This window comes from Barbatula barbatula, assembly GCF_947034865.1.
Source record: "Barbatula barbatula genome assembly, chromosome: 20".
Taxonomy (NCBI): Eukaryota; Metazoa; Chordata; class Actinopteri; order Cypriniformes; family Nemacheilidae; genus Barbatula; species Barbatula barbatula.
The window spans coordinates 11,442,083-11,574,203 of record NC_136783.1 but is presented as its reverse complement, the minus strand read 5'-3'; the positions used below and the strand labels follow the sequence as shown (position 1 = coordinate 11,574,203).

General features: G+C 41.6%; 6 protein-coding genes across 19 annotated transcripts; 4 read left to right on the top strand and 2 right to left on the bottom strand.

The window, feature by feature from the left end:
• Positions 1–4,047: 4,047 nt before the first annotated feature.
• prkcdb (protein kinase C, delta b) lies at positions 4,048–19,658 on the top strand. Its single transcript, XM_079482884.1, has 16 exons — positions 4,048–4,227; positions 11,945–12,084; positions 12,372–12,638; positions 12,977–13,139; positions 14,043–14,074; positions 14,649–14,734; positions 15,098–15,227; positions 15,320–15,420; positions 15,887–15,974; positions 16,101–16,231; positions 16,305–16,478; positions 17,151–17,242; positions 17,780–17,842; positions 17,928–18,255; positions 18,337–18,465; positions 18,560–19,658. The coding sequence occupies exons 2-16, from the start codon at positions 11,976–11,978 to the stop codon at positions 18,716–18,718; spliced, it is 2,052 nt and encodes a 683-aa protein (XP_079339010.1). The 5' UTR covers positions 4,048–4,227; positions 11,945–11,975; the 3' UTR covers positions 18,719–19,658.
• A 3,621-nt stretch (positions 19,659–23,279) lies between these two features.
• On the top strand, positions 23,280–43,335 carry sfmbt1 (Scm like with four mbt domains 1). The gene is made up of 21 exons (XM_079483408.1): positions 23,280–23,753; positions 26,428–26,481; positions 27,145–27,239; positions 27,574–27,817; positions 29,316–29,404; positions 30,513–30,765; positions 32,493–32,590; positions 33,331–33,432; positions 34,287–34,446; positions 34,977–35,059; positions 37,926–38,052; positions 38,216–38,329; positions 39,548–39,590; positions 39,662–39,732; positions 39,815–39,957; positions 40,085–40,194; positions 40,298–40,473; positions 40,560–40,738; positions 40,857–41,081; positions 41,758–41,886; positions 41,964–43,335. Exons 2-21 carry the CDS (start codon positions 26,457–26,459, stop codon positions 42,102–42,104), a joined length of 2,607 nt encoding a protein of 868 aa, XP_079339534.1. The 5' UTR covers positions 23,280–23,753; positions 26,428–26,456; the 3' UTR covers positions 42,105–43,335.
• A 1,214-nt stretch (positions 43,336–44,549) lies between these two features.
• Positions 44,550–53,123, top strand: stimate (STIM activating enhance). 3 transcript variants are annotated; one of them, XM_079483770.1, is made up of 9 exons: positions 44,550–44,633; positions 45,288–45,580; positions 47,583–47,631; positions 47,832–47,927; positions 48,060–48,181; positions 48,510–48,622; positions 49,555–49,632; positions 50,011–50,160; positions 51,155–53,089. In XM_079483770.1, the coding sequence occupies exons 2-9, from the start codon at positions 45,412–45,414 to the stop codon at positions 51,269–51,271; spliced, it is 894 nt and encodes a 297-aa protein (XP_079339896.1). In that variant the 5' UTR covers positions 44,550–44,633; positions 45,288–45,411; the 3' UTR covers positions 51,272–53,089. The 3 variants fall into 3 exon arrangements, with proteins under 3 accessions (XP_079339896.1, XP_079339895.1, XP_079339897.1); XM_079483769.1 differs by having other exon boundaries at positions 44,575–45,189; positions 51,155–53,123; XM_079483771.1 differs by having other exon boundaries at positions 44,575–44,613.
• Positions 49,700–55,489, bottom strand: LOC306909742 (uncharacterized protein). The gene is made up of 4 exons (XM_079483772.1): positions 55,092–55,489; positions 53,939–54,041; positions 53,621–53,837; positions 49,700–51,230 (listed from the first exon to the last, which is right to left on the bottom strand). The coding sequence occupies exons 1-4, from the start codon at positions 55,356–55,358 to the stop codon at positions 51,188–51,190; spliced, it is 630 nt and encodes a 209-aa protein (XP_079339898.1). The 5' UTR covers positions 55,359–55,489; the 3' UTR covers positions 49,700–51,187.
• A 1,644-nt stretch (positions 55,490–57,133) lies between these two features.
• On the top strand, positions 57,134–57,786 carry mustn1b (musculoskeletal, embryonic nuclear protein 1b; the record flags this gene model as incomplete). The annotated part of the gene is given in 4 exon segments (XM_079483773.1): positions 57,134–57,262; positions 57,342–57,462; positions 57,680–57,762; positions 57,766–57,786. Coding segments are annotated over 4 exon segments (234 nt in total). The 5' UTR covers positions 57,134–57,253.
• A 1,295-nt stretch (positions 57,787–59,081) lies between these two features.
• On the bottom strand, positions 59,082–70,181 carry tmcc1b (transmembrane and coiled-coil domain family 1b). 12 transcript variants are annotated; one of them, XM_079483751.1, is made up of 9 exons: positions 70,086–70,181; positions 68,995–69,031; positions 66,789–66,832; positions 65,694–65,936; positions 65,172–65,434; positions 61,741–62,172; positions 61,105–61,598; positions 60,813–60,948; positions 59,082–60,254 (listed from the first exon to the last, which is right to left on the bottom strand). In XM_079483751.1, exons 5-9 carry the CDS (start codon positions 65,394–65,396, stop codon positions 59,940–59,942), a joined length of 1,602 nt encoding a protein of 533 aa, XP_079339877.1. In that variant the 5' UTR covers positions 65,397–65,434; positions 65,694–65,936; positions 66,789–66,832; positions 68,995–69,031; positions 70,086–70,181; the 3' UTR covers positions 59,082–59,939. The 12 variants fall into 12 exon arrangements, with proteins under 12 accessions (XP_079339877.1, XP_079339883.1, XP_079339884.1 ...); XM_079483757.1 differs by having other exon boundaries at positions 68,995–69,168; positions 70,086–70,175; XM_079483758.1 differs by having other exon boundaries at positions 68,995–69,168; positions 69,896–70,093.
• Between the last annotated feature and the right edge of the window lie 61,940 nt (positions 70,182–132,121).

The window sequence follows — 132,121 nt, the reverse complement described above, 5'->3', positions numbered from 1 at the left end:
TAGTAAAGATCGATAATAACATTGTTTGACCTCATGTTCAACACTTCTAGAATAAGGTCTATGCTAAGCAGATATAGACAGAATGTCTCTGTTTGAGGAAAAGGTTAGTAAATGAACAATATTCATATTTTTATTTTACACTTGAAAGTATTTTTCCTGTTAAGATACAGCCTGTAGAGGGCAGTAGACACTTAATCAAAATACAACTATGCATTTTATTCTTATTTTTTAAAGATGAACAGTATATACAAATACAGCGGAACTATATATAATTACATGTAAATTAGTGTTGATAATCTAGTTTAAATAAAGTTTTATGTATGAATTTAAGTAGACGATATATTACACATATTTCTTAAATATTTCCATGTAGACCGTTTGTTGTGTACTTTGCATATACACAACACACACACAAACGTTTATTTTGGAATCGATTAATAGATCTGACAGCACAAATATATACAGCTATAAAGAGTTCAGCTGTATACACACACACACACACACACACACACATAAAGTATATCTATTAATATACATATAAACATACACACACATACATACATATATATACAAACAAACACACACACACAAACATACAGTATATAGCTTCTTTGATTAATAACTCATTCACTTACCTTGAACTTCCAAGAAACAACAACAAATTGGGGCTATCAAACATATAGTGCTTATTCAAGACGTGATATTAAATGTTGATCCATGAAGTAGGAGAGTGCCATTATCTCAGTAATCTTTCTTTGTGTAAGCTCTGTTATCAAACTGCAGCCTAGTAATGCGATATAAATAGGTTAAGATAATTAGCTTCATCAAAGTGGTCTGTGGCACTTCAGCCAACAGAGAGGTTGATTAAGCAGGAGAATGCCTAAATAATTGATATGACAGAAAAAAGAAGCGGCGCAAAACATTTCATCCTATTTCTTTTCATCCTTTGAAATATTAATGACGATGAGGTCCACTGTCCTATTGTAAGCCCCTGATAGAATGTGGGTTGAAACTGTTATATCAACGCTGATCTGGAAACAGATTTCCATACTTCATAGTAAACCCTATTCACTACATGAAAAAGCAACAACACTGATGTTAGATCAGCAACAAAATGCTGTTTCAGTCAATATATTCTAATTAGATAGTAGGCGTCATTAGATTGGGCTTTACTACACTGTAAAACTTGGCTGTAGTTTTGCACCAAGTTTGCCATTACTTTCTGTAGATTTGATTACTACGTTTTATTTTCCTAAACTGTACTTTAATCAAATTAAAACACTGACTTTTGAGATTCAAAATGAGCATGAAGAGACTGGTCTCATAACTGGTATTAGCATAACAACAGTGCACATTTTTTTATTTAAAAATGTTTTATGAACGAAAATATAAGTACTAGGTTTACATTTGGCAGACGCTTTACATTGCATTGTCCTATACATTTGATTCTAAGTATGTGCATGGGTCATTCAGGTCAGAGCACAAAGGATACGAATGTAAAACTGATAAAAAAATGACAAAATTGAGGAAAAGGATGTTAAAGGAGGAAGGTAAGAGAGAAGTGGGACTGTTCCAGTTGCCACACTCCCTTGAGTTACCCTGACCCAATAATGAAAGAGTTATAGATACATTCTAAGCATTTAATAACTTGAACGTTTATTTCAGAAGGGGGTGGATGTCTGTGAGCATGTCAGGCAAAGCAGGTGTGCAAGAGAATGTAGAGGTTTGTTCAGGTGAACAGTACAGACATGTGTGTTAAGAATCTGAATGCCATTTCTATCAAGTTGTTTGGTAACGTATACAGTTTTATTCAAACCTTATAAAAACAGTCATAATTTAATTGTTATAATGCTAATTCTAAGATGATCTAACAATCTAAACCACTGGTGAACCTCAAAGAGTCACCACACAGGTGCTCCTTTGTTGTTCTGTCTCCTCGAGACCTAATGCACATTGAAAAAAGAGAGTTCCTGGCTTTATTAGTTCCAGAAATGAGCTTTACTTCCTGTATCTATCTTCCGTTATCATTTCCGAGTCTTCTGTCGTGTTCTCCTTTGTCCATTTGCCTGCTTAAAACGTATTTGAATAGTAAATGAAAGTGTTTTGTTCGCAAACATTTAGAGGTGCACCTGTGTCGACCATACTCCTTCAAACCAGGTTAATGTATTCCTGGAAAAGATCACTGCTGCTTGTGTCACGATTTTCCGTCATCCTCACCATTGGCTCGTGAATATGTGCTATTTACGATATCTCTGGTTAAAGGGCAGAGTTCCACCGTATCCATGAGGTCACCACCATTATCAAGCTTTATCAAGCCATAACCATTCTTATGGAGAGCACTGTATAGATGGACATTAACACTCCCCACTTCTCTTTAATAACAAGCACATCGAACATTGTACAAAATGTACAAACCAGTGTATTATACTATGTAGCAGTTTTTTAAATGAAGTGGTGACTGCATAAAGAGAAATGTGTTCATGGCACATGCATAGAACTCCGTAGATATGGCACTCAGTTTGATGTAACGTGTCTGGATTACATAACCAAAGTTGCCCACTAGCAATTTCCATCAGTGTCTGTCTGTCTAATAGAAAAATATCAGCTGGAGTAGAAACTGAGAGACGGATTGAGAAATAGACAGGCAACAGTCGATAACCAGATGAATGTTTCTTTTGGGTTAGGGGGTTTCCTTTTTCCTCCCTACTGAGTTCCTGTCATTACTCACAGACGGCTGTTTGCCCTGGCACCGCGGGGACATTGCAGGGAAAATGGCACATACCCCACCCACGGTCAGTTGTTTGGCCAGCCTCGCCAACACTCAGTGGAGATTGATTTTAGCTTGTTAGTTTCAACAGGCCAGACAGGGAAGTTTCAGCCAATAAAACCCTCCACTATGTGTTGAGACATTAAACAGTGTATACTTCTGAGGTTAAGCTGTTAAACATCAGATGGTGTGTTGATTAATAGGAAACGTTTTCAGTGAGGAAGAAATAACACCATGTTCAACTCAGCTCATACTATGGATTACAAACAGATCATTACATATACATTACGTTAATAGTACATACTGTATAGAACAAACACATACAGTATATACTGTAAAAACCCTTTACACATATTGTAATGAATCTATAGGCTCTAAAAAGGGGTAGCAAAGAAGAAAAAAGCTGTGAGATAAGGCAGCAGAAATGAAGGACAGAAATGAAACAGTAAAGGAGAAGAAGCGTGTATATCTGACAAGAAGCACAGGAGAAGTGAAACAACGGATCCCATACCCACGCAATAGTTATTCACACATACTTTAATACGTTCTGTAACCACTTTAGTTGTACTGAAGTTGATAAACGTTTTTTTACACACACACAATGCTTGATGGGTGGTAATCCTACAGTGGTTTGGAATGATACTAAATATAGAAACACTGAAAGTCTGAGCATTATACACTACTGACTGAGACCTAGATTGAAGGGGTGGGGCAGTTTGTGAGTCAGCATCAAGTGACTTCTGCTTCTTGTCTACAGTGTGTGTGCATAATAAATGTTTTACCTCATGCCCATTGCTAGTAAAGGTGTGGGGTGGGTCTGACTGGAGTTTCCAAGGGTTTCCATGAGGAAACTCATCATATTTATTTTTACGTTATGTTACCTGTGCCTTTACCTGTACTGGAAGCGTCTGTCACTAACACGATTTCCTTGGCCATAAATCTCTTTCTGATTCTGAAATGAGAAAACATGCTGAACTACCAGCAATGGGAACTCATAAACCAGACTAAATAAAACACGTTTCCATTACACACCATTACACAAGAGATTGCGCAGATTCATCAAACCTGAGATCTACTTCTTATTCATGACAGACAGAAGAAAGATACAGACAGACAGACAGACAGACAGACAGACAGACAGACAGACAGACAGACAGACAGACAGACAGACAGACAGACAGACAGACAGACAGACAGACAGACAGACAGACAGACAGACAGACAGACAGACAGACAGACAGACAGACAGAGTATCTCTCTCTTTCTCTCTCTATACCTGCGCGACCTCACTCCTAAAGTATTCTTTTACACACACACACGCACGCGCACGCACGCACGCACGCACAGTGAGCGGGTAAATACTTCCTCAAACACGCCGCGCTCTTCAGTTTACTCTCAACTTACAGAGCAGCGCGAAGAATAGAGATTCTTTACTGAAACTACTCGGGTCTTTGAAGTTGGTAAGTTTATTGCTCACAACCTTTGACTTTCAGCTCGTTTGGTTGGTGAACGTCAGTCCGGGAGATGACAGAAATGTACAACGTCGTCCACGTTGTCCGCCAGCGACCAATAGATTTCGTTGCATTTTCGGCGTTTCGGTCACCGAGACGACATTTCCAGGCACTCCATTTCTAGTTTCGTGCAAAACAAACGCAGACGTAAAGTTATTAGGGATTACAGACGCTTTATGAGACAGGAAGTACTAAACGTTTGTCCGAGTGTGAAAGTTGAGGAGATAAAGAAACGCGACAAATTGTCTTTATGGGACTTGGTTATGCGGAAGCAGCAGCGGTCTGCACTTTTCGACAGTGTGTCGTATGTGTTGCCATGAAGTTATGTAAGCACATACAGTAAGTTATTAGAAAAGTCTGGACTGCGCTGCTGCTAGACTTTCAGACTGTTGTAAAAGGCAGTTCTTCTGCATTTTTCTTTTTCTAATCTGTTTATATTTAGTAACGCATAATGGTGGCTAGGGGTTCAGTCTTGTTTTTCAAGTTCGTTGAGATAAAGAGAACTTTCGTTGAGATAAAGAGAAAAGATTAATTCTTAAAATGACACGTGAAAATGCGGGATATAAAGCATATTTGCGCTACGGCAGTGTCATAATCGCGGTTTCCATAGTTACCGACTTTGGCATGAGAGTTTGTCAAGGCTGCCGATGGCTAAACGCCTTTTGCTTTCTTATTAGGTTTCTTTTACCCTTTCTAAAGGCACATTGTAAAATCTGTGTGGTTTACCAGTATTTTATCTAGACATTTCAGTTGGAGGAAATGCTAACAGTATTACACAATCCAAATTTGTTAAATAGTTTTTTTTCTGGGTGCTACCCATAAACGCAGGGCTCAGCATAGAAAGATCACATTCTGAAAGTCTAGTGTGGCAGCGGCATTAAACTGGAAAAAAATCTTGAAATTCTTATTTCATTATTGTCAAATTTGGCAGATACATTTAATATTTCGGCTGATGTGGTCGATGCATTGTGCCTCCATACAGTATGTACGCATACGTTCGCATGAAGTTCTTTAACTTTTTTGTCTCGTTTCATATTACAATTTCAATGTTGCCCTTTCACATAGTTCTTTATGTTTGTCTCTTGCGTTAATACCTTTTTTGTATGTCGTCCGAATGTCTAAATCAACGACGTACGTTCGTCCTCTGAATTATTTACTTGCCGTACTGCAGGGGACAAGAAGGCAGCGAGGATGGTGCATCTTTACCCCTTCTGTCAACATCTGTGTTTTCTATGTAACACACACCAGTCTTACAAGCGAACATTATTAGGAGCGTTCAGACCTTTCACCCAGCTGTAGTGCTTCTGGAAAACACAAATACAGTAAATTGTTCAGTCTCTCCACTGTATTGTTTTGCATGTCTTTACTTATTTTTGCATTGCTTTTAAACACATCACAAAAGGTTGTTCGCGTACTTATATGGTAGTGAGCATACAGGGCGCTCTCTGTTTGTCTTGGATTAATGAAGCTTTTGTGAAGTGTGCGCAAGGCAGAATTGGACACCACTCTCATTGTACAGAGCTACAGAGGCAAGCTCAGCTTCATCTTTTGATAGATACGACAACACACACACACACACACACACACACACACACACATGTGTGTCTAGTATTCTTGTCCTACATACTTGAACTTTAGTGAGTGGATTTGAGTCCTGATATTGCATAAACACACATTGGACTGGAAACTGGCAGTCACAGGGACCATGTTGTGGGGAGCCCTGTTTCAAAGAGGAATTGGGTTTTCCACAATAACCTAGACTGACCATTGTGTATTTTGTGTGTGTGTGCTATAGACTAGAGAGGGAGAGAGAGAGAGAGAGACAGAAAGAGAGAGATGCATGGGGTCTCTTGTTTCTTCTTAGCCTGAGGGAGGATAGGGGAGAGAAATCAATGCCACACTAAAACAAATGTCACATGGCATTCGGCACCCAGATGACCTTGAAGGCCCTCCATCTTCTCTTCCTCATTCTTTCACTCACATCCACACAATCGCTTTGATAAAGCATGTTGTTTTAACCCAAATAGTCCCGTTGCCATTTGTGATTACAAATTATGGTTTGGCTCATTGTGTTGCCCAACCTTTACCTGCAGACGCAGCATTAACTTTGTTTACCTTGAGAATTGCAAATATTCATCTGTATTTGTGAAAGAAACCAGTGCTGCTGGTTTATCATGAAAAGATCTATCCCAAAAAGGAAAATTTTGTCATCATTTACTCAACCTCTTGACATTTCAAACCTGTATGACTTACTTCTGCAGAACACAAAATAAGGTATTTTGAAGAATATTGATAACTGAACAATGGCGGTGCCCATTCACTTGCATTGGTTTTGTGTCCATACAATAGAAGTCAATGGGTAGTTTCGTTGAAATGACAAGAGGATGAGTAGATGATGACCGAGTTTTCTTTTTTGGGTGAAATCAACAATTTTACAATTCATCTACTTTATACATTTTAAAGGGATATTCCACCCAAAAATGAAAATAATGTTCCAGACATTACTTTGTTAGGTTGAACATAAAGAGGGATATTTTGGAATAATGTTAGCAACAAGCAGTTCTGAAGCACCATTGACTCCCTTCAACACATATTTTATGTCTTTGTTGTAACAATCGTATTGGTGCATTATTCTAGACTTTTTTTCAACCTCTTTGAACACCTCTTACAGAGACCACCAAAAATTCCCAGGAATATCCTGTTTCACTCTGAAAAATATCACATTACCTAAGAAAATGTAATTGTTTTATTAGGAATGCTAAACAGCGTTTAGGAAGGTTGGGAGATTGTTTGATTGTGCACATGGTTTTCTTCTTCTCTTCTGTGTGTGTGCAACTGTATACCTATTAGGGCTATGTATTGGAAAGCGCCTCACGATACGATACATAAGCCGATAGATGGGTCACGGTACAATATAATGCTTTATATTATGATATGATACACAATTGCGATATATTGCAATACTGTAAATAAAAAATGTAAAAAGTAGAGCTAGAAATACAACATGCTGTGTGCACCACCTAGGGTTTTCTGTAAGGATAAGTGTAAAATAGTGGCAATCTGGTTTAACCAGACTTACAGGTTTTTTGAAACATGGCTTTCTTTTCGTGACTTGAACATGCTCACATAGTTCAGTCTGCATAGATTCATTCTCTATCACATCAGCAGATATTTTTGTCTGACATAACCTGTTCATTTCTATTGTTCTGTCTAAATGTTATGCTCTTCATCTTTTCATTTGGACTATTATGTCCATTCCCAAGACAAACAACATGCGTGATACAATGAAACAGAGACAGCATGTGAAAAAGGTTTTAACAGTAGAAACTGAAAGCACATTGAATATATCGGTCTCATGCTAATACAGTGTGCTTTTTAAAGACTAAATCTGATGTGTTATCTTTTTTTACTCAACACACTGTTCTCAGAGTAAAAAAATGATGTTTTCTACCCACTGTTAGTCACAACAGGAAGTACTGTAGTTTGCTGGAGTTTTACACACGATTTGGAAAACCATCCAATTGAAGCCACAATACTATATGTCTTTAAGTTTCTGTGGTTGTCAAATTTTAAGTCTAAGGTAAAGCTTACATATGAATGCATTCAAGCACCTCAATAAAGTCTCACCTTCTCTGTATTAAGAGATCAAATGCAGTTAATAATAACTAAGCCAAATGAATAAGCTGGGCTATAGTTTTTTGTTGTTTGTACTGGTGGATTGTGGGAAATGTTCAGGAAACGTGTTTGAAAACAATCATATTTTTTAAATTCTGTTTGATAACAGTGGCACAGAAAATACATGCTCTGCCAGAATTGTCCCTGACGACACTTGAAGTTCATTTGATATTTAGTTAGGCTGTTTGGCAAGGGCTTTTCGACACGATACATATCACGATAGATATGTTACAATACAATATATTAAATATATCTCGATACGATACATAATTGCAATATTTTTCAAAAGAAAAAACATCTTGCTGTGGACCACCTGCGATATTTTTTAACATCCCACCAATCGAATCCATCACATATCAGTGATAGTTTCAATTAAAACTAATACAATTTCCATTACAACCAATACAATTTTCTAATGTTTTTTGGCCAGAGTTCTACAGTTTTTTCAGCAAGGTTGTTTTTGCTGTTCATCAGTTTAATAGGGCAGTTAGATTGTTATTTTGTACACAGCCCTAATATTTATTTTATTTGTCATTTTAACACATTCACTGTTTAAAAAAGTTTTAAAATAATTTGTTTAATGAGGCCAAATTCAGGAGTAAATTAACTAGACCGTGAATATATTCAATATATGAATATGTTTGTTTTACTGCCATATCTTAATTCCTATACATCATTTCCTACTGTATACATTCAAATGGCAACATTCTTTTGCACATTTTTGTGATGTCACAGGCATCTTTCATTCAGATCTCGGAGTTACGTGACTTTAATTAGATTTTGCCATTTTTCTTTCTGGAAAAATTCAGTGCAGGTTAAAGATGAACCCAAAACATCCAACCACATACATAAGAAGTTTATAAATGATGTTTAATCAAAAGTATTAGGGAGGAGCATATATTCCTGTCAATCAATTGAAAGGGGAACATAAACAACAGCTCACCTCCCTCCTGTTCCATTTCTAGTAAACCACCAACACCCCAGCTGCACCCTTTTTCTATTAATTTCATAGCTTAGTCTTAATCGACTCCCAGGTGCATTCTGAGCCCGAATCTGTGATGTTTGTGAGAAACAAAAAAGCAAAAATGTGTAATTGTAAATGGACAGATATGATTGTTCATAATATCATGCATGCTATTTGTTCAATCCCTGGGAACACACTATATATAGCTATGAATGCTGTGTAAGTCACTTTGGATAGAAGCATCATCAATGTAAAACTGTCGCTATCGAAAAGCCTGCCATCCTTAAACTAGAGTGCACCGGAGGTTCTAATAATACATTCCTTCATGTTTTGCACCTCAAACAGCTTAAGAAAGTAGCATAAAGACATTTCAACACATGTACGCACACACACATTCCAAAGGGATATGTGTTAATTAAGCATCAACCGGTCCGGCTGTGAGGGAGGTGACCTCTCTTGGCAGATTAATGGAGCTTTGAGAGAAACCAAGCTGAAACACACACAACTGTTGAGACTGGCACACTCCGTCATTTGATAGTGATATTTTTGCTATTAATGCTGTGTTTTCTGCAGACGTTCGAGTTGTAGATGAGAGGAAGAGGTGTGCATTAGTGTCAATGAAGAATATGAATGGATCTCGTTGTATGAGTTTGCCTTTTGTAGCAAGCACTGTCAGCTTCCAGTATTTTGTTGATGTTTCTGCTCAATGCTTTCTTTTTTCCCTCCCCCATCCCTCCCTTTTTACTTTTTCCTCTTTTTCGCTCCATCCCCTCCCTTACTGCATGGGCTCATTTTTTCCACTCTCTCCAGGGACATATTTTTAAAGTCATATGCCTTTGACTGTAAGAGGTTTATGTTTGACTAAGTAAGTGTTTCATTAGCTGATATTCATGCATTTTTGAAGTGATTTTGAGTGTGCATGTACTGGTGGTAGGGGGTCTGTACCTGCCTGTTCTTTCTTATTCTTTCTTCCAGCATTATAGATTATAATGTACATGTTTATATGTGATGCTCATGATGTAATTTCTATAGATGTGTATGGATTGAACAGTTGTCATGGCATATTTGTGCAATATTAGCTTGACAAAACACTAAACGTTCAAGATTATCAGAAAATCTTCTAGGTAGGTTGTAAACTTTTTTAAATTCATGGAAAAAGACCAAAATTTGGTAGAAAGTAAAGCAAACATTTATTAATTAAAATAAGTTCTGTCATGTAGTAGTAATACTTTTTAAGCCATTTTCTAGGCTTTTTTCTTTGCTCTTTGTGTAATTTTTGCCTCCTTGAATTTGTTTCAAAGCTCAGTTTACATACCAAGTATGCAGCATGAATACAAGCTTTTAAAATATATTTTTTAATAATACATTTAAATAAAAAGCAAATATGTCAGTTTTCCAAAGTTCCAACTTAACCGCTGGACAGGACTGTATATGCATATCACATCATGGGCATCATCATGTTGAATATAATCTTCATTTTCTTCACCTTGAAGAATATGAGTGGGAACTTTTAAAGCTGGTTCCGATTACCTCCATTTATTTTGATTTAATATGTAAAATATAGTAATTTGTGGACCAAAGTCCTTAGCACGGAGCTGTATCATTGTAACTAATACTATGGGTAACAAAAACTAGCTCAGCAACATCCATTTTCAGGACAATTTAGGACACGCACTTTATAGAGTTTGGTGTCTCAAGGTGTCTGCATAACTATACTCCTTTATGTATTGACTGATAGTAGAAGACTTTACGAGACTTATGCACTTTGAATTTCAATTGTATTGCTGTCATATAAAGATTAATAGATAACTAATCTGTGGTTTCAATGTTTCTGTGGCCTAATTCTGTGGTGCTGCAGATCGGCATCAGATATATCTCGATTAGTCTCTGACGGTTCCACTTCAACTGCTATACATTTCACCTCAAACAGACATAAAGAGTACAACCAGACATAAAGCATCAATAATCATGAATACAAATACAATTTTGAGTGTTAAGTAGAATGAGTCAAATTAAAATTCTCTAGTGTCTCTGTGAAAGAGCTTGTGGTTAGTGAGATGGCACCATGCTTTATATCTCGGATGGTGAAAAGATATTTTGCTAGCTGACTGTTCACTTTCTGTTCAGGGCCTATTAACATTTCATTTCAGATTTACTTGGATTATTTTATTTGATATATTCTGATTTAGTTTTGTTAAGCAGTGCCGGTGTGAAACGGATCTTGGTTGGGTGGGATTATGAGTTTCAATTGCCAGCTGACAGAGGGGCTGGATTTAGGCCTCCGCTCTTGAGCTTTAAGGGCTTTGAGTGTAAACACTGGCATTTTGTTAAATAAATACCACGAAGTCCGTCTCTGCATTGGCTTTCCTTTAATGGAAAACAACATGTCTATATGCAGCTTCTTCACAGTTTTTCCCTTTATGGACAGCACATTCACTGCTGTTCACTGCTTGTTGAATGCTGTGGTCGCATAAATTCCCATGTCACAAGATTTACAGTTTGTCTGTTTTCCTTAATTTCATTTTCTGTCGTGTTTGTGTGTGTCTGTGTACGGTGTGTTTCTGAATTCTTAATCTGTGTGATTACATTTTGAAACCAAATAAATGCCCCAGAACCCGTTCAAAGCTGAGCCATTGTGTGTGCGGTAATACCGCCTGGAATCTGGTCCTGCTTGAATGGCTCCATTTGGAAAATGATTTTATTTTCTGCATATGGAATATAAGTGTTGTGATTTAGTTAATTAGTTTACATTCTGCACTTTGCTTACTAAGAAAACGAAACTATCTGGTCGGCCACAGCAGGCGTGATGTTAGTGGAGCCATCCAAAAGCAGATACTGTTAAGCAAGATGTTGCAAGATTGTGCTTTTTCACAATAGGAAGTTGAAGCAATCGTGTTACAACTTCTTAAAACTAATCTTGAGGGCTTTAAGGAGAGTTTCTTATTGATGATGTTAATATTTGTTTTAAATTGAATTTAACCCTCATTTTTGTACCCCTATTTGAACAATTTCTCCTTCTGTTTGTAGGTAAGTGTGTGTAAGCAGGTGATTTCTCACCATGGCTCCGTTCCTGCGGATCGCCATCAACGAATTGAACCTGGGAGATCTTCCCCCGATGACAGATCCGCCATTCTGTGCAATCAAGATGAAGGAATCATTGAGCACAGGTCAGTTGGGGTTTTTGAAACTGAATAACAAACAATGCACGCTAAAATACACTTCTGAGCATCAATGTAAACATATACAGCTCTCTTTTAAAGCCTAGTGAGCCTAGTGACTTCTAAGGCATCATCCTTACTCTCATGGAAACTTGTGCGCGGCTGATTTGTAATGCTTTACATGGGGAAGAGTTCAGTGCAAAACAAAAATAGATTTAACTTGCACAGTTCCTTAAAAAGCTGCCTACCTAGGAAGCTAACAGGCACTTACATGTTTCCACTCCCCCTCCACACAGAACGAGGGAAGACACTGATCCAGAGGAAGCCCACCATGTACCCTGGGTGGAAATCCTCATTTGACGCACACATCTATGAGGGGCGTGTAATACAGGTGTTGCTGATGAAATCGCCAGAAGAGACTCTGTCAGAGGCCACGGTCGGGGTCTCCGTCATCGCTGAGCGCTGCAAAAAAGGTAACGGCCATACTGAGTTTTGGGTGGACCTGCAGCCCACCGGGAAGGTGATGATGTCTGTACAGTTCTTACTCGAGGATAATGAACAAGGTTGGTATGCAGTGAACACACACTAAACACTGTCTATCAGATATAACGCTGGTTACAATTTCATAAACACTTCACGGGAACTTCATAGGCAGGGTGTACATTTATTTATTTTATTAGTCACTTTTCACGGTACAATAAAGTTATCTGCAGAATAAATATTTAAAAAATCTAATAATATTTTGAATTATTATCCTTCCACTTTACGGTCATCATTGTGCAAGTAAATCCCATTATAACTGACTTCAGTTTGGACGTTGTTCTGTTTTATTTGATTGAGCTTCATTAAATGTGTTCAAATAATTATTAACTTACTCTATTTTATTTTCTTAACTTCACAGACAAGGCTTCAGTGACAGGGAAAGAGGAAGATGGTCTTCTTACTCTGAACAGAAGGAGAGGAGCTATCAAACAAGCCAAGGTTCATATTATAAAGAATCACGAATTCACAGCCACCTTCTTCAAACAGCCCACCTTCTGCTCGGTGTGTAGGGAATTTGTGTGGTAAGTAAAGAAATAAATGAAGGAAAGAAAGAAAAACAAATACAAATACAAATACGGAACCTTTAATGCCCTTGAATTATTCCAGCTTTGATATATTTATGTATGTTTATGGTTAGTAATATAACAAATTACACAATTTGAAGTCTTATGTCTAACATGTCTTATGGGACACGTTATGTTCCAAAATGTAATACTTTTTTGAAATAAAATAAGTTTGCTTTAGGAAAGGTAACACAGTGCTTTTATGTTTAGTGCATTGATTTAAGTAATAAATGGGTAGCGGTTTAATGGTTCTAGAAATCATTCAGTACCTACTGAAATTACCCAGAAATTGAAGAGATTATAATCCAGCTCTGTTGTGCCCTTGAACAATGTAACTCTCGTTCAGAATGACTCGCCGTCTTTAACAGGTTAGTCCAGTGAGACAAGATTCAGCGAGATCATATAACCTTTCATGAAAAGTGTCTGATAGTACTCCATTAACATGAGATGCAACTTGAAATAATGATTCGTCAAAAATGAATCCACTAGACATCAGAAAAAGAACCATCTTTTTAGGGATCTGAATATAATCTTGGTGTGTGTGTTTGTATAGTATAGTATAAGATAGCATCTGTGTTTGCGTGCACGAGCGCACTCGAATTTTCCTCTGATATTTCAGCTGTCTCAGCAAAGTCCCTTGGGCTGTCTCCTTCCTGTACAGTGTGAGACATTACTGCATGCTATAGCGCATTGTTCACACTGTGTGTATAAGTGTGTGAGAAAGAGGGAAACAGATAGAGGGTTAGAAAGAGTCTGTTTTTTTCTTCCCGATAAGAGTTTTCCATTTGTGTACTAACACTCGTGTATTACCTGCTGAGTAGAAATGTCAATACTCCAACACACTTTATTTTTGCCTTCCAGGGGTCTCAACAAGCAGGGCTACAAGTGTAGGCGTAAGTGTCTTTACAGCACTTTAGTCTGTTGTAGACGTTCCTTTTGTGTTTATTAGTAAGAACACACAATATACATGTATAGAACATTTACAAGAATATAAATTAAATATTATATATGAATACACTACCGTTCAAAAGTTTTGGATCACTTATGCGTTCCTTATTAATGTTTTTCTTGCTTTCAAGGTGATTTTCCCTTAGATGCTTTTTAAGCAGGTTTGAAAGAAGTCCCATCTATGCTGGGCTTTTATTGGCATTTCTACATTATTTGGACCAACTGATCCATTTCAAAAACTTTTATTAAAAACAATTTTAGTTTTCTAATGAAAGAAGTCATTGTTTTCAAACTTATATTTTTTGTCAAAGATGTAAGCAAATGCCTTTAGATCAAATAATCTTTTACGATCCCAAAACACACTGCAGTCCAGTGATTCTTAACTTTTGAACAGTTGTATATATATATATGAACATTTTTTCATGTCATGTATTTTTGTCTTTTCCTTTATCCAAATATTGAAAAAAATAAGGGCTATTACAAACTATTAACAAAATACTTTGATATAATTTTTCCAAGAATGCAATGTGGTTATTCACAAGAAGTGCATTGATAAGATCATTGGGAGGTGTACTGGAACAGCGGAAAACAGCCGAGAGACAATGGTAAGCATCAGTGTCTGTACAAATCTGTGATCCACAACCCCAAATGTGGATCCTTGTGTGAACCTTTACACTTTTGAGACAGCTAGATTGGTCAACCGAGCAATTTGACAGTGATCATTAGAATCCCCAACACATGAAAGCAGAGCACTGACCTCTCAAATACATAAAGTATGTGTGATGGTTATAAAAATTCATTTACATGCCGTTTTAGTTCTTCTAAACAATAGATAACTCACTTAAAAAATAGTTGTCTAATGCTGCAATAAAGATCATAATTTGTTTGTCAGCAGTCTCTGATTGTAGTGATTGTATCATTCGGATTTCATCTGTATAAGCAGAGATGGTTATTTTGTGCATCCACAGTTTCAGAAGGAGCGGTTTAAGATTGACATGCCACATCGCTTCAAGACACATAACTACATGAGCCCAACCTTCTGCGATCACTGTGGGAGTCTGCTTTGGGGAATGGTCAAACAAGGCCTCAAGTGTGAAGGTTATTATGATCCAATGCATTTTTTGAAAGTGGAAATTATTGTTTTTTATATTTGTTATGTGTATGTAATACAACTGGTTATCTGTGTTCAGAATGTAGTATGAACGTCCATCATAAATGCCAGACCAAAGTTGGCAACCTCTGTGGAATCAACCAGAAACTCCTGGCGGAGGCTTTGAATCAAGTCAGCATAGTAAGTGATTTGACTAGCTGCCCTAGAACACTTTACTGGTGTTTAAAAGGGACAGTTTATCCAAGAATGAAAATTCTGTCATCATTTACTCACCCTCTTGTCATTTCAAACAAAAGAAGATAGTTTGAAGAAGGTTGGTAACCGACCAGCGCCGCCACCCATTCACTTCTATTGTATGGACACAAAGTCAATGGGGACCAACGGTTTTCTGTTACCAACATTCTTCAAAATATCTTCTTTGGTGTTCTAGAGAAGTTAGAAAGTCATACAGGTTTGATATGATAAGAGGGTGAGTAATTGATGACAGAATTTTATTTTTGTGTGAACTATCACTTTAAGACAACCATAAGAACACTTGCATTATAAAAGCAAGTATTGTTATATGGTTATGTTTGGCATTCTGCATTATGTTCCTCAACTAAATGTAACTAGACAAAATATGTCCTTGTTCCTTTGTTCTATACAGAAATCTTCCACAAAGCGTCCAGATCCTTCTTTGTCAGAAATCGGAATTTATCAAGCCATAGACAAAAACATGCCAGTGGACCCTAGTGGTAAATTATCATTACTGCATCTTCCCTGTTAGATTATTCCTACCCTTGGTTTGATTTTTGAATACACCAAATTTAAATAAAAAGCGTATAATATAACATATGAAAAAATATATCTGTTTGTGTTAGCGGAGGGTACCCAGTATGGGAAACTATGGGATGACACGACCCCTGCCCCTACCAACATTACACACCAAACCCGGGTTACCATGAAAGACTTTGTATTCCACAAGGTACTGGGCAAAGGCAGCTTTGGAAAGGTAAGTTAACACATCACACGTTTTCATATGTATTTTGACTCCTTGTCCTTAAACAGCTTTTATATTCTGTTAGGTGATGCTTGCAGAGCTGAAGGGAAAGGGGGAATATTTTGCAATAAAAGCCCTGAAGAAGGATGTGGTGCTGATGGATGATGATGTGGAATGCACTTTGGTGGAGAAACGAGTGTTAGCATTAGCCTGGGAAAACCCTTTCCTCACACACCTGTACTGCACTTTCCAATCAAAGGTCAGTCTTTATCCATTCAGTACAACAAGGCTATACAGTGAGCAATAATCGGTTAAATACAAAATTATATTTGTTACTTGTGTATCATCCAGGTAAAAGGTGGCATTTATTATTATTTTAGTTCTTGATATTTTTAGCATATTACACACAATTTGGAGTGTAACTCTGTCACATAGCCCTCTCATTAACTATATTGAAACATGTTTATAATTATATGTGTGATATGGTATGTGCCACCACAGAATTTAAGATACTTGTCAAATTAATAAAATCAGCAAATACTTTGCTAAGCAATTCCCATCACAGAGCTTTGTTATCATTACTCATTACTCAATTCATCATGCCAAGACTGAGATTTAATCAACTTGTCCGCCTGTTTGACTGACATGGGTTTGACGTGGAAGACTGTAAAATATGACATCATGAAATTCCCCTAAAAAAAGCTAGAATAACCAATTCTGCAGAATGTGTGGAAAAACAAGCATAAGAATACTTTTCTTTTCTGACTGGGAATGTACAGAGATCTCAAACTGTTCAGAAGGGGAAGCTACATTAAATGCTCAGTTTTATGTAAAAAAAAAAGATTTGAAATTATTTGATTTATTATTATGAGTAGATGTTGTTACCAGTAAACCATCACTCATTAATTATGTTGATGTGTGTTTTCAACAGGAGCACTTGTTTTTTGTGATGGAGTATCTGAATGGAGGAGATCTGATGTTCCACATTCAGGAAAAGGGACGGTTTGATTTATACAGAGCCACGTGAGTGACATGCACTCTAAAATATTTACTCCTAAGAGTTACACAGCTTTTATAATAACTGCGACAATAATCAAGAAAGCTTAAACATTAACCAGATTTTATGTCCATTAAGCAATATTCTGGGTTTACCCTTAAATAAAAATGATGTCATCGCCTTCTCTTCATTTTAAACCTGTACTTCTGTGGAACACAAAAGAAGACATTTTGAAGAATGTTGGTAACAGAAAATCGTTGGTCCCCATTGACTTCGTGTCCATACAATAGAAGTCAATGGTTTTTGGGTAGCAACATTCTTCAAAATATCTTCTTTTATATATCTTCAGACAGGTTTGAAATTAAAAGAGGGTGAGTGAATGATGACAGACATTTTATTTATTTATTTAAGCAGCAATTATGACAAAACAAGCAAAAAAAAGGTTTCTATTAATAGCCTATTATATTTTTAGACAGGTTGTTTGTATTTGCATTTATGAAAAAGATTACTGAATGCAATGATGCTGTGTCCTGCCGTTATATCAGATGTGTTTTCTGTCCCAGATTCTATGCTGCTGAAATCATCTGTGGACTTCAGTTCCTCCACTCTCAAGGCATTATATACAGGTAACATTCTTCAGATGACCTGGAATTGGTCTAGTGTAAAAAAGCTACTCAAGTATTTACTTAATGTTGTCTGTCTCCTAATCAGAGATCTGAAGTTGGACAATGTGATGCTGGACAAGGATGGACATATTAAGATTGCAGACTTTGGAATGTGCAAAGAAAACATGGTGGGAGAAAACAAAGCAACCACGTTTTGTGGAACACCGGACTACATCGCTCCTGAGATCTTGCTGGGACATAAGTACACTTTCTCTGTGGACTGGTGGTCGTTTGGCGTTCTGCTCTTTGAAATGCTGATTGGTCAATCGCCATTCCAGGGAGACGATGAGGACGAGCTGTTCGAGTCCATACGCATGGACGCACCGCACTACCCGCGCTGGATTACAAAGGAGTCCAAGGACCTGTTGGACAAGGTGAGTCTGAATGGCTTCAGTTGTTGGCCACCCTTGCTTTTGTTTTACTTCTAAATTAAAATCTGTTCAAATCTGTTCCAGTTATTTGAGCGGGACCCAACTCGAAGGCTTGGTGTTGTTGGAAATGTCCGTGTACATTCCTTTTTCAAGACAATCAACTGGTCTGCACTGGAGAAGCGAGAAGTGAATCCTCCGTTCAAGCCAAAAGTGGTAGGAATCTAAACCACGTGTAAAAAACTAAATAAAAATGTATAACATGAGCCCAAGACACTTTCTGCTCTGCTAATTGTTTCTCTTATTGCAGAAATCACCCAACGACTGTAGCAACTTTGACAGAGAGTTCCTCAGTGAGAAGCCCAGACTCTCGCAAGGTGACAAGAACCTGATCGAAACCATGGACCAGAGAGTCTTTGCTGGCTTCTCTTTCATTAACCCCAAAATGGACACCATTCTGGATAAGTGAAAGATTGTAGGCAGAGTTTGGTCAAGCCCTTCAAAGCTACCCACTCAAAACAATAGCAGCATACAAGAGCCAGGAGTTCAACCAGTGTTACATCTGCATACACTTTCTGGACTGTACAAATACATAATGATGTATTTAGGTTTTTATTTAAAAGATCAAGTTTTTAAATCGAAACAACCTAGACGATGTACTGTATTGTTATTGCAATTTCTCTAACATAGATATGTGAACACAGTTCAGTTTTGATGAATAAGATGTCCCTTACTAAATGAAAAAAACATGCACATGAACAGGAAGACAAAATGAACCTAACAAAAAGGGATTATATACATTTAAGCGTTAGGGAATGTATACTGTAGCATTCTTAGGTGTTAAGTCGTTGTGAAATAATGGCCTTCCAAGGAATCTGAGGATCCTTTTTGATGGGGATGTTCTTGTATCTATTTTGTGGATCTTTCAAAGATATCTTTTCTTGCAGATGTACATCTTTTACAGTGTAAGTTTTATTTTTAAGATGCTGATTTTGCCAGCTGGAGCGTGCACAAAAAAGTGTTTTTCCAGTATGGGTCTATTAATGATGGACGTTGAGGACAATGTAGATTCATATAGGTGAATCTAAAACCCTAACAATATGAGAAAATGGCCTTATAGACATTATTATTCATAATAATAATTCATAAATAGGGTTTATTTTACGGTACTGTAGTAGGTAGTTTATTAGTACAGTTTATTGGTGGGTGGAGGTTATACATCACTGACACAAATAAGTATAAATATATACTGTTATTTAATGTTGGTATTTTAAAGAAGTATAAAATTGTATATAACAATATATGTATATTGTCCTGAACCGTTGTTATGGAGGTTACAATGCTCTTTTGTTTACTCGATGTACTCCTCAGAATTCAACACCAATAAAGAGTTTTCATCTTTACTTTGACTTCTGAAAAAATATAGTCAACCTTTGTTACCACAAAAGGTGTAACCTAGAATTAGTCACCATTGTCCAAAAATGAAATCAAATAAATTCAACAACTTATATTTATATAGCGCTTTTTACAATTTTCATTGTTACCAAGAAGCTGTACATGAAAAAATGTAAACTATAAGCAACACATTACATTTATAAAATAGAAAAGGTATCAAGAGCAAAGTGAATAGATACAATTTCATTCACACTAGACACACAAAATATACAGTGCACACACACTCATATGAGGCAGAAAGACACGGGCACACACACACAGTGCACATACATGAAAAATGTATTATGCATACTATAAATCCTATTTGGGATATTAATAATTCACGCAAAATGTTACGATTTTTTTTCAATCATTTTGTCACCAACTTCAGAACCTTGATATCATTTTTCAAAACTATAGACACAAAATGCATAACCGATGATCAAAATGCACATTTGTCAAAGCTCTTAACACTTTTGTTTGGATACAATACACACAAACCAAATATTATCTGGTCATCATTCTTTATCAAACACAGTTTCTGTGGTCTGAATCACCGTTTTGTACAGACCACATTTTTATACTTGACATTGCAGTATGCGAGATTGCCCTTGTAATAATTTTTGTGGTTTTAACAAGTTAATGGCAACTCATTACTGGTGATTGTTTTCACACTGTGGTTTGCATATATAGTGAGGTGAGTGGTATCCTACTCAACATGGGTAAAACATGGAGCCAGCAATGGGAAATGGAAGACTACGTGGTGGTCAAAGAAATGTCAGGGGACAAGCACCCCTTCTGGGAGGTGGTCATGGGCTTCGCCTGAGAGGTGGTCATAGGCCTCGTTTGAGAGGAGCGGGTTAACATAGAAGAGGACAACATCAAAGACCTAAACACCGGCAGCAACAGCATAGGGTTTCAAATGAAATCAGAGCTACAGTTGTAGACTATGTCATTAATCACAGCAAGACAATGAGTGAGGCAGCTACAACAATTCAACCAAATCTTAGAAGATCAACTGTGGCCTCAATCATCAGAACTTTCCGGAGAAACGATAAGTCTTCAGAATGCACTAAACATTTCGCATCTTTCAACTGTCAAATGACTGCATGTAGCATTGCAGTGTACCACATTATGTAATCTGATTACTTCAATTTGTTCTTGTTGTGACTTCTCCCCTGCAAAATATAGACTAGGCCAAATACAGGTGGCAGAAGCAAAATTCTAACTGACCAACAAGAGCAGACTGTGGTCAATTTGGTTCGGGCCAGAAATTATATTCGCATTACAGAAATCCAGCAACAGATCTTGGACAATAATGACCTTTTCAACAATGTGGAAGCCATAAGTTTGCCAACTATTGCCCGTGTGCTAACAAGGCATCAGGTGTCTTTTAAACAGCTATTTTGGGTGCCTTTTGAAAGAAATGCAGATAGAGTGAAATGACGGAGGATTGAGTAAGATGACTATTGTGTGTAATCAGTAGTTGTTTTTCTGTAAAGATCTTTTCAGAGGGTGATGGACCTGGAAGCTGATGAAAACCATCACAAATTCATATTTTTGGATGAGGCAGCCTTTAATCTGGCCAAAGCAAGGATAAGAGGTCGGAATATAATTGGCCAGCAAGCAACCATCCAAGTACCTGGACAACGTGGAACCAATATCACAATGTGTGCGGCTATATCGGAAGATGGTGTGGTAGGACGCAGACCTCTTGTTGGGTCTTATAATGCACCTATTCTTGAAGACTGCCTTGATGAGCTAAATCAGGTCTGATGGTGTGACCTACAGTATTCACAGAGCTTCACTTTTTCCACATTTTGTCATGTTACAGCCTTCTTCCAAAAAGGGATTCAATTCATTATTTTCCTCAAAATTCTACAAACAATTCCCCGTAATGACAATGTGAAAGAAGTTTGTTTTAAATCTTTGCTCATCAGAAAAAAACAAATTATACAGATTTGTAACAGCTTGAGTGAGTAAATGAACCAGTGCTCGAATTGAATCAAGTCTTATGGGGGGTCCCGACCACAAGACTTTTGTTTTTGGTGGGGGTTAGTCTCGCAATATACAATTTATAAAAAAATACACAATATATTTGATCATAATATGCATAACTATATATTATTTATTAAAAACAATCAGTCGCGTGGCAGTGACGCCTTCAAAGGACGCAGCCCCCGAATTGGTACACAGCCGATGTCCTGCTCTCAGCGGTCTTAAGACGCGGGGCGTTTAAAATTTAAAGAGACATAACAACTAGCCCATTAACAAACTAAATATAAATTATTGTAAACAATTAAACTGTATGAATTTAATCACATTTGTTATTATATTTTGTACTCAAATAAAAATATCTGAGGGACCCCCTATGTCTATTTGTTTACTTCTTATGGGGGATCCCTAATGCATTATGATCCCCCAGCCCCCCTTAGAGCACTGAAAGGAAATGTTCCTTCACCTGCCTAAAAATAAATATTGTATAACTGAATACGTTCTGCACTAGGCTACTAAAGAATATTTTCACTGTGTTACTTATAGTTTTATTATGAAAAATGATAGTTGCCTTTAAAAACGTTTTAAAGAAAGTGAAATTGAATAGCATTAAATGTGTTGTACTGCTGACCCCACCCATTACAGCATCTTAAACTAATTCAAAAAGATTGAAACTACTGCCATCTTGTGGGTATTGTTTTCAACTGCATGTTAAGCCTTATGTGACCTTAAGAGCCTGTGACAAATCTAGAATTACAGAAAGTCAGTAGGAGAGAGAGAGAGAGAGAGAGAGAGAGAGAGAGAGAGAGAGAGAGAGAGAGAGAGCGAGAGAGAGAGAGAGAGAGAGAGAGAGAGAGAGAGAGAGAGAGAGAGAGAGAGAGAGAGCAGAAAATACATAGCAAATACGACAAATTGACGTAAACAGCATTGCTAATAAGTGCGTGGCTATAAAATAGAGATGGTTTCTAAGCAGTTGTATGCTTTAAGAAGGAATTTTGAACATAACGTTTAAATCTCACAATGTATACACATAAATACTTAAATGCTAAAGCTGACAAATATAAATATACTCGATTTACTTGTAAATATAAATTTACAGGATTTCGCACGAGAAGCCACGTGAGAATGACTTTATAGTGAATGAGCACTCATGCCCATATTGCTTATTTTGCAATTATAGCTTTATCTGTTGCATTACCTTGATAGGTGACCAATAAGCAAAAAAAGGGAAAAGCTTTATGGCATAATATAGCTTTTCGATTTTTCACATGTTAAAACGCAATATCCAATACGAAATGTGATATTTGACGTAAGACATTCTTTCTCCGTGATCCTCCAATAACAATATTTTGTTTTCTTGAACTAAATGGACATGTCACAGAAATATGTCAGAGCACTCCTTGAATATACGTAGCTTTTTAAAACATTATTTCGGATTAGGATTATTGACCACATTTTTATATCCTGAAAATAGGTTTCTCCGATGTCTTTACATAGAAGGTTCCAGAAAGATGAATTAAACTGGAACTGGCCGTGGCGCAGTTGTGCGATAGATTAAGCTCTCTTTAGTGGTTCATTCTAGCCAATGACAAACACTTTCTGTTCTGAACAAAACGGCAGTAAAACACGGCGGCAAATCTTTTAGGCCTATTTTATTCCTCCCTGAACCAACTAAAGTAAATAAACTCGAATAATCGTCAACAACCGCGCGATTGAGATTTAAAAAGGTTATGACAGTTGTAAGCAACCGTTTAGTATTGCGTCCCAGCGTTTTTATTGTTCAGTGCGGGCACATAACAAACATGACCACTAAATATTAGCAAAAGTGTTGTTTTTACGTTATTTCAGTATGATCTCGACAGGACGTTGGAAGGATTGTGTTGAAATATGCGTCAAGTTCGCCTTTTTTTTATCGAAAAAGCCAACAAATATCAATCCCCGGGCTCGTGGATGAGAGGCTCGCGCGAGAGGCGGCGCATGCGCGCTGACACTTTGTGCCATATTGGAATGAGGTCGTGAACGACTAGGCGGAAAAAGACACGGCATCTAAAACCGACTTGAAAAACTCCTCATTGGTAAGAAACGAAATTAAATCCCAAATATTTATGTATTTTACCCTTTGCACTAAGCGACCTTGGCTTCAACGAGCGATTTTGCGTTGCCTTCATCTTTTTTCCCGTCTCCAAAAAAAGGTGACTTGTGCTCGCTCGTACGAGTGCCTGGCTCTATTGCTTAAGCTATGACGTTTCAGTAACTTGACTTGGTTACAGGCGTTTTTAGCATGTGCACGAAACCAGCCGCACTCACATCAACGAATAAGCGTCGCTAAACATTGTCTTTAAGAAAACGCGTGGTTTGATATTTGTAAATGTCAACTGCATTGTGTGTCTTTCGGAATGAAAGTTGCTCGATCGGCGTGAATGTATTTAATGCTATTATCCAGTTATATGTAGCTAGCCAAACACACCGCACTCGATCAGGCAACTATCATCCTATACCGGAAGATTTCACTAAATTACTTCTGTTGAATAATATATCATAATACAGAATGATTGCTATCGCTTATTTATTACTGCCTTCGTTATTTCTAAATGGCGATTATTTAGGGTTTGGTTCAACAGAAACCGGCTGAATTATTTTTTACGTACATTTTATTTTGTAACGTGTGTAGTTAAACGATACTGTTTTATTATAAGCTTCTTTAACCACTTTCAGAAAATGATGACAGTTTCATTTTCTGACTGTTACATACTAGAAGTTGTGTTGTAAGTCACATCACTATTGTAAAGAACAGCAAGTTCTGCGTCAGCGCGGCAGCCTAAAGCTTTCTGTTGTTAAAATGACGAAAAATCGAGCGGGTTATCATTTTAATATTAGTTTTCACTATAATGTTACAAATGTTACAAAAAATATTCTTAAGAAAAATGCATTTCATTTGACTTTGAACATATATATGTCATACGTGCCATCTACTTTGTGAATAATATCTCTGAACGTTTCACGTTATCCAAAATGTCTCTAAAACACTTTTTAAAGAATGACGATTTTACTGTTAGAGGTCTGTGGTTGATCCACGTGATAGCGGTCACTGCGTCATTTTCTTGTTATCAGTGTTTTTATAGCCACTTGTGTTATGTACAGTAATTCACGGTGTGTGTACGCGTGTGTTTTGGGCCTTGATCATTTGGGGGATGTTGTCCTTTGCATAGGGCGATGGAGCAACAGACTTTGGCAGGAATGTGCTGAGGGTTCATAGACACCAGAAATAGATTTCCACTGTATCTTCATATACATCTCAGTACCTTTCCCTTCCGAGTCTAGCCTCTGAAAAATTACCATGGTAACCACAGTTTCAGACAACATGGCTAGTTTTTGTGACCACTGTAAAATATCTATTTAATGAACATCAAACGCTGTTAAAACATTTAGAAATCCTTAGTTTACTTATTTTATTTGTGGTTTTCATATGGGCGCAATTTATTTACATGTTTTAAAAGTTTCTAAAGGAAAGAGACGTGGCTTTCTAAAAAGCCCTGGCTGCTCTTTTAAATCCCTATGGGAGACCATTGTGACCCCCAGTACATTGTGTCCGTGGCCTGGGCTGTGCTCCAGGGCCCTGAGACGAAGTTAAAGCAAAGGGGGGTGCACTGAAAGAGTTGATCCCAGCGGAGCAGGAGGGTCGTGGCCCGCCAACGGCTGTCAGGAAGAATGTCCATCTCTCTTTAATAGAGACGTCAGCCTTCACAAAGACAGCTTGACAGCTCTGGTTGAATAGACAGAGTTAATGCAACTTTGTTTGCTATTTTCTTTCTTTCGATTTTTTTTTAAGAGTGACATATTTTAAATCGCAGGTTGAGTTGGACACAGATCACCGAGGAGTTGTTTTGCCCTTCTGATTTCTAGTTATTGTGTAGTTTATCGTTCAATATTACATTTGTAGAATATTTTTTCATTTTTATTTGTTGCTTATATTGCATTATTAGAGCATGTGCTTTGCTTTTTAGGTGTGTTTCTTTTTTGCAAATGTATATTGCATTTGTCTTTATTTAATGTAATGGTGGGCAACGCAGGGTGAAGCTCTTTGAAGCTCTAGTACAGACACACCAACAATTCTTCTTGCTGAAAGAGATGCTTCACCCAAAATTGAAAACCCTGTCATCATTTACTCACCTTCGAGTTGTATTCGAAATCTGTATTCATTTCTTTGTTCTGATGAACACAGAGAAAGATATTTGGAAGAATGCTAATAATCAGACAGATTTTGTCCCCATTGACTCCCAAAGTAGGAAAAATATAATGGTAGTCAAAGTGCCCCAGAACTCTTTGCTGTCCTACATTCTTCAAAATGTCTTCTTTTGTGTTCAACAAAACAAGAAAAAATTTAAAGTAATTTTTCCTACTAAGGGAGGCAAAGGGGGGCAAGATCTGTTTGATTATACGCATTCTTCCAAATATATATCAGAACAAAGACATTTATACAGATTTGGAACAACGTGAAGGTGAGTAAATGATGACAGAATTTTCATTTTTGCGTGAAGCATCCCTTTGATATGAATGTGGCTGTGAATGTTTTTGTACTAGTATTGAGGAGGTTTGTAGAAGTCAACTCATGTAGAAGTCTCCTCATGTTTTTATCTTGACACACTTTGCATGTGGCAAGTCGTTTTACAGAAAGGCTTTTACATAATTAAAACCTCATAATTTCTTTGTCTCTGTTTTTCCTCCCCATTCCCCTCATTATTCATGTAGAAGCCGATTGTGCTCCAGGAGGTTTAGACATGAGCCTCGAGGCACTGGAGTCTGGTAAGTTAGCTGTTTTCTTTCTTTGTTTTCTGTTGCTAAATAAATTGAAAACCAATCCCGTAGTCTTCTCCCTGACCCTGAAAATCACAGTGTTGTGAGCTTTTGCTGCATTAAGCATACATAGATTTGGAGAGCGCTTGTCCATGACACAGAAATATGTTAGACATTTTTGCGAACAAAGTTCAGTACAAAATAAGTTCTCAAAAAAAAGAAATCAAATTGAATGTTTTTTAGATTATTATAAAAATGAGTGAGCCTTAAAGTCACCATGAAACGGAAGTTGCGATTGACTTTTTTTCCTTATCGTGAAGTATATCAGAGTGAAACGGCTTCTGAAATTTGAAAAAAAGTAGGGCGAGACTTTATTTTGCGTTTTTTACGATAACCATGGGCATGGATCGGAGGGCTAACAATGCCTTGCCATTGGATATTCAGTATAGTCCTTCCTCTTTTTTGTTGCTGACATCATGTGGTAAAGAGTTTTAGTTGAGAGAGGAAGAGTAGCTAAACATTTATCAACATATCTTCTTTTGTGTTCTGCAGAAGAAAGTTATACAGGTTAGAAATGACAAGAGGGCGTGTAAATGATGACAGAATTTTCATTATGAAGGTGAACTACTCCTTTAACTATTCTATATTCTATGATTTTGTATTAATATTTAGATGCAGACTCTGGTCAGGATGCATTGGAGTTTAACTGGGATGACCACCTGGAGGAAACAGGGGCACTTTCTGTTCCTCATCACGCGTTTAAACATGTGAGTGAATGGAGCCAGCACATGATACACTTTCTGAATTGTCTCCTTGACGAGCTTAACCAATATTATTTCCTAAACATTGTTTACCAAATAATTGATTCTGTTTGCTATATTACTGAATGTAGGTAAGCAAGTGTTTTATACAATCTACAATCAACTCTTAAAACACACAACAATTCCAAAATGTAGGCTACTGTGTTATAAGACAGCGATAATAAATACATTTTAGCATTTATTTGATATAAGTATTTATTTTATGATATCATTTGTACACTCTAGTTTACATTAGTTTGTTCAGGTAAGCTGTTCCAAGTAGTGTTTTACCTTTCTGCAGGTGGACCAAGGTCTGCAGACGGGTCTGGCTCCTGGTATGAAGCTAGAGGTGTGTGTGCGTACAGAATCGGAAGCCGCTTATTGGGTGGCCACAATTATTACCACATGTGGACAGTTACTGTTGCTGCGATACGAGGGGTACCAAGATGACCGGCGTGCCGACTTTTGGTGTGACATCATGACTGCCGACCTGCACCCGATTGGATGGAGCAGACAGCAGGGTCGACCAATGAGACCTCCTGAGGGTGAGCAGCGAATGCAAATGGCAATTTCTCAAATGTAGTACTGCCATACTTATGTTACTTTGCAGGTGTTTTGGCTACATAAACAATGGCATGATTGTCTATGAATAGTCATAATACAAAGTTCAACACATTTCACAATTGTTCACCCAAAAATTATTTTGTGGTTTACCCACCCTTGTCATTTTAACCCTGTATGACTTTCTTTTGTCCGAAGATCAGCGTATTTTGTGTTTTGAAGAACGTTGGTAACCGAACAGCAGTGATACCTATTCACTTCTATTATATAGGTGGTTTTATCTTAACTAAACAAACGTTACTGCTCATGCGCACTTTTGTGACCCCAACTGAACTTCTACTACACATTCACAAACAATAAAGTGCCTGTAGATTAAAATTTGACACTAGCCAAACACAAACCGGAAGTAAACTGCGGGATCAGGCGTGCACGTGAACCAATGCAAGTGAATGGGGCCAGTTAACAAAAATTCTTCTGAATATCTTTTTTGCGTTCTGCTGAAAAAGAAAGATAAGATCATTTACGCGTGAACCACCTTTTTAATGTCAGTACACAGTAAATACACAGTAAAATGGACCTTTGTAAAAGATATATGCCAAACAAAAGCAAAAAATTGATTACAATGCAATGAAAGTGCGCAAACTGCATTCAATGTCTAAAATAAATATACTTTATAAATTGATTCTAGTGTAAACATCTTATGGCATACGTCACAGGCTTTTTGTGTGATTCACAGTGATTGGCTGCCGTCCAGCGTTTTTTCCATCTTGTTAGCATAAAGTTAAGCATTTCTCAACTTCACCACTTGCTCCGCTGTGTTGTCAATTCCACGATCTCACGTGTAGCCTGTCACTCAACTCTCATGAGAATGAATTGAAAATGGATTTACAGCTCCACTTAGTTCATGCTATCATGCACACACACACACACACACTGCATGGTTTTCTTAGCAGAGAGATTTTATTATGTCTGATTATCAGTTTCTTTTAAGGTGTTCTCTCAAGAGCTGAACATTGCATTACATTACATTTTTGTGCAAATTTGGCACTGTATGGATGATATATTCGAAGCATTATCTTATTGAGTACTTCAGCTGCTGTGTTGCAGCGTGCTGCTAATTCCTGTAGGTGGTTGTTGATAGTTGATTTGTGGGCATATTCAGGAAATGGGGGAGGGGTGTTGTGTTGGGGCTTTTATATTGCTTATATAGCACTCCATGATGGGCACAGACTTTTCTTCTATGAAATTATTAAAGGGCCTGTTTTAATACTTAAAGCCATAAAATCCTGGAACAGAGACAGGGATGGAGAGGTCCAGATGGTTGCTGCTATTTGTCCGCTGTCAGTTTAATACAACAAAACACAATGTCAGTTATAATAAGAACTTAAATGCTAAATGGTATAACTCTTATTAACAGTCTAGTCTGTGAGAGGATCAGCTACTTTCTGCTAATGTCCCTGACTGTGCTGAATTTGTGTTTAGGTGTACGTGAGAAGCATCAGGACTGGGAAGCTCTGCTGGAGAAAGCTATGAATGAAAGCTGCAGTGTACCTGCTAATCTACTGGAAGGGGTGAGAGCCGTGCCTTGTATATTATACTGTATTATTTCACCTTTTATGGAATAGTTCACCCATTTTGGTATTTATTAACTCAATAACATGCTAAAATGTGAGCTTTGTTCCATATAAATTCAGAATCCCCCATAATTTGGTGTCATTACATTTGGTCATGTGAAGACTGATGCCATTTGATTACGTTGACATTCACAGACGTGCCACAGATGACATATTTAATTCTAGGAATGTGGCGATGGCCGTGACAACCGCACCACTGCGGTGGTTAAGTGCCATGAAGGTGTTGAACTGACACCTCGGTAGTGCACGTCACTGTGACAAATAAGTGTTATAGAAATGGCAGTTGCAATAAGTATTGGCATTTGTAGCCTTAAAGTTGTGGAAGGTTTTTTTCTTAAGATTTTACATTAGCACACAAATTATTGGCATATGTTTCCGTTGATGCATTTGAGTGTGGGCCTACACGGCAAAAAACAGTTTATTCTGTTGCTCTGAGCACACCTTCTGAACGCGCATTTAGTGCATCTGTACATATCTTAATCTGGACAATGTCAACATGTTAGTTTCCCATCGACGAGTAGGAAAAAGTTACTTTTTATGGCAATCTGAATAGGAAAGCCAAGGTGGGTTTAAACAGTTTGTTTCAAATGGAATTGTTAAGGGCTGGAAGGGAAAATACGCGACTAACTAAAGTTGTCACTGCAACAAGAGCTTTTTTATTCAATATTTAACTTTCTTATATTATTTAATTTTTAATTAGTTACTGTTTTGTGCCGTTTCACTGATGGATTTGCGTCTTAAACATGGACGGATGTTTCATCCTCATTTATTTCAGATAACGTTATCATATTTTCAAGAAGTATTTTAATAAGGTCTATATTTCTCTTCCACTCGTCATGTGGTTGCTACATACAAATCTAATAATATAAATATATTTTTTTATTATTTGTATAAATATATAAAATATATACTTCCCAAACACCGCACCACCGCTGTGGTAAACAACTGCCACCGTCACAGTCTTATTAGATTCTCCTTAAAACTGATGATCGTAACGTAAGTAATAAAGTAGATCTAAAGATATTGACTGTTTTTGTTTATGTAGGCACAGCGTGGCTGTAATCCTATAGATCTCTTAAGTCTGGGTCTCAGTGTTGAGCTGGTGGACCATCAGGATGCCGGGGTGGTCTGGTCTGCAGTAATTGAGGACAATATAGGGGGTCGCTTACGACTTCGATATGCCGGCACAGAGAGGCTTCCTGACACCCATTCCATCATATGGGTCTTTTACCTGGACCCCCTGCTTCATCTGCCTGGCTGGGCACAGGAACACGACTGCACTCTAAGACCTCCAGCAGGTGAGCGTTTGTGCACCACCTACCTTTTAATATGCTGCAGAAAGTAAAGTAGGGCTGCACGATTTGAGGAAAATGTCACATTGTGATTATTGAGGTAAAAATTGCGATGTGCGATTGCGATAAACTGGGTATAATGAGTCAACTTGGTTGGTATCAAGGAAAATGCACACACAGATGCTGAAATTTTTATTTCTCAACTGAGATATACAGTTCAATCTAGCAACAAGAACTAGAATTGCACAAAGTTTTCAAATAAAAATAAACTGTCATATAATTAAATAACAGTAACATCTTTGCATTACTGAATTAAATTAACTTAAAAAATATATATTCTCAACAGTGGATCTTAAGTTTAGTCATTCTCAGCAATCATCAAGCCAGAAGACTAAGGGGCCGTTTACACGAGACCGTTTTCAAGTGAAAGCGCAAAACAATTTATGCGATTTGGCTGTCCGGAAACTGTGTTTTAGGGGACTGATAATGCAAACTTTTGAAAACGGGTTTCAAAGTGCAAGTTTTTGAAAACAACGGCGGTCTCATTTCCGTGTAACACCCAAGAATGAGAAAACGACATCGTGCGCATGTGTATTAGGTGTGGGGGTGTGGTATGCACGTGTACATCCAAACACAACGAAGGAGAAATAAATACATAAACGGCGGATTACATGGGTTTTTTTGCGCTGCGCGATAGTTTGTTAACGCTTCTCCAGCAAAGTGTAGATTTACTACACCAGTGCAATGACCAACAGCAGAGACAACATTTTATCTACAGCAAAATCTTAACACTCATTCATGGCGACGAAGGGTTTTTAAATGGTCCTTTTGGATCAGACCCGGGAGGACGAGTAGATGGTGGTACAACTTTGTCGATGGCATGGTTGACGAGCTTCAATGGAAGGAAACCTTTCGAATGTCCAAACTTGTCGCCATCTTGTTTATGTGCGCACGCTTCTCTTCGCTATGAATGAGGAGAAACGCAGCGCTCTGTATTATGGTCTCTTTAGCGACGAAGGTCCGCCTTCCAATAAACCGTCAATCAATCGTCAGGCACTCTGTTATTTTTTCTTTACAATGTGATGTCGTAATACAGCATTTTACTAATTTTTATGGATATGTATAAACACGGATAGTTTTAACAACGTTGTCGTGTGTACGTGAAACACTTTTTTCTGTTTTTCATCGTGTAAACGTGGCCTAACAGGATGTGTCATGTTTGTTTTCCTTGCATGCAAAATAACAATTAGCATAATTTGAGAATAGATTTAAGAAATCTTAATGCATTTTCATTTTGTCCCGAAACGTATTTCAACATATCATTTTTGCAATTTCAACAAACCTAATTTTAGTCAGGTAAATAATATTGATCACGACATTAAATGTTCAAGGTGACAAGTCATGAAAATGCATGATTAAAGGCTCAGGAATGTTTTCCACGATTTGCATTTGTCATAGTTTCCCTATTTGCCATACTTTGGGTTTAACAAATTGTTGAAATATATGAATGGCAAGTGAAGCAACGGTTCCATCAACTGGCCTAAAACTTGTTTACATGGACCCTGGGCGAGTGGGTCATCCTTGCATGTGTACCCTGGCAGATCGATATGAGGGATTGATGCATGGGGGAGGGTTTACAGGGGCTTAGTTCAAAGTCCACTGGCTTTCAGAAGATAAACGGTTGATGAGGTCAGCAGAGAGCTGAGCGTGTGTTTGTGTTGTGTTTGTCGCAGCTCTGCTCCCTCTACGCACTGAAGCAGAATGGGAGGAGGTGAAGAAGGCCATCTCCTCTCAGGAACAGGACTCCAGCATCAGTGATGAGTTTTACAGGGTCAGTAACTACTAATGAACTACTGTATGACGTAGTTATTGTGATTCACTGTGGCCTTAATGGGCTTGAATAAAATATATTGTCTTTTTAGCAAGTATACTGCAAGTCACCTTGAATAGAGGCAGCTGCTAAGTGGTAGTTAACCAATCAATGGTTATGCTCCAAAACAGCTTATTAACATACTAGCCCCAGTTTTTGCTGTATGCAATATGTTACTTTTTGTAGTATATACACAATATACAGTTATTGATAAAAACCGTATTAAAAATCATTGATTATTGATATTGGGTTAATTCTAAGCTACACATTTGATAATATTGTACATAATTCAGCACCTTTTGCTCTAGAGCCACAGTGGGTAAATACTCTCTATAATCCCTACAATCAAGTTTCTCCAGAAAAGGAGTTCATTATAAAAAATGAATAAAGTGTTTGAACATACAGTATGTGCAGTATGTTAAGGGATAATTAAACTGTATAATAATAAATACAGTATACGCATAGGATGTTTTTTTGTGGGGATTCAAATGATTTATTGTCTGCGAAGATACTGCATTATGGTACAAGACACACGAAACTATTTTAGCGTCATTATACAAAAATATTTGACTGCACAATGCAGCGAATCTAAATCGGTGTTGCAGAAATTATACAGGTTTTGCTTGTTTCGAAGCACAACTAGCTTTGTAAATTATTCATTGTAATTTATTTTCTGACATACTATATGCTTCTATATTCAGGACAGACCGGCCATTACAAAACATTGTTTTATTGAAGCAATGAAGCTAGAAGCTGTGGACCCAGCAGCTCCTTTCAGCATCAGCCCTGCCACTGTGACAAAGGTACCGTAACTGATCCTACCTCTCTCACCTGCTCTGTGCTCTCATTGGCCTAAAACTGTAGTTGACACTCCTTTTAATCTTGCTAAATCTTATAGTTAAAATATCCGAAAGCTTAAAAGGAGTACTTCACTATAAGATGATAATTTCTCGATAATTCACTCACCCACATGTCATAAAAGCCATCCGTGTGTTTTTATATCTTCTGTCGAATATAAATAGAGGCTTTTAAGGAAAGAATTTCAGGGTTCTTATTCATATCATTCACTCAAACGGGGGGCTGTTGGTTCAGGTCCGAATTTCAGTTTCATTGCAGGTTCAAAAGGCTCTACACAACACTATCCAATGAATAAGGGCAGATCAGACAGAACGCGGTTAGACGCGCCCCTTCTAAAATGTTTTCAGTTAGCAGGTAGCGTTTTGTGCACTGCTTATGCACGTTGATTGCCTCACGTTTTTCTCTCCAGCAGAAGAAATAAACACACGGACGGCTTGTTTGACATTGTGAATTATCATGACATTTTTTTTTTTATTGTGAACTACTCCTTTTAAAAGAAGCTATGCCCATTGGAGGAAGGTACCCTACTTATTGCCTGACAGGCTGACAAAGCCCCCTACCCTGGGAGGCTGATCAGCCTTGGGCTTCATTTTCTTTCCACTTTGTAATCTGTCAATCACAACTTGGTAATGTTGGTTTACAAAACAGGCCATGTGTTATTCAACTTTAAAGGGAGGGTGTACATAAACATGCTTTCAGTAACTGAACACAGGAACAGGAAAACCAGTTTTAGACCTGTCGCTTTGTTTTCATAGCTGTGCAGCCTGTGCTCATTAACCTGTGTGTGTGTGTGAGACAGGTGTTTAATGATCAGTTCTTTCTGGTGCGGATGGATGACATGAGAGAAGAGGCACAAAAAGAAGGGGGTGGACATGCTTTTCTCTGTCATAGAGACAGTCCTGGAATCTTCCCAACACAGTGGTGTCTGAAAAATGGAGCAAAGCTCAGCCCTCCTCCAGGTGTGTGACCTCTTTTAATCATTATATACAGCGGGACAACAAAATTACTGAAAGATGTATTAAGATCTTAGTTAGAAGTAGAACTCCTTGCTTTCTAAATATCTTCTCAGAAAGATCCTGCAGCTTTTTCCATTGAAAGAAATCTATTTTACATCCCTGTAAATTTTATAGTGGTTTATTAATGGAGATCTGGGAATTGGATAGACCACCAAAAGTATTTCACTTCAGACTTGAACCATGAAACCACTATGATATAGTCCGGCATTGTGCATTATCACCCAATAATATTGAAAGATGAGAGAACATTGCTTTCACAAAAGAATGTGATAAATATTATTCACTTTTTTGGTGTTATAGTGGCATCAACATGCTGTTTAATTACATGTTTATGAAATAGGAGCAGAATATGTAATTGTGTTTTAATCGACAGTTAAGATATTTTTCGTCTGGTGTTTTAGTTAATTTGTAATCTGTATGTATATTAGGAAGAATGCACTTATGGACGTGTGTGTGCGTGTGTGTGTTTATAGGGTTCCAAGGTCAGGATTTTGACTGGGCAGACTATCTAAAGCAGTGTGAGGCGGAAGCTGCCCCCCAGCACTGTTTCCCACCTGTGAGTTTCAGTTTCTATATATGTGAATATTAGGGGTGTTATGATATAGATAGATAATTAGATAGATAATTTATTTGTCCTCGAAGAGGAAATGCATTTTCACAGGAGGGTGCGTATGCAACATTACACATGTACATATCACAATACAATCAAAAACACAGATCGCACACACACACACAAACGCGATAGAATGATACACAAGAATGAATGTATTATATGCTGATTTAAAACAAATTACAATGGGTACGGAAAGTATTCAGACCCCCTTAAATTTTTCACTCTTTGTTATATTGCAGCCATTTGCTAAAATCATTAAAGTTCATTTTTTTTCTCATTAATGTACACACAGAACCCCATATTGACAGAAAAACACAGAATTGTTGACATTTTTGCAGATTTATTAAAAAAGAAAAACGGAAATATCACATGGTCCTAAGTATTCAGACCATTTGCTCAGTATTTAGTAGAAGCACCCTTTTGATCTAATACAGCAATGAGTCTGTTTGGGAAAGTTTTTTACACCTGGATTTGGGGATCTTCTGCCATTCCTCCTCGCAGATCCTCTCCAGTTCTGTCAGGTTGGATGGTAAACGTTGGTGGACAGCCATTTTCAGGTCTCTCCAGAGATGGTCAATTGGGTTTAAGTCAGGGCTCTGGCTGGGCCATTCAAGAACAGTTACAGAGTTGTTGTGAAGCCACTCCTTCGTTATTTTAGCTGTGTGCTTAGGGTCATTGTATTGTTGGAAGGTGAACCTTCGGCCCAGTCTAGGGTCTTGAGCACTCTGGAGAAGGTTTTCGATATCCCTGTACTTTGCCGCATTCATCTTTCCCTCGATTGCAACCAGTCGTCCTGTCCCTGCAGCTGAAAAACACCCCCACAGCATGATGCTGCCATCACCATGCTTTCACAGTTGGGACTGTATTGGACAGGTGATGAGCAGTCTCTACGAGTTTCCCTCTGACAATGGATATGCTTCTAGATTAAATGGGTTTTAACTTCATACGCGCCCATGCTATGTTGGCATGAAGCTTTACCAGTAGACATTTGGTACATGCGATGGTTGAAGTCAGGGTGGTCATGCAGATCTCTTCCTTCTCTTTGTGCAGTCTGGATTTGATGCCATATACTAGTATGTTCTAAGCATCCCTAGATGTCTGGTATACCAGCTTTCTGTATAGACGTATCAATCATGTTGTTCTGTTTCAGGTATGTTGTCATCCTTTTAGCAACAATGCTAAAGAATATCTTTCCTTCAACATTTATGAGATTGATTTGCCGAAATTGGTTGATGGTCAAGGCATCTTTTTCCTTCGGAATCAGCACTCCCACTGCTCTTCGCCATGTTTTGGGATGGTTTGCTTTTTCAAAGCCACTTTCATTTACCTCCACAGGAACCGAAGGACATCTGGTGCATTCTTGTACAGCCGGTATGGAACTCTGTTTGGTCCGGGAGCTGAAGCTGCCCTTTTCTTTCTCACAGATTTCTGAACCTTGCTACACCTTGGAGGGCTGTCATCCAATTGATGTTCTGGCTTAGGAATAGATGGCATTTCTGGTGGTATCACCCTCTGCTCATGTCTTTGGCTGTCTTTGTTTATTGCATTTAGGTGGTCTTCCAGCTCCTTCTTTGACACTTTAAGTGACCCACTCTTTTCCCTTGTGAAGAGAGCTTTCACAAATCTGAAGGGATCTTTGTAGAAGGATGTTCTCGCCCTCTCCTTCTTCTTGCATCGAGTTCTTATGTTTTCTGCTCTCCGCAGTCTTCACAAGCGTTCCTTTAGATCAGCCTAAAGAAGGTTTATGCCAGTTCTCTCTTCTGGTGAGGATTTCTTCAACTGTTTTCTTTATTTGACCAGGCGTATGATTTCTTGATGCCTTCTGGACTTGGGAGGGTTTGTTGTTTCCTTCTGGTTTTTCTCTTTTACTCCAAATCTTTCCACCCTGTATGAGTAGATCTAATCGTCCATTTTATCCAGCTTCTTCTCTGCTGTTCCTCCGAGTTCATTTAGGATCTTTCTCAGGTCTGCGTTAACTGTTGTCCACTCTTTCTTGCTGTTAGACTTTGGCCACTTCACTTGAGGTCTGTAGCCTTTGATGTTCTTCTCCGTAGCAGGCTGTTTCTGATTGGGTTTCAGGTTCTCAGCTGTTGTGCTCAAACTACCCTCCTCAGCCATTGAGTTACTGATGCTCGGTGGACTGTGGGTTGTGTCCTGCCACTGAGCTTCACGCGACTGATTTGATCTTTTCCTCAAGAGATAAGTATCAATGGAAGGTTCCGGCCTCACCTCCTTTAAGCATTTCATCTGCCCTTGATGTATCTTTAAGCCTGTAATGGATTTTACCTTGGACCAGCCGCAGCTATAAGTTTGGAGTTCTTGTCTCACAGCTGATGCTGTAGGTGCCGTGCTGATTATCTGATTCATTGTCGTGTTCATGCCAGGGCCGATTACCAGGTTGTCAATCAATGAGTCATCTTATGTTCCTGCTCTCGCTGACTCAAGGGGTATTTTCCTTTTTGAATAAAAAAAATATAAGGACTATATAAAAAATTTAAAATACATCTTCCTTAAGAAGTTCTGTCTGAGGGTTTTTAAATGTATGACATTGTTTATATAGTGACAGAACTTTTCAGTTTTAATTCAGTTACTTTTTTCGAAGAAAAGAAGGAAAGGATGTTAATTCTTTAACAAGTTAATGTACAACAAAAAATATTCAAATTTGTTTTGGAAACAAGTCTGTGATTCAGATAACAGTTTAATTTTTAAAATGTTCTTGAAAATATTGTGACACTTTTGTGTTGTCAACCCGTGAGCTGACTATACTGTATCATGCTTGACATGTCTTTGGATTTGAACTGCCTTTCAGGACCCGTCTGATCAGTGCATTAAAGAGTCTATGATGCTGGAGTCCGTTAACCCGCTGTGCCCTGAAAACATTCACGTAGCAAATGTCACCAAGGTCAAAGGTCAACACATGTGGCTGCGTTTAGAAGGTGTGACATCAACACTCTTATCTTATTTCAGCATGACAGCTCTAGATTACCACAAATAATTATGCTATGTCTGTTAGAGGAAGATCTCTGATAAAAATACTGAAACTACTAATAGACTTATTACCTACATTCAGCGTAACCGTATTTTTCTGTCTTTGCTCAGGTTCAAAGCAGCCTGTCCCAGAGATCATAGTTCACACAGACTCTATGGATGTTTTCCCAGTGAGCTGGTGTGAAACAAATGGCTACCCTCTTCAGTACCCCAGCAAGCCCAAAGGTCAGTGAAATGAGCTTACTCTGTTTTTTTTATGTTTAACCTCGTTCCTTTTTCTGTACAGTGCTTAACAAATTTTTTAGACCAACTTTTATAATAAAGACATAAATATTTTGGAACTGAACTGAAACTAACTAAAGCTTAAATAAAATGTTTTTATAGATGGTTTCAGCGCCAACAACATAAACAAGCGTTTATAGCCCAAACTTAACTTCTGGTAGACCTCAACAAAGAGTCAATAACTGTTGAGTAGTTTTAATTTAATTTAACATAGTTAATATAATTGTTATATATTATTGTAAATTAATATTAACATAAATATACCGTAAATGAAATATAAAATAAATTGTTTTATTATAACCAAACACAGATGGTGAAACCGTCTATACCAAAATTTGATATCGGCAAGTTCAACTTCTTTAAGAAATGAATCAAGCATAACATTCAACCATTAAAACTTAATTTTCTATTAAGGACGGCAAGTAAATAACTATAATTGTGCATAATAATAAATTGCTTTACAATTTCCTTCTTTTCTTATAAAATTCAACCGTAAATTCAAAAATTCATGGTTAATAGCAATAAATAATTTTATTTTAGCATTAGAAATAAAGATCTGAAACATACTGGTGGATTAACCATTACAGAAACATAAAAGGTTATTTTGGTAATCACCAATACTGTTTAGTTTAGAACGGCTGTAGCGCAAACCTTAAGGTGCGTTCAGACCGTCAGCGACTGTGTCGCTAGTCTCTTGCTACAAGGATTGTTAGAAGGCATTTCTAGCTTTGGTTGCTCTAATAACATTTATAAACAAACCCTGCAGAAACTGATGAGAGACCTGCTGCTTTACTCCTATTGGTAATCACTCTCAAAAGTCGCTCATATTTGCATAAAGTCGAGTAAATCTCAACTTTGTCGCGTCGCTAGACACACACACTTCCTGTCGGCAGCAGTCGTCGGCTCTCCATGACATCGCCTTGCTTTGTAATTGGATGTCGCTGGCGGTCTGAACAGTTTGTTACATTTTGTGTAACACTCCTACAGCTATCACTTGACTTGTCAGCCAGTTCTGACAAGTGCCATACAAAAGCGTTTTATTTAAAGTGTCTCTGTTTTGCCATTTATGTATTATGTGTGACCAGAAGGTGGGTACTATTTGACTGTTGACCTTCAGAAACATGAGACACCTCAACCCGTGTAATATTTATTTTCCTGCAGTTCAGAAGCAGAGAAAGGTGGCAGTCGTACAGCCAGAGAAACAGTAAGACACAAACCGGTCTTAGTTTACAGTTTTGTTTATAGAGAGATACTCATTCATTTATTTTATTACAGGCGAGTCCCGTCAAAAGACTCCTCACCTGATACAACCAAACAACAGCTGAACAACAGTCAGGCTGAGATAGGTGAGCTCTGAAACATACAGGCGTCACTAAAAAACATGGTCATCTGACACACTAACTTGTTACTATTCTGGTCTTGTTTCAGCCGGCCAGACAAATGGCAAATACTGCTGCCCTAAGATCTATTTTAACCATCGCTGCTTCTCAGGGCCTTACCTCAATAAGGGCCGTATTGCAGAGTTACCCCAGTGTGTGGGACCTGGGAACTGTGTTCTGGTACTGAAAGAGGTAGGTTATGCATTACACATTACAAATTTTACTTTCTATAAATTGCTAAAGTAAAAAGTTATGTGTGCTACTTACAGGCTTTTTAACTCTTATCTCATGTTATCCTGGTGACTTGTCGCATGTACAGGTGCTGACGCTGCTCATAAATTCTGCCTATAAGCCCAGTCGAGTGTTGAGAGAACTGCAGCTGGACCAGGAGGGCCGCTGGCAGGGTCACGGAGAGACACTTAAAGCCAAGTAAGTATATTCCTTTTACTTCCAGTATGTCATTTATGATATACTGTAATTATATTACGAATAGTTGGCTGTTGCTTTCCTGACAAGTCTATGTGTTTCACAGGTATAAAGGAAAAAGCTACAGGGCGACAGTAGCAATAGTTCGCACTGCGGACCAGGTAGCTGACTTTTGTCGTAAGACCTGCATTAAACTAGAGTGCTGTCCCAACCTGTTCGGTCCATTTATGGTTCTGGACCGCTGTTCGGAAAACTGCTCTGTGCTCACCAAAACTAAATACAGTGAGTAATTTTCACTTTTTGTGTATTTGTTTGGCTCTACTTGTTGTTAAAATTGCTCTGTGAAGCTAACTGACCCTGTTCTCTAGCGTACTACTATGGGAAGAAGAAGAGCAGGCGTGTGGGCAGACCTCCTGGAGGACACTCTAACCTGGAAGGGGGTGTAAAGAGACGAGGCAGGAGGAGGAAGAGAAGGAAGCAGCTTTTCGTCCACAAAAAGAGACGTTCTTCTGCTTCGGTCGACAATACTCCTGTAGGCTCCCCTCAGGTAACTCAACAAAACCTTTTCAGACCGAGAGTATGACTTCTTCATCCATCTGCTTTAATGGTCATCATATTTTCATGTGTTGTGAAATGTACTAACAAGATGTTGTTTGGTCTTACAGGGCAGTGGTGATGAGGAAGACCTGGATGAAGATGACTCTCTGAGTGAAGACACTGGCTCTGAGATGCAGGACGAGCTGATGGATGACTCTGAATACTCAGAGAAGAAGTCACAGCCCCCCACACCTTCACCGTCTCCTCCCGAAACCCCTCGTCCTTCACGTAGACGTCGCAAGGCTCGCTCGCCTTCCTGCTCAGATGATGAAAACAGGCCTCCTTCACCCAAGGTAGTGTTTCTATACTTACCATACTTAACTGACGACAGAATTCGTAAGTTTTATTGACCCTTATGTTATTCAAAACCCGCATCCGACTTATGGACAATGTAAGTTTATGGGGGCCAGTGTTGTTTGGTTACCAACATTCTTCAATATATCTTCTTTTGTGTCATATAGCTATGGAGGGTGAATAAATTATATTAATATGAATTAATATTTAAGTACAATTTTAATTTTGGGGTTAAAATAGCTTTGTTTAGATACATGCCACTGAAACTCCATTACTGTTATAGTGGTTTTAAGTTTTTTAACCTTTGCAAACGTGTACATACAGGAGTGTGAATGTAAATAGTGTAAATAACCAGATGTTAATTTTAATGGGACTATTCTCCCATTTCGCTGTGGTTTTCTATAAAAGCTTGGGAATTACACTGTAACACAATAGTACTTAGGAAAAGGCATGTAGGCCTGATTCTGTAATTGTGATTGATGTAAATACTAATAAACATTTGCTTATCCTAATAAATTGTTAGTAAATAAAAAGTGCAGAGTAATGGTTAACACATAAGCAAACAAAGATTTCAGGTTATGTCACTGACTGTGATATGGACAATATATTACTTTTCAAGTGGTTTTAATTTTTTTAACATGTGTGCATTACTGTTTTTCAACGTTTCTTTTAAAGAGTCTGCGTGTTGAAGTTCCTCAGAAGCTTTGCTTAGAGAGCAGTCCGCTGGAGTGGAGCGTCACTGACGTTGTGCGCTTTATCAGGACCACCGATTGTGCTCCGCTGGCACGCATCTTCGTGGATCAAGTAATTAAATGCACCCACACACAACTACATTACATTCACATCGATCCATTTGTTGAAACTAACACTTTTATTTACAGGAGATTGACGGTCAGGCCCTACTTCTTTTAAATCTCCCCACCGTGCAAGAGTGTATGGACCTGAAGCTCGGCCCTGCCATTAAGCTGTGCCATCACATTGAGAGGGTCAAGCTGGCGTTTTATCAACAGTTTGCCAGCTGAGGGTGACATTCGGTAGAGGAGGTAGAGCTATGACATTATGGCATTTTGGGGCAGTTTCCTGATGTGTGTGATCTTCCTTTACCTCTATGGACCATAGATCCTTTACAAACTCACTTAGCGCTTTAGAAGCCTCCTTAACCATTAGTTTGTTTACACAGCAGGCACAGTTGAGATTAACTACTGGAGGGGCATTTTTAACAGGGTGATTCTGGTACTTTTACAGCTGGGCTGTCCATCTCAACGTAAGCCTTGTTCTGGACTACTTTGTTTAATCGTGTGATCTTTGTTTTTAGAGATTAGTTCACCTCAGGTTATGTTAAACCTGAGTTAAAAGAACTAGTCCATTCAGTCTCTGCAAGAATAAGCAAAGCTCTTGTTTTTGAAACGTTTCTTAACTGTAGAGCGGATGACAATGCAATTACCTTAAGCACAAAATAACAATTGCCCATGTACTGTAAGCGGTATGCAAACATGTACATACAGGAGTGTGAATGTAAATAGTGTAAATAACCAGATGTTAATTTTAATGGGACTGTTATCCCATTTCGCTGTGTTTTTTTTTTTATAAAAGCTTGGGAATTACACTGTAACACAATAGTACTTAGGAAAAGGCATGTATGCCTGATTCTTTAATTGTGATTGATGTAAATACTAATAAACATTTGCTTATCCTAATAAATTGTTAGTAAATAAAAAGTGCAGAGTAATGGTTAAGATATAAGCACACAAAGATTTCAGGTTATGTCATCGACTGTGATATGGACAATATAGTGGCAAATCCAGGGTCTATCAACACCAAAATTGAAGAGTCTTGGCACTCTTTCAAACATGTCTGCTGTAATATTTGTAACATCATATAGAAAACGTGTGTTTAAATGCATTAAATAGAAACCTCTGTGTTTTGATGCCTGAAATAACACCTGGTTTTGGCTTAATTGCAAAGCTATGGATCAAGAGGTGTCAGTTATAGACTATTTGACTTGATACGATATGCAACAGTCTCCCTTTTCTTGATTTAACATTAATTTCTCTTGCTCCCCCTTCTGTAAGCATTTGCGCTGGACTGATGAAAGATGTTTTTGATAAGTTGTTTTGCCATGCTCTGTTTTGTTCATTTCCTGTTATTCACCCCCATTCATTAAACAAATGTTGAAATAATATTGGTTTACTTTGAATTACATGTTGGTGGAAAGTGTTATTTAAACAATAATAAATTGAATGGAACCTTGTCTTTGAGCGTCTCTTTGTTTGATTCTTTGGAAATGTTTTAATTACATAAAGCCTTCATTCTTGTAATGACTGTAAACATTGTCTCTTCTAACATTTTTGAGAATGTTATGGGGTAACATAAACACACTAAGTTTTCAGTTTATGTCATAACAAACACAGCAGGCCATATATTCCTTAAGTTGGTGAGATGTTGTGGTTATTTTACATCAGGACAATAATTCTGAAAATGTATTATTAGTGTTTTTCTAAATATGAGGTGTGGTAACTTCCTTAATTGCAGTGGTACTTGCAAAAATTACCACCTTTGTGATATCAAAGCTGACATAACCAAGATGTATAAACATAGGTCACGAATATGTCGCAGTTCATTTGTGCCAGTAAAAAGTCCTTGAGGTGGAAGGTTTATGGAAAGGGATTTTATGACAGCTTTACAGAAAATGTGAAGAAACATGAGTATCAGGCCAATTGTGATCACCAGGCCTGATACTGTAACCAAATCATACTAAATAAAATCTAATCACCTTTATTCTGACACAACCGAAACAGAAACCGTGGTAAGTGGGTGAATTTTTTGGTCGTAATATATATATATATATATATATATATATAAACAAAATGTTCATAATACACCATTTACACAATACAGGATTTATACAATATTGTTTAACATTGTATTGTTTATACAATGCGCACAAAGCTGAATAAAGTTTACACCTCCCTGCTAAATAAAAAAAACATTACAGAAATTCTGGATTCCAATAAAATACCAAGAACCATTAGCTTTTCCATTGAAATCATTAAAAAACATTTTGTAGTGTGTGCTAGGCATCATTTCAAAATCCCCAATAGAACCAATCACATACAAGTAGACACCATTAAACCTAATACAATTCCCGTTATAACCATTAAATTGTTTTTTGGCAGGGATCAATGTTTTTTTCACCAGGTTACTGTAAATAAAACAATGTCTGTAGATGAAATAAAACATTCAGTAGAAGAATTTCACTTACTAGTACAACTCATTATTTTGAGATAAGTCATTATTATGAGTTACTCAGTCGAAATTTCGACTTAGTATCTCAAAATAATGAGAAACTATGTCATTATTATGAGATACTAAGTAATAATTATGAGTTACTAATTTAAAAAAATTCCCAACCCTGGCGGAAACGGGCTTCCATACTAGTACAAATGTGTACGAGTGCAAAACTACATATCCCAGCATGCACTTGTAATCCTCGACACAGTGATGACGCAGTAAACGGTCGCGTAAATGAGCGTAAGCGGCACTTGAATCGAGTGAGCACGGAAGAGTTCTTCCTTTATGGTTAATATTTTGCCTTGTCAGATCCGCGTGAGGCGAGATAAGACGCAAAACATCACATCTGGTTTGTTTATCGGGAACTTTTCTCTTGAGAGATCGGCGTCTGCGGGACGACGTTCACGAGTTGGTTTGCTAGCAAAAGCGTCTGTACAGACTCTCGCTATAAATAAGAAACTATAATATCATCTATCTGAACCCACTATCTTATTATTCTATCCGTGTGCATTTCTCATCCAATTAAAACGAGTCTTTAAGGTTTTAAACGCTTTATGAAGTGTTATTGACTTTGGATGCAGTAATGTGGACTGTTTATCTGCTATAACTTTTCCACAGATCTTTATTTTTGTAGTCCACTGGCTAGTCAATCGACGCATTACATTGTATCTAACCGATGAATGTTACCACGACAACGTGTGTGTTGTAGTATTCAGCGCATCAATAGTCAACTCGCGCTAAACGCATCAATCTGTAGCATGTCTGCTCGATGCTAAAGATGATGTCTGTACTGCACAACCTGCTGACCGATATTAGGTAGCTAACAACTGGATGGCAAGATATTTCCATCGGGTTTTATTATGAAATACGATGTATTTGCGCTTCATTCACTGTGACTCTTAATGTAACTGTAGGCTCGGCGGCAGACTCTGTAGTTATGATCAGCCGATAGGTGTGTCATCGTCTGCGTATCGTCACGTCTGAGAGAGCTGCTGAAATTTCTGTGGGTTCGAGTTTGGATTCAGTAACTGCTGCGCAATGGCGGCGGTTGGGGTCAGTGTGTTATCCCGGGGTCAGTTTCCTCCAACATCCAACTCCTCCCCCACTGATGCCGATACCCGGGGCTGCTCCAACGGGGATTTCATGGACTCATTTGGAATCTTCTTGCAGGGCCTGCTGGGAGTAGTGGCCTTCAGTACCCTTATGTGTAAGTATAAGGATTCAAACAATCACCATACGTGTTTGGTTTTCATAAAAACCAATGGGCCTGTCACATTTAAAAGTCACTAAACATGGATATCTTATATCCCTGGGATGTCCTGTATGTGTTGTTTTGTTGTTCGTACTTTGCCCTGGTTTAGTTATTCTCACTATATTGGTTCAACAGTTTAGTTTTAACCCTGTTCTGGAAACCATATTTAATGTTCAACCCTGGGTTATCCTGAATTACGGTTTATAGTTTACCCTGGTTTAGATATTCCCACTACACTGACAATACAATTGAGGTTAATCTTGTTTTGTAACCCAGGGTTAAATTATAATTGAATTTGATATAGTTTTAACCCTGAGCCAATTTAATGTGGCAGAGGTATGCAATGTTAATAAATAACCAAAGATGAGTTATGAACTTTGTGAAACATGGAAGAAGAACGTCTGGATAAAGATGAAGTGTGATAGGGTCACATTTCACATTTCTGTGCTTATTGCTTAGCCCTGGGTAAAAGCATTTTAACTACGGTGAGCATTTAAAGGAACTGAAATAAATAAATTAAATGAATTAAGAAAAATGAGGTATATAAGATGTAGAATTATAATGGGAGATTGTTACGGTGAGATATATTGTTACGATGAAATAAAATTGCTCTCTTCTGTGAAATAGATTTTTGATCATTCCACCCACCCCTAAATGTCAGTGACTGAGCAGATCTCATCCCCCATTGACTCCCATAGTTTTTGTTTTCCCTATATTGCAGTAAATGGGGGACGAGATCTGCTTGGTAGTGTTTAAACCCAGAAGTGAAGTATCTGTACTTGATCAGAGTGTTTACTTGGGGAAGTTTTGACTTGACAACATTATAAAGCATCTATCATTTACATGTATGCATATGGCAGACACTTTTATCCAAAGCGATTTACATTGCATCATATTTTACATTTGTTTCTGACTAGATGCAATCCCCTGGGATTGAACCCATGATCTTGGCGTTACTAGCCAAGTTGTGGCTTAGTTGTTACCACTGAGCTACAGGAAATCTATCATACAGCATTTGTAAAAAATATAGTAGGGGTTCTTTGGTATTTTGCATCCTTACTAGTTGGTTTACTTTGCTGGCTTGCTCACATTTTTCTCAATGATGTGAGATAACATACGCTGCAGGACAGACCTACTCAATGGAGTGGATACAAATGTCTAAAAGAAAAGCTGGACATTCATTTTAATGGTGTTTGAATAGAAGTTGCTATATCGACAGCATAATGGCATTACTGTAAGAGCTCTTTTGGTTTGGTAGAGATTTTTGTATTGAACACAGAACACTCCTTTAAAAACTGGGTAAGCAAGAAGACTCTCTTCCCTTACTGGTTATGCAAGCTGTAATTGTAGGAGATGGTGTTCAGGGGCACATAGTTAATAGCTCTACAAACAAACAGTCATTGTGACAGACAGGCTGTCCTTTATTTCTGTGAGCCATTGGGTCACGTTTGGCGACCAGGGCGGCCACACCAGCGGATTCAACAGCTCAGAAAGCAGCAGTTCTCACCTCTTCCTCAAAAACAACACTGCAGGCAGTGTATTATGTTAACCCTGTTGTGCATTTTGCACCCTGCTTTAAATAAAATGTCATTTTGACTTTTGATATAAATGAAGTTGTTAGCGATGACCAGCTCTTTATTGATGTCTTTAGGCCATACAGTATAGTGCGGCTTTAAAGCACTGCTCATAAACATATCAATTATTGATGACCAGTACACATATGTATTGCGTTACATGAGGTTTTGTTTTGTGCGAGTGTAGGATGTTTTTTTAAACTCATAATTATGCAGTTCCTCTTATCTCTTCCCCTTTTAAAATTGTCATGTTTTGTTTCATTTGTCAACCCTTTTAAAGTTCATAAAGCATTTTTTTACCATCAGCACTGTAACCATGTGGTAGACGTTATTGATGACTTCTGTTCTACTGCAACGATCTGAAAGCTTCTGTTTCTCCACAGTGAAACGCTTCAGGGAGCCCAAGCACGAACGGAGACCCTGGAGAATCTGGTAAAGCGCCATTTTGTTTCATTAGTAAGCATTATATACTTTTATACAAACTCATTGGAACACATGCACGGTCAATGCTGCACCTCCCTGACCTCAGCAGCCCTCTAAAGCCCATTTGCTTTTTCTAAGGGGAAAACTCACTGGAGGTGAGTTCTAAACAGGTCTCCCTCCCTCTCACCAATCCCCTCCACCTCTCTCAGGTTTTTGGACACCTCCAAACAGGCCATAGGGATGCTGTTCATTCACTTTGCCAATGTCTACCTGTCTGACCTCACAGAGGAGGACCCATGTTCGCTGTGAGTGTGTGTGCGTCTTTGTCAGCGTTTCCCCCCGCACATTGTTGTACTTCCCTATTGTGGTACATGTCTGATTTACATACCTGTGATAGGCTGTGCCCAGTAACATAATTCCTCATGCTGTTTCCATAGATACCTTATCAACTTCCTGTTGGATGCAACACTGGGCATGTTGGTCATCTATGGTGGCGTGAAGGCTGTTAGTGCTGTGGTCGAGTGGAGGCAGTGGGACTCTCTGCGTTTTGGAGAATATGGTACAGGGATAAAAAAAACTGACATTTGTACATATATTTATAATCAATTGGATTGAAAAAACAAATCGCAAGCTATTTTTATTTTTTAATCCACCAGCTGTTTTGAAAACACGATTGTGTGATAATATAAGCATTGAACGATACAGCTATCAAACATACCAGCCTCATGAGCTCTCTCTTAGTTTACCATTTCTGCCTTTTCATTAAACCCAAGTCTATTATTATAGAATGAATGTTAAAATTCACTGAACGTATGATGCAAGTCGCTTTGGTTAAGTGTCTGCTAAATGTAAATGTAATGCATGTATGTATTCTGTGTAATGTGTAGGTGAGCCAGTACAGTGCAGTGCCTGGGTGGGTCAGTGTGCGCTCTATATCATCATCATGATGTTTGAGAAAGTCATGATCATGCTGGTCCTCCTCATCCCACAGTGGAAGAAGGTTAGTCAGATGTTGTTTCTCATTCATGCTATAAACTTAAAATGTTTGGAAGAAAGTATTTGTTTACTTTTTTCTAATTGAAAGCTCTGTAATAATTTACTCACCCTCTTATCATTTCAAAACTGTATGACTTTCTTCCGCAGAACACAAAAGAAAATATTTTGAAGAAAGTTGGTAACCGAACAGGGCTGACACCCATTCAAATTCATTGTATGGACACAAAACCAATGAAAGTCTATGAGTGCCGGTTAATAGCCGCCTTCAAAATATCTTCTGTGGAAGAAAAAAGTCATAAATGTTTGAAATGACAAGGGGAGGGGAGTAAATGATGAGAGAATTTTCATTTTTTGGGTGAACTATTCCTTTAATCGTGTACAAGCATTGATATATGTTTTAAATTGGTCTGTTTCATGTCAAATATACTGGCTGCATCTGAAAGCTTAGGCAGCTGACTTGTTGCCTCGCTGTCTCATGGTGCAATGACTTCGGAGGCAGAGTTTAGGCATGAAGGCACCTCCGAGAAACCCATTCGGACAGCCTTCATAGGCACCGTCTGCTCGATATAAAATCAGAGGGCACCTTTGTGATCACTAATAGAATATTTGAAATCTACAATAGCAATTTCTTGATAGCCACTATTTTTTTTAACTTGACCCTGCTCGACCAATCACATTCCCCGTGTGTGCTCACTCATAGAATTGTGGGACATTGAAGGCAGCGAAGGATACATCTACGCTGCCTTCAAAAACCTACCTAGTGGTATCTCAGAAGACAGGAAGTAAAGCAAACATTGGATTCAGACGTGCATTGATGCCTTCCTACCTTGAAATGCTGCCTCCGAAGGCAGCATTTTAGGGCTTTCGGACACTGCCACTTTATGATGAATGTCAGTCTTTTAGATGGTGTATGTGATTGCTCTGTGTGTTTAACAGCTGGCTACGCTCAACCCTATAACAAACCCTCATCTGGAACTAGCGATTGTCATGCTAATCGTCCCGTTTTTTGTGAACGTAAGTGACCATCTAGTTAAAGACATACTCATGTTAGTTAACAAACTGTATATAATAACTCCATCCATTGATGAAAAAGGAAGTACATGATTTATTTACAAAGATAACATTTTAAAGTTGCAATCCGTAAATAAAAAATCAGTCTCCTTACCTAGAAAAAGTTTGTGGGAAATGTTCATTTGATGTGCAATTTTAAGTTTCTAAAAGGGATGGCGATATAGAGAAGTTATGCAATGCAGCTTAAAATGTTAAACATTCTGCATTTCTTTTATGCAGATAAATGACCTGATGCTTGTTTCAGTCTATGTTACAGTTAAACTGTACAATATGTAGTTACATGCTGTAGAGTAATCGCTGTGTGTGTTGGGCTATATCCAGGCTCTGATGTTCTGGGTAGTAGATAACTTTCTAATGAAGAAGGGCAGAACAAAAGCCAAACTGGAGGAGAGGGAGGCAGAAGATGATCCTCGTGGAAACAGTAAAGTCCGCTACAGACGAGCTCTGTCACACGATGATTCTGAATCAGAAGTAAGTTGCGCTTGATTTGATTTCATGTAACAGCCATTAGATGATTTTTACTCTGTAACACCACAAGTCTAAATCATATTTATGATGGACACATTGCAGCTGCCAAAAAAAAACCATGTCAATTTCACATTTCTATGGGAATATGAATAAAACTCATTCATTTAATAAATCAAAGTAACACAAATTATGACATTTGGAACGTGTAAAACTATTTTAATACAACACTTCTTTTGATTTGGATTTGAATCCAGATTTGGACGTCTTTTGGTAAACACGCTTTTACTTCTCTGTTGAAACTCTTTCTCGATTAACATTGGGGTTTCCTCACTGCTTTTATAAACCCTCCCAACACTTTAGATTTGAAGTCTTTGTTAACACAGCAAACATGCGAGTTCACAATTGAATTAAATGGGTGTGCCGTTTACAGTGTTCTATACTGTACGTTCCGGCACACAAAACATTACCACATCCGGTTATTACCTCTGGGTACACAGGATTTTCAATGTAAAACAGATTACTTAAAACAAATAGAGGGTTTGTGCTTAGGTGTTCTCAATAATTGACTGGCTTGTGTTTGAACAATTACATCTGGTAAATAAATGCATATCCTTTAAACGAGCTCGCTCTTCAACTTTGTCACTGGTGATAGACAAGTTAAGTCATATGAGCAGGAAGCTTTGAAAAATGTATGGTTATATCTACAAGACACGTTATCCTCAATCATAAAAAGTTTAGTATTTCCATCTACATGCCACTTCTAGGTGTCCACTAGAAACACGCTGACACATCTGCATCTTTTCCAAGAGTCAGATCTCAGTCAGGTTTGATGGAGAATGTTATCCATTTTACATGGCAATAGCACTGGTAAAATAAAGATGGGAGTATTTCACTTCCGGTGAGAATTGCTGTAAGAAATGTAATCAACATCACCGGCACCTTGGGAAAATGGGCTTAGTTGAGCTCTCATTTTCTCTTTTTCTCCTTTGCTGCTCAGATCCTGTTCTCCGCAGATGACGAGATGGAGGATTCAGATGGTGATGACGATGTACGAAGAATCACAGGGCTCAAGTCTGTAAAGAAAAAGAAGCACCGTCTTGGTATCCCTGTGTGATTTTAAATCATTCTAGTTGCCATTTGGATTTTGGAGGAATAATTACTAAATCTAAACCAGTAAGACATTGTGAGCAGTTTTACTATGAATCATGGGAAAAGGACAGGGCTATAGTAGCAATGCACAATCTTTCTGCAATTGTATCCCTGAATATACCCAAGAGGTGCCTGCAGCTATTCAGAAACGTCTATAGGTAACGGAACAATTTTTGCTACCTTTAATGTGTCACAAATGATTGGTGTTGAAGAACAATTGAAACACAATATTTCAACCTGTCAGGGTTTTTCAATGCACAATTCTGTGCGTTGTGCTGCTTCGACTAAGTTGTTTGCCGTTGGATAATAAACAAGTGGCTACAAGATCATCTGCATTATGCCTCTGTCCAGCCTTTGAACTGAGAAGAAACTTCAATAATTCCTTTCAATAAGTGTTGAATTCCATACGTTTATCTACCTTTACAAATAACACATTGACATTCTTCTTCCAAGATAAGGACCTTTAACCATTTGCATGTGATTGTGATGATGCTGACTAGGCAAAACGCTCAGGGTTGCTTATTGTCAGTTCCAGACTACGTATTTGAGAGTATATCCTTTTTTTTAGGGAATTATGCCGATAAATCTTTGGCAATAACAGATTTGTCAGCAGTGTTGAAAGCCCCTTGATGATATAATACAGCTGGGTATTCTCCGCTTGCTATGCCTTTTTCAAGCATTAGGCACTAGACAGAGATGATTTAATGACAAGGTACATAAATACAGGAAGGCTTTTTCAGCTGCCTGTACATCGCTGTGTCCTTTAACTGTGATAGCATGCATGTCTTATTGTTCGGCATTTGAATGTTTGAGTGTCTGTGTATTTTTGCCACTTTTGTCTCTTGTGTATTTATTTGTTGTATTTGTGACTTCTAGTTTTTATTGGTCTCCCCTCGCCTTCAGGGTAGAGGTTTTGGTGTAGGACAGATGTGTGGTCTATTGCACAGTTTGATGATGCATTGTGACCGTTCTGTGCTGAAGTCAACTGATATGCTGTTTTTTATGTTTTTCTTTTCCTTTTAATGCCTCTATATAACAATATATCACATTAACACTATCAAACACTAAACTGGAGAGCCTATATTACAATTTCATGTTTTCCTTACCCCCGACACACACTTCTGCTGTTTTAAGCATTTGGTTTAATTACTACTCTAAGGCACAGATACTAACAGGGTTATGCCTTTGCATTTCTGCAGATCCTAGAAAATCAAGAACGTGCGTCTCAGATTATTTTGGGTGTTATTTTAGGGAATGAGATAATAAGCATAGGAAAGATGCTTTTAGGTTGTTTTAAAATTTGGGAGAAGTTATATACTTAACTGTACATGTTTGGCTTTTAACTGCAAGGAAGGAAATTGGGAAGTTGATAGCTTCAGCATTGATTGATTCGACATACTAATTCTGTAAGAGTGGTCGTATTGTTTGTGTACAGTATGTGTTTGTGTTTGTTTTACAGGAAATGTGCTTTTTGAAAGCAGGCTCTCTTGTCAGGCCTGCTCATGGTTACTGAAAAGGATTTGAAATGTATGCCTTTCCCTCTCTGGGTTGACTCTTATTACTGAGCGTTATTGTTAGTGTTGGTTGTATGGAAAAACCTAATCTAAAATGAAGAGGGGTTTTAATAAACTGTATTAGACAATTATGAATAACTGACTAATTATGAACTTGCATTATGTATGCTTTTTCAATAAACTATGTAAAATAGCTATGTGTGACACCTTTGCTATCATGCCAGACATGGAATCAATCCCAACCCAAAATAAAGGTGCCACATCCATCCAAATGTTTTTCTGTGACAATCAATTAGCTCACCCAAAAAAAGAAAACTCCAAATCGGCAAAACTTTGTTCCAAATCTGTGTAAATTTATTTGTTCTTAAGAACACAGTAAAGATATTTGGAGGAATGTCGGTAACCAAGCAGTTCTTCACCATCGACAATTACAACGGAAATCAATTGTGACCTATAACTTTATTCTTTCCTACATTATTCTAAATATCTTCTTTTGTTTTCAACAGAACGAAGACATTTATAAAGCAATTTGTCCTTGGTAGTCAAATGTTGGCCAAGAACTGCTTGGTTACAAACATTCTTCCAAATATATTTTTCTGTTTTCATCAGAACAAAAACATTTACACTAATTTGGAACAACTTGTGGCAAGTTCCTTTAAGAACATCATAACCTGATCATTTTAACCCTAATTTAAAATCTTATGCAAACATGCCACATTTAAGTTGCCTCTTGAAATGTGGCAGGATTAATTATACAGGATGGGGGCAACTTTCCTTTTAAGACACTCAAGTGCACTTACTTTATGTCATCCTCTTTAATGATATCAGGCACATCTGTAGGGTATATTGTTTCCTCTTTGCACTGTGATGGCTCTTCGGTGGACTTGGCAGTGCACTCTTGCATTCGTGGTCTTTTTACTGGCCTCAATGTGGATGGCGCTTCGGGGCTGGCGCTGAAATCCTCTTCGGAGCAGGAGATGCTCGCGCAGTGTCTCACGAGAGGTCTTACTTGAATCGCTGATCATCACACACATTCCACAAAAAATTCGGCCAGTAAGCATAACACAAGAAAATAGTAGACTGTATCAAAAGGAACTTTTAAGCGAATAAATTGTTACCTTTACTTCGTATTTTTGGCTTCTTTTGGGTGAGTACCGCTTGGACCGAAACATTCTTCATAAGTGGTGCATTACATTGGCAGCCCACCTCTCGTGTCAATGGCTGAGGGGCATACACAAGGAATATAACTACATTGGAAATGTTTAAACTACAGCACTTTTGTTGTTAATCCCATCCCATAATATTTCGTTTGCTTGTGCTATTTGGTATACGTTTGTGTTTAGGTGAGAGGGCAATCTTATTCTAAAAAACATAATTAGATCGATATTTCTATTTACCTTCATGGAAAAATATAATTCACTAAATAACAAATATGTTAAAATATTACAAATGATTATTTCTGCCCAAATTCTCTTAAAATAGATAGTCACAAAACAACGGAGTTGTTATTTTGACGGATTAAAAAACAAGCTGTGATTGGTCGCTTTATACGTCAATACGAGCTCATTTCCTTTCCAATGAAGCGGTTCTTCGCGAGTAAAATAAGCTACGATGATGCGCAGGATTCAGTGAAGGACAGCCGATGGGAAAACTGCTTACCTTTACACATGGCGAGGGACCAATGGTGTATATTGTCGTTATATCTACATCTACCAGGTATAGAAAGTCTAAAAATCCAATTTCGTACTGCTTCAAATTTGTGAAGCATTCAGGTGCAAAATGTCTAGCACAAGCGCGAGCTCTCCGATATTCCTCCTTCCTCAAAATACAAAAACTCAAACCAGCGGGATCGCAGCCAAGGTGTTTGCGGGAATGGGAACAAGTTTTGTACAGCCTAAAACGCACATCTTTACAATTATATCGTGTGTTAGGGCAGGTGTAGCACTGTCTATGCTCCAGTTGAGTTGGTACTTGGATATTAGCCCGACTCTTTTCAGTGAACATTAAACGGTTTGTTCTAAAGAACCGTTTCAAAGTCGATTCAGTGATTCATTGCGTCACCACGCATGTACGTCAAAACACATAAAGAAAGGGCGTTTCAGAGATGGAGAACTTTATATTTTGATTAATTGTTATTCACTCCTTAAAACAAACACATTTAACCCTTTAGAATAACATGCACTGTTGAATCGTGCACAGCAAACGCAATGACGTTTATTGAGGAAGCGAATAGGGTGCTTAGGTTATTGCTCCGAAAACGTGAATACTCACTCGTGCTGGAGGGGAAGTCCCCACAGTGTACAGAGTAGGAATTGCTGTTTCCGACAATGTGAGGTATTTCACAATCCCTGCGCCGAACATCCCTAAATTAGTGAAGCAGTCTTCAGAAAAATGCCTGTCACAGAGGCGCGTGTTGACATGAACACCCGTCTCTTCGAAATGAACGAACTCCAGCCACTTACTTCGCAGCCAATTTACAGTTGGGAAACAGAATAAAGTGCGTGCATTAGAGCAGCCAAATACACATCGACGTCCCATTGCTGACAGCTGTTGTTACGCGAAGAGATGGGGCTATCATTTTGGGGAAGAGACGTTCTCAAAAGAGCATTTGATTGGACAACGGTATACGTAGTGCAGGATGAGTCATCGGTGTTTTTAGTTCCTTTTCCTGGAAGGCTGTCAGTAATGTGTAAATGATGAATATGCAGCGGAGAGTAGTGTTGTAATATTTAGATTTAATATTCTGTTATGTGGTTATATGAATATGTAGTTCTATTTCCAACAACAATGCCTTTTTAGATGTAACATGACCCTTTTCATATAATGTGGCAAAGGCATTGTCAGTTATAATAGGGATGCACCGAAATTAAATTTTGGCCGATAAAGATAACCGATGATTCTTTACCATTGGACACCGATAACCGATATACAGTGTATCCGGAAAGTATTCACAGAGCTTCACTTTTTCCACATTTTTGTCATGTTACAGCCTTATTCCAAAATGGATTCAATTCATTATTTTCCTCAACTGACTTAAAACAATACCCCATAATGACAATGTGAAAGAAGTTTGTTTGAAATCTTTGCAGATTTATTAAAAATTAAAAACGGAAAAAGCACATGTAGAAAAGTATTCTGAATGATCACGGCAGAAAGACAGTACTGTACAGTATTTTAACTGTGAGCAGCCTGCACCTGAAGAAGTTTAACCAGAGGAAATAATTTAAGATTTATCGTCTATAATTATCAAAATTGTATTATTTTAAATGACCATTTATCGGCCGATACCGATAAGGCCCATAAATTATTGTGCATCCCTAATATACTGTATATATACAGTATATATGTATGTACACCTCTGTATTTATTTATATATATATATATATATATATATATATATACCACTGAACACCTCAAAATTGCAACAAATCAAGGTGGACACCAAAGCCTACGTCTATTACAGACACCAAAGTCTCAGTTAAGCTCAAGGGCTCATAAGGGAACCAATATCCTTCAAAAAGCTCTCTTCAGTAAAACGGATAAATGAAATGATTACAAAATTACAAAAGTCAAAGCCTTTTTGCACTGGACATGCTGGTTTTGACCTCATCGACCTCATGTCGTGCCCTCTTCCCACAAAAAACACCAGCAATGTTAACTATCTGATAATGCACCCACATTGGCATGAAGCCATGTTTACAAGTTTCAATAACTAAGGGCAAAATGCACAAGAAATAGTGCCTTCAATGCCCTGTAAATGGCATTTTTGCTTCAACTATAGCAGAAATAAACTGCTGCAGATAAAGTTAGGTGCCATGCTAAAAGTAATGTGTAATTGCATTAGTCATTAAAAATGTAGTGGAGTAAAGAGTACATATACTCATTCATAAATGTAGTCAAGTAGAGAGTAAAAGTTTTTAATTTCTTTAATACTCCGTACAACTCAAGGAAATCGTTTACAGTGTAGCCAAAAAGAAACTTACTGCAAGTACAGTAAATAATTACATTTACTCCAATACTTTACAACACTACATATATATATATATATATATATATATATATATATATTCTTTTTCTTTTTCACTGTCACACATTGTCAGTTCTATTATCTTTGACATGTGTCACACCAAACCAAATAACAGTACCGTATTGGTGATGTCAAATACAAAAATAAAGTGAGAGGAGGGGTGAAACAGGAATAGGAGGATGTTTTGTTTTATAATGTGTTCAGCTGTTCATAGTAGTCACGCTCTGAAAGAGGGAGCACCCAGTTTAGGCTTTTTGACGCATACTGGAGAGCTAATATTATATCATGATTAAAGAGGGGTGGGGGTAAGATGTTTGAGCTGGTATAAGAGACAGGGCACAAAGAGGAGGCAGTACACAAGAAATCAACAAGCCACCGTCCAGAGAAAAGACCACAACCTCACAGTATGTCTCAGGTATGCACATGTTTTATTCAGTATTGCTGAACAACAGATGAAGTAAATTTTTTATATTCACATTTTCTTTGTCCATCAGCCAGAGGTTAAGAAGAAGAAGCGGCCAGTTGTTAAAGAGGAGGACCTGAAAGGAGCCCGCAGTAAACTGGGACTGAAAGGAGAGGTCAAGAGCAAAACATATGAGGTCATGGTTGAGTGTGGTGAGTCTTCTACATTGATCATTTTTGAAAACTTCTCGTGTAGTCATGTAGACTGTAAGACAGTTGTGGTAAATGTTCCAATATTTTATGTGCATATATTATTCTATTATACATTTTATACAAAAATCATAATCATGATTATTTGAATCAGATAGCAGTAAATTGTATTGTTTATATTGTACCAGTAATAAAACAAATCTCTTGTTTTCTTGTGTAGAGCGCATGGGTAAGATTGCTCCGTCTGTATTCAGTGGTGTACGGTCCGGAGGTGAGACGGCACTTGAAAAGCCCAAAACTCCCTAAGGAAGTGTGTTTGGCAAATGAGATCTTTATGCGTAATGCACAAATTGAATCTCTTGCTATCTGTGTTTTAAATATGTGTCTGTAATAGCATATAGGACGTTTTTAGCATTCACAACTTAAATGATTTGACTTTAATGTGGATGAATTTGTGAAATTGGATATTTGTATTTTTATACTGCTTACTGTTGCTATATATGAAGTACTTCAAACCCCTTCTGAACTTTGTGTCAGTTTTCTGTCATGTTTGGTCATGTCATTGAGTCCCCACAAATGATTTCTCTGTCAAGCTGTGTACACATTTTTATGTGGTTTTTAAATCAAGAGGGCAAACATTGCATCACGTAATGGTAAGTTTATAAAATGCGGATTAGAAAAGGTAGAGTAGAAATGGAAAATGGATGCTTTAAACAGTTACGTTGCTTTATAATAGCATCATTTGCACACCCCTGCTTATGAAACGTAGGATAGGATATGTTTTGTCAGGACAATTGTCACTAACATTGTGGCTGACATCTCGTTCACATTTAAACAATTATAAACAAAACAACAGCTCAATGTTGTATAGTGTCCAAATTCAAAAACATCTGTCTTTGAATATATGTGCATAAAACACCTGTAAAAGCTATGTCGTAGAGGGGTATTATAATAATTCTACATACAAACCTTCCGGTCCAACAGGTGGCGCTTCATTTTAATACAGTGATGATACAGGCTGCCCAGATGATGCTGCCTGCCTGCACCAAGAACAATAAGGTATAATGTTCACTTTGTGGGGGGAATTATATAAAATGTATATAATTTTTATAAATTATATACAAATAATTTATAAACCACTAAAAACATTTTGTTAAAATGTTGATTGTTTAAAGTGGGGAAGGATTTTACCACTTAAAATATAATCCCGGGCTGCTTTCAATGGCAGGAAGGATTGTTATGGTATTATTATTTATGTACACAGTACAGGGTGTCCAATTTCTCTTAGCTGTTGTTGATGTTCAAATCACCAAAACAAACACACCCCTACCCCCATCTTTCGCTTTCGTCAGCGCTCTGACTAATGGCCGTCCTGTGCACCTTACTGCTGAACAAGCGTAATTCGGAAATCGGACACCCCGTCTTTAACAAGATGGCAATCTTTAATTACAAGACGCATTTGAGATCAATGAGCTAGAGCTAAACAAAGCCTGAACAGTTAAAATTGCAATTGATCTGGGTCTGGACAATGGTAACTCAGTTAAATGTGTAACACCCAGCATTTATCAATTATGTGTTCATATAACTGTATAATGAAACTATTCAATCATAGGACAAAGCGTCACATTTTTAAAACAGCATATTTATTATTTTCATTTTAAAAATAAAAAATAAAAATAAAAAGGACTATTTCATTGTCGCTATAAGAAACAGTACGGAAGCACTGAGTGTCTTTGAGCATTTCTAGCTCTTCAAGTATGTTCATTCAGTTCATATATCAGGGGACTGTGCCTCTATGAGGGCAGGCCAGTAGGGGCATACGGCAGTTTGGGCCTGCTCGGGAGTGTTCCAATTCCTTGGCCCAGTCTACTAAAGCCCATTCAAATCAAACTCCATGTGCCTCCTCTTCAAAAGAATCCATCTTTTCCTTCATTCACCAATTCATTCTGAATTAAAGTCCAAACAGCAGCAAAACGGTTGTGAGAAAAGTGATGTTATGAATACAGGAAATGGAACCGAGTTAAAGATGCATGAAAGGAGAAGAGAGTGAGAAAAGTAAAAAGATCATAAAAGGTTAGTAGTTAGAGTAGTTGGGTTAGTAAAAAACGAGGAGAAGAATCTCCATCCAGTGCATGTTAAAACCACAAGTTAATGCAATGCAACACTCTGTAAATTGCATTAAAGTATATCCTAACAATAATTACAATAACGAAGAACAACACCGCTTGCATCATTTCCAACAACAAATAAAAGGAAACTCTGCAATACAATTTATGTTGACTGAAAAAAGATCTTTAAAATGTAAACAAATTCACTCCTTCAGTGAAAGAAAAGAGGTTGTAAGATACATCCATCTCCACCACGCTTGTGCCAGGTCCCTCTTGTACTAAGTGCAACTGAGGCAGTGTTAGTCTCCATCCTCCAAATAAAAGCTCTTGCCCTAAAGTACCTTCATTAATCAACAACACCTCCCCTGCAGGTCATCTGGGGTGCTGCAGGAATCTGTCCAGGTATTGGGACATGGCTTCCCAATTCCGCCACAGGAAAGCCAAGATTATAACCAGGAGCAACGTAGAAAGCGTACGGCTACGTGTTTTCATCAGCGGAACTACACAGTTTGCAACCGTCGAGACGAAAACTAGAAGAACAGCCATGACAGCCAGCAGCACATTGATGAGTTTGCCGAGTAAAGTGCGAGCCGTGGCGTTTTCCAAACCCTCTAACTGAACCACCTGTTGCTGCTGCTGTTGAAGCTCCATCTTAGAGATGCGAGTTTGACAGGCCTCCAATGCCTCCTACAGAAATGAAACGAGAGAGGTGTTATGGCTAATAAAAAAACAGTATGATGCTAATGCGGTTAATAAAAAAACATATTTCCCGTCAATGTAAGACAAGAGTACCCAAACAAACCTAATGGAGCGTTTTAGCTGCTTCATAATAGGGCCTAAAGGAAGCCCGTAAGGGAATAATGTATGGATTTCATTATAAAAATTAAATTATGAGAAAGAATGTTGGCCATCATATTGACACAAAATAGTTTAAGGAATAGAACAGATGCTCTTGCCAAATCAATAACCTTTGCATTAGTGCCGTAATGTTCTACTTAAACGTTCATATATCAAAACTGCAATTTAGCAATTTACCATTTTGTATGACTTTGCGTCACCTTACACCATATGTTTCATGTACATATTCTGTAAATAATAATTGCTTTCAATAAAAGTGCAACTCATATACAGTTAGGTGCATAAATATTTGGACAGAAGCACATTTCCTGTTATTTTAGCTGTGTATCAAAATGTATTTGAGTTACAGTTTTATAATGGATATCGTCTTAACAGAATATAAATTACTTGTATGTCTCTGGCTCGTTCATAAGACTGGTACGCGATTTTCTCTTCCATGCTGGCCAGTTCCTGCTTTAGGTTGAGAATCTCATTTTGATGCAGCTCTGTTAGATCATTCAACTGCTCTTCTAGGCGCTCACACCTAAAGTATACACATGAAAAAAGTGAGAGAAGAGCCTACAGTGAGCAAATAACACAAAATCATCCTTTCCAGTGCTTTCTTGTTTCAAATATGAAAAACGCAATATCACTGCAACTGCTATTAGTGCCATTATAAATCAGTTACAGTACCACATACCTGAATCTTTCCTCCTGCAGAGCCTGCATGATTTCTGTGTAGTCCCTCTGATAGTGAGTCTTCAGGTTTTCAAAAGATTCTTCTAGTCGATTCTGGTTGTCCTTCAATTCCTGAATCTCATGCAGCAGTGTATCAAAGCCAGAGCTCTGAACGTGATCCAGTGTATTACCCTTTGAACTCGGAGGCCCTCCAGGTGCTCCGGTGGTGCTGTTTACCCCTGCCGACCCTGATGTTGCGCTGGAGCAGTCGTCCTCGCTGCCGTATTTCGGGCTGGATTGAAGCTGCCCAGGTCCTGGAGTCCTGGTTACAGCCGTCCCTGTACTTGGCAAAGTCTCGTCCTCTTGTTGTTCATCTAGAGAGTCCTTTAATGCAGAGATGTTGTCTGCACTTCCAAACCTGTTGCGGATAAGCGAGGCAAACTCACGGGGCTTGGACACAACTGCTCCTGCGGCGGAGTGAGTGGCCTGGGAGATACTGGAGAGGCCACCAGTCACCTATGAGAAAACAGGATCATCTTGTGTGGCTGAGTTACATTATACTTGTCATATAAACTCAAACCAAAATCAAAAGCAAGCAAAACATTTAAAAACATAACCTTCAATACACCAAACCATGCACAAAAGTGTCAGATGTTACCTTTGCCCCAACATCCTTCAGACCCTGATGCATGTCTCGCAGGACATCTTTAGGCTGCCGTGGTATTCCATTGTGCTCCACCTCTCTGAGCTTGCGGTGGTAATGTTCCAGCTTCCTCTGTAGTTGCTGGATGGTTTGGGCAGACTTCTGGTTTTTCTTCTCGAACACCTGCTTGATGCGGGCGCTCTGCTGTTTGTCTGCGTTGTTTGCCAGCTTTAGGTACTCGGCTACATTGTCGTCTCTTGCCGTTTGTTCGATTTTGATCTGCTCTGTGAGTTTGAGGATCTTCTGCTGGAGCTGAGCGATAGCCTGCTTGGTACGCTGAGGGTCCGGGGTGCCGTCCACTGAATCTACGCCATACTGACCGCCATCTGAACTGCCTGACAAAGCGTTGGGAGATATGGCTGGGCCAGAACCTTCCATACGATCTTGCTGAAAAAAAGAAGAGTGATTTAAGAGTGCGGAAAATAATGTTCCTTATGATGTTGCATTGATACATTATATCCTTGTTTTTGATTTACTTTTGTGTGTATTCATAGTTCACATGTTTTAGTTAACGAAGAAGCACATCATTTTAATAAACAAATATTAAAACTTCAAGCCTTTTCAGTGTCCGAGACACCAGACTAGATGAAAGTCAAAAGATCTTCTACTGCATCATAATGTAACAAGTCATGAGATGTATGTGTATATATGTATGTGTATATGTGTGTATGTGTGTATGTATGTATGTATGTATGTATGTATGTATGTATGTATGTATATATATATGTATGTATATATATATGTATGTATATATATATATATATATATAGAGCAATTTTTTACATATCTTAACCAAAGAGAGATTAGTAACAGAAAAACATTGACAAAAATATACAACAAGCAGTTTACAGCATGACAGCTCACTTGTTTAGCGCTTACAATCCCACTAAAAAAACACTTCTCTTTAAAAAGCTCAATATTTTATATCTCTCTTTTACAAAATATCTAAAAATACATTACCCTCATTGACACCACAATTATTGGAAATTCACTTTCTGTGCTGTTCATCTTCTCAGGTGTGCCACTTTGAACTGTCTGTGACTCCACCAGCTTCAGGTGCCACTAAACATTTTGAGCTCTGTACCATGACATCACAACCGGCAAAGGTAATGCAGGGCATTGTAAATAATTGATAAAGAATATTACATTTCAATTGGCAAAAGTAAAAAAGAACCAACCCCCCTAAAACTAAGTAGTATTTTTTGGTTGTTTTTATGCAGTAATATTTTATGCAAACTTAATTCTTAAATCACTTAAATCTTTTGTGATCTCACACTTAAATGAACTCTGTCCTTTCAGCCATGGAATGCTGCTAAGGCGAAACCTTTTTATCAGTAATATGGCCTGATCATAGATATGACTGATCTAATCATCATATAAAACGGGATAAAAAAAATCACTATAGGCTCTGCTATGTTCTACTACTGTATCAATTCTAATTATTGTTAATACAGTCAAATGTCTGCTGTCTGACAATCATTCTCAATTTTAACTTGATGTAGGACAAAAAGTAAATTTCTTAACCATGTGGCCATGCACATAGAGGGGAAATCTAGGTGAACTGTTCACGTGGTAAACAGCATATATAAGATCCAGTCGATACCTATAGAAACCGCACCACTGCCATTACAGTAGACTTTTATCTTAACCTAGGTCAGCTTATCTTGAAACCCACAGTTGTTTGATTAACAAAGTATTTACATTACACTACTAAGCACCTAAGCTAACTATGAAAAAATATGTTAGCTCTCAGTTTCACCAAAACCACATCATGAGACAGTACACTAATAATGACTAAATGCTGTAACACTACCCATCTACTAAAAAACTAAGAAGCAGCACACATCCCCCTGTGAATTCACATGAGCACCCCTTTACTGGGATAGCCAGACTCGAACAGTGGCCTAAAATGAATGACAGAGTTTATGTTTGGACACTCCTTTGAGAGAGGAACATTCTGGATGGTGCCACTAAGCTCTCCAACAACGAGTGAGTTGAATCGGTTTGGCAGACACCCAGATCTTTAGTGTCTGGTGAAAATGCTTAGCTGTCAAAAAAGACATGCCTAAAAGGGTAGTACTAAGAACTGTAAGCATAATCTTTTTGCGGAGATACATAAGTCTTAGTCAACATTTGTCTTGGTAAAAGCGTACTGATGGCTATTTTAAGAAGCAGCAAAAATCCAGCCGGTAATAGAAATAAAGCAATGTAGAAGAGTAAATGGTTTTGCAACTCTTTAAACTGGTGTCTAAATAAAGACGCTGCACCTTCCATGCAAGAGCAAATTTAACCTTGAATGTATCCTTGAGGACACTAGAAAGGAAACAATTACCATGATCTTACAGCCCGGCTTGTGAAAAGGGGACAAAGTCGCTGTTTTATACATTATACTCTACAGAAGTGCCATGCACTTAAGTGCACCCAGAGACTTGGCTAAATATAGCAAGGCTCAGAGAACATAGTGACCTGCCACACAACCTTCCTGACCTGTGCACACTGTCAACTCATCCATCCATCCATCCATCCAGAAGATTTCTTCAAGCCACACATAGCATGCAACAGATTGCTGTCTGTGAGGATTGCAGTCAAATATTGATTCAAGTGTGCTACGTTTAAACATTCTGCTATTGCCTCCAATTAAACACTTATTAGCATTAACATTAATCAAATAATTACTGGGTATGTGCAAGGCAAGCTTCTTGAAGGCTACTTCAACAGTGGCAATAAGTGTGAAATGCAAAAGCAAGTTTTTAAACCTGTCTAACAACCTTGTCACCAGAAGTTGTGATGCGACGTGAAACATTTCTAATATAAAAACAAACGTTTCGAATATAGAATACAATGTAGCTTGTCACAGTTGGTTTGGAGAAAACCTCTAAATAACATGAAAAAACTTTTTTTATGTTGTATTGCATGTGTTTTAGACACATAAATTTGTTAATAAAGCAGTGACACTGTCCTTTGCTTTTTCATAAGTTGTGTCACTAAGTCTATGTTTACACTGTCAATGTTTAGTATTTACTTACAGCTTTGAGTCTGGAAATGTCCTGTTTACACACACAACTGCTTACAGTTAAAGATGCCACACTGTCTGTATGAATGAGCAACTAAAACCAACCCTGTATTCTATTCACATGTGACAGCACTATAACAGTGATGGACATAAATATAAAAGATTACAGATAAGTGCAGTATACGACAGTATACTATAGATAGTTTTGCAAGATGCAAACTCTGGTCCAGAATCATGTTGTGTTTCATTTTAACGCTACACAAGTAATACGACTTAATTATGTACTGAACCAGTGTTGTTTACATCTTGCAAAAAGAGTCTACGTTGACATGAAAGTTAAGTTTTCAAATGTGGTTGTAACTCCTGAACTCACCCGTTCAGACTCCTCGGTGGAGAGATACCCCGAGGTCAACAACATATCTGCCAACGCTGGGCTGCTGGGTGTATCCGTGGTGGAAGAGGAGCGTGGCCGTCCTGCCTGCAGCAACGTTTCCTGGGTGCTGCGCCTGTGGATCTGGGGACTGCCTTTCTGGGGGGGCTCCGCCCCCCCCCCTGCCTTGCTGCGCCGGCTTTGCAGGCTGGTCCCTCTTTTCATCATGGGGGGGGCTCGAATCTGCTGCAGCACACGGCTCAGAGCTGCAGGGGGGGCGGAAGCGTGGAGGTTAGAGTTAGGGGCGGCGACCATAATGGCAGGCGCTTCCCCCAGCTCTGGCCCCGAGTCAAGGGGCTCATGAATAAGGCCTGTGGAGGAAGAGTCATACGGCAAGACGGACGAGCGTCTGCGCTGAGGTTGGAAGAACTGTTTCAAGCCGTGGCCTAGCGCACCCATGTTCTCCAAGGCATTGTGCGTAATTTTGGATAGGCCATGATCAGGCTCAGACGCCCTTCTGCTCACCTCTCGCTCTGCACGACCCCCAGAATCTGGTTCCTCCACCCCAGGCTGCTCGCTACCACCCTGATCCATCAGGAGGTGCCAGTCTCACTCAGAGGGTCAGCACAGGGGTGGGGTCTAGCTAAACCCCGCCTCCACCAGCCCTCTGATAGGCTGATTCAAAAGCCAGGAAGCAAAGGGTAGCAGTGGTCAGGTGGACTTCGAGAGCGTACATGCATCTGTGGTTTGGCGTAAAGTCATGCTCGTCTACCACAGAGGGAAAATAATATGGATTATGTCATGCAGCCGTGAGCAATGGAACACAAGCAACAACGACATAAGTAAATTTTCAATCACAGCGATAGCACATCGGTTGGCTTAAAACAAAAAGATGTGGCGGGTATTTTTTACTTTAACCTAATGCAGATTACATTTATGATGATTTTAAGAGAGTGACGAATATATTACTGAAAGTGACGGCAGAGGTAAATTGTTCTGAGCCAACCGAATAAAACTACATTAGTGTAATAAAACATAATACATCTACATCACTATTGACAAACCTCTAGCAGTCTACAGCAATGGGTGTTGCGAAGCAAATGAGGCATGACAGAACTTCAAAGAAAATATAAAAGTGCTAATTTCTGAAATGCTCCAAGGGTCTCTGGGTCAACTGTTAAATGACTCAAAGCTTACCCAGTACCATAAAATATAAAAAAATTGAATATTATTCAAGAAATTTCTTAATAAATCATTATCAAAACCATGGTGGATGACGTTTGAAGCATTACACAAAGCTATGAAGAGTGGAGGTTTTAGCATGATGGTGAGTGAAAGGTTTGGCATTGTTAAACACATAAGTGAGCTTTGGGTGAGGTGAAGAACACTCCTTGTAATCACCCATTGAAGCTGAAGCCATACTAGTGCCCCAAACTGTTTCTCGACCAATCATTTACTCGCAATACATCCAAAAAGCAGCTTATTTGTTTTTAAAATGATTTAATCCGAATAAATAAACACAGCATTTTACAAATCAATATCACATTCTATATTTAAATGCAAACACTGATACAGTAGCAATAATTGGACATTTCAAGAAAGATAAACAGTGCCTCCTACCATTAGTCCAGCCTGGACTCCACTGGCTCACAGTTCAGGGTTGGCTGTAGAAGAAAATGGTTGTCACTTTCCCATTGTACTCCACTATACCAATATGACATACAAGGATAACAGACACTTTCACAAAGCCAATTCTACATCTTCAGTATAATGATCCAGACTAGAAACAATAAAAACAGGGTGTGTGTTCACATTTAGATTCTGATAAATGATTATGGCATGTGTTCTTTTTGAACAGCCAGAGTTGAGCAATTTCTGGGGAACATATGATTACATCATTAGGTCATAATTACATTAACTCATTGTGTATTTGACTTGTTTTATTTATAAATTACTACATTCACTTTCAAACAGACATGTAGGCAAACAACCAATACAATAGTACGATTATAAATCTCTTTTATTCAACCATGTCCGACAAAAAATGAAAGCAGACCTGTTTAAAAACAGACCTAAAGTTTCAGATGTATTGACTCGAGTCTGGTGAGTAAGCTCAGGGTTAAAATGGGCCTCACATGGAGAGAATAACAGTCTGTCCTAATCCTCTTTATTCAGCTTATTTCAACAAACATGAACCCTCTTACTGGAGTACCATGCCGCTCTATAATCATTTCAACCATAAATATCATGAATGTTAACTTTATCTCACCTTATTGAGTCTACTGGGAAGTGGGAAACATGCAAATGTTTCTTCTACCCTTTGTAAACAGACAGCATTTCCAAAACCATCTCATGAATGTAAACCTCAACATAACCTGGAACCATGGTCAAACAGAAAATGTGTCTAAATTGTAAGAATGACTTTTCCAGCGTGCTTAAGTAACAGCCATCATTGTGAACCATAATAAACTAAACCCGTTGCCCTTACCTAAATGGAGTAAATAACCATGACCTTAATTTGTTTAGAAACACAGTATGCTTCAGATGTGGGAGTGGCACAAAGCAAGGTGACACACGGCACTGTGAACGAACTGTTGTGTCTGTGTAGCTACAGTATAGCCGGAAAGAAGTGTTGATGTGTCCGTGTCCTACATGCATAATTAAAAGGACGAGTGACCGAGTAACGCATACGGTCAACACAGCTTCTAACACAATTATATTCAACACAACAGCAGTTTAACAGGCATAGCACACACCCAAGAACACCCTGGGGTGCTGTCACACCAGTTAAATCTTGATGTATTTACAGAACAAAAATAAATGTTTACATAACAGAAAAGCTCCAGACACCTGTGTGAGCAACAAACATCTAACAAACTTATTCTGCAGTGTTGAAGTTGATATTTGACTCTTCCATCGTTTAAAGCTAGTTCAATTCATAATGTACCAGCACACGACTAACTGTGGACATGTGGCTATGAAATATTTGCGTTGTGACATGTGACAGTTTAAACTGTCTAAACCTGCTGTGTAATTTTTGGGGTTTACAGTAAATTAATATTTTTTTGTGAATGAATCACTTTGATTTCAAAAACTTAAAAGAATGAACTAACTAAAACCCCCAAATTGCCTGATTATTCAATTCTGTCTACAAGTGACTGCCTACCTACTGCAAGTGACAATTATTTCGGCTTATCTCCCCTCAACTCCTCTACTCCAACTCAACTCTACTTCTCAAGCCAAAGCTCTGGATCAAGCTTCTGCTTGGGATAACAAACCACCTGTTTACAATCATTTGTACTACGACTTGAAAGGCAAGTGAACTCTCTCAAATGACTATTAATTATAATTTTATTGTCCAATTTAAAACTCATATATCCACATTTATACAGTGATTAAATAAATTGTGATAGGAACGTATCAGAAAAGATTACTCCCTTATTTGACATGCCTACATAAAAACACACTTCAAAACCAGTAGATCTTTGTAGCTGAAATGGATCATCTTATTCTCTCCATCTTTCTCTCCCCGTACGGTTTACAAAGCTTCCCAAGGTACACTCCACTTCAGACTTCAAGACATTCAGAACACTCAGTGAGCACAGTCAACATAAGTTTACATCCAAAGCAAATTCGATAGTATTGTATAATACAATGCAATGTGAGTATGTGCAATCCCCTGGGATCGAACCCATGTCCTTGGCATTATGAATCGTTTTGTCTGCACACTCAAACTTAATTTGCAATATATTTTACTGTGAAACAAGCTACAAATTGTTCTTCCTGTGCCTTAATAAGATAATGGGTGATAAACACATTGCCATACCTTCAGTTTCAGTCATCAGCAGGCCAGCTCGATCTTCCTACCATAGAAAAGACAAATACTGTAGACAAATTTTAGTAATCCAAAACGATCTTCTGCACATAGACAATCAATTACTGCTGGATACTCTGGACACTTCAGACGGCTTGCCCCTCATAAATGTATGTGTATCACATGCTGTAACAGGAAGAAAATGCATATGAAGTGATTTCAAGACTTTAAACCACTATTGACTAGTGTAACATTGAAATGTTGATGAGTTTGCCGCAAACAGTTATGCGAGACGCCGATGCACACGTTTCTATACTGGAATCAATGAATGATCAAAATGTCAGACATTGTACAAAAAACAGATAAACACGACAGGCTAAGCGTACGAAGCTAACTCACGCTACCATCTCTCGTCGAGCTGTCACTGACAGATTTCAGAATGACATGCTACACAGGGGGTTAAAACATTAATACAAACCCATTTGTCTATTTGAGACTGAAGGATGTGCCTGAAGAATTAATCCGATCGTTTTCCAGATATGCTAGTTAATGTTGTCGCTAGTAGAGTTAGCTGCACGGCTAGCTGGTGAACGGGCAGTATACGCCCAACCCAGGCTAATACTATACACGCACCGCTGCAAACAATCCAACGAGACTAATAAAAACATCGGAAACACGACACTCAACACCCAGGATTAAGAACGGTCAGCTATTAAACACTGGTTGTGAGCTACAATACAGACTGTAAGTTTATGTCTATCAAAAAGATACAAATCGACATCCAAAATCATCAGCATCTGATCGTGCGAAGCAGCTTGGTGGGGTGGCACCACGCAGTGCGAGTGGACCTTGAATCAGAAGGATTCAATCGATAAAACCGATCACACACGCGTCATTTTTGATGCTGTCTGACCTGCTGCACCTGATCTGCCGGCGTGCTCGCTCTTGGCGAACACTCTGCTAACGTCACACCAACTACATCATCAAGAAAAGCCGACTAGCAAACAAATACGGCGAAACCCCTTTATCGAACCTGCCGGCATACCGACCACTCATCGGCGACTTATGTCCAAAAGAACATGCGTTTTAAAATTATAACTTACTGAGCGCTGAGGGAGAGAGTGCTGATGTCCGTCAATTTCTCTAGATGGAACACGCCCACGGTGACGTCAGCGGCGCGCGCACGACGCAGTGGTCACACTTGTACACAGAGAACGTTAGATAGATAGTCAAAAAAGAAACAGGTCAAAATACAGCCTACTACAGCTGTTTTGCGTTGCAGTTTTCACCAAACAAACTAACGTTACTCGCATGAAAGAGTTAGGGGATGGCTTACCCCAGGATGTTGCAAAAATTTACAATTTTGTTTTGCTGAACGTTCGGAAGAATGTCAGTAACCAAACAGATCTCACCCCATCTCGTCCATGTACTGCCCTAGTAGAATATTGGAGTCGGGGAGGAGATTGGTTTGGACATTGCAAATAGCTTTCGCATTTGTTTAGCAGAACAAAGAAATGTAAGGAGGTTTGCAACAATCTGAGGGTGAGTAAAGACAGAATTTAGTTTTTGGTTGAACTATCCCCAACCGTTGTCATAAAAGACAGGTGCTTTAGAAAATTATTCAGGAGGTTTTACTTGGGCCTAAAGACGCATTTAAAGTGTTGTAACCCAGGGTAAATTTGGGTTACTTAATATTTTTGATATATCTTTATATACCTGATGACAAATACACAGGTTTGTGTTAGTATGTAACTGACCCTTAAAGCCTGTATGCAAATACAGTTGAGAAAATCTGATTTGCTGAAACCGTCATGGTCCTGCCTTCCACACTGGTAGGATTATTCTTATTGGAGGATTAGGAGTCAGTCAACAGGAGCAGGAGGTGAAGTGGCAGGCAAGAACTATCACGCAGAGTGATAGTTACGTTTTACAGGGTGAAATCAAATGATGAAGTTTTCATTTATTTGAATTGTGAGTGTTTTCAGGAGAAATTAACTTTGAGTGTTTTAATACGTTATATTTTTTGTACGAGTTAATTGAGAAATGTATTTATGGGACGAAGCATCACAAGAGACTATATTCAATGTGTTTGTTGATGTTTGAAAAAAAAGATTTGTTATGGCGGTTGATTGATAGAGACTGAGACAAGTGAAGCTCGTCTATAATTATGAGTCAGTGGTGTAGTCTAGTTCCCTTTCTGTCGGTCTCTCGACGTTGTATCGAAACGACAGATGGGGTTTGACTTGAGAACCTATTATCTTCTGACTAGTTTTGAAAAAGCCAATGAAATTGGCGAATTAAATTTGCATGCCGGACTCCGCCCCTAGATATCCGGGTATAAAGGGGAGACGGCGTGCTGCATTCATTCACCTGAAGTTCTCCAGAAGTGTTTTTCTAAAAGAGCTAATTTCCTCAGCGTGGCATCGCCTGCTGCTCTCGTGGGTGCAACACACTCTTGGAAGACAGGTACGGACATGATGTCTGCCGCAGGTGTTCAGGGGTCCGACACGCAGAGGCTGCCTTCGTGGATATGTCTCTCGCCCACACTGCGGACGGATGGTGATTCAGATGTTGCGGTCACAGGTGGCTGTGTTCTGCCGAGATCCAGCCACCACCTCGTCTGTTTCCCGTTCTGTTACCGCAGCGGCTACGGCGAGCAACGCTATCATGAGTGTAAATCCATCAGCCATCGGCTCACGGACCGCTCACGCCCCGTCTCGCTCATCTGGCCGTTCCCCAAAAGACGGTCCTACGCTGTCTTGCTCCTCAGCCACTCACTCTGACACAATGCTTGAAGATGATGAGATGAGGGCGACCTGCTGGCATCAGACCCTGACGATTCCTTGAAGCCCCCTCCCTCGGGAGGTCGAGCTCAGAAAGTGGCAGACGTCGAGATGTCAGCCATACTCTCTTGGGCCGCCGTGAGCGTGGGGCTCTGGGGCACCCGCCCCCAGCGCTCACGGCTGGATACTTGGTACAATGGGTCCGAGCGTGACTTGAAGCTGCGCTCGGCTCCAGTGCCATATTTTCCGAGGCGCATGAGGAGCTCAGTAAGACCTGGAACGCCCCCTTCGGCGCATTCCCGTCAAGCTGACTCTGTCGCCCTCTATTCCCTCGATTGGGGGGCAGCTAGGGGCTATGTTGACGCGCCCCAGGGGGAGTATTACATCGCAGCAGCGTGTAGTTTCGATATCTCTGGTGTCGAGGGCTTACAATGCTGTGGGCCAAGCTGCCTCCGCTCTTTACGCCACGGCCATTCTGCAGGCCAAGGCGTTAAAAGAGCTCCACGAGGGTAAGACCGACCAAACGATTGTACAGGAACTCTGCGCATGTTCTCCCACCCGAAATCTGAGGAGCACCGCTCTGATGGGATTTAAGACGTCTGGGCCTTTAAGCAAAATGCTATTCATGCTAACCCTTCAAACTCTTTGGAGCTGTTAGGTGACTTACCCACCACACAGCACCCTTCCAGCTGTCCATAACATCCTTAGTGAGCTTAACAACAGCTCCCCTCTCTACCATTATTGTGTAATTTCTGGGTCGTTTTCAATAATTTAACATACTGTTTGAACACTTGAAAACCTGCACACACACCAAGCATCTTATCACACTAAGACAGGAACTGCACGTACACCACACACACTTTTGTAGACAAGTTTAACTTATCGCATGCAGCCAAGGATGCTAGACTGCTTATTATTACGCTAAAACATGAGTAGTTGTCTTTGAGAGGCCCCGCTACGGTTAAAACCTAGCCGGTTCAATGATCTTACACACTGTTATTAACCTTATTAACCACATATTTGTCTTCAACATATATACTTGTTCTTAATAATTTTACTAAATCACACATTTATTTTGACAGTATTAAACTTGAATAATTATGTATTAGTGTTATGATCTAAGTGATCTGAAACCATATTTAACCAAAGATGATTGTGTATAATCTGATCATTTATTTACCCTTAAGCATGTTTTTATTCAATAATGATTTACCTACACTTATGTTTTAAGAGAAAAGCAATGTAAACTCCAGGAATGTCTGTAGGCTCAGAAGCCTGACCAATGTATCTGAATTGAGGCATTCATACCATTAGTAGGCCTTAACTTTCTGTGCATGTCTTGTTAAGTCTCAGACAGGATATTTAACAGATCAGATCTCCATTGTCCGAGAATCATGTGTATTTCCACTCAGGAGCATCATATGTATGATGTTTTTAATTTGAATACGAAATCCTTATTCTTTATTGGTTAACTTATGATACTAATGCGCCAACCTCCATTGTATCTGGTTCTGGAAATCTATTGGTGGAAAGACATGACAAGTAATAAGAGATAACAGAAACATATTTGATTGGTTTAAGATAAGCCCCCCTTTCAGAAATTGTACTATATCTATGGGCTGGAAAACACTAACTTGGGATGCTTTGGGAAGATCTCACTTTGTTTGGCTTGCACATATAAAGTTAACTCTTTTTCACCTGGACCCTCTTTGTCTGAGCCATTTCTTGAAGCTACAAGATCAACTTTCCACACCACTATCTCGTGGACTTGCCTCATGTAAGCCTCTTTCCACAGAGGGTCTCTCATGAGCCGCTTCTCAGATCTCAGGAACGTTGTTTCCACAGCCTTTCGGTTGTTAGGAAGAGAGACTGGGTTTTCCTTCCAGGGATAGTTCGCATCCCAGTGGGGCTGGTCTCTGTGAGGGTCTCTCTCTCTGAAGGTTAGACCTGTCTTTATTATCTCCAGCTTTTTCTCATCAACCAGGGACATCTCCTCTCCTCCCAGCAAGCACTTTCCACAGAGACATCCTCCACAGATAGGATCACAGGCAGCATCAATTTTGTCCCACTTTAGCCACTCAAGGACCTCTTTATTGCACGCTGCTGTCGTTCGAACTTCTACTCTGTTTTCTTGCTCCAAATGGCCTCCTGGCCTTCCCACGAAGTGTTCTTCAACTTTGACGGCTACTGTCCTCATTGAATGAACAAAGTGTGTCTTCGACCGCCATGCAGCCACCTCCACATCATCAAAGAGGTCTGGATGCAAACCACTCACAATCTCGCCCAAAGGACATTCCCACAACACTAGATCTCTAACCCTTGCACTCTTTGTGGAGCTAATCGGCCTTCACGAGAGCTGATTAATAGATCAATCTTTTTTGGGCGGACCAGTACTACCGACTCTACATCAGGGAAAAACTGCTCTAGCCGCTCCAATTTCACCACTCGATTCATTTTGGTGATGTCTTCCATCCCAAGGCAAATCAACTCATGGAGTTTCAGGGTTCCTTGGGACGTCCACACTTTTATTTTCACAAGATACCTTTTTTTGTATAAACTCTTACCTTCATCGTTATGACACCATACACGACAAGGGAGACTATAATCCATCAATAATTGGATTGTTTGCAGCGGTGCGTGTATAGGATTAGCCTGGGTTGGGCGTATACTGCCCGTTCACAAGCTAGCTGGGCAGCTAACTCAACTAGCGAGCCTTTCCGCAGCTTGGTGTGTAATGTAATTCATGTCAGAAGCGAGATCGACCAAAGCTCCATGGCTGTCTCCTCTCTTTGTAGTGACATGTACGGGCATCATAAGGACTGCATGTTCTTTTAAACCACTCTGTTCAATATGACTCTTGTAAGGACACACTGTCGACGTTGCCTTGTTAGTACAGGCTCTGCGGACAGCTTCCAACTGGTGGGGAGTCCGTCCCAACTCTGCAAACCACTGTGACAAAACCTCCACCACCGCACGTGAGGCCCTATTAATGGCCTGCCCTGAAGCCTCGGCTCCTGTAATGACACACAGTTATTGTAACGGTCTCACTAACAGCACGGACACATACTAAATAAAAATCATCAATAAACATTTACATTAATAAACCAAAAGAAATCATAAAACAATACTAGAATGATGGAAATCATCAGGGTTTGGCATCCAAGCTGGGTGTACGTGCACTCCACAGTCACCGCACTTTTAAAGCAAAACAGAATAAGCAGTAACAACCACCACAAGATAACTTAACAAAACAAGCAAAATAAATAGTGAAGCAAACATCCTTACATGCACTGGAAAACAAATCTACCAGAAATCAACGAAACAAAGTCACAAACAACTTAAAGAACTAGTTAAAGTAAGAGCCCAGCAATCACAGAACGAAGTGCTGGAGAACAGATGTCACATGAGACTTTCCAAGCACGCACGGGCTGACGAGAAATTTGACACGGAAACGTCAAAATATAAAAAGTAGCTGCATCAGACAGAGTTGACCCATATGCCTCGCGGTATCGGGAACAGTCTATTCCTCCACTTTATAGCCAGTCACATGCGCAAAGGATACCATCATATCGCCAAGTCGGGACTGCAGGAGAGGCATATACAGGGAAAGTGGCAGCCGCCAACAACCCACTGCAGCGAACTATCGTCAAAGCTTGATAAGTTCACACAGCACGGGAATGTGGGAGGGGCATGTACAGCGAAAGTGGCAGCCAACGACAGCGTATTATCCCAAAAACTACAAACCAAATAATGGTTACGCAAGATCATGCATATGTTAATGTTACTCGTTAGCCAAACACACATACCTCAAGCATCACAAGACACAGGACCGCAAGAGAGGCATGTAAAAGGGAGAGTAGCAGCCGCCAACAGCTCACAGCAGCGAGTTAGCCTCAAAGCTCAACAGAACCAGAAGGGGGAGTCGCCGGGCAGTGGCGCACAACAGACGGCAACCTCTCTTACGATGCGAATGATATCATGAGGGAATTGGAGAACCGTGATGATTCTTTACGGCAGGTCGTGATTGAAGCTCCAACACGATCTCGTCGGCCGTTTGTGCTTTGTCACCATAACGGTTCTCCAATTCCCTGAAGATGTCGTTTGCATCTCTGCAGCGCAACAGCCTTAGTTCACATTTCTCAGTATAAGCGAGTCTATCTAGTAAGTTAAGTTTCTTGCATTCCCTTGACCCTGTAGGTTCCGCTTGCGCCTGGATACTTTCCTATTCAGCCTTCCTCGCCAATAACCCCTCCTGTCTCCGGAGAATTTAGCTAAGCTTATGGGTGTGAGCTTTATTCTTGGTCGGGCCCACTAAGAGCTGTTATCCTCACCAGCGTGCGAACCAGGGCTACTAAATGGCATGCTACTACTTTGTCCCATGCTGAGATCGACGGACGGAGTACCATTAGATTAGATTCAACTTTATTGTCATTACACATATACAAGTACAGTGTAACGATATGTAGTTTAGGTCGAACCAGAAGTGCAGTTAGCAAGTGCATGATATACAGAATACAATATGAGAGAATATAATACTGTGGGCATGGACTATAAAAATATTTTGCAGTAGGAATGTTCTATGAAAATATGACAGTAGGTATATACTATGAACAATATATACAGATGGCTATATACTATGAACATTAATGTACAGGTAGATATGAACAGATAATAATTTAGACTAAAATGCAAGTGACTTAGGTATGCTTAAATTATTGACATTGGCTATTAAAGTTGCAGTGCAATAGGCGAGTTAATGCAGTTATTAAAGTTACGGTGGAGTATACGAGTTAATAGGTTGCAGTCCAGAAGATGAGTTAATGCAGTTTATAGGTTACAGAGCTATAGATGAGTAGATGCAGTTAATAGAATTACAGTGCAGTAGATAGGTTAGTGCAGTTATGGAAGTGGTCCATTAGTGCAAATGAGCATTCAGTTAAATATTCCTGGTGTGCAAGTGAGCAGTATAGAGTGCAAATTATGCTGTGTGTGTGTAAACAGTCCGGTAGAGCAGACAACATGAAGTACTGGTGTACCGTTCAGTCATGCATGCAGCCCTGTAGTGCAATGTAAACAATGTTGTAGCAGCATTAGAGTTAAAGGTATGAGAGGTAGTGGAATCAGTGGGGGCCAAAGTTCAATAATGAAACAGCTCTGGGAAAAAAGCTGTTTCTTAGTCTGCTGGTTATTGTCCGAAGGCACCAGAAGCACCTACCGGAAGGCAGGAGAGTAAACAGTCCATGAGCGGGTGAGGAGTCCTTGAGAATTTTGCGACCTTTCTGGATGTCCTCAATGGCAGAAAGTGTAGTCCCTGTGATGCGCTGGGCTGTCTTCACCACCCGCTGCAGTGCCTTGCGCTCAGCAACAGAACAGTTCCCGTACCAGACTCTGACACAGTTGGTCAGGATGCTCTCTATCGTGCAGCGATAGAAGTTCACCAGGATAGTTGAAGACAGTTGGTTCTTCTTCAGTGTCCTCAGAAAGAAGAGACGCTGGTGAGCCTTCTTGACCAGGCATGAGGTGTTGGTGGTCCAGCACAGGCCCCCGAAATGTGAGTCCCCAGGAACTTAAAACTGGAAACACGTTCAACAGCCATCCCATTAATGTAGATGGGGTCGTGTCCCTCCTTTCGCCTTCCTGAAGTCCACGATGATCTCCTTTGTCTTGGAGGTGTTAAGGAGCAGGTTGTTGTCTGAGCACCATGTGGCCAGGTGCCGAACCTCCTCCCTGTATGCAGTCTCATCATTGTTGCTGATGAGACCAATCACTGTTGTATCGTCTGCAAACTTTATGAATGAGTTAGATCCGTTCACAGGCCTGCAGTCGAGTGTGAAAAGGGAGTAGAGAAAGGGGCTCAGTACACAAGTAGTATAATCATATACTATGTGTCAAAATGTTTGATTGATTTATGACCCTCCTGTCAAAGGCCTGTCATCCTGACAGCCTGTCACTCAAATGGTTCTTTTATAGCCTGTCAATCTTACTGACATTTATGTTTTATGACTGTTGTAGGGGTGCCTTTGGCCCCCACTTTTCCTGCAGGGTTAGACCCCCAAACCCCCAACACCTTTTCAAACCTGGTTGCTTTTTCTATCAGGACACCTGCTGTGAAATGTGTTTTTGAGTAAATTTAGAGAGAGTTAGAGGTTTAGTTAGAGGCATACATAGTGGCATTGATAGGCTAACCCTTGTAATATGTTCGATTGTCTTAGTTTAATTTTGTAACATGAGATAAGATGTGGCCCCCCACATGTCATTCAAATTAGTTTTATGGCATGTCACTCCAAACAGGCTAGTTTATGGTCTGTCAATCTAAAATAGGAGGATTTTATTGCCTGTCAATCTAAAAACGACAGATTTATAGCCGACTTGTCTACCTAAAAACCACTTACCATCAATAAAGGTGTTTTTCACACTACCTTGTGAAAAACCTGTAGGGTGTGTCGTAATAAAGGGTTTAAATAATGGAGGGTTTTCGTAAATTTAAAGCAGATACTTACGTTGTCTTACATGCGATACAATGGCTCTAAACAGTACCGAAACGCCTAAAAATGTTGCGACTGACTCGTCTACTGATGCCTGGATGGAATCGGAAGATTTGACAAGGGCTCCGCGGCGTTTAGAACGTATGCACATAACCCGTTTTATACATGACGATGAAGAGCTTGTAATACGCGATTTTTCCCTCGCCGGTAACCGTGTTGGGTGTTTCGAGTTCGACAAGACGAGACGCTGTGTATCATTGTACAGCACCGATTTGGGGGTGGAGAGGTCCATCCTTGACCCCTGTCTGTTTCTGCCAGCGCAAGACTGGTCGTTGTTTTACAACTACGTTTGGAGCGATCTAAACAAGTATCGTGAGGAACCTATGTTCGTCGGTGAATGGTGGAGTGTAATCCCCGGTGTATGTTGTCGGATGTTCGCCGACGGCTGTGGCGAGAACCCTGAAGATGCCCTGTACATATCATGCGGCTTTGATTCTGAGCCGAAGGCCCGCAGAATTGATTCTCCAGCTAAAGGCGTGCGTTACGATCTGCGGTTTATGTTTCAATGGAGAGATGTGTGTGTGCTTGATGACATTTTCGCGGATATTAACAACATGTTTAAATGGTGCAAGTTGCGGGACCGTTACAACTCTGTGAGAGCGAACTTGTTTGATCCGGAAATGGATGTTGCAAATGACACCGCCCCCCTGCTATAACCTTTAAAAACAGACCGTTCAGACAAAACCCTTACCACAACATCCAACATTCAACTATGTCCCAGGAGGAATCATCCGTATACCACAGCGCCGGACAAAATCCACCGGTGTGTGAGGCCGTCGCCGGTGTGGCCGAAGACACATTGCAGCAATCTACAAACACCTGGCTGGATAAATTCTGCGAAGAGCTGGGTTATCACAACCTTACATTCATCACTACAAGGGGTCAAGCCCTCTCGGATGCCTTCGTATGCGCTGGTATTGATGGTGTGGACGGGTGTATCGGAGAGGTCGGATTTAAAATAATTAAAGCCATCGTAGCTGTTCTGATGTCGCACATTGTTAACCGAAAACTCAAGGAACTATGTCAGGGGTGTGAGGTCGACCATCCGAGCCAGATGCGACATTCGTGTCTATTTGAACCATCACCCTATTTCTTCGAAGGATACTTTAAAGAATTATCAAACAAATTGTTCAACCCCCAGTTTAAACACAGTATTGTTCAGGCTTTAACCACCTACGGGTTTAACCACCTATAACTTAAAGAATGAAATGATTGTTGTACGAAATTGTTCGGACTCTTTGGTTAACGTGACACAGGCTTGTGTCAATGGTGATGATTCAGCAGCGTTCATCAGAAAAGTATTAAAAGCATTGTGTGAAAACACTATTATATTTGATATTGAACATATCATAACGATGTTTACATACACAGTTGATGTTTGCATAAATCTGATATCCATAAAAAAAGATAGTAATGATGTTTCTGAAATTGTTGAAATTGTGAGCGACTACATGCTTGATAAAGATATTTTCACATGTGTTCGTTTCCTTGGCTATCTAGACAGCCTATGAAATGTGTTGTTTTTACTTTTTTTATTGTTGTTGTACATTCTTAAATAAAAACCTTTGTTTTAAAAAAGGTATACTTTATATGTCTGTGTCTGTTGAAATGACAACATGTCAGATCTCATGAAAAAGGTTTATTACACACCGTCTAACCCGGGGTCTTTAGGTGGTAAAAACCGTTTAAAACGGGGTGTTTTAAATGACTCAGGCGTTCGACTAACTGACAAACAAATTTCAGAGTGGCTCGCAGCAGAGGATGCCAATACATTACATAAAACGACGCCCCTAAAATACAAGAGAAACAGGGTATTTGTTTATGGTATGAATAAACAGTTTCAGGCAGATTTGGTTGATATGTCAGCATACTCCGAGGAAAACGACGGTATCAAATTTCTCTTAACATGTATAGATGTATTTAGTAAATACGCATAGACTCGCGTCTTGAAGAATAAGTCCGGATCTGAAGTCTCAAAAGCTTTTGTTTCTATACTTGCTGATAAACGCATCCCCCAAAAATTACAGACAGATGCCGGGGGTGAGTTCTTTAACAAACAGTTTCAATCTGTTTCTAAAAAGTATATGTAGGGAGGCCAACCAGTTGGAGTGGAAAAGGGAAATGACGTGCTGTACAAAAAGTTGATGCAAAATCCAAAAACGGTGTTTTATTGGAAGGTGATAAATATTTACAGTGCAGGAGAAAACAAAAAATAAATAAAAACTGTACAAAAGGAAACAAAAACAGCAACAATGTGCTAATTTTGACTAAACCAAATGGCCCAAGTTTGCAACACTGTCTTAGAGTCCACCATTAGAACTGCCAGCCTTTCGGCCAGCAAGCCTATTTATAGGCTGAAGCCCCTCCTATAGAGCATACCAAGTCAATCGACAAACAATTAAGTTTGAAGTCATCCAATTAAATAATATAGATACTCAAAATAACACTTAAACCTTTCAAACCAGTTAAACAGCAACCATTAACAGAGGAAGAGTTTAACAACAAATTAAATAGCAAAAGCAACTGTTTCTCAATCCCCTCCCCCTCTGACATCACCCTAAAATGGTATCCTCCAACGGAAGTGATGTGGCGGTTTCTATAAAAAACTGTTTAACCTGGATTATGGGTTTGATTGTACTGAGTGTGAACCGGGAAGTTAAACTGCAATAAGGTTTGTGGAAATTATGTGGAAAAATAAAGGTAATTCCCATACGAGTTAATATGTGTTCTGGCATTGTTATTTTTAGAAAAAATAATTACATCTTTAAAGAAAATGTATAAAGAGTTGAAAACTATAACAAAACACAGTAGCAACAAACTTTAGACTAAACAAACTAAAACTCCATAACACTTTCCTTATGTGTACTATTGGGATTATGATGTTTTATGTATTATAAATTCATGTTTACTGTTGTTTTACTGTTAAATATAATGATATGAGGATGTCCATGCTGTGCTGGGTTCTTTGTCTTGAAAGCTAGTTGGCAGAAGTGTGTAACATGAGCTCTGAGGAATGCAGAAGCAGGGTCTCAGATAACAAGTGTGTGAGTGTATGTGTGTGTGTGCGTCAATCGCATCTTTCGGCAGGACCGGCTATTTTCAAAATGTTTTGCAGGAGCCAATAGTTGGGGGAGAATGGAGTCAGATTTACATGTCCCGAGGTGATTGGTTCCGGAGGATTCAACGCCCGCCCGATGAAGGGGAGGAGCCCGAAGATAGAATCGACGTCACATACTTTATAAATACTTGTAACCCAGAAGTGTGGGTTCTGTTGTTTTGTCTCATATGTATGTTGAGAGAACAGCCCCAGCTGGAAGAAGCTTTTACATCTGATAATAAATTCTACTTAAACTTATTGGGAAAACGATCTCTTTGACTTTTCTTCAAATTTTGAACACGCAGGACTCGAGATTCAAAAGTCCGATAGTTGGTGACCCCGACGTGATTTGAAGGACAAAGAGAAGTTTTGGCGCCACATTTCGGCGGACCCCGTGGGGGAGGGAAAAGATATCGAGACGGATTCAGATTTAACACAAGGCTGGCCTAAAATTCATAAGGTAAGCAGGAACCTGTTAATACGAATTCTGCTATTGGAAATACTAAATTTCTGTGTTAAATTTGATGAACATCTCGATGAATAGACGAGTAAAATTGAAATAAGGAAAATCAGATTTAAAAGATTCTTTTAAAACAAGTTAGAGTCTTGTTTTAAAACAGATTAAACTCTGTTTACGGGTTGGAGTCCCTTGGCGAGAAAAAAGCCATAAATTAAATACAGATTAAAGTTCTGTATAACTGGAATTAAAACAGTTAGAGTCTGTTTTTAAGGTTAAAGTCCTTCGGACAAGAGATCCGTAAATTATTTACTTTGTATGAATGGTATTGGGGATGAAAGTATTTAGACGTGGTGTTTAGTTGAATGCATAAGTGAACGGAAAATTCGCACGTGGTGTGTAGGCCTTGTGTATGTGTATAATCTAAGTTGGTGTAAGGAGACGATCGTAAAGAAACTAGTAGGAAAGTTATATTGAATACATATATATATATATATATACAAGTAAATAAATAGAATGGCAGAGTTTCAAAAGGAGTGTGATGAATACGAATGTCCGACCGTATTAGCGCAATGGCAGAGTATCGCTGAGATGATGATAGCACAGGCTGAACCAAAAGACAGAAAGGAGAGACAAAGAGGGGTCGAGGAATGTTTTGTAGAATTGTGTGATAATTATGCATGGACGAAAGAGGCAGAGACATTCAAAGTGCCCCTGGCCCCGAAAATAAGAAATATGGAGAAAAAGGCTCATTGTAGGTTAGTCAGACATAAAGGTGATGAAAAAACGATTAAATGGTATAATGCAAGTAGATATAAAAGTAAAGGGTGTGACTTAGAAAAACATTTAAGAAAATGGAGTCGTCTTGCCCTCGTGGCAACAGCTTTATCACCCATTAGACAAAGGAAGGAAGGGAAAGTCACAGAGGATGATTTTAGACTGAAAGTGAAGGATGGAAACAGGGAGACCGAGTCACTAGCACCGCCCCCTGAACAGTACCGCCCATTGTATCCGCCTATTGCTCAGCCCCCCCCCTACATCTCACCAAATACGACTCACAGCAAACAACAGGTCGTGCTTGAGGTACGAGAGGGAGTTTTAGACTGTAATTTAAAAGAATTAGAAGAACTTCGACAGGAAGTACAACATCTGGGCAAGGTAGTGACAGAACAGGTACATGCGGCACGAGCTCAGGTGAATGAGACAATGCGCCACATGGCAGAAAATATGGAACTTCCAGAGGGAAGTGATGGTAGTGAGAACGGAGTAGGAAGTGAAGATGAAAGGGGAAGTTGTAGAGCAGCTGGCCCTATAGAAACAACAGGTCAGGCCCAGGGCACGATGCATACAGTATGTATTAAGGGAACGATGGTGATGGATCAGGAGCCAATAGCAAAACGTACTAGGGGAAGGGAAAAAGAGCAGCAGCTGTCTAATTTTTCAATTGATCATTGCCCCCCTAACGTACCAGAGCAGAGAGAGCAGGCAATGAGTCATCATACTAATCAATTATATCCAGGCGTACAAGCCCCATTGTTAGCAAAGAGCACTGGGGTGCAGTACCAGCCCTGGTCACACAGTGACATGACTGCTATTTCCAGTAAACTTCCTCCAATTACATCAGGGGGCTCTAAGTGGTTAAGTAAATTAACGGCCTTGAGTCATGGTACCGTTTTGGCTTTGGGTGACATAAGGTGTCTGTTGGGTCAGATTTTGACAGCCTCTCAGATGGGGAGTTTTGAACTCGAAGCCCAAACATTACAATATCCAAATGATCTTGATTTTTCAAAAGTAATCACAATGGTGGGCAGGGCACTCGGTCGATTGTACCCATTGCCACCCACCGTATACCAAAACATAAAGTTTCGCATAAAACCAGGTGAGACAGGTGCAGCATATTATTTCAGGTGCGCTGCTGAGTGGGAACAGATGGTGGAAGAAAATAGTTTAACCAACCCAATTACACGAGACATATTCAGAGCAGCGGTTATGGCAGGTGCCCCTAGTGGTGTTAAGCAAATAATGGAAAATAACCCTGACATTCCAATTGCTAGTAACGAAATATGGGAAAGGCATTTAGTCCACCACACAGATAGGGCTGTAGAGAAAACAGGAAAAGAGGAAGAACAATTAGAAAAGATAAAAATAGAGTTGCTAAAACTACAGTTAGAACAAGCAAAAAATGAGGGAGGGACAAAAAAGAGTAAGCAAATGCCACAACAACCCTATCAGCCACCCCCTTACCAATATAACGGCCCACCCTATGGTACAGACGCCCATGCAGCAGGTGGGAGGGGAAATAGACAAAGGAGCAATTGGAGGGGTAGTAATAGAGGGAGGGGGTCTTATGGAGGGAGGCAGCAGGGCGGGGGAAATTGTTACGTGTGTGGTGAGGCAGGCCACTGGATGAGAGAGTGTCCACAGCTTTCAGGTCAGTTTAACGGACCACCTGCGGAGGGATGGGGTCCTCGAAGAGGTGGTGCCGGTGGTCGCGGCAGGGAACCACAAACCCCATACAACCCGGGGCAATACCCTCCACCACCCTCCAACCTACAGGTGCCGATGTTCCCGCCATCGGGCCCGGAGGATGGCGCGAGCGTTTATTGAAGGGGCCCCCAGAGAACCGAAATGAGGGCTAGGGCCGAACCTCTCATTTCGTTAATGGTAAACAACAAACCATTAAAAGCTCTGGTGGACACCGGAGCCACCTATTCGACTGTCACAGGCGGCATAAAACAATCTGATCTGAGTGACAAAATTGTGACAATAATCGGGTTCTCTGGGGGAAGTGAAAGCTTGAAAATGACACAACCATTCAAAGTAGAAGTGGCAAATCAATGTTTATCACACTCGTTCCTTTTCTCCAGCAATGCTCCCATTCCTCTTTTGGGTAGAGATTTATTAATAAAATTAGGGGCTAGCATTCTGTGCTCAGCAGAAGGGGTAATAGTTACATTTCCAGATGGTACAACCATTAACTGTTCCCTATCAGGTAATACAACAGACAGCCAGTGGATGCTGACCTCGTGTGGGGAGGAGGAGGCAGCTGATCTATACTGGGTAAAATTAGATGATGACGCACAGTGGGGCACCACAATGGAACTGTATAACAAATACCGTTCATGGATTTCAAATTTAGATATCTATTTACCCCCCATAGACCCATTGCATTGTACATTGTTTTATGACAGAAATGACATAACCACTTATGAAGACATGTTTCAGGAAGTGGAGGGAGACAGATGGGTGTTGGAGGGAGCTGGAATTTTTGTGAGTAAAGAAGGAGTGATGGCTCCAGTGAAGCTGACAGAAGAGCAGTTGAAGTGGTATGAGATGGCAGACACAGCAGCACCTCACATATCGTTAGCCTTACACCCAAGCCATGAAGCCAGGGAGCTAGGTAAGATTACAAAAACACTGTTGGCCACCCAGGATTGGGAGCCCACGGAAAAATCAGATGTTAAATATTCACCTAAACACAAAGCCTATTGGATAGAAGGTGCCACACGAGACACTGGAGCTCTAGAGCATGTGCAGGTTTCTAGATTCCATGGCAGGGAGCTGTCAGATAGTGTGGGAGCACCAGACATCATAAAAAATTTACCTGAGGATCTTTGGTCTCAGGGCCCAACAGATGTAGGTTTTTGTAACATGTCTCCAGTTTACTTTCAGTTAAGCACACCTGACCCCATCTGGATTCCACAATACCGCAACAAACCTGAGGCGGACGAGGGTGTGGCCGTAACAGTAAAAGGTCTCCTAGAGAGGGGTGTTATTACACCATACAAATCTAGGTGGAACACACCTATTTTTCCGGTGCCGAAACCAGGCACGAATAAGTACAGGTTGGTACATGATTTGAGAGCAATCAATGCTGTTGTGGCTACACCATCGTTAACAGTGCCTAATCCGTATACTGCACTCTCTGTGATAACACCTGAGCACAATTGGTTTACATGTATTGATTTGGCTAACGCATTTTTCTGTATCCCTTTAGCAGAGGAATGCAAGGCGTATGTGGCTTTTACATACAAAGGTTGTCAATATTCTTACAACAGATTACCACAGGGGTTTGTTTTATCACCAGGAATTTTTAACCATGCATTAAAACAACAATTACAGGACTGTAGTTTGCCTGGAGACTGTGTGTTGATCATGTATGTTGATGACCTCCTTTTGGCAGCCAAAACAGAGCAAGGATGCCTGGAGGGGAGCGAAGCTGTGTTAAGACAATTACACAAAAGTGGCTTCAAGGTAAGCAAGGAAAAGCTGCAATTTTGCAGACCTTGTGTTACATTTCTAGGTCGCATGATCACCCCAGAGGGCTCCACGCTAACTGTAGCCCATAGACGAGGAATTTTGAGTCATCCAAAACCAACCACGGTTAAAGAGATGTTGTCATTTCTAGGCCTAACAGGGTATAGTAGACACTATATTCCAATGTATGTTTCATTAACAGCCCCTTTGAGAGATCTTGTAAAACAACAGGGTATGAAGAATTTGAGAGCAGACATTGAGTGGACACAGGAAGCTGAACGGACGTTCATTAACCTGAAACAACAGATGGCACATGCAGCTAATCTCAGCAGTGCTGATTACAGATCACCATTTCACTTAGACGTCTCTGAGACAGGGTCAAGTGCACATGGGGTACTTTATCAAAAAGACCAGGGGGGCAGAAAAGTGTTGATGTATGTTAGCATGTTGTTGGACAGTGTAGAACAAAGACAGCCACCATGCAGCAGGTTTGTCGCAGGATTGGCAAAGATAGTGAAGAAAGTGTCTCACATTGTTATGGGCCACCACCTAATTGTTTTAACAACGCATTCAATCGCATCTTTTGTTAATTCTGAATCATTCACATTTTCCCCTTTACGACAGCGACGCATTGCAGCAATTTTGCTCGCCGACCATATCATATACACGCATGAGGGCATTAACATGGCAGATTTGGTGGAGGAGGGAGAACCACACGACTGTGCACCGATCACAGAGAGGGCATCGGTGGTCAGACCAGGTTTGTTTGCAAAACCATTGACTGGCCCTGAGCCAGTCATGATTTTGTTCACTGACGGGTGCTGTTTCAGGGCGGAGGACGGAAGTTTGAAAGCGGCTTATGCAGTGGTAGAGCAGGTAGGACATGAGATGATTACGAGGGATGCAGCAAGGTTAGAGGGGAAGCAGTCAGCACAGAGGGCAGAAATGATAGCAGTGATCAAAGCCTTGCGACATACTGGTGGACACCGTGTAAACATATATACTGACTCTGCTTATGTTGTTACAGCTGTACACGTAGAAATGCCGTTGTGGAAACGTTGTGGCTTTATCACTTCGTCAGGTCGACCAATAACACATGCATGTGAAGCCAGAGACCTTTTAGAGGCTCTGATGATCCCCTCAGAGGTGGCAGTGATTAAATGCGCTGGTCACTCTAAGGTGGATAGCTCTTTGAGCAGAGGCAATGACGCAGCAGACTTGGCGGCAAAAGCTGCTGCTGGTTATGTGTCCTCGCAGATGATGTGCACATCAGAAAGAACATCTAACGATTTATTGCCGAGATTCACAAGGGAATACCTTTGTAAAGAGCATCAGCGCTGTACCCCTGAAGAAGTCTCTGTGTGGGCACAACATGGAGCTGTTCGTGCCTCTGACGGACTGTGGCAAGCTCCGGATGGACGTCCGGCGCTCCCAGCGAGTCTGTGTCATTCCATCATGGTAGAGGTTCATGGAGTGAGCCATGTCGGGGACAAACAGATGATGAGAGCGCTTGAATATTGGTGGCATCCTTTTTTAAAAGCTATGGTCTCAGCACATGTGAGCACGTGTGAAGTTTGTCAGGGATATAACGTTAAACCCACGATTAAACCAACAAGGGGTTCGTTTCCTTTGACCGGTGGTCCAGGGGACGAAATCGTGATTGATTTCACAGATATGATCACGAGGATACAGGGTAAGCGTTATCTTCTGGTAATCGTAGACTATTTCACTGGATGGCCTGAAGCTTATCCTGTAGGCAGAGAAGACAGTACGGCGGTGATAAAATGTTTAATTAACCATTATATTCCGCGCTATGGTTTCGCCCGGCGTTTACGATCAGATAATGGCAGTCATTTCAAGAATGAACATTTGCGAGTCGTTGAAAAGGCCCTAGGCCTCAAACATGCATTTGGTGCAGTCTGGCATCCTGCCAGCCAAGGTAAGGTTGAACGAATGAATCTCACACTAAAACTCAAATTGGCTAAAATCTGTGCACAGACAAAACTAAATTGGTTGTCAGCTTTGCCATTGGCCTTAATGTCAGTAAGATCATCTGTTAACCGAATCACAGGATTCACCCCTTTTGAATTGTTTACAGGTCGGCAGTTTCCAGGGCCACGGAATGCACTGTCGGATGCCATTGTGACACCATTATCTCACGCTGTCTATTTTGATAAACTGACTGCTCTCATTAAGACTTTTTCATGCCAGGTCAATCCATCTCCAGCAGCCGACCCCCCTCCAACGACGGTACAGTGGGTGAGGCTGAGGACGTTCAGGAGAAAGTGGAATGAGCCGAGGTGGTCGAAACCCCATAGGGTGACAGCAAGGACATCACACTGTGTTCGATTGCAGGGCAAGGGTGACACTTGGTTTCATTTAACTTCATGTGTAGCTTGTGACCCCCCCTCAAGGGATCTTGCAGAGACACGGGTGGACCTGCGTAGACAGGTCCAAGAGAGGGAAGGAGAATCAGAGGCTGAAGAAGCCACAGGTGAAATCACAACACCACCAGTACAATAACAATTGCAAATCATTCACAAGACAGGTGTTCCAGGTGAATGTGCTGTGACCAAAGAGAAGGACAGTAGAATCATTTTCCAGTGCAATAAATTTTGAGTGAATACTCACGGAGGTGGAAATACGTATTACCATATATTTTTTATAACCATATTATATATTGTTCTTATTGTGATATCTATTGTTTTTCATATTTTTTAATATTTACTATTTTTTATACCTTTATATTGCTATTGTGATTTTTATATTGTCATTCTTTATCTTCTTTACCATTTTATTTTGTGTGATTTTAACCATATATATTTTTCCTTAATTGCATATTCCCATTAAGTATACTGTGTGTTTAACCATTTTAATTTCCAAGAGTGTGTTTATTATTCCTTTAAAGTCCAAGAGAGGGCAACAAAATGAAGCTGTGGGAAAACTGTAAGCTGTCGGGGATCCTATTAATAATTTCAGGAGTTATAGTAGGAATAATTTTTAGCCTAACTAAGGGTCAGGAAGGCAACAACACCATATCAAAATCGAGACAAAAAAAAGCCATAGCCGATGCGAGGTTACCGTGTGAACAACTCGTAATTAATTATGTTTGGGGTAAGACTACATCATTTACTTTCGACCTATGCGCTGTCATAAATTGTGGGGGAAAAAATAGTTCATGGAGGGGGTACAATATATATATATGCATGGATGGGAATATGGATAGTGTTTGTAAGGTGTCCCAGTCTAGGCAAACCTATAGGGGTGAATGGTGTCCATCATGGAATAAGGTAATCGCATATACAGGTGCTTGGACTCCGGAACAACCTAGCCTTTGGACCCGTACCTCGGCAAAATTTGATTTAAAAATGCAGAGAGATTACAGTGCAAGTCAAAATCCACTCACCCTTTCAATATCCACCAGAACGGGATCAGCCAATTATACAGGGGAGTTTTTCCTTATAATGGGGGTGCACAGCCCAGGAACAGATAAAAAAGCAGTAATAAAATTTGTTATAGACAGTTCACCTGAGGAGGAAAGAAATGAGACAATAGCTGAGCCATTATCGGTAGGACAAAAGAATGTAGTGGTGGAAATAGATTACACCATGTTAAAACCAGAAGATATGATAGAGAGAGCTACAGGATATGGGGAAAATAATTTGTGGCTGGAATGGATAATTACCACAGCCAGAGAACAGAGGTTAGATGATTGTGTTGGATGTGCTAATGCAAGACCTCATTTATATATTGAACCAGCCCCGTTGTACCAAAATGATACGTGGGGCTATGAGTGTATGCTGGCATTGACACGGATGGCCAGTCCAAAAAATTGTACCACATTGGCAGCAATATTCCCACCAATAACTAACCTTTCACGGGCAGGTCCATTTACACCAAAGAAAGCAAATTATACCTGTTTTGATATTAAACGTCTATCACCAACCAGCAACCTGGGGGAGATAAATAAGGAGTGGTGTGATCACATCATAGTGGATAATGGGACTGAAATAGGTACGTGGGCTAGAGCAGGTTTGTATTATTATTGTGGAGATCGAAGATTGTTTACTAGGATACCTGAGAAGGCAAAGGGAGTGTGTGCTTTGGTAAGACTGGGAGCCCCAATAACTCTGATAGGTGACAGAGCAGTCAGAACGGAAACCATAAATTCAGCAACATTGACAAGAAGACGTAGGAGACACATCATAAAACGGAGAGCAATAGGTTCAAGTGTAGATTTATCATTGAATAGTCCAACGTATATCGACGCGATTGGGATTCCACGAGGTGTGCCGGATGAGTATAAACTAGCAAACCAAGTGGCAGCAGGTTTTGAGAATATACCCATAATAGCTGCCCTTTTTCCAGTCACCCCAAACAAGAATGTAGATAGGATTAATTATGTGCATTATAATGTGATGAGGTTAGCGAATATGACAAGGGATGCCGTAGATGGTTTAGCGGAGCAGCTAGCACCAACTTCACTGATGGCTATACAGAACCGTATGGCTCTGGACATGCTGTTGGCAGAGAAGGGAGGAGTATGTGTAATGTTTGGTGATCTTTGTTGTACGTACATTCCCAATAATACTGCCCCAGATGGATCAGTGACGAGGGCATTGGAAGGTTTGAAAACTTTGTCTACAGAGATGAAGGAACATTCAGGAGTAAATAATCCTATTGGAGATTGGCTAGACAAAACATTGGGAAGATGGCAAGCAATAGTAATGTCTGTTGTGATGTCCATAGGGGTATTTGTAGCGATTTTGATTACGTGTGGTTGTTGTTGCATTCCTTGCCTTAGATCACTGTGTAATCGTTTAATAGTTTCAGCTATTGAGAGACCGGAAAGCCCCAAACCATTTAATATGCCATTGTTATCTAGCTATACTGACGACACGGAGGACCAAGAATTTTGACCTCTGTCGAGGTCAAGAGAGGGATTATTGGGATTATGATGTTTTATGTATTATAAATTCATGTTTACTGTTGTTTTACTGTTAAATATAATGATATGAGGATGTCCATGCTGTGCTGGGTTCTTTGTCTTGAAAGCTAGTTGGCAGAAGTGTGTAACATGAGCTCTGAGGAATGCAGAAGCAGGGTCTCAGATAACAAGTGTGTGAGTGTATGTGTGTGTGTGCGTCAATCGCATCTTTCGGCAGGACCGGCTATTTTCAAAATGTTTTGCAGGAGCCAATAGTTGGGGGAGAATGGAGTCAGATTTACATGTCCCGAGGTGATTGGTTCCGGAGGATTCAACGCCCGCCCGATGAAGGGGAGGAGCCCGAAGATAGAATCGACGTCACATACTTTATAAATACTTGTAACCCAGAAGTGTGGGTTCTGTTGTTTTGTCTCATATGTATGTTGAGAGAACAGCCCCAGCTGGAAGAAGCTTTTACATCTGATAATAAATTCTACTTAAACTTATTGGGAAAACGATCTCTTTGACTTTTCTTCAAATTTTGAACACGCAGGACTCGAGATTCAAAAGTCCGATAGTACACAGATGTAACTATTGCCGGCCATGCGAAGTATTCGTGAAATGGGTGTGTCTGTAAGTCCAAGTTTATAGTCACCAGGTTAACCTGTGACAGTATAATATTCAACATTTTGCTACAGCATCGGATTTAAAAGCTAGCGTTGTTGAACGTTTTAATAGAACTCTGAATAGCAGAATGTGGCGGTACTTAACAGCCGCTAACACACGTCGATACGTAGATGTGTTACAAGACATTACGCTGGGTTATAACACCAGTTTTCATCGAAGTATTCAAATGAGACCAGTGGATGTTAACGAAAACAACGAAGACACAGTGTTTCAAAATCTTTACGGACCTAGGAATGCTCGATGTGTTAAACCACTGTTTAAATACAAAATCGGAGATATTGTAAGAATATCCAAAGTGAGGGGTCCATTCGCCAAGGGTTACGAGAAAAATTATACAGAAGAGTATTTCACGGTGAACAAGTGTGTACAACGAGACCCACCAGTTTACAAACTTTGTGATTATGACGGAGATATTATTGATGGTAGTTTTTACGAGCCAGAGTTACAAAAAATATCTGTGAGAAAAAACAATACGTTTAAAGTAGAAAAAATCTTGGACAAGAAAAAGCAGGGTAAGAAGACCATTGTCTTGGTAAAATGGTATGGATGGCCGTCTAAATTTAATAGCTGGGTCCCCGAAAAAGAAGTGGTCGACGTACATTCGATTTAAAAAGGAGAATGCATAGTAGTCTACGACATTCATTTAGAAAACAGCCATGGGTAGCGACGGCTTTTATGTCGTATTACCATGCAATGCATCGGCGGTGTATCCTGACAACACTATTTCTAATTATAGGACGTGCCTAGCCAACCCATTACATGTGAAAGGTAAATGGGAAGTGGGGGTTGTTGAATTCGAATATCCTAGAACGTGGTATACGTTTAATACTGAAGATGCATTTTTTGAAATAAATGTCGGCCAACCCCCGCTCAGTGGTGGTCCTATGAAGAAGAAGAATAAACACGATGACGATTCATTGATGCGTAATAAAATGTCTCCGATACGTTACCGTATAAAAACGGGGTATTATGATGACATTGCTTCTCTGGTTAGAGAGATAAATGAGGCCCTTACGCCGCATTCATCTTTCGGCTATGACATTGTGAAAAACTGTGTGTTTCTGAATGCAAAACCTAACATATCTTTGACTTTTTACGGGAAACTAGCCAATATTTTAGGAGTGAAACCCGGGGCTCCATTAGGTGGCTCTTCATACGTACCAACGGATTTTAATATCGACAAAAACAGTGTAACGCACACTCAGCAACAGGCGGACAAACACGGGAATGCATACATATCTGCTGACTTTAATAACGACACGGATGTTGTGACGTATGCACCGCATCAATCAGATATACAAGGGGGCTTCTACACCTTGTATTTATACACAGACATTATCGATTACCAGTCAGTTGGTGATGCCTATGTACCTCTCTTAGGTACAGCTCATATAGCCGGAGAAAATAAGCATATGGTTTGTTTGCGATACGACAAAGTGCATTACGTGTCTATAAACAAAACAACCATCACAGACATTGGTATTGAAGTTAAGGACGACCAAAATACACACGTAAAGTTTTCATACGGTAAAGTTAGCGTTAAGCTTCACTTTAGACCTGTGAAACATTTCGTATTATAATAATGTCCTTATTCAACAATTATAATCATGATCCTGAACGCTACGTGGCTTACTATACGAACCAGGCAGGTGGCGCTCTACCAGGGTATGCCGGCGGGGCTGTTATGTACGGAGGAGGTGTTGGGGGTCTGTTTAGAGGCCTCTTTAGAATGGCTATTCCTCTGTTAAGGCGAGGTTTCAACATAGCGAAACCCCATCTTAAATCAGCTGCAAAAACATACTTAGTGACGTTGTCAGTAACACAATGTCAAGCGCTTTTAACCATAACAAACACCCACAAGACGGTTCGGGTCAATTGGTAATGTCCCGTAAACGTTTGCTACGACCCCCAGGTGACAAGAGGAGGGGTCATTCTCAAAAGAAAGCAAGACGGTCATCTAAGAAGGTCTCAGTTGTAAAACGAAAACGTAGGGTGTCAGTAAAGCGTAAAATAAGCTCAAAGAGAAATCCTAACACCATCTTCTAGATCATGGCATTGCTACACAGCATGTCAGAAGAGTGTGTTAAATCAGAATTGGATTTGTTCACGGTGCCTCTAACTCAAACGGCAATTGAAAGAAATGCCTATATTGAGATACCACCATTATCTGCAATATCAGACACAGCACCCCTGGAATTTTTTATAGCGGGCAATGGAGAAGATTATATCGATCTAAATAATACATTATTGTTTTTGCGTCTCAAAATCACAAATCCGGACGGCACAGATATTGTAGATGGAGCACCTGTAGGTCTGATTAACTACGCAGGAGCCACCATTTTTTCACAGGTTGACGTATCACTTGGAGATAGACTTATCTCACAGAGTTCCAGCACATATCCATACCGATGTGTTATAGAGTGTCTTCTTAACTACGGAAAAGATGTTCTTCAAACAACGTTTTCCGCCGGTCTTTTTTACAAAGATACAGCCGGACATATGGACTGTACAGATCCGGGTGGAGGAAATGCGGGTCTGATAAAGAGAGCTGCGTACACTAATGCCAGCAGTGTTGTAGAATTATTAGCACCAGTTCACAATGACATATTTTTCAGGAAAAACTTATGCTTAATGGTGTGGACATCAAAATCCGTATGACTAGGTGTAAAGACGAGTTTTGTCTGATGAGGGATGACAATATAAATTATAAAATAAATATTCAGTCTGCGTCACTTTTTGTGAAAAAAGTTACCGTGTCACCAGCAGTACGACTGGGTCATGCTCACGCACTGCTCTCGGCAACAGCCAAATACCCTATTGAACGAGTAATATTAAAAAATAATTCGCTGCCCGCTGGTTCTCGCGTCGTGACCCAGGAAAATGTGTTTCTAGGAACCCTCCCCAAGTCTTTGGTCATAGCCATGGTTGATAACGATGCATTCACGGGGGCCTATAATAAAAACCCCTTTGCTTTTAAAAATTACGATTTAGAATTCTTGGCCGTATATGTTGACGGTCAGCAACATCCGGCCAAACCGCTACAACCTGAATACGGGACCGGTTCTGCTATACGGGAGTACTATCAACTAGCTCTGTCTTCTGGAAGACATCTGAAAAACCAAACATTGTCTATTGACTGCGAAGAATATTTGCACGGTTACACATTATATTCATTTAATTTGACTCCTGATGAGGAGTGTTCTAGACATGTGTCTCTCATCAAATCTGGAAATATCAGACTAGAAGCACGGTTTCGACAACCGCTCCCCCGTACGATAAACCTTGTAATCTATGCTATTTATGATTTGATTCTTGAAATTTCAAATCGCAGACAGGTCTTGATCGATTACTATTAAAATGAATACCGTACAGCTCACAGTCTTGATGGATAAAATATCATGCAACACACATTTTCTAGGTGTGCTGCCGTGTGATTATTTACCAGAAGAACGTCTGAGAACAGTACCATCTATGGTCATAATCAATACACACCCCTCAGGACTCCCCGGGGAACACTGGTTAGCCATATACATAACCAGGGAAGGGGTTGGGTGCTTTTTTGACAGTTTTGGAAATAAACCCGACCACCCCCGGTTTCCAACACAAATCAGTAATTTTCTATTTCTTAACTGCGACAGTGTGATATACTCAAACAAGCAAGTCCAGAATTATTCGTCAGACACGTGTGGGCAGCATTGCATGTTCTTTCTCCGTCATATGTCCACTACTTATGATTATGAATACATGATGAGTTTGTACTCTGATGATTTAGATAAAAACGATACTATGGTGTCGTTTTTTGTGAAAAAACTAAAAACCTATAACCATTTTAATAAGAAAAATGTGTTTAAATGTATTCTATGTGTTCAGACTGGCAAAATGTATAATTGTGTACTGGAATAAAACCATAATAAATAACAAATAGTGCAAGATTCTTATTTTTCCGATGACTTATTTTTATTAACACACACACACACACAAAATATAACAGAATATTCTTGTTTATGTCAAAATAAAACGAAAAGATTAGAGATGCATCCATCGACAGCGTTTGCGACTAGGCGAAATGATAACATCGCCGTCAGAATGGTCGTTATCATGACGTGGGGTACCGGCTCTCGCATCTCTACCCCTCGGGGTTGTTGCATAACTATCAGGCGATGAACCTACTTTAAAATTATTGATTACACGCCGTATATGACGGTTGGGTACCGTAGATTGCGGTATATTTAGTGCTGCAAAAGTCTCCAGAAACACTATCCATCCTAGAGGTCGGTTTTCATCTTTGACATTGTATGGGGCTATGACATTTTTAACTAAATCCAACATGTGTGATCCGGGTATGTTCCGGCCTTTATATACAAACTCCCCAGAATCAGTCCATGAAGCGATGTCTTTAGCGTTAGTCATTTTATCTAAGATGTATCGAGTATTTTTCAAGCTCCTTTGCGGTATATTCTTTAATACATCATTCACCACGTTGTCGTATAACCTAGTGTTTTCAGCATTCGGTACATGATTAGATGTTTCTTTATCAGACAGAGGCATGTTTAACGTTAACATAGATGTCTCGCGGTCAGCAAATGTTAGATATCTCTGTAAAATATTTGTGTACCGTTTAGCTTTTTCATGAGATGCCATTTCAGAGTTGTGTAGGATGTCCCTTATAGCAGAGTCCAAATCATTCTCCACCGACTGTTGAATAGACTCACGTGGTATACCAGATTTTAGTTTATCGAGTTGATGTTGTGGGACTAAAAACATCTTCTCGGCAAACTCCATTTATCTAGAAGTAACCAAACTAGTAATAAAGGGGATTGCTATGCTTAAGAGGGGCAAAAGGAAACCACCCTGCTGGTTTATCATCCGTCTCTTTCTTTTAATATCAATCTTCTTGTTTGTCACAAATTTAAGCACTGTTTTCCGGCGTTTTAGCTTCTGGTATTGCTGCGATGTGAGCGGTATGTTACCGTGAAGTACATTAAGGGCGAGCTCACACAGCGTTACAATAAGTTCATCGGATGTAGACTGTAAAATAACCCGTCTCTGGCTGGGTGTGGCTTTTAAAAGCATCTTTAACACAGGGAGATTTCTATAAAGTTTAGCAGACATTTTAAATCGTCTCAATGTTTTCTTTTCTGTAGATACACTACCGGATTTGTAGAGAGTAAGTCTGTTCTGAGACGATATTGTTCAGGTGTTTTTGCTTTATAATCAATCATGAGATATCCGTAAGGTTTACCGGTTGCGTCCTGATAAGATTCCATAAAATATTTTGCACGGCCTGGATACATCTGTCTGGCTAGAACCATTACCTGTGTGGCGTCTCTGGGGTTTTTAAACAATATCAAATAGTTTGTGTTCAAGCTGATGGTCCTGCTGGATTTACCCTGACAAAATAAATTCTGTACAATGTAAATAGCACTAAGATTTCGGTGGTGTACATACTGTGTAAACACCTTTTCCACTTCATTGTTAACACTGGCTTCTTTCATTAAATCATCAATAATAAGCAGATTTGTTTTATTGACAGGAAACAAATGATCATCATTGAGAGTCTGTGGTATACCTTCAACAAATTTAATTTTATACAGTTTCAATAAATCATCATACAATGGTTGCCAACAATCATAAATATATACAATATTCTCCACATTTTTAGAAATCAATGTAACAGCATTTTGCAACAACATTTTTACAAAAAAGGATTTCCCAGAGTTTGATGGTCCACTTATCACACATGAAAATGGATGTTGTAACCTGAAATCAAATGCCTCAGTGTCTAGCACACCTCGATGACCAAAAACGTTGTCAGTAGCCATATGGTAGTGTAGTGTAATCCCCAAGCAGAACTCTTTTATTGTAATTCACTCGAAAACGTTTGACTAGTGATTTGTTATGGAGTGTAAACCTCTTTTTATCCCTCACAATACCGTCCATACGGGCCAGTATGTGACGACTATCACCATCCCCCACAACATAGTGATTGACAAGTCCTATCAGAGTGTCCAATCTGATAGCCTCAGAGTTTACTGCATTAAGCGTTATACCTTTGGCTTTCATACAAACTTTCCCAGTGTTGGTGCGATAACTAGAGTAACTCTGTTGTGGGTAGGTTTTCCCTCATTGAAAACCTGCCCCACAAACTATTAAGCAATAGCTTGTTGATTGAGCGACGTGCCGGGTTGTGACTTATCTTAGCAGGGTTCAGTTGAATCCTTCTTTTTCAAAATAGTCGTCGATGTATGATTGTTTGTCAGTGTCCGTTGCCGCATGTTCTGGATAACCGCTGGCTTCCTGTTTGTACTGCAAAAATGTTTTAACATATTCGCAAAACAAGGTATCCGACCGCTGTGGAAAATGCCACACCTCATCTATGTTCGTCACAATATATCCCTTCTCTACAGCTTTTAACAATTCAATACTAACCCAAGTACCGGAGATGGATCTTTCATCATCGGTGTGTCGGCAGGGGGTTGTTTGGTTTTGTTGTTCGGTGCAGGTGCGACAGAGGGGGAATATTAACTTGCCACCAAATCTCATGGGAAGCACTGGGTGTAGTAGTTTACGCGGTGGTAAAACACAGCATTTCACAAGTCCGTAATAATTTTCTAGAGGTTCAAAATCCTTGAAAATGATTTCTGGGTGACCTACAGGGTACTCCTTTCTGGCTTGGCAGAAAGGATACAGACTTGTGAAATCGACATATCTTATTTTCTCACCTTCTGTGACCTTGTGGTACAATTTGAACGCGTTAGTACGCCCCCCAAATAAAGCGTCGCGTGGTCTCAATCTTTCAGGGTGTTTATATGTGGACATAAAAACAATTACAGCAGGATCGGATTGTTTAGCTGTTTTCCACTCACATTCCCACATCACCTCCACCTTCAGACCATAAAATTGTTTCAACACTACAAGTTTGTCATCAACCTGTCTTCTGAGATCACCATAGGATAGTTTTGAGAGGGGGTTAACATGTTCATGTCTGAAACATTTTAAACATCCATGGTGGAAACATCCAAAAAACTCAAAAACTGTCTTTACATCTGAATTGTCAAAATACCCATCAACAAAATATTTCCCAATTGACACCTCACCGTAGTTTAAAGCATGTCGAATGTCTATGCCCCGTGTTTTTTTACATATTCCAGCCATTCGATGGAGACATCTGAGTAGGCCTTGTTCTGATTGGTGTATGCATTGTTGTGGGTAAGAGCTAGAGTGTCTTTTGGGAGGTAATGTGTTTTGTACACAGCCATACAGCATGATGCTAATGTGGTGCACATAAACGGATCAATCCCGGTACATTGCATGAATTCATCGCGGTATTTCATACATGCCTCCCTCAGCAAAACAACGTCATTCTTGCCATACATGGCTAGTTCTTTTTTAAAATCAAACACCTTATCGGTGACTGTTGTGTACCAAGCATCGAACTGACCTCTGTCTTTATCACTCATGGTCTCGTACCCATAGAAATGCTTGTCTGGATAAGGGCCTGTATAATCTTCATTTTCTACCCTGTTGAAATGGTGTGGGAAGTATCCCTTATCCTCACAGGACAGGTTTAACATGGCCGCTGTATTGGCCAAACGCATGGGTATGAATGAGTAGCTATCAATAAAACGTTGCTTAAAGCCGCTGTCATACATTAAAATTAAACAACACCCCTGCATTGTGATTTTAAGTGTAAGCCCTACTTTTGTGAAATGTTCCAAAAGTATGAAGTTGTCAAACCCTGATGCATTATGTGCAATCCATGTGTAATTTTTATAACGCGGTTGTCTGAAACGTCTGAGGAGTCTGTCGACACAATCTGTACCCTCTGCTGTGAATTCCTCACCAGAAAAAGTGATAGCACACACAAAATTCGGAACATGTTTACCGTCTTGGTAGCGTGTTTCAAAATCATAAAATATGTATTTCACACCAGGTTCCTTAGGGGTTATCGGTTGTATGAAACACTGATGGGCTCCATCAGCAACCAACACATCAACGCAATGGACGCAACAACTTGCTGGGCATTTGTGGGGTTTAGGATCTGTGCCGCTAATGTGATAACGTCTATTGCATTTTGGACAATGTTTGGTCACAACACACTGCGAAAACTGTTGACCAAGCGGTGGTTTCTTATGCATGTCATAACAATAGTCAGATCTGCAGTAACGAAGACAGTCGCCACATTGTCTTTTTTTCACAGTGTGTCTGAAACATTCAGACCCATTACAGATATCACACACATATTTACAGCTGTGATCTCTACGACATGTGTAACCCCTGTAACAAAATTCACAAACGTAAGGCGTAGCCTACCTATGAAAGCTTTTAAGTTCTTAATCATAAAATAATGACCATCGTGCAGGTACAAAAACACTGTTCTGTTATGTGGTGCATCTTTTGTGTTGTACTTTTCCAACACACCAGTGTCTGACCTGTGGAAGACCACTATTTTAACATAAGACTGACGTTCAAACTTTGCTATGTAATTAAAGCCTATCATATCCTGATCCGTGTGACCAGCAGCATTCTGCAATGCTGAAGCTAATGGTATTAACTCTGTGTGTTGTTTTTGGGGGTTCAGAAAATGTGCCAGACAAATAGCAAAACACAGATTGTTTGAGATATTAACGGGGCAGAAAAGATTCATTCTGTTTCTCGCAATAACCTCGTTTTGAGCTGTGTCACGGAGTTTTCTATACGCACCACCTTGTCTACACATGGCTATAGACAATTTCAATTCAAATCTATCGTCAACGCACACGTCTGCGTTGCTCTGCATTATCGTTTCGATTTGGTATTCAAAAAGCTCTACGCTATAGTTGTTGCTAGGTGACAATAGTGTATTAACATCAGCTGTCAGACTAGCACCTCGTAACGTGATATTAATCAAACCGCCATCACCAGCCAGCTGTCGCGAAAATTGAACTATTTCAGTCAACGCCTCATGTAAAAGACGAACATAGTCTGCCATATCGTTGGATGTTATCGAACGCAGATTCAATACTCTATGTATTTCCAAGCTGTTAAACCTCCTTCTAGGGACCACAGTATAATCACCAACACTACCGCCCTCTCTTACTAATCGCTGAGCTTCGCTAGGATTTAAACAAACAGAGGCTGTTTCGTTTGTCTCAATATTTCTTACATCTCTTACAACCGGTTCATCATCAACAACTATATCATCGTCATCAACAATATCAGCACCTACATTATTTGCACCAACAATGTCTAATCCGTAACCAACTTGATGTTGATTTAAAACAGGTGCATCTAGAGCCACAATTGGTTCTGGCTGTACATCTGACATTGAACGAACGGTACTAATTAAAGCTAAAAGAGACTAGGTTGTAGTAGTCGGTCTATGCATCGACCTGACTGTGTAAATTAATCTCTGTAACGTGTCTGAAACACTTTGTGGGGGGTGTGAACCACCGTCACTGTGGTATCTAAATATTTTTGCTGCTGACTCACTTTCAGAATCATCTGACCCCTGACAACGTTTTGCGGCCATTTCACAATATTTTATTTAAAACTTTTTAAAAACACTGTTGAAATCCCTCATAAACACACTTTTAAAAAAAAATAACAATACAAATAAAAACAATAAAACATTAAAACAGGGGCAAAGTGATTTATATACACGGTGTTTACTCACCAGATCTGCGTCTGCCCATGTTAATGATCTCCATAAATAATACAACACTTTGCGCTTGACCGTCCTGAATGTCTTTTAGAGCATTACGAATCAACCGTTGTCTCGCTAGACCTTCTCTCAGCGATACTGATGTTGCGGTGATGACACTCCTTAACTTTTCAAAGTCCCTTCTGTCTCTCCGTCTTTCATCACGCAAACGACGCCGATCATCTCTCGCAATCCTCAATTCGGAGCTAATCAGATCCAAACGTCGTAAAATCGCCGCTGCCTCAAAGCCATTTGCCGGGGTCCATCCATCCATCCATCCATTTTCTTCCGCTTATCCGGGACCGGGTCGCGGGGGCAGCAGTCTAAGCAGAGATGCCCAGACATCCCTCACCCTAGACACTTCCTCCAGCTCTTCCGGGGGGACACCGAGGCGTTCCCAGGCCAGCCGGGAGACATAGTCCCACCAGCGTGTCCTAGGTCTTCCCCGGGGTCTCCTCCCGGTCGGACGGGCCCGGAACACCTTCCGAGGAAGGCGTCCAGTAGGCATCCGTAACAGATGCCCAAGCCACCCCAGCTGACCCCTCTCGATGTGGAGGAGCAGCGGCTCTACTCCGAGCTCCTCGCGGGTGACCGAGCTTCTCACCCTATCTCTAAGGGATCGCCCAGCCACCCTGCGGAGGAAGCTCATTTCAGCCGCCTGTATCCGGGATCTTGTCCTTTCGGTCATGACCCAAAGCTCATGACCATAGGTGAGAGTAGGAACGTAGATTGACCGGTTCGCCTTGCGGCTCAGCTCTTTCTTCACCACGACGGACCGGTACATCGACCGCATTACTGCAGAAGCTGCACCGATCCGTCTGTCCATCTCCCGTTCCCTCCTCCCCTCACTCGTGAACAAGACCCCGAGATACTTAAACTCCTCCACTTGAGGAAGGAACTCTCCACCAACCTGAAGTGGGCAAGCCACCCTTTTCCGACTGAGGACCATGGCCTCGGATTTGGAGGTACTGATTTTCATTCCAGCCGCTTCACACTCTGCTGTAAACCGTCCCAGTGCATGCTGAAGGTCCTGGTTTGAAGGGGCCAACACGACGACATCATCCGCAAATAGCAGAGACGAGATCGTGTGGTCCCCAAACCTGACACCCTCCGGCCCCTGGCTGCGCCTAGAAATTCTGTCCATAAAAATTACGAACAGAACCGGTGACAAAGGGCAGCCCTGCCGGAGTCCGACATGCACTGGGAACAGGTCCGACTTACTGCCGGCAATGCGAACCAAGCTCCTGCTTCGGTCGTACAGGGACCTGACAGCCCTTAGCAAAGGACCACAGACCCCATACTCCCGAAGCACCCTCCACAGGATGCCGCGAGGGACACAGTCGAATGCTTTCTCCAAATCCACAAAACACATGTGGATTGGTTGAGCAAACTCCCATGCACCCTCCAGCACCCTGTAGAGGGTGTAGAGCTGGTCCAGCGTTCCACGGCCTGGACGAAAACCACACTGTTCCTCCTGAATCCGAGGTTCTACTATCGGCCGTATTCTCCTCTCCAGTACCCTGGCATAGACTTTACCGGGAAGGCCCTGTAGTTGGAACACACCCTCCGGTCCCCCTTCTTAAAAAGAGGGACCACCACCCTGGTCTGCCATCCCAGAGGCACTGTCCCCGACCGCCACGCGATGCTCCAGAGGCGTGTCAGCCAAGACAGCCCCACAACATCCAGAGACTTGAGGTACTCAGGGCGAATCTCATCCACCCCCGGTGCCCTGCCACTGAGGAGTTTCTTGACTACCTCAGTGACTTCGGCTTGGGTGATGGACGAGTCCACCTCTGAGCCCTCAGCCTCTGCTTCCTCAATGGAGGACGTGACGGTGGGATTGAGGAGATCCTCGAAGTACTCCTTCCACCGACCGACGACATCCCCAGTTGAGGTCAACAGCCTCCCACCTCCACTGTAAACAGCGTTGGTAGGGCACTGTTTCCCTCTCCTGAGGCGCCGGACGGTTTGCCAGAATCTCTTCGAGGCCAGTCAATAGTCCTTCTCCATGGCCTCACCAAACTCCTCCCAGGCCCGAGTTTTTGCCTCCACAACCACCCGGGCAGCAGTCCGCTTGGCCTGCCGGTACCTGTCAGCTGCCTCAGGAGTCCCACAAGCCAACCAGGCCCGATAAGACTCCTTCTTCAGCTTGACGGTTTCCCTTACATGCCGTTAGGACACCATAAAACACGGGCAATCATTTAGATGGTCCGTGGTAGTGGGTTCATGGACGCTGCGCGCCGGACCCCAAAAATTTTTGTGGGGTCCCACGGCGACGTCCGCGCTTCGCCCACGCCCCAAGGGGTCCTGCGGACTCGGGTGGGCCGGCTTGAGCCCAGGCGAAGCGAACGCTGAGGGGTCATTTTAGCTCATTTTATCCCACGAAATAATGCCCATTCTTGCAGTTTAGCCATCACACACCAGGGGGACATTGCACGTACCACCGCAGGCTTAAATGAAGGGTCCCGACGCCCGACGTTTCGATGGCTGGGGGTCTCGCGGTTCGGCCCGGTCCCCAATTAGGAAAGTGCCCCCCCCCCCCGGTCCCACGGACCGACTTTTTTTCCCCCTGACCCACTACCTCCCGCCATGAGAGGCGGGGTCAAAGGCCACGCCCCCCCCCGGTCCCACGGACCCACTATTATGCCACCTGACCACCTATTTTGGCAATCTCTGCCTGGGAGAGGCTGGGCTTGCGTGGGACCACTGGCCACGCCCCCCCATCCCGCAGACCCACTAATCTGCCCTCTAGCTAACTTTTGCATCAAACTTCGCCCGGGAGTGGCGGGGTGGCCAGGGCACACTGTCCACGGCCCCCCGGCCCGCGCAACCGCTTTATGGCCCCCTGACTCGCTGTCTTGTCAAAGTCCTGCCGGGAGAGGCAGGGGGTCACGTTGGCTCCGATTCGGACGTCGCCCGGAGCGCCCTATAACAAGTTTAATGTCGGTGGGCCTTTCTGTTAAGGAGTCCACGAAACCACTATTCGGCCCAGGTGCCAATTAGTAGCAAAGTGCCCACGAAACCACTATTCTGCCAAGGTGCCAATTAGTAGAAAAGTGCCCACGAAACCACTATTCTGCCAAGGTGCCAATTAGTAGAAAAGTGCCCACGAAACCACTATTCTGCCCAGGTCCCAATTAGTAAAAAGTGCCCACGAAACCACTATTCTGCCCAGGTCCCAATTAGTAGAAAAGTGTCCATGAAACCACTATTCTGCCCAGGTGCCAATTGGTAGAAAAGTGCCCACGAAACCACTATTCTGCCCAGGTGCCAATTAGTAAAAAGTGCCCACGAAACCACTATTCTGCCCAGGTGCCAATTAGTAGAAAAGTGTCCACGAAACCACTATTCTGCCCAGGTGCCAATACACAGGAAAATGTCCACGAAACCACTATTCTGCCCAGTTGCTGGAACGTAGCAAAGTGTCCACGAAACCACTATTTTGCCCACAATCAGTTTACAGCAAAGGCAGTTGACCATAAGTCCATTATTCTGCCCAGCATCAGTTTACAGCTAAGGCAGTTGACCATAAGTCCATTATTCTGCCCAGCATCAGTTTACAGCAAAGGCAGTTGACCATAAGTCCTTTATTGTGCCCAGCATCAGTTTACAGCAAAGGCAGTTAACCATAAGTCCATTATTGTGCCCAGCATCAGTTTACAGCTAAGGCAGTTGACCATAAGCACACTCTTCTGCCCAGCATCAGTTTACAGCTAAGGCAGTTGACCATAAGTCCGTTATTTTGCCCAGCATCAGTTTACAGCAAAGGCAGTTGACCATAAGTCCACTATTCTGCCCAGGTGCCAATTAGTAGCAAAGTGTCCACGAAACCACTATTCTGCCCAGGAGCCAATTAGTAACAAAGTGTCCACGAAACCACTATTCTGCCCATTTGCCACTACACTTGCTATGTGCCCACGAAACCACTATTTAGCCCAATCGCGAAACTTCATCCCAGAGAGTCGAGAAACGTTTTACGGCGATCGGCATTCCCACGGCAGTGCGACGGACACGTTTCCGACTGGGAATTGCGACGATCGCGAACCCATTATATCCTACAATGGGATAAATCAGAAGTGGGTCCTCCGTATCTCTGCTCGACGGTGGGCCAGGATCTGGAGACGCACGTTCCTGTTCACGCCTGGACCCGCTGCTTCGGGATCCCGAGTTTGGAAAAGATCCGAGCAAGTTGCAAATTTTCGCCGAAAAAACTCCAAGGCATACCCCTTATAGTTTTTTCGCACAAAATTTTCAACTTTCTCAGATCTTATTGAAACTTGCGTTCCCAGAGGAGTGGGTCGAGGCGTGAACGGGAACGTGCGTCTCGACGCCCTAGACCACCGCGGACCAGAGATACGGAAGTCCCACTTTAGGTTTATCCCATTACACGATATAATGGTTTCGCGGACATCACAATTCCTCTCCGGAAGTGACCCGCACTCGATCCAGAGGTCGCCCCGAGCACCGTAAAACAAGTTTTACCTCGGTGCGCCTTTTGGTTAAGAAGTCCACGAAACCACTATTCTGCCCATTTGACACTACAGTATAAAATTGTCCACGAAAGCACTATTCTGCCCATTAGCCAATTAGTAGCAAATTGCCCACGAACCCACTATTCTGCCCAGTGGCTGGTACGTAGCCAAGTGCCCACGAACCCACTATTCTGCCCAGTGGCTGGTACGTAGCCAAGTGTCCATGAACACACTATTCTGCCCAGTGGCTGGTACGTAGCCAAGTGTCCATGAACACACTATTCTGCCCAGTGGCTGGTACGTAGCCAAGTGTCTACGAAACCACTATTTTGCTCAAAATCAGTTTATACCAAGGGCAGTTGACCATAAGTCCATTATTGTGCCCAGCATGAGTTTATAGCTTAGGCAGTTGACCATAAGCCCACTATTCTGCCCAGCATCAGTTTACAGCTAAGGCAGTTGACCATAAGCCCACTATTGTGCCCAGAATCAGTTTACAGCAAAGGCAGATGACCATAAGCCCACTATTATGACCATTTGACACTACAGTAGCAAAATGTCCACGAAAGCACTATTCTGCCCAGGGGCCAATTAGTAGCAAATTGCCCACGAACCCACTATTCTGCCCTGTGGCTGGTACATAGCCAAGGGCCCACGAACCCACTATTCTGCCCAGTGGCTGGTACGTAGCCAAGTGTCCACCAACCCACTATTCTGCCCAGTGGCTGGTACGTAGCCAAGTGTCCACGAACACACTATTCTGCCCAGCGGCTGGTACGTAGCCAAGTGTCTACAAAACCACTATTTTGCCTAGAAATAGTTAATACCAAGGCCAGTTGACCATAAGCTGACTTATTTGCCCTGCCTTAGTTTACAGCAAAGGAACTTGACCATAAGTCCATTATTGTGCCCAGCATCAGTTTACAGCTAAGCCAGTTGACCATAACCCCACTATTCTGCCCAGGATCAGTTTACAGCAAAGGCAGTTGACCATAAGCCCACTTTTATGCCCATTTGACACTACAGTAGCAAAATGTCCACGAAAGCACTATTCTGCCCAGGGGCCAATTAGTAGCAAATTGCCCACGAAAGCACTATTCTGCCCAGGGGCCAATTAGTAGCAAATTGCCCACGAAAGCACTATTCTGCCCAGGGGCCAATTAGAAGCAAAGCGCCCACGAAAGCACTATTCTGCCCAGGGGCCAATTAGTAGCAAATTGCCCACGAAAGCACTATTCTGCCCAGGGGCCAATTAGTAGCAAATAGCCCACCAACCCACTATTCTGCCCAGTGGCTGGTACGTAGCCAAGGGCCCACGAACCCACTATTCTGCCCAGTGGCTGGTACGTAGCCAAGTGCCCACGAACCCACTATTCTGCCCAGTGGCTGGTACGTAGCCAAGTGTCCATGAACACACTATTCTGCCCAGTGGCTGGTACGTAGCCAAGTGTCCATGAACACACTATTCTGCCCAGTGGCTGGTACGTAGCCAAGTGTCTACGAAACCACTATTTTGCTCAAAATCAGTTTATACCAAGGGCAGTTGACCATAAGTCCATTATTGTGCCCAGCATGAGTTTATAGCTTAGGCAGTTGACCATAAGCCCACTATTCTGCCCAGCATCAGTTTACAGCTAAGGCAGTTGACCATAAGCCCACTATTGTGCCCAGAATCAGTTTACAGCAAAGGCAGATGACCATAAGCCCACTATTATGACCATTTGACACTACAGTAGCAAAATGTCCACGAAAGCACTATTCTGCCCAGGGGCCAATTAGTAGCAAATTGCCCACGAACCCACTATTCTGCCCAGTGGCTGGTACATAGCCAAGGGCCCACGAACCCACTATTCTGCCCAGTGGCTGGTACGTAGCCAAGTGTCCACCAACCCACTATTTTGCCCAGTGGCTGGTACGTAGCCAAGTGTCCACCAACCCACTATTCTGCCCAGTGGCTGGTACGTAGCCAAGTGTCCACCAACCCACTATTCTGCCCAGTGGCTGGTACGTAGCCAAGTGCCCACGAACCCACTATTCTGCCCAGTGGCTGGTACGTAGCCAAGTGCCCACGAACCCACTATTCTGCCCAGTGGCTGGTACGTAGCCAAGTGTCTACAAAACCACTTTTTTGCCTAAAAATAGTTAATACCAAGGCCAGTTGACCATAAGCTGACTTATTTGCCCTGCCTTAGTTTACAGCAAAGGAACTTGACCATAAGTCCATTATTGTGCCCAGCATCAGTTTACAGCTAAGCCAGTTGACCATAACCCCACTATTCTGCCCAGGATCAGTTTACAGCAAAGGCAGTTGACCATAAGCCCACTTTTATGCCCATTTGACACTACAGTAGCAAAATGTCCACGAAAGCACTATTCTGCCCAGGGGCCAATTAGTAGCAAATTGCCCACGAAAGCACTATTCTGCCCAGGGGCCAATTAGTAGCAAATTGCCCACGAAAGCACTATTCTGCCCAGGGGCCAATTAGAAGCAAAGCGCCCACGAAAGCACTATTCTGCCCAGGGGCCAATTAGTAGCAAATTGCCCACGAAAGCACTATTCTGCCCAGGGGCCAATTAGTAGCAAATAGCCCACCAACCCACTATTCTGCCCAGTGGCTGGTACGTAGCCAAGGGCCCACGAACCCACTATTCTGCCCAGTGGCTGGTACGTAGCCAAGTGCCCACGAACCCACTATTCTGCCCAGTGGCTGGTACGTAGCCAAGTGTCCATGAACACACTATTCTGCCCAGTGGCTGGTACGTAGCCAAGTGTCCATGAACACACTATTCTGCCCAGTGGCTGGTACGTAGCCAAGTGTCTACGAAACCACTATTTTGCTCAAAATCAGTTTATACCAAGGGCAGTTGACCATAAGTCCATTATTGTGCCCAGCATGAGTTTATAGCTTAGGCAGTTGACCATAAGCCCACTATTCTGCCCAGCATCAGTTTACAGCTAAGGCAGTTGACCATAAGCCCACTATTGTGCCCAGAATCAGTTTACAGCAAAGGCAGATGACCATAAGCCCACTATTATGACCATTTGACACTACAGTAGCAAAATGTCCACGAAAGCACTATTCTGCCCAGGGGCCAATTAGTAGCAAATTGCCCACGAACCCACTATTCTGCCCAGTGGCTGGTACATAGCCAAGGGCCCACGAACCCACTATTCTGCCCAGTGGCTGGTACGTAGCCAAGTGTCCACCAACCCACTATTTTGCCCAGTGGCTGGTACGTAGCCAAGTGTCCACCAACCCACTATTCTGCCCAGTGGCTGGTACGTAGCCAAGTGTCCACCAACCCACTATTCTGCCCAGTGGCTGGTACGTAGCCAAGTGCCCACGAACCCACTATTCTGCCCAGTGGCTGGTACGTAGCCAAGTGCCCACGAACCCACTATTCTGCCCAGTGGCTGGTACGTAGCCAAGTGTCTACAAAACCACTTTTTTGCCTAAAAATAGTTAATACCAAGGCCAGTTGACCATAAGCTGACTTATTTGCCCTGCCTTAGTTTACAGCAAAGGAACTTGACCATAAGTCCATTATTGTGCCCAGCATCAGTTTACAGCTAAGCCAGTTGACCATAACCCCACTATTCTGCCCAGGATCAGTTTACAGCAAAGGCAGTTGACCATAAGCCCACTTTTACGCCCATTTGACACTACAGTAGCAAAATGTCCACGAAAGCACTATTCTGCCCAGGGGCAATTTAGAAGCAAAGTGCCCAAGAAAGCACTATTCTGCCCAGGGGCAATTTAGAAGCAAAGTGCCCACGAAAGCACTATTCTGCCCAGGGGCCAATTAGAAGCAAAGTGCCCACGAAAGCACTATTCTGCCCAGGGGCTGGTACGTAGCCAAGTGCCCACGAACCCACTATTCTGCCCAGTGGCTGGTACGTAGCCAAGTGTCCACCAACCCACTATTCTGCCCAGTGGCTGGTACGTAGCCAAGTGTCTACAAAACCACTATTTTGCCTAAAAATAGTTAATACCAAGGCCAGTTGACCATAAGCTGACTTATTTGCCCTGCCTTAGTTTACAGCAAAGGAACTTGACCATAAGTCCATTATTGTGCCCAGCATCAGTTTACAGCTAAGCCAGTTGACCATAACCCCACTATTCTGCCCAGGATCAGTTTACAGCAAAGGCAGTTGACCATAAGCCCACTTTTATGCCCATTTGACACTACAGTAGCAAAGTGTCCACGAAAGCACTATTCTGCCCAGGGGCCAATTAGAAGCAAAGTGCCCACGAAAGCACTTTTCTGCCCAGGGGCCAATTAGAAGCAAATTGCCCACGAACCCACTATTCTGCCCAGTGGCTGGTACGTAGCCAAGTGTCCATGAACCCACTATTCTGCCCAGTGGCTGGTACGTAGCCAAGTGTCCACGAACTCACTATTCTGCCCAGTGGCTGGTACGTAGCCAAGTGTCCACGAACTCACTATTCTGCCCAGTGGCTGGTACGTAGCCAAGTGTCTACGAAACCACTATTTTGCTCAAAATCAGTTTATACCAAGGGCAGTTGACCAACAGTCCATTATTGTGCCGAGCATGAGTTTATAGCTTAGGCAGTTGACCATAAGCTCACTATTCTGCCCAGCATCAGTTTACAGCTAAGGCAGTTGACCATAAGCCCACTATTGTGCCCAGCATCAGTTTACAGCAAAGGCAGTTGACCATAAGTCCACTATTATGACCATTTGACACTACAGTAGCAAAGTGTCCACGAAAGCACTATTCTGCCCAGGTATTAATTAGTAGCAAATTGTCCACGAAAGCACTATTCTGCCCAGGTACCAATTAGTAGAAAAGTGCCCACGAAACCACTATTCTGCCCAGGTACAAATTAGTAGAAAAGTGCCCACGAAACCACTATTCTGCCCAGTGGCTGGTACGTAGCCAAGTGTCCACGAACCCACTATTCTGCCCAGTGGCTGGTACACCTCCGACATTTGTGGACTACGCGCAATTTCCACGTCGTTTGTGGCCTACTCGCCTCTGACATTTGTGGACTACGTGCAATTTCCTCGTCGTTTGTGGCCTACTCGCCTCTGACATTTGTGGACTACGTGCAATTTCCTCGTCGTTTGTGGACTGCCCACGTGCAATCGGAAAGAATGGCCATTGAAATGAATGGGCTTCCATTGAGTAGGCCACAAAAAGTATTAATGGGAATAAACTGCATGTGGGATCGTCGCTGTAAGACCCCAGAAGACCCCAGGGTTGCAAAAACGCACACGTCGGTGCGACTCAGTCCCCCCGTCGACATGCGTAAATCTCGGGCGCATGCGACCAAAGCACAACATGCGACACCTCTAAATGCTTCCCATTCACACTTAGTAATTTTACCACTTCAGATCATTATTCAAGAGTCTGTTCAATGACCTCTTGACCTTTAACGCATTCACAACTGCACGGGACATTGTCTGTCGCATGTCGGGACAGTGACGCTACACATATGTCGAGTTCGGGCCGAAAGAATACTGCGTAGCCACGCGGGGAGCCTCCCACGTGCAATCAAACAGAGTGACCATTGAAATGAATGGGCTTCTGTTGAATAGTCCACAAAAAGAGCAATGTAAATAAATTGCTCGTGGGTTCTTCGTAGGAATGTCGTACGAATGCGATTTTTTCGCTCACTGACTACACGAGTGCCGCCCGACAACATATCGAGAGCGCATGCGCCTGCGCCGCACGGTTTAGCCTGCGCGTGCATGGTAGGGTTAAGATTAGGGTTTGCAACTTGGTACGGGGATGCACCAAATGCGCGCGCATTCGACATGCGGACGATACCGGGACGCGTGACGAAAGGTCTGCGTTACGGAACCGAGCGACCTCACGGAGCGGCACGGGAGAAGGCCCTCGTCGCATTTATCCCAGTACGCGTTCGCGGACATGTCGCATTTCTGTGGCCTTTACGACCTCTAAACGTTGTCGCAGGATGACGCCGTCGCAGGAGCTTCCGTCAGGGCAGCCGATGATAGACATACTCGAAAATCAATGCGATCGAAGCATGTCCGCGAAGCCGCTACTCCAACGCATGCCAGTAAATTGCAGGCGGGTTTTTCGCAGGAATGTTCCGCAGCCCCCAAACCGCATACCATGACTCGTCTGGTCCCCCCGATCGACATATCCACAATGCATGCAGAAAATGCAAATAGAATGCGATTGAGACAAAAGCACTCGAAATCCTCATCACAGTCATGTCGTGCACCTGCTCACCAAGACCATCTCGTTCGGGCTCGAGATAGGCATGTCAATGACATGCGGATAACGTAGCAAGACGGATATTGACGTGTTAGACATTCCCATCGTCCCGTGTGACATGCCAAAAGATGGGAGCGATCGGACGTACCCATGCGACGTACGCCAAACAACTATTGCGCCCGGCAAATGATTAACGAGGTCTGCATGGCGCATGCACCTTAAATGCGGTCGCAACTTAACCAAACTCGGTACGCCTCGCATGGGGAATGCGATGGGACACATGCGTCAAGCTAGGCTTGACAGCACGTAGCGGACCCCCGTGGGAGCCATCCCACTTTCTCATTAAACCAAGTCATTTCCCACTACCAGCGCGTGGGCCTCGCACAAATGCGGTCGCAACTCCGCCAAACTTTGTACGTCGCATGTCGGCACAGTGACGGTACGCATACGTGGAGCTCGGACCGACATCGAATAGCAGAGGCGCACGGGGAGCCGCCCACGGGCAATCAAACAGAGTGGCCATTGAAATGAATGGGCTTCCATTGAGTAGGCCACAAAAAGGATTAATGGGAATAAACTGCATGCGGGCTCGTCGCAGTAAACCCCCAGAAGACCCCAGGGTTCCGAAAACGCACACGCCGGGTCAGCTAGGTCCCCCCGTTGGCATGCGCAAATCTCAGGCGCATCGCAACCCGTGAGGCTTCCTCAAAAATCTTCCCCTTCACACTTAGTCATTTTCCACATCAGATCATTATTCAAGAGTCCTTTCACTGACCTCTTGACATTTAACGCATTCGCAACTGCACGGGACATTGTCTGTCGCATGTCGGGACAGTGACGCTACACATATGTCAAGTTCGGGCCGAAAGAATACTGCGTAGCCACGCGGGGAGCCTCCCACGTGCAATCAAACAGAGTGACCATTGAAATGAATGGGCTTCCGTTGAGTAGGCCACAAAAAGTATTAATGGGAATAAACTGCATGTGGGATCGTTGCTGTAAGACCCCAGAAGACCCCAGGGTTCCGAAAACGCACACGCCGGGTCAGCTAGGTCCCCCCGTTGGCATGCGCAAATCTCAGGCGCATGCGCCCAAAGCGCAACCCGTGAGGCTTCCTCAAAAATCTTCCCCTTCACACTTAGTCATTTTCCACATCAGATCATTATTCAAGAGTCCTTTCACTGACCTCTTGACATTTAACGCATTCGCAACTGCACGGGACATTGTCTGTCGCATGTCGGGACAGTGACGCTACACATATGTCAAGTTCGGGCCGAAAGAATACTGCGTAGCCACGCGGGGAGCCTCCCACGTGCAATCAAACAGAGTGACCATTGAAATGAATGGGCTTCCGTTGAGTAGGCCACAAAAAGTATTAATGGGAATAAACTGCATGTGGGATCGTTGCTGTAAGACCCCAGAAGACCCCAGGGTCACTAAAACGCACACGTCGGTGCGACTCAGTCCCCCCGTCGACATGCGTAAATCTCGGGCGCATGCGACCAAAGCACAACATGCGACACCTCTAAATGCTTCCCATTCACACTTAGTCATTTTACCACTTCAGGTCATTATTCAAGAGTCTGTTCAATGACCTCTTGACCTTTAACGCATTCACAACTGCACGGGACATTGTCTGTCGCATGTCGGGACAGTGACGCTACACATATGTCAAGTTCGGGCCGAAAGAATACTGCGTAGCCACGCGGGGAGCCTCCCACGTGCAATCAAACAGAGTGACCATTGAAATGAATGGGCTTCCGTTGAGTAGGCCACAAAAAGTATTAATGGGAATAAACTGCATGTGGGATCGTTGCTGTAAGACCCCAGAAGACCCCAGGGTCACTAAAACGCACACGTCGGTGCGACTCAGTCCCCCCGTCGACATGCGTAAATCTCGGGCGCATGCGACCAAAGCACAACATGCGACACCTCTAAATGCTTCCCATTCACACTTAGTCATTTTACCACTTCAGGTCATTATTCAAGAGTCTGTTCAATGACCTCTTGACCTTTAACGCATTCACAACTGCACGGGACATTATCTGTCGCATGTCGGGACAGTGACGCTACACATATGTCGAGTTCGGGCCGAAAGAATACTGCGTAGCCACGCGGGGAGCCTCCCACGTGCAATCAAACAGAGTGACCATTGAAATGAATGGGCTTCCGTTGAGTAGGCCACAAAAAGTATTAATGGGAATAAACTGCATGTGGGTTCTTCGTAGGAATGTCGTACGAATGCGATTTTTTCGCTCACTGACTACACGAGTGCCGCCCGACAACATATCGAGAGCGCATGCGCCTGCGCCGCGCGGTTTAGCCTGCGCGTGCATGGTAGGGTTAAGACTAGGGTTCGCAACTTGGTACGGGGATGCACCAAATGCGCGCGCATTCGACATGCGGACGATACCGGAACGCGTGACAGAAGGTCCGCATTACGGAACCGAGCGACCTTACGGAGCGGCACGGGAGAAGGCCCGCGTCGCATTTATCCCAGTACGTGTTCGCGGACATGCGGGTTTTCTTTGGCCTTTACGACCTCTAAACGTTGTCGCAGGATAACGCCGTCGCAGGGGCTTCCGTCAGGGCCGCCGATGATAGACATACTCGAAAATCAATGCGATCGAAGCATGTCCGCGAAGCCGCTACTCCAACGCATGCCCGTAAATTGCAGGCGGTCTTCTCGCAGGAAGGTTCCGCAGCCCCCAAACCGCATACCATGACTCGTCTGGACCCCCCGATCGACATATCCACATAGCATGCAGAAAATGCAATGAGAAAGCGATTGAGACAAAAGCACTCGAAATCCTCATCACAGTCATGTCGTGCACCTGCTCACCAAGACCATCTCGTTCGGGCTCGAGATAGGCATGTCAATGACATGCGGATAACGTAGCAAGACGGATATTGACGTGTTAGACATTCCCATCGTCCCGTGTGACATGCCAAAAGATGGGAGCGATCGGACGTACCCATGCGACGTACGCCAAACAACTATTGCGCCCGGCAAATGATTAACGAGGTCTGCATGGCGCATGCACCTTAAATGCGGTCGCAACTAAACCAAACTCTGTACGCCTCGCGTGGGGAATGCGACGGGACACATGCGTCAAGCTAGGCTCGACAGCACGTAGCGGACCCCCGCGGGAGCCATCCCACTTTCTCATTAAACCAAGTCATTTCCCACTACCAGCTCGTGGGCCTCGTACAAATGCGGTCGCAACTTCGCCAAACTTTGTCCGTCGCATGTCGGGACAGTGACGGTACGCATACGTGGAGCTCGGACCGACAGCGAATAGCAGAGGCGCACGGGGAGCAGCCCACGCGCAATCAAACAGAGTGGCCATTGAAATGAATGGGCTTCCATTGAGTAGGCCACAAAAAGTATTAATGGGAATAAACTGCATGCGGGCTCGTCACAGTTAGACCCCAGAAGACCCCAGGGTTCCGAAAAAGCACACGTCGATGCGACTAGGTCCCCCCATTGGCATATGTAAATATCGGGCGTGTGCGATCGAAGCTCAACATGCAACACCTCTGAGAGTTTCCAATTCACACTTAGTCATTTTACCAGATCAGATCATTATTCAAGAGTCCGTTCGCTGACCTCTTGACCTTTAACGCATACGCTAGTGCACGGGACATTTTCTGCTGCATGTCGGGACAGTGACGCTACACATATGTCGAGTTCGGGCCGAAAGAATACTGCGTCGCCACGCGGGGAGCCTCCCACGTGCAATCGGAAAGAGTTTCCATTGAAATGAATGGGCCTCCATTGAGTAGGCCACAAACAGTATTAATGGGAATAAACTGTATGCGGGCTCGTCACAGTAAGACCCCAGAAGACCCCAGGGTCCCGAAAAAGCACACGTCGATGCGACTAGGTCCCCCCATTGGCATACGTCAATATCGGGCGTGTGCGATCGAAGCTCAACATGCAACAACTCAAAGAGTTTCCCATTCATATCCAACAGTCCTCATTGACTTTGCATTGACTTTGCATTGGAACCAAGAGTCTGCAAGGAGATACGTTTTTGGACGTTCTTATGTCGTCAGAGCAAATCTTTTCCTTGATGCACGCGATGCATGCGTGTCGTGTCACAATCTGTAATTTCATAGATGAGCGAGCATGCTGCTCAGCACGGAAGCCATCCCATTCCCCCATTAAAGCCATTCATCTTCCATACCAGGTCCGTGGTCAAGTGTGCATTTCTTGCGCGTTTGGACCCAAAACCACACCACATTTCGTCCGTTGTGTGTTGCGACCACAGCGGTGCTCGTGTGTCGAGCTTGGGCCGACAGGGCCACGTCTTGCCAATCTTGGTCACAGAAAGACCCTCGCGTACGCCCACCCAATGCTCACTTCTCATAGTTCGTGCGATGTGAAATTCAGAGCCACAGGACCAAGCGCCACGTTGGCGACGAGTTGTCTTGACGGCTCTAAGGTTAAAACGTGGTCAGTGCTGGAGCTTAGTGGGTCAGTGGGCGTGATAGTGCCTGCAAGGGCAACACTTATGTGGTCAGGGGGCACAATAGTTTGGTTTGTGGGTGAGGGTGCAGTGCTTAATGGGCCATCGGGCTCAATAGTGCTTTCGTGGGCAACACTTATGTGGTCAGGGGGCACAATAGTTGGTTTGTGGGTGAGGGTGCAGTGCTTAATGGGCCATCGGGCTCAATAGTGGTTTCGTGGGCAACCTTTATGTGGTCAGGGGGCACAATAGTTGGTTGGTGGGCGAGGGTGTTGTGTTTAATGGGCCACCGGGCACAATAGTGCTTTCGTGGGCAAAACATATGTGGTCAGGGGGCACAATAGTTGGTTGGTGGGCGAGGGTGTTGTGTTTAATGGGCCACCGGGCACAATAGTGCTTTCGTGGGCAAAACATATGTGGTCAGGGGGCACAATAGTTGGTTGGTGGGCGAGTGTGCTGTGTTTAATGGGCCACCGGGCACAATAGTGCTTTCGTGGGCAAAACATATGTGGTCAGGGGGCACAATAGTTGGTTGGTGGGCGAGGGTGTTGTGTTTAATGGGCCACCGGGCACAATAGTGCTTTCGTGGGCAAAACATATGTGGTCAGGGGGCACAATAGTTGGTTGGTGGGCGAGTGTGCTGTGTTTAATGGGCCACCGGGCACAATAGTGCTTTCGTGGGCAAAACATATGTGGTCAGGGGGCACAATAGTTGGTTGGTGGGCGAGGGTGTTGTGTTTAATGGGCCACCGGGCACAATAGTGCTTTCGTGGGCAAAACATATGTGGTCAGGGGGCACAATAGTTGGTTGGTGGGCGAGGAGGCAGTGTTTAATGGGCCACCGGGCACAATAGTGCTTTCGTGGGCAAAACATATGTGGTCAGGGGGCACAATAGTTGGTTGGTGGGCGAGGGTGTTGTGTTTAATTGGCCACCGGGCACAATAGTGCTTTCGTGGGCAAAACATATGTGGTCAGGGGGCACAATAGTTGGTTGGTGGGCGAGGGTGTTGTGTTTAATGGGCCACCGGGCACAATAGTGCTTTCGTGGGCAAAACATATGTGGTCAGGGGGCACAATAGTTGGTTGGTGGGCGAGTGTGCTGTGTTTAATTGGCCATTGGGCACAATAGTGCTTTCGTGGGCAACCTTTATGTGGTCAGGGGGCACAATAGTTGGTTGGTGGGCGAGTGTGCTGTGTTTAATGGGCCACCGGGCACAATAGTGCTTTCGTGGGCAAAACATATGTGGTCAGGGGGCACAATAGTTGGTTGGTGGGCGAGGGTGTTGTGTTTAATGGGCCACCGGGCACAATAGTGCTTTCGTGGGCAAAACATATGTGGTCAGGGGGCACAATAGTTGGTTGGTGGGCGAGGAGGCAGTGCTTAATGGGCCATCGGGCACAATAGTGCTTTCGTGGGCAAATCATATGTGGTCAGGGGGCACAATAGTTGGTTGGTGGGCGAGGAGGCAGTGCTTAATGGGCCATCGGGCACAATAGTGCTTTCGTGGGCAAATCATATGTGGTCAGGGGGCACAATAGTGGTTTCATGGGCAACCTGTATGTGGTCAGGGGGCACAATAGTGGGTTCGTGGGCGAGAGGGTGGACCTTAATGGGTCACTGGGCGCAATAGTGGTTTCATGGGCGACCTCTATGTGGTCAGGGGGCACAATAGTGGGTTCGTGGGCGAGAGGGTGGACCTTAATGGGTCACTGGGCACAATAGTGCTTCAACGGGCGAAAGGAGGGTGTTATATATGTGGTCAGGGGGCAAAATAGTGGTTTCGTGGGCGGGGGGCGTGGCTTAGTGGGTCACTTGTGGTCAGGGGGCAACATAGTACTTTGTCGGGACGAGTGGGCGTTTACCCCTATGGCTTCGATGTGAGGTGGGCAGAATACCATTTTAGAGGGACCACCAAAGACCCTCATGGCTCAACGGCACCCCTAGAGTAGAACCCATCTGCCCATTACCGCGCTAAATTGACGACTTACCCATGGTAAGGGGAAAAGTGCCCGGTCGCCACTTATCCTGATGGCGATCGGGCGTCTTTTTGGAGGTTACGATCCCTTCGCCCCACTGTCCGTCCCTGGGCAATTTATTAACATGGGCAAAAATCCCACGAACCCTCTAAATGTCCTTACATGCCGGTGTCCACCACCGGGTTCGGGGATTCCCGCCTCGACAGGCACCGGAGACCTTACGGCCACAGCTCCGAGTGGCCGCTTCGACAATGGAGGCGGAGAACATGGTCCACTCGGACTCAATGTCTCCAGCCTCCCTCGGGATCTGGTTGAAGCTCTGCCGGAGGTGGGAGTTAAAGATCTCTCTGACAGGAGACTCGGCAAGGCGTTCCCAGCAGACCCTTACAGTACGTTTGGGTCTGCCGAGTCTGTCCAGCTTCCTCTCCTGCCATCGGATCCAACTCACCACCAGGTGGTGATCAGTTGACAGCTCCGCCCCTCTCTTAACCCGAGTGTCCAAAACATATGGTCGCAGGTCAGATGAAACGACCACAAAGTCGATCATCGACCTGCGGCCTAGGGTGTCCTGGTGCCACGTGCACTGATGGACACCCTTATGCTTGAACATGGTGTTCGTTATAGACAAACTGTGACTAGCACAGAAGTCCAATTACTGAACACCGCTCGGGTTCAGATCAGGGGGGCCGTTCCTCCCAATCACGCCCCTCCAGGTGTCACTGTCGTTGCCGACATGGGCGTTGAAGTCCCCCAGTAGGACGACGGAGTCCCCAGTCGGAGCACTTTCCAGCACCCCTCCCAGAGACTCCAAGAAGGTCGGGTACTCTGCACTGCCGTTCGGCCCGTAGGCACAAACAACAGTGAGAGACCTAACCCCGACCCGTAGGCGCAGGGAAACGACCCTCTCGTTCACCGGGGTAAACTCCAACACATGGCGGGAGAGCTGGGGGGCTATAAGCAGACCCACACCAGCCCGCCGCCTCTCACCATGGGCAACTTCAGAGTGATGAAGTGTCCATCCTCTCTCGAGGAGTGTGGTTCCAGAGCCCAAGCCATGCGTAGAGGTGATCCCGACTATCTCTAGTCGGAACCTCTCAACCTCCCGCACCATCTCAGGCTCCTTCCCCGCCAGCGAGGTGACATTCCACGTCCCTAGAGCTAGCTTCCGTGTCCAGGGATCGGGCTGTCGAGGCACTCTCCTCCGACTGCCGCCCGATCCACAATGCACCGACCCCCTATGGTCCCTCCCGTACGTGGTGAGCCCACGGGAAGGCGGCCCCACATCGCTCCTTCGGGCTGAGCCCGGCCGGACCCCGTGGGGAAAGGCCCGGCCACCAGGCGCTCGCATACAAGCACCGACCCCGGGCCTGGCTCCAGGGTGGTGCCCCGGTTGCGCCATACCGGGCGACGTCACGGTCCTTGTTTTTGTAAACATCATATGGGGTTTTTGAACCACTCTTAGTCTGACCCGTCGCCTAGGACCTGTTTGCCTTGGGAGACCCTACCAGGGGCATATAGCCCCCGACAACATAGCTCCTAGGGTCACTCGGGTACTCAAACCCCTCCACCACGTTAAGGTGGCGGTTCAAGGAAGGGACACCGTCGGTAATGTACGAGCCTCCGCTCTGAACGCCTCTTGATTAGCTGGCAACTCCGATGTGTCAGGGCCAGAAACAATCTCGCTATTATTAGCCGAAGCCCCTGTTGGTTCGGCCTGGGTGAACTCTGCCGCTTCCCACGCTTCAACTAAATCGTCGTCCCACACAGCCTCTGAAATAAATAGCGAAACAAAATATGTGTTAGGCGAGAGAGATAACCAAAAAGGTTCAAGATGATTATAAATAAATATAAAAACCCCTAGACTCACTCACCGGACCCGTTATTTAGATTTCGCAACGGTGTTGTAGCCTGCGGTGTTCGTTGATTGTTAATGCCTGCGGACTCCGGGTGAATTTGAGCAGCCGTTACAATCGTCCTTGGAGCAATAGAGGTACTTGGTAACGCAGAGTCTGTAGATATGTTCACATCATTCGATATGTCTGCCACCAATCGCGATAAAGACCCTACAAAACACATTATTTAAAACACATATCTACATTTCTAGCGGATTATCAAAACATAAAACAAAATAAGTGTGTTTTACTTAGTGAGTCGTTATCGCCGTAGCCAAACTGTGGTGTTTCGTCGTTTTGTGTCTCCAGAAACTGTTGCCATATGTAAAAAGAAAATGTGTGACTAACATGTTTATATAGGGTTTTGAACAACTATAGACATAACTATTTTACTTACCAATGAGTCTCCTTCTAACGTCAGGGTTTTGCGAGGCTGTGTCAACAGACCCTGTCAGTACACGATCCGTTCCACCTGCACGATCCATTCACGCATGCGCACAACGACGCACGATACATTCACGCATGCGCACAACTACGTTGTAGAAACCGCTCATGCGCAAATGATGATTTTGTTTTGCGACGATTTACGACACACTGCACGATCTGTTCCACGCTTGCGCAGCTTTGTTTTACTTTATTTATATTTTTTACTGTTAAATAAAATACAATACTCAATTTAATTCGCTTCGTTCCACCTGGTCTCATTTCACTATGCGTTCTGTCAAGTCAGTTTGAAATACTGTAATGTTTCCCCTGACTTTATAATTTACATGAAGAAAGAACTACAGTCTAGTTAGACATGCGTGTTATGTTCCTTATTGGCTTCTGTAAACGACATTGAAGGGATTATTGTACTAATTTAGATTAAATGGATAGATATATTAGCCTATATATAGGCCCATACTAAAAAATTACTACATAAAGTCAACTAGTATTATCAGATTTTAATTTGAAAAACGACACAAACTGTCTTTGACAATACTACTGACCTTAGATCGAAACACGGTAAGGTTAATAGACATGATACAGCAATGAATCGCAAAATGGAGTTTGGAGGAAACTGAAGATTTGCAGTCGATAAAAATACTTTATTCCACATGAAACCAAAATCATCCATGTTCATGTAACAACTCTATTATTTTGGATTGGCAACCACATAAACACATCGTAATCATGGTAACGTAAGCGACATTTCAAAACGTATACAAAGAATATGCCGCCAGTTCTGCCGCCTGCCGTCAAACATTTCATCGCCTGCGTCACGGTACAAATAGTGTAGGAAAACCATGACGTTTTCCAATACGTAATTACGCGCATGCGTGAACGGATCGTGCAGGTGGAACGGATCGTGTACTGACAGACCCCCGTGTTGCTCCTGTTTTGATAAAAAATAACGTGTAACAAATGTTGCGGTGTTTTTCTACGAACAATGGTTATATATAAAAAATTAAAAATTAGACACACTTACCTGCTGCGTGATTAAGAGCGTTTAGTTCTACTGCAAGCCAAGAATATCTCGGATCGTTTAATGCACCTACGGTATGATACAACCTGTTAAACAGTCCCCCGACAACCGTAACAAAAAGTTATATACAGACATTTTATTTATTTTGTTATAAAGAGAAAATGAAAACACACATACCGGTCAGAAAGCTTGCCATTTTAGAATAGCCATTAGGAGCTTAGCAGGGGTCCGTCATTAACATGTTTCAAACTTACACCCAAAAGCTGTGTGGTAGTGTGTGTATTCCATGTCTACCTAGTAGGTAATTTGATTAAGGTATAACCAAAACCAACATATAGATTTTTGAAAAATAGTCACTAAAACATTACAATAACTATTTATTGGTAAATCAGCCAAAAAGTAGCACCTCTTATAAGTGTATGAAGAGTTATAACCTTTTCTATTTTATTTTTTACTCAATCGTATGTTTGTTTCATTACATGTCTTAACAACACTAGTAGACATGTAACGGCGTTTGTCTACCAAATGTCTCTATCAAACAACCCGTTAGCATAACAAGAACCCTCAGGATAGGTTTACACATTTCAGACGGTTCGTCTAGGCATAGCTTTCCTAATTAAATATAGATGTCTGTCTTGAACACTTTTTCAAAGTAAACTCTTTGCTTTCATGTCAAAAGGGTGAAAAACCCCTTTATTGATGGTAAGTGGTTTTTAGGTAGACAAGGCGGCTATAAAGCTGTCGTTTTTAGATTGACAGGCAATAAAATCCTCCTATTTTAGATTGACAGACCATAAACTAGCCTGTTTGGAGTGACATGCCATAAAACTAATTTGAATGACATGTGGGGGGCCACGTCTTATCTCATGTTACAAAATTAAACTAAGACAATCGAACATATTACAAGGGTTAGCCTATCAATCCCCCTATGTATGCCTCTAACTAAACCTTTAACTCTCTCTAAATTTACTCAAAAACACATTTCACATTCCATGTTACAAAAAAAACTATTTGAATGACATGGGTGTCATGATCCTGCCTCTCCTTGTCTTGGTTTTCGAGTCTTGTGGCAGGATCATGTCAGTCCCATGTGTTTTGTGTGGAGAAAGAGCATTGTTTTGGTTTGAGAAGCCATGCTCTCTCTCCGGTGTCACGTCCTTTAGTCCCGCCCCCTTGTTTCCCCGGTTAGCGGTCCATTAGTGTTAGTCTTGTCTCCAGCCCTGATCCATCTTTCCCTTAGTGTTTCAGTCCCCTCACCTGCCTCGTGCAATCCTCCTGTTAGCTTTCCCTTAGTGTTTCATCCTTGTCACCTGTGGCCACTCTCCCTGTGTCATCAGTCCTTGTTAGTGTTTTCCCTTTATCAAGCCCCAGTTTTCCCTCTGTCCCTTGTCGGTTCATTGTCATTTTGTCATTATCGTACCTCCTCACGTCACCTTGTTGGATTATTCCTGTCTATGGATTATCGTGTTTGTTCCTGTTCTAAGTTTGTGGATTTTGTTGATTTATTATTCAAAGGACTTTGTTTGTTTTGTTCCCCATGTGGGAAGTTTTAGTTTACACTTTTGTCTTGTTTTAGTTCATGTTCTCCCCATCGAGGGTCTTTTGTTTAAATAAAGTTTTTGTTGTTTAACTCTGCTGCCTGCGTTTGGGTTCTGTCCACACACCGTGACAATGGGGGCCACGTCTTATCTCATGTTACAAAATTAAACTAACACAATCGAACATATTACAAGGGTTAGCCTATCAATGCCACTATGTATGCCTCTAACTAAACCTCTAACTCGCTCTAAATTTACTCAAACACATTTCACAGCAGGTGTCCTGATAGAAAAAGCAACCAGGTTTGAAAAGGTGTTGGGGGTTTGGGGGACTAACCCTGCAGGAAAAGTGGGGGCCGAAGGCACCCCTACAACAGTCATAAAACATAAATGTCAGTAAGATTGACAGGCTATAAAAGAACCATTTGAGTGACAGGCTGTCAGGATGACAGGCCTTTGACAGGAGGGTCATAAATCAATCAAACATTTTGACACATAGTATTTGATTATACTACTTATACAGCCCTGCTCAGGTAGAGATGCCTGCTCTGTCTGTATACATGAATGAATGAGAGCTCGTAACATATGCATTTCCCTACCCCTTTATGGGCGGATCAACAACAGCAGGCTGACTGTTAACAGGTGGAGTAGCAATAGGAAGGGTTACTGGTTGGGTAAAGGTGATGCTATCTGCAGTTGTAAGGCTGTTAATATCTGTTATGACATGCCAACCGACTGTGTCATCGCCTTCCTCACCTTCCTCTGTCTCCTCACCCCTGCAACCATTGCCTTTTAGTTACATGGCCAGCACTAACTTCAAGGCGGTTTATTCTTGTAAAGATTTGTTGCGCATTTGAGCGTTTCCGCTTTAAACTCTCTAGATATGGTTTTTCATCGGCCATTTCTGTATCATTTTCCTCTTTCCGGTGATCACTATCACTATAATCACTTTTAGCCAAAAAATTGTTCAAAAGAATTGGGTTTACAACTGTCCAGTTTTTTACTAAGTTACCTGCTATAGCTCAAACTCCCCACTGGAAGGGTTTCAGGACAAGCACGGCGGATACAACTCGAGCCACTTTTTGAGTATTGAGTACACATACACAGCCCATTATATGTAACGTTTAGCTCGTCAGTTAACTAATCTGTTAGATCGCTAGGTTGTAAACCTGCAATGAAACCACAAAACAAACATCAGAATGAACTAACAAGATTACACAATCATGAGATTTAAATTTTCGATCGAAGTTACTAGCAATGCCAGTTTATAGACACTCACCGGCAAGCGTACCAGTCCTGATCAACGACAGAATGAAAATGTAGCTAAAGGCCGCGCCCGTGCACTCACTAACTACGCATAAACAGATAAACAATGTGGTGACTAGGAACAATAATAAAACATCTGCGACCTAGTAAGATTATAACATATATGAAATATAACAAATGTGCCTGCAATTAGAATAAGATGGTAAATGTACACTTATTTCTTAATATACCCAAGAATATAAAAATAACATCCATCACTTGCAATATACACACGCAAACAGTAGTGACACCTGCTGGAAAGTTCTACAGACATGCTATTTCTACATACATATACCCTGAACCACAACATTTTTTCTGTACAAAATTAAACAAAAATCTTTGCCATTAATGGGTGTTCTATTGATTACCATCATCTATTGTGTTTTGGGCAGATTTATATATTTTTTTCAGCAGGGCATCCAACATAATGTAAAGAATATCCTGTGAAAGTATAATCTTTAGATTTTGTGAAAGACTTACAGAAAGGGCCGTTTTTAAACAGGTGTCTTCTTTCCTATCGCAGAACAAACTACTGGATGACAAGCAGTCTGGCTTCAAAACACCACAGAAGCACTGCAGCTAGCCAAGGCGGAATCTAAATCCTCGGTCCTGATTCTGCTAGACCTATCCGCAGCGCTTGACACTGTCAATCACCAGATACTGCTAGCAACCCTGTCATCTCTAGGAATCTCAGGCTCCACTCTCCGCTGGTTAAAATCCTACCTCTCTGGCAGATCTTTCAGGGTGTCATGGAGGGGCTTGCTGTCCACTGCTCACCAAATGATCACTGGGGTCCCTCAGGGATCGGTGCTTGGACCACTGCTTTTTTCCCCATCTATGCGACATCCTTGGGACCCCTCATACAGGCACATCGCTTCTCCTATCACTGTTATGCTGACGACACCCAGCTCTACATATCATTTCACCCAGACGATACCACTGTAGCAGCTCGCATAACAGCCTGCCTAGAAGACATGTCAGCTTGGGGCTGACATTGCAAAGACAACGCGATCATGCTGATATGGCTTATTCAACATTCGAAAGGTTAGACCCTATCTCACTGAGCATGCGGCACAACTCCTTGTCCTGGCCTTTCCTTGAAGCATGTATGTATAATGCATTTTTAAATGAGTTTTAAAGCCTTGTAATGCACCTTTTAATGCATTGTAATGTCTTAATTGTAAATAATTGTTACTACAGTTAATACATTATAACACTTAGCAATTCATTGTTACGCTACACATTTTTAATTGGTTATAATTCTTTACAACAAAACGCATTACAACACACATTGAGAATTATAATGCATTTTACTCTTAAATAACCCTTTTTTAATGCCTTATACACACATGCTTCCAGGCAAGTGTTACCAAAAAATGATTTAAATAAAACTCTAAAGCTCGTCACTAAACTAGATTTTTAGCTTATTTTTCAAATCACACATAGGAGTGCAAGTTGCGCCTATGATTGATATTGATAATTTACTATAATAGTGGTCTGCATGTTAAAATAATGATGAGCTTAGCTCACCAAATAAAATTCTCCAACAGATCTATCAAGATCAAATCCATGAACTGAGTTATTTAAAACATCAGTTCCAGTCAAGGAATTATTTAAACCCAAAGTAAAATACGTATAATAACTGCGATTAAATATCAGTGTTGGGCAGTAGTGTCGCTACAAGTAGTGACGCTACTAGCTTAACAACATTTTTCAGTAGCGTGGTGGTAGCGTCGCTGTTTTCTGAATCAAATAGCTTTTCAGTAGTGAAGCTCTTTTGTTGATCAAGTAGTGCGGTAGCGTCCACACAAGCTAACGTTACATATTTCCCCAAATTTCTGAAGAACAAGCTCAAAACGGAAACACAACTGCTAAGGATCACCTATCCTGGATCAGTAAGTGAAGCCACCACCATGTAAATTTCAGAGAAAATGTCCATTTAAATTTAAACAATGCAAGTAGTTAACAATATACAATAATAATCAATTTTTAAAACAATTAACATAAATCTGAACCTATGTGGGGAGCACAAAGCCACAACGTCTGTGCTCACTGACATCTTTTGTGGTTGTCATGTTGATTGTGTTATTATTCCTTACCTGAGGATGGCGCTCTCAGTCTAGGATGTGTTAGGTTGGAACCTGCAAGAGCGAAAATAAAGAGTTCAGTAGAACAACAAGTCGCATGAAACCGTGCCTCTGTGAGTTATTAAAATACACATCCAATAAACATCACATGGTGTCAGAAGAAAACCATGGAGCAGTTGAAGCCTCCTAACAGTTTTGATTTTGAGGGAAATCTAGCGGAAAACTGGCGAACATGGATTCAAAAGTTTGATCTGTATCTGATTGTCACTCTTTTCTGCAATGCCAGTTGCAAAGTAAAATGTGCGACATTTCTTCAGGTGGCGGGAGATGATGCCATTAAGGTATTTAATACCATGGACCTTGATGATGTGGATGATTTTGATGTGCTCAGAGAAGTTTTGAGAGTACTGTGAGCCAAGAAAGAATATTACGTACCTGAGGTATATGTTTTTCACGAGAGCACAGGGACCGAACGAAAACATTGATGCATACGAAACTGACCTAAAGACTGAATTTGGAAGATTAATTGATGACTTGATTAAAGATTGCATTGTCTGTGGTGTTAATGACACAGTGGGAGCGAGGCTTCTCAGAGAACCTAGCAGTTGAACCTAGCAAAGGCTGTGGATATCTTTCGTGCAAACGAAAAAACAAAAAGCAATATGAAAGTGCTGCATGAAGCAGAAGTGGCTGTGAACAAAATCACGAGGACAAAGTCAACTCTCAAACATGCGAATTTCAAACACGCAGGGAAAGAAAAGGAAGAGTGCACAAGATTGTGTTATGTACATGAACCAAGGAAGTGTCCAGCTTATGGAAAAATATGTAATGAGTGCTCGCGGAAGAACCATTTTAGCCGCATGTGCAAAACACCACAACAAAAAGGCAAACCGAGAAGATTGGAGAAAAAAAGTCCATGAGATATAAACAATTCAGCATCTTGCGGTTCTAGGTACCATCGAAGTGAGCAAACAGCTGGCAAATGGCTGACACAAATGAATACAGTCTCTACCATGGAAAGTGAAAACAAGAAATAGACTCAATTCAGAATAAAAACTGCATACCTGCCTTTAAGCTAGATACAGGAGAGAGTGTAACGTGTTGTCATTTAAAGACTTTGAGAAAACTTCTAACAAGACAACACCTCTGAAGAAATCAAACTGCATGTTAGTTACTTATTATGGCCACACGATGGAGACAAAGGGTAAAGCAAGGCTTAAATGTGGTAACAGACACTGAGTTTGATCTAGAATTTCAAGTTGTAGATGAAGATTCACCAGCAATTCTGGGAAGAGAAGCATGCTCAAAACTTGGACTGATTAAAAGAGTGTACAAAGTAAAGAACAAAGACCAAAATGACATTCTGAGTGAATATCAAGATGTGTTTACTGGTTTAGGATGTGTACCTGGACTGCATCGCATACAGCTCAATCCAGATGTTGCTCCAGTCATTCACGCTCCACGAAAAGTACCCATAGCTTTAAAGGACCAAGTCAAAATGGAACTGAACCGAATATATTGGAGTCATAGTGAAGCAAACCAAGCCCACTGATTCGGTTAATAGTATGGTTACAGTGGTAAAGCCAGAGAAACTCAGGATCTGCATCGATCCACAAGATCTTAACAAAGCCATCAAAAGAGAACATCATCCATTGCGAACAAAAGAAATAGTAGCTGAGATGCCAAATGCTAAAGTAGGGGATAAAGCGGGATGATGAGAGCTCCAAACTATGCACTTTCAACACTCCTTTTGGGAGATACCGGTTCTTGAGACTTCCTTTTGGCATAGTTTCAGCTCCAGAAGTGTATTGCACAACGACTAAAAGGCTTAGATGGAGTTGTAAACATAGTGGATGACATTCTGGTGTGGGGTGAAGACATAGAACAACACGACAAGAGACTAAGACAACTGTTAGACAGAATCAGAAACATCAATCTAAAGTTGAACAAAAACAAGTGCACGATCAGGATGACCGAAGTCAGCTATGTTGGACACATTCTGACCGCAGAAGGGTTGAAGCCAGACAAAGAGAAAGTCAGAGCGATACAGAACATGCCAGAGCCAGAGGACAAAGCTGCACTTATGAGGTTCTTAGGACTGCTTCAGTATCTGTCCAAGTTCGTTCCAAACATGTCAGACATCAATGCTCCGTTGAGGAAACTGCTAGAGGGAGATGTAGCATGGCATTGGGAGTTAGAACAACAGAAGAGCTTTGAAAGACTGAAGTCACTTGTGAGTAACGCCCCAGTGTTGAAGTACTTTGATGTCAACAAAGAGATAATGCTGTAAGTGGACGCAAGCGTTGAAGGTTTGGGAGCAGTGTTAATGCAAGAAGGACATCAGGCTGCATTTGGCTCAAGGTCTCTTACTGGGTGTCAGAAAAGATATGCCCAAATAGGAAAAGAGCTCTTGGCAATTGTCTACGGCTGCGATAAGTTCCATCAGTACGTCTATGGAAAGACAGAACAAGTGGAGACGGATCATAAGCCTTTGGAGACCGTGTTTAAAGTCTCTCCAAAAAGCTCCTCCGAGACTGCAGAGAATGCTGATGCGATTGCAGCTATATGATTTACGTGTCAGCTACAAGCCAGGAAAAGAATTATACATAGCAGACACTCTGAGCTTACCTAAGAGAACAAACGGAACCACTCCAGGAAGATGAGTTACAAGTTCATACGTTGTCAGTTTGTCTGTCAATCTCAAATGAAAAGCAGAATATATTCAGAACAGCAACAGCAGAAGATGAAGAGTTGCAAAAAGTTGTGGAAGCAGTTCAGTCAGGATGACCTGCAGACATAAGACAAGTTCTAGCAGACATAAAAAAGTACTGGACTCAGAGAACTTACCTGGTCCGATGGGTTACTCTTTAAGAACTGGAGAATTGTAGTTCCACAAAGCTTGAGCAGACATGCTAAAAAGAGATCATAATTCACATCTGGGTATTGTCAAATGCAAAGAGAGAGCAAGAGATGTGATGTTTTGGCCCAGCATGGCAAAACAAATTGAGGATGTTGTGTTGAAATGTGCTATCTGTAATACTTTCAGACAGAGTAACACCAAAGAGCCACTCATTTGCCATGACATTCCAGACAGAGCATGGGCGAAAGTAGGAGTAGACTTGTTCCACTTGGGACCATGCGGCCTGGTGGGTCCATTCGGATCAGAAGGTACAGTGGGGGCCTTTGTTGGTAGTTTCAACGGGCAGGAAAGAATCACTTCACGGTCAAGGTAATTTAAAGGGAGATGCCTTTCAGTTTCCTGAGAAAGACAATCTTATTAATATAGGCGTTCATAATATGAACCTGCAATTAACAAGCAGGAGTGTTTCTAAAATCAAAGAAAATGGTGTATTTTACAGGACTGTCACATCTTACCTTTATTACCCAACAGCTTCCAGTAAACGGTGCTGTAACCACTAGAGCACCATGAACAGTATCCAATGTGAACATACTCGGTTACTAACGTAACCTCGGTTCCCTGAGATACGGGAACGAGTACTGCGTAGCAGGACGCTATGGGAAAACTCCTTTTTCTCCGATGACTGAAGCAATTCAATAGCGCAGTGAAAACTGCACGGTGATTGGTTGGAAAAAAGTAAAACTTTATACCAATCGCAGCGGAGCTGCCGGACCAATGGCGATGGCACCCGCCAAAATGGGCGGGGCTTATGGCTATATAAGCAGACACATCGCCATAGGGTCTTCAGGTTACTTCGACTGAAGCGACGACAAAGCAGCTCGTAACACGGCAAGGAACGCAGTACTCGTTCCCGTATCTCAGGGAACCGAGGTTACGTTAGTAACTGAGTCCGTTCCCTATCGATACTTCACTCGTACTGCGTAGCAGGACGCTATGGGGAACCAGTATAATCACGCCGTGCTACAGATGGAACGAAAAACACCGATAGTCTCGGAGCCTTGGCAAAACAGGGAAACCCTGAAATGCGGAGAAGGCCAAGCTAGTAGGTGGCCTAGTCCGGTTATCGTCCCAAAGTTATTAGGCACTGGCGTGGCTATAGAGCCAGGGCTCAGCGAACTAATTCAAGCAGAAAGGACCCGGGCCTGAAGGGCCGGAACGTCCAGATTGTAAAATCTTGTAAAAGTGGACGGCGAAGCCCAGCAGGCCGCCGCACAGATATCTTTTATAGAGACACCGCTATACCATGCCCAGGAAGAGGCAATGCGTCTAGTGGGACATTGAAGGCCCAAGGAAGAGTACGCCAGCGATATAGCCTCAACTATTCACTTTGATAGTCTATTTTTCGAGACTGAGGACCCTCTGGTACGGTCAGCGAAGCACACGAAGAGCTGTTCCGACCGTCTGAATAGGGCGGAGCGCTCAATGTATATTTTTAATGCTCTGACTGGGCAGAGCAGACTAAGCTCTGGGTCCCACTCGGAGGAGGGGAGAGCAGAGAGCGTAATTTGATTTGATTTGATTCAATTTATTGTCATTACACACATACAAGTACAGTGCAACGAAATGTATTTTTAGAAGAAGATAAAGCATAACATGGGGAAGGTGGGGAGAAAAACATGTACACAATACACCAAAGACAAGACTTGCAACAGGGATAGGTAATCCAGTTTCGACAAGCAGCATCTGATTCTGCTGCCGCGGTGGCGCCGCATGCAGATCCACTTGTCAGGCTGGCGGGTCAAAGCGTCGGAGGCACTGGATCTGGTAGTGGGTTTGCCGCCCTCGAATGCGGCCTATGTTTGTGTGTGTGTGTAAGAGTGTGTGTGATAGTCTGTGTGCAGGTGTTTCAGTAGAATGGGGGAGGAACGCAAGAGCGTCTCTCCGTACTGCTCCACTCAGGGTTGAATTCTAGCAGCAGCCTTGGCCAAGGCTGATACGGGGGAGTCGAAAGAGATAAGATTGATTGTTTGGTCTTAGGGCGAGCAACCGCATTCCATTTCCACGGCTACTCTCTTTGTCCAAAATGGTCTCCAAGAATATCAATTTTTCTTTGCAAGGTCGTGAGCTTCTCCGTGATAGAATCCATATTGCGGTTAATAGTCTCATTTCCAGAGCCGACCGCTCTTACCACGACTTCCATCATAACGGGCAGCCTTGTGAGACTTTTGAGAGCCGTTACCGTTTTCTTAATTTCTCGATAACAAACGGCACAGCCTAATCCAATCAGCATAATACCTGTTATCATGGTTCCGAATAGGTAGACATCTTCAATGTCCTCCACGGAAAGAGGAGCCAGACACACGATCCGCCATCTCTCCCAGGCGTCCATCGTGTAGCCAGCTGCGAACGTTCCGTCAGGGCAGG

Excerpts from the sequence above, each read along its gene's own strand:
- tmcc1b (XM_079483756.1), bottom strand. The coding sequence starts at position 65,762 with ATGGATCAGGGTGGTAGCGAGCAGCCTGGGGTGGAGGAACCAGATTCT. Across the intron at positions 62,173-65,171 it reads CCACCGAGGAGTCTGAACGG|CAAGATCGTATGGAAGGTTC; the intron begins GTGAGTTCAGGA and ends TCTTTTTTTCAG. Across the intron at positions 60,255-60,812 it reads AACGAGCCAGAGACATACAA|GAGGCATTGGAGGCCTGTCA; the intron begins GTAATTTATATT and ends TCATTTCTGTAG.
- prkcdb (XM_079482884.1), top strand. The coding sequence starts at position 11,976 with ATGGCTCCGTTCCTGCGGATCGCCATCAACGAATTGAACCTGGGAGAT. Across the intron at positions 12,085-12,371 it reads GAAGGAATCATTGAGCACAG|AACGAGGGAAGACACTGATC; the intron begins GTCAGTTGGGGT and ends CCCTCCACACAG. Across the intron at positions 16,232-16,304 it reads GCAAAGGCAGCTTTGGAAAG|GTGATGCTTGCAGAGCTGAA; the intron begins GTAAGTTAACAC and ends ATATTCTGTTAG.
- stimate (XM_079483769.1), top strand. The coding sequence starts at position 45,412 with ATGGCGGCGGTTGGGGTCAGTGTGTTATCCCGGGGTCAGTTTCCTCCA. Across the intron at positions 45,581-47,582 it reads GGCCTTCAGTACCCTTATGT|TGAAACGCTTCAGGGAGCCC; the intron begins GTAAGTATAAGG and ends GTTTCTCCACAG. Across the intron at positions 49,633-50,010 it reads TCGTCCCGTTTTTTGTGAAC|GCTCTGATGTTCTGGGTAGT; the intron begins GTAAGTGACCAT and ends GGCTATATCCAG.
- LOC306909742 (XM_079483772.1), bottom strand. The coding sequence starts at position 55,358 with ATGGGACGTCGATGTGTATTTGGCTGCTCTAATGCACGCACTTTATTC. Across the intron at positions 54,042-55,091 it reads GGACTTCCCCTCCAGCACGA|CCATTGACACGAGAGGTGGG; the intron begins GTGAGTATTCAC and ends TATGCCCCTCAG. Across the intron at positions 53,838-53,938 it reads GCCAAAAATACGAAGTAAAG|CGATTCAAGTAAGACCTCTC; the intron begins GTAACAATTTAT and ends TGTGATGATCAG.
- sfmbt1 (XM_079483408.1), top strand. The coding sequence starts at position 26,457 with ATGAGCCTCGAGGCACTGGAGTCTG. Across the intron at positions 38,330-39,547 it reads GTACCCCAGCAAGCCCAAAG|TTCAGAAGCAGAGAAAGGTG; the intron begins GTCAGTGAAATG and ends ATTTTCCTGCAG. Across the intron at positions 41,887-41,963 it reads CACGCATCTTCGTGGATCAA|GAGATTGACGGTCAGGCCCT; the intron begins GTAATTAAATGC and ends TTTTATTTACAG.